The sequence below is a fragment of the Bos javanicus genome, chromosome 25 (assembly GCF_032452875.1).
Source record: "Bos javanicus breed banteng chromosome 25, ARS-OSU_banteng_1.0, whole genome shotgun sequence".
In the NCBI taxonomy this organism is placed as follows: domain Eukaryota; kingdom Metazoa; phylum Chordata; class Mammalia; order Artiodactyla; family Bovidae; genus Bos; species Bos javanicus.
The window spans coordinates 26425629-26562360 of record NC_083892.1 but is presented as its reverse complement, the minus strand read 5'-3'; the positions used below and the strand labels follow the sequence as shown (position 1 = coordinate 26562360).

The 136732-nt window shown below is 49.3% G+C and overlaps 12 protein-coding genes and 1 non-coding gene across 23 annotated transcripts in view; 8 read left to right on the top strand and 5 right to left on the bottom strand.

The window, feature by feature from the left end:
* Positions 1-1820: 1820 nt before the first annotated feature.
* Positions 1821-3552, top strand: SEPHS2 (selenophosphate synthetase 2). The gene has a single exon (XM_061401664.1). It carries the CDS (start codon positions 2029-2031, stop codon positions 3382-3384), a length of 1356 nt encoding a protein of 451 aa, XP_061257648.1. The 5' UTR covers positions 1821-2028; the 3' UTR covers positions 3385-3552.
* Positions 3553-15401: 11849 nt separating this feature from the next.
* On the top strand, positions 15402-19101 carry DCTPP1 (dCTP pyrophosphatase 1). Its single transcript, XM_061401677.1, has 3 exons — positions 15402-15579; positions 16263-16373; positions 18610-19101. The coding sequence occupies exons 1-3, from the start codon at positions 15482-15484 to the stop codon at positions 18908-18910; spliced, it is 510 nt and encodes a 169-aa protein (XP_061257661.1). The 5' UTR covers positions 15402-15481; the 3' UTR covers positions 18911-19101.
* Positions 19102-22467: 3366 nt separating this feature from the next.
* ZNF771 (zinc finger protein 771) lies at positions 22468-32180 on the bottom strand. Of its 2 annotated transcripts, none has more exons than XM_061401673.1 (3): positions 30784-32180; positions 29981-30130; positions 22468-23527 (listed from the first exon to the last, which is right to left on the bottom strand). In XM_061401673.1, the coding sequence occupies exons 2-3, from the start codon at positions 30119-30121 to the stop codon at positions 22724-22726; spliced, it is 945 nt and encodes a 314-aa protein (XP_061257657.1). In that variant the 5' UTR covers positions 30122-30130; positions 30784-32180; the 3' UTR covers positions 22468-22723. The 2 variants fall into 2 exon arrangements, with proteins under 2 accessions (XP_061257657.1, XP_061257656.1); XM_061401672.1 differs by lacking the exon at positions 30784-32180 and adding an exon at positions 30484-30589.
* Positions 32181-34123: 1943 nt separating this feature from the next.
* SEPTIN1 (septin 1) lies at positions 34124-52656 on the top strand. 2 transcript variants are annotated; one of them, XM_061401668.1, is made up of 11 exons: positions 34124-34399; positions 49250-49340; positions 49433-49519; positions 49775-49898; positions 50206-50340; positions 50437-50554; positions 51184-51285; positions 51409-51508; positions 51690-51855; positions 52098-52188; positions 52283-52656. In XM_061401668.1, exons 2-11 carry the CDS (start codon positions 49331-49333, stop codon positions 52367-52369), a joined length of 1020 nt encoding a protein of 339 aa, XP_061257652.1. In that variant the 5' UTR covers positions 34124-34399; positions 49250-49330; the 3' UTR covers positions 52370-52656. The 2 variants fall into 2 exon arrangements, with proteins under 2 accessions (XP_061257652.1, XP_061257653.1); XM_061401669.1 differs by lacking the exon at positions 34124-34399 and having other exon boundaries at positions 49084-49340.
* ZNF48 (zinc finger protein 48) lies at positions 35041-41106 on the bottom strand. 4 transcript variants are annotated; one of them, XM_061401662.1, is made up of 4 exons: positions 40002-41106; positions 39600-39716; positions 38924-39050; positions 35041-37637 (listed from the first exon to the last, which is right to left on the bottom strand). In XM_061401662.1, the coding sequence occupies exons 3-4, from the start codon at positions 39033-39035 to the stop codon at positions 35836-35838; spliced, it is 1914 nt and encodes a 637-aa protein (XP_061257646.1). In that variant the 5' UTR covers positions 39036-39050; positions 39600-39716; positions 40002-41106; the 3' UTR covers positions 35041-35835. The 4 variants fall into 4 exon arrangements, with proteins under 4 accessions (XP_061257646.1, XP_061257643.1, XP_061257644.1 ...); XM_061401659.1 differs by having other exon boundaries at positions 39600-41106; XM_061401660.1 differs by lacking the exons at positions 39600-39716; positions 40002-41106 and adding an exon at positions 39219-39585.
* A 184-nt stretch (positions 52657-52840) lies between the features above and the next one.
* MYL11 (myosin light chain 11) lies at positions 52841-55371 on the bottom strand. Its single transcript, XM_061401676.1, has 7 exons — positions 55264-55371; positions 54556-54651; positions 54229-54304; positions 53892-53996; positions 53698-53776; positions 53131-53179; positions 52841-53040 (listed from the first exon to the last, which is right to left on the bottom strand). The coding sequence occupies exons 1-7, from the start codon at positions 55264-55266 to the stop codon at positions 52936-52938; spliced, it is 513 nt and encodes a 170-aa protein (XP_061257660.1). The 5' UTR covers positions 55267-55371; the 3' UTR covers positions 52841-52935.
* Positions 55372-58939: 3568 nt separating this feature from the next.
* Positions 58940-69982, top strand: TBC1D10B (TBC1 domain family member 10B). The gene is made up of 9 exons (XM_061401658.1): positions 58940-60207; positions 63328-63427; positions 63698-63805; positions 63907-64013; positions 67234-67348; positions 67463-67528; positions 67748-67937; positions 68272-68426; positions 68515-69982. Exons 1-9 carry the CDS (start codon positions 59276-59278, stop codon positions 69148-69150), a joined length of 2409 nt encoding a protein of 802 aa, XP_061257642.1. The 5' UTR covers positions 58940-59275; the 3' UTR covers positions 69151-69982.
* Positions 69973-71645, bottom strand: LOC133238488 (sesquipedalian-1-like). Of its 2 annotated transcripts, none has more exons than XM_061401674.1 (2): positions 71402-71645; positions 69973-70771 (listed from the first exon to the last, which is right to left on the bottom strand). In XM_061401674.1, the coding sequence occupies exon 2, from the start codon at positions 70745-70747 to the stop codon at positions 70127-70129; it is 621 nt and encodes a 206-aa protein (XP_061257658.1). In that variant the 5' UTR covers positions 70748-70771; positions 71402-71645; the 3' UTR covers positions 69973-70126. The 2 variants fall into 2 exon arrangements, with proteins under 2 accessions (XP_061257658.1, XP_061257659.1); XM_061401675.1 differs by lacking the exon at positions 71402-71645 and adding an exon at positions 71045-71318.
* Positions 71646-71673: 28 nt separating this feature from the next.
* CD2BP2 (CD2 cytoplasmic tail binding protein 2) lies at positions 71674-74111 on the top strand. Of its 3 annotated transcripts, none has more exons than XM_061401667.1 (7): positions 71674-71776; positions 72316-72415; positions 72647-72785; positions 72911-73068; positions 73151-73586; positions 73672-73775; positions 73863-74111. In XM_061401667.1, the coding sequence occupies exons 2-7, from the start codon at positions 72341-72343 to the stop codon at positions 73971-73973; spliced, it is 1023 nt and encodes a 340-aa protein (XP_061257651.1). In that variant the 5' UTR covers positions 71674-71776; positions 72316-72340; the 3' UTR covers positions 73974-74111. The 3 variants fall into 3 exon arrangements, with proteins under 3 accessions (XP_061257651.1, XP_061257649.1, XP_061257650.1); XM_061401665.1 differs by having other exon boundaries at positions 73669-73775; XM_061401666.1 differs by having other exon boundaries at positions 71775-71923; positions 73669-73775.
* A 17994-nt stretch (positions 74112-92105) lies between these two features.
* LOC133238958 (U6 spliceosomal RNA) lies at positions 92106-92212 on the top strand. Its single transcript, XR_009733697.1, has one exon. It is a non-coding gene; the product is annotated as a U6 spliceosomal RNA (small nuclear RNA).
* An 8959-nt stretch (positions 92213-101171) lies between these two features.
* SPN (sialophorin) lies at positions 101172-105000 on the top strand. Its single transcript, XM_061401653.1, has 2 exons — positions 101172-101254; positions 101627-105000. Exon 2 carries the CDS (start codon positions 101661-101663, stop codon positions 103245-103247), a length of 1587 nt encoding a protein of 528 aa, XP_061257637.1. The 5' UTR covers positions 101172-101254; positions 101627-101660; the 3' UTR covers positions 103248-105000.
* A 3534-nt stretch (positions 105001-108534) lies between these two features.
* Positions 108535-123285, top strand: QPRT (quinolinate phosphoribosyltransferase). Its single transcript, XM_061401654.1, has 4 exons — positions 108535-108642; positions 121330-121865; positions 122594-122725; positions 122799-123285. Exons 1-4 carry the CDS (start codon positions 108630-108632, stop codon positions 123015-123017), a joined length of 900 nt encoding a protein of 299 aa, XP_061257638.1. The 5' UTR covers positions 108535-108629; the 3' UTR covers positions 123018-123285.
* A 10573-nt stretch (positions 123286-133858) lies between these two features.
* C25H16orf54 (chromosome 25 C16orf54 homolog) overlaps positions 133859-136732 on the bottom strand; it is a 7543-nt gene continuing 4669 nt past the window's right edge. For 2 of the 3 annotated variants that reach the window (XM_061401655.1, XM_061401656.1), the window contains exons 3-4: positions 136390-136612; positions 133859-135774 (exon numbers count right to left, since the gene is read on the bottom strand). In XM_061401655.1, the coding sequence (XP_061257639.1) occupies positions 135118-135774; positions 136390-136416 (684 nt within the window). In that variant the 5' untranslated portion in view covers positions 136417-136612 and the 3' untranslated portion in view covers positions 133859-135117. The remainder of the gene's footprint in view (positions 135775-136389; positions 136613-136732) is intronic. The other variant, XM_061401657.1, reaches the window with a different exon arrangement.

Genomic DNA, 136732 nt, shown 5'->3' with positions numbered 1-136732 from the left:
TGGGATTCCTTGGCGATACAGTGGTTAGGACACTGTGCTTCCATTGTAGCCGGCACGGATTCGATCCCTGGTCAGGGAACTAAGATACCACATGCCTCTCAGCTCAGCCAAACAAGAAACCAAAAACACCACACACATACAACATAAAATTTACTGTCTTAACTACTTCTTAAAATCTGAAGTATTTTTAAGTTGAGTAGTGTTAAGTACATTCACACTGTTTTACAATCCTCTCCAGACCTCTTACAGCCATTCTTGTATATATCATCTGGGGCACAAGAGCAGGATTTTTCTCTAGGGCACGTCCTTGAGTGGAATCACATGGGTTTGCATATGTCCGACTTTATCAGTTAAGGTCAGGCTCTTTTTCAAAGTTTGCATCAGTTTATACTCCCATAGGCATTTAATTTTGTTTTAAGTATTACATTCAAATGTTAAATTTTATTTTTAAGTTCCAACACAAAAAGATCAAAAAGACAACACAATGAAAAAAATCTGTCCCCTAATCATCTTATTGTCTCCCCACAGATAATCAAAATTACGTTTCTGGTGATCACCCTTCCAGAAATATGTTTTTGCATATATTTCCCCCTTTTACAACAACAATTTGTAGCATTCTATACATACATCTGAAGCTTGTTTGTTTCTCTTAACAAACATTATAGGCAATATAATTTGGTCTCTGGAGCAGGTTGCCTGGATTCATATCCAGCTTCATGCTAAACTCATGGTGATTTCGATTAGGTCATTTAATCTCTCTGTGTCTTATATTACTTATCTGTAAAATGTGGGACGAATCCTAACTTATAAGGTCTTTATGAGAATTAAATTACTTAATATGTGTAGAGCATTTAGAATCCTGCCTATTAGAACTGTAACTATTGTCAGCATAATCATATCAATGCTTTCTCATTCTTTTTTATGGCTGTCTTATAGTCCATTATATAAATGTATGAATTTATTTTAATCATAATTGATAAACATTTAAGTTGTTCAGGTATGTTTATAGCACAGCAATAAATAACTATCATTTCCCACTCACACAGGTGAATATATCTAAAAGATAAAGTTCTAGAATGGAACTGCTGGGTCAAAGGTATTTAGTGCAGCTATCATTTTAACGGATATTGAGAAGCTTTCCTTCATGAATACATCACACACTCTCATATATATTAACTTAAAGGGATATAAAAAATTTAGACTAGAAGAACCCTAGGTAAAGCTACTTTACTGTTCAGATGAGTCAGCTGATGCCAAGAGAGAGGAAGTGACTGGCATAGGTTTAGTGGTGGAAATAGCACCAAAACCCTCGCAGCTGTCTGGATTTAAGAGTTCTTAAAACGCTTTAAAGTCCTTGTTGTTCAGTCGCTGTTCTTAGTCGCTCAGTCATGTCTGACTAAGTCCTCGTTAACATTTTATTATGTTGATGCTGCAGTTTGCTTACATAATGGTAGTAACTTAATATCTAATTTCTCAATATTCGTTCCGATTTTTCTCCTGGGCTATTTTTCTACCCTGGATAGATCATGTGCGCTACCAAGTGACCCTTGGACAAATCTGACCGGCTTGAGGTTGACCAAGTGACCGATCTGCCCTCGTCTTTGAATATGCTGGACTTGGTAAACTGTCTCTAGGGAATCAGAGTTCCGCCAAGCACTCCTAAGAGATCATTTAAATTACATCAAGGGAAATGAACCAGAGCATTTGCTCAGTAATTTGCCGAGACCAATTTTGCAAGCTGTGGTTGATTTGTAGTATATCTTTTAGACTAAAGGAAGCCCGCCCCTTGGTAGCGAAGCCGTCATTGGCTGGTACGGCTGTCAATCACCAGCAAGATAAATACGGAGAGACCGGTGGCTCTTTCCTCAGGACGTCCTGGAGCGCGTGGTGTGGCGGCAGTTAGGCTGCGCGAGTCGTGCCAGAGAGAGTCTCTGCGGTAATGTCGTTACGCCTTACTAACTAGAGTGGAAAGTAAAAGGGACCTCTCCTCCTCCATCCTCTTTTCTCCCTCCCTGCCGGGCAGGCGTAATGGCGGAAGTCGCGGCGACTGGTGCCGGCGGAGAGGCTATGGCGGCAGTGGCGGCGGGGGAAGGCTCCTCGGGCCCCGTGGGCTTGCCTCTAGGCCGGGGCTTCTCGAGCTACCGGCCCTTCGAGCCCCAGGCGTTGGGTCTCAGCCCGAGCTGGCGGCTCACCGGCTTCTCGGGCATGAAGGGCTGAGGCTGCAAGGTCCCCCAGGAGACGCTGCTCAAACTCCTGGCGGGACTGACGCGACCGGAGGTGCTGCCCGCGCCGGGCCGGGGCCTGGTCGGAGGCCTTGAAGAGACGGCCCAGGAAGCCGGTCTGCCGGTGAGGGCGGAACCCAGCCCTCCCTTCCCCACCCTGGGCATTGGGATGGACTCCTGCGTCATACCCCTGAGACACGGGGGCCTGTCCTTGGTGCAGACCACCGACTTCTTTTACCCGCTGGTGGAAGATCCCTACATGATGGGGCGCATCGCATGTGCCAACGTGCTGAGTGACCTTTACGCGATGGGCATTACTGAGTGTGACAACATGTTGATGCTACTCAGCGTCAGCCAGAGTATGCCTGAGGAGGAGCGAGAAAAGATAACACCACTCATGATCAAAGGCTTTCGAGATGCTGCCGAGGAAGGAGGGACTGCAGTGACTGGTGGGCAAACGGTGGTAAACCCTTGGATTATCATCGGTGGAGTTGCCACTGTAGTATGTCAACCAAATGAATTCATCCTGCCTGACAGTGCCGTTGTTGGGGATGTGCTCGTGTTAACTAAACCCTTAGGAACTCAGGTTGCCGTCAATGCCCACCAATGGCTGGATAATCCTGAACGATGGAATAAGATAAAGATGGTGGTCTCCAGAGAAGAGGTAGAGCTGGGTTATCAGGAAGCCATGTTCAACATGGCTACCCTCAATAGAATTGCTGCCGGGCTGATGCACACGTTTAATGCCCATGCAGCCACAGATATCACTGGCTTTGGCATTCTGGGTCACTCTCAGAACCTTGCAAAACAACAAAGAAATGAGGTCTCCTTTGTCATTCATAATCTGCCCATCATTGCCAAGATGGCTGCCATCAGCAAGGCCAGCGGGCGCTTCGGTCTCCTGCAAGGAACCTCAGCAGAAACTTCTGGGGGGCTACTAATTTGTCTGCCAAGAGAACAGGCAGCTCGCTTTTGTTCAGAAATCAAATCTTCAAAGTATGGAGAGGGTCATCAAGCCTGGATCGTCGGTATTGTGGAAAAGGGAAACCGGACAGCCCGGATCATTGACAAGCCTCGCGTTATTGAGGTCCTACCTCGTGGGGCCACTGCTACTCCTCTTGTTCCTGAGAACTCCAGTGCCTCCTCTGAGCCTAGCTTGTGAGATGGAACAGCAGAAGTTGTTCAGACTGTACAGCCTTTGTACACAAGCATGGACCATCCGCTAGAGTTGATTTTAGGAAGAAATTTCCAAAGAAGGCTGCCTGCATCGTAGTTCCAGCTGCTCTTCCTAGGTGATTTGAATCAGCCCATCAAAAGCTGCACATTCCAAGGCCAGAAGTAACATTTTGGACTTCTGGGGGGTCGGGGGGTGTATATTTGGTCATCTCTTGAGTGGAAAAAGCAGAAACCCTCCCTGTTTCCTCTTTCCAAGAGCAAGAGATTACTCAGGTTTGAAATATTTTTCTTGGCACGGGATTAATTGATTTCTGCACAGGGAGTGAAATTATTTATTAAAATTACACCAAAAATGCATTATTTATTAAAATTACACCAAAAATGCAAAATGAAAAACACTTAGATCAGAAATAAATAAGTTTGGACCAATACTGTTGATAAATTGAAATTGTTATGAGAGATTTAAATACAATGTCAAATTCTTATTAGATTACTCTGAAACACTGGCTCTTTCCTACTCTGGACAAGAATTGAGCAGCTTGTCCAATGACTGGGAAAGGAGGACCTCCAACCACCTTACTTGGTCTCTGTTAATGACGTCTCTCTCTAAACCCCTTTAAGGACTGGGAGAGGCAGACCAAACCCCAGAGACCAGGCTTTGGTGGACGTTAAGATGTTAAATCTTGTGTTGAAAATTCCTGGTGATTTCATCAATAAAGCAATTTCTAGTGAAATAATTTTGTTTAAAATTCTTCTGGCGAATGTATCTTTGGAATTATTCATCTTTTACAGTTTTACAAAATGAACCAACATAACATTTGGTGTTAACAGCAAAGGATCATGAATAGTCATAAATTCCAAGGCCTAGAGGGTGGGAGAGGAAATGGCAAAGGAAAGGTGTCAGCCTTTCTTGGAAGATGGAAGGTGGGTGTAAGAGGGGTAATTGACTTAGAACAGAGGAGGCCAAAGTATAAATGCCTTCAGAAGGACTTTCCTGGTGGTCCAATGGTTAGACTCCAAACTTCCACTGCAAGGGGCATGGGTTCCATCCCTGGTTGGGGAACTTAGACCCCACATGCTGTGAGGTGTTCAGTTCAATCGCTCAGTCATGTCTGACTCTTTGCAACTCCATGGACCGCAGCATGCCAGGCTTCCCTGTCCATCACCAATTCCCAGAGCTTGCTCAAACTCCTATCCATCGAATCAGTGATGCCTTCTAACCATCTCATCCTCTGTCGTCCCCTTCTCCCGCCTTCAGTCTTTCCCAGCATCAGGGTCTTTTCTAATGAGTCAGTTCATATCAGGTGGCCAAAGTATTGGAGCTTCAGTTTCAGCATTAGTCCTTCCAATGAATATTCAGCACTGATTTCCTTTAGGATTGATTGGTTTGAGCTCCTTGCAGTCCAAGAGACTCAACAGTCTTCTCCAACACCACAGTTAAAAAGTTGCAAGGTGTGGCCCCCCCCTAAAAAAATGCCTTCAGAGTTGGGGAACACTTAACAAGAAGCAAAGAGATAGGCTCCAAATATACCAAGGAAGATGGGGTCAAAGATACTGGTTAAAAGTTTATGCGTAGGGTAATTAGATCTTCACAGTTGTCAAACATCTCCCCACACTGTGTCATACAGCCACATGACTGCCTCTCACCTCTGTAGGTAAAGGGCAGTTTGGTCTCTGGAAAATGTGAACTTTAAAAATACTATAAAGTCGGGGGCAATCAGCAGAGCAGAGGACAGGGAGCCTCATCAAGAGCAAGAATAAAGACAAAAATGAGATTGTCCAGTCTGCTTTCTCTGCTTTGGTATTAGAAACACTGGGAAGCTTATATTGCCCCTGCCTGGCACAGGTGGAAGGTACTTCTCTGGAGAAAATAAATCTGCCTAGGGGAGAAAAACCTATAAATTCAAACATTTAGGGAGCCCCCAGTGAAAAATCCCTGTACCAGGAAGCCTCCCAGTTGGAAAGCTTCACTTAAAAAGATTCTTTTTAATGCCTCATTGTCAAATAGAAGCAGTAAAGGATCACCAGACATTTGAGGCAAGTTCCAACTGGAAAGAAGTCAAAGCAAACAAAGACTTTAAAAAAGAGACTATACAGGGAGCAAAAGAAAAAGGAATAAAAGAAGAAAAAGCAGCCATTGAAAGATAAGAGAGCAAAGCACTTAGAATATAAAAATACAGCTAAAAATCTTTAAATTCAGTAGTTTTTGTTATTTATTTGGCTGCACTATAAGACATAAGGGATCTTAGTTCCCCAATCAGGGACTGGAAGCTTGGAGTCTTAACCACTGGACCACCAGGGAAGTCCTCAGTAGAAGATTTAGAAGGTAAAGCTGACATTTATCAGAAAGGAGAACAAAACAAAAAGATGCACAATGAAGGGGGAAAACAGGAAAATCAGAGATGGGCCCGGAGGTTTAACAAATAAGAGTTCCAGAAAGAGGTAATAAAGCATATGAAAGGAAGAAAACAAAGAATTATACAAAAAGGTTTATGAAATTTAAAAGTTGTGTCTGTTAACATGCCTTTTGAGTTCCCAGCACTGGGAGTGGAAAAAGGCCTACATTCATTTTATTATTAACTATTGTTAAAATACTACAGATTAAAAGACCATAATAAAAACAATAGCAAATGCTTATATAATACTCTTTGCCAGGCACTGTTCTAAGAGGTTTTATATGTATTAACTTCTGTAAACTTCCAACAACCCCATTTGCAAACTGAGGTGCAAGAAGATTGAGAAATTTGGTCAAGGTTGCACTGGCAGTCTACTAACTAAACGGCCTGGTTTCCAAGTCCATACTTCCAGTCATGGTGAGCTCCTAAAGCTTCTGGGAGGAGAGGAGATCACAAAGGTTTGGTATCAGACTTCTCAGCAGTGAACTGGAAGCTAAAAGACAATGAGAAAGTGCTTCCAAAATTCTGAGGGTAAGTGATTTTCTCTGTGTAATTCCATAGCCATGCTTTTTTTTTCCAAAAATTTTTAGACGTGCAAGGTATTGAAGTGTTTTCATCGCATTCACTCTTTCTTAAGAAACTGCTGGAAGATGTGCTCCAGCAAAACAAGGGAGCAAACGGAGAAAGAGGAAGAACACAGGGTCCAGGAAATGCAACCCAGCCCAGGTGAAAGGTGAAGGGAGCTCTCAAGGTAAGAGCTTTCCGCCAGGCACAGAGAAGAACCAGCTCATGCTGGAGCAGAAGCTTGGAAGGCTTCTAGGAAAAGGAAAATGGAACTGATAGAGTATTGATATGTTTAATTGTGTGAAAAATTGTATTGGAAGGTAATCGGAAGATGTAAAAAGAATTAGTGATAATTACACAGGAAATTGGGGCTTCTCCAGTGGCTCAGCAGTAAAGAATCCATCTGCATTGCAGGCAACTCAGGTTCAATCCCTGGCTTAGGAAGATCGCCTGATGAAGGATATGGCAACTCACTCTAGTACTGTTACCTGGAGATCCCATGGACAGAGGCACCCATCAGGCTGCAGTCCGTGGGGTCGCAAAAGAGTCAGGCTCAACTGAGCAACTAAACGACAGCAACAACATAGAAAATTAGCAAATTAAAAAAAAAAAAAACTGAGGCAGTTATCAACTCTAGCCAAAAATAAACAAAATGTAATGTATCAACAATAAATAGATAAATTCAATCAGGTTTTCTCAGAGCTCAAAGCTCTCAAATTACTTTCCACAAAACCCCTGCTTCATCTCAAGGCACTTCATCTCACTGCACACTCACTGCCTTTCTCACTGAACTCTAGCCCAGTAGCCTTTCTATGACTTCCCTGGTGGCTCAGACAGTAAAGTGTCTGCCTACAATGCAGGAAACCCAGGTTCAATCCCTGGTTTGGGAAGATCTCCTGGAGAAGGGAATGGCAACCCACTCCAGTATTCTTGCCCCCCCCCAAAAAAAAAGGGGCTCAAAGAAGTATTTGGGCTTCCCTGGTGGCTCAGATGGTAAAGCGTCTGCCTGCAATGTGGGAGACCTGGGTTCGATCCCTGGGCCAGGAAGATCCCCTGGAGAAGGAAATGGCAACCCACTCCAGTACTCTTGCCTGGAAAATCCCATGGATAGATGAGCCTGGTAGGCTATAGTCCGTGGGATCGCAAAGAGTCAGACACGACTGAATTACTTCTCTCAAACAAATCGAGATCCTTTGTTCTCCATCTCTCTATCCAACTGGCTAACTCTCAGTCCTAGCTTAGTTAGAATAAAATCTCTTCATAAAAGCCCTCTCTGACCTCAGCCAACACCCGGCAACTCTCCAACTCATCATCCTATGTATTACCTTTCACGTGTCTGCATGCTCAGTTGCTTCAGTCATGTCCAGCTCTTTGCGACCCAATGGACTGTAGCCCACCAGACTCCTCAGTCCACGGGATTCTCCCAGGAAGAATACTGGAGTGGGTTGCCATACCTTCTTTCAGGGGATCTTCCTGACCCAGGGATCAAAATCGTGTCTCCTGCATTGCAGGCAGATTCTTTACTGCTGAGTCACCAGGGAAGCCCTTTCTTGGCTTCTTAGATATTTCGGTTTTTTTATTTGGCCATGCCGGGTCTCAGTTTGAGGTATGTGGGATCTAGTTACCCAACTAGGGATCAAACTCAGAGCCCCTGCATTTGGAGTTCGGAGTCTCATCCACTTGATTATCAGGAAAGTTCCTTCTTAGTTTACTTTTTAATTGTCCCTTTCTGCAAGTGTGTAAGCTCCAAGATGGCAGAGGACGTTCTATATCCCCAGCACCTGTACAGTGTCTGGCCCACAGTTAATGCTCAGGATATACTGAATCAATGAGTGAGTGAGTGAGACACACTCGGGACTCCAGCACCCTCTGTTTTCACACTTTCCTTGCTCTTAGTGTCTCCTAGTGGTGGAAGTTGGTACCACCAATCTCAAGACAAGGCTTTGGATAAGAAATCGGGGCCTTGGTTCTGCTTACTAAAGAATACGACTCTCTAACTGGTTTATTTTCTTGCTTGGGCTTGACAGTAGAAAAGGGAAGGAAAATGATTGGATGCTTCCCTGGCCTGGGTCCTCTTAGTTAACCTAGGAAGGGTTAGGGGGTTGGAAGCGAGGTAGGCATCCAACTATTCCTTGAAGAGGGCCTGGGCAGCAAAGTGGAAGTAGCAGGTAATGGGAGGTAACAGGCCTGGGGTGGAAATCAGAACAGAATCACAGGTATAAACAGAGGTGTAACAAAGGTGAAGGAGGATGTCCCTGGTGGTCCAGTGGTTAAGAATCCTCCTGCCAATGCAGGGGACATGGGTTCAATCCCTGTTCTGGGAAGATTTCACGTGCCACAGGGCAACTAAGCCCATGGGACACAACTACTGAGCCTGCATACCTGCTCCACAACTAGAGAAGCCACAGCAATGAGAAGCCTGCATGCTGCAACTGGAGAATAGCCCCTGATCACTGCAACTGGAGAAAGCCTGAGGGTAGCAATGAAGACCCAGCATAATCAAAAATAAATAATAATAAAGAAAAAGCAAAAAAAGTTTTTCTTAAAAGGTGATGGAGAGAAAGAAAGAGGAAGAAAAAGGGAGCCAAAGAAAGAAAAGAAAAAGGAGAGGACATTGAAAGTAGAGAGAGAGGAAGATGAAGAGGAGGGACAGAAAGGACAGAAGGAAAGGCAGTGCCAGGCAACCTCAGCAGATACTCAGGCGTGTGTGAGCTGCCTCCTCTACTCCGTGCTGAAGAGCACTGGGGGCTCTGGGGAGCTTCAGCCTTCGACCTTCCGGATGATCTCGAGTCTCCAGACCTCTCTGGGTCTGTTTCCTCATTTGTAAAATCAGATCAGATCAGATCAGTCACTCAGTCGTGTCCAACTCTTTGCGACCCCATGAATCACAGCACGCCAGGCCTCCCTGTCCATCACCATCTCCCGGAGTTCACTGAGACTCACGTCCATCAAGTCAGTGATGCCATCCAGCCATCTCATCCTCTGTCGTCCCCTTCTCCTCCTGCCCCCAATCCCTCCCAGCATCAGAGTCTTTTCCAATGAGTCAACTCTTTGCATGAGGTGGCCAAAGTACTGGAGTTTCAGCTTTAGCATCATTCCTTCCAAAGAAATCCCAGGGCTGATCTCCTTCAGAATGGACTGGTTGGATCTCCTTGCGGTCCAAGGGACTCTCAGGAGTCTTCTCCAACACCACAGTTCAAAAGCATCAATTCTTCGGCGCTCAGCCTTCTTCATACAGCCATACTCACCTATGGCAGGCAAGTCATGGAGAAGATCCCGTGAGATACCCTCCTCTAAATGTATGTATAGATCAACTCAAGTACCAGGTCCTGGGAAACAAAAGCCTGACACTGCTTTTGTTCTCCAGGAGACCGGACTGAGGGTAGATCTAGAACAGGGTCACCAGTCTCCCCCAAATTAAAGTAAGAAGTGGTAAGTGCCATGGCATAAGAGTGAAGGAAGTACTATATAAAACCAAATTCTGTCCTTTTGGAGGAAGTTTCGGAAGGCTTCCTAGAGGAGGCTTTGAAGCGGGGCTCTACAGGATGGGTGGAATTTGGATTTGGATATGCAGAGAATGGGGATGGGCATTCCAGAAGAAGGGGAATGGGTGAGCAAAGGCAGGGAGAGTGGATTTCAGCCTGTGTGTAGGGGGATATGGCCAGATAAATAGGTTGGTGAAGGACTTCTAAGGGTGTTGGGGACTGTCTGGCCTGACAGGGCTAGGCTGGAGTTTCTGAAAAAGGCTCTGTTATGACTGCCCCTGAAAAATTTATATGCGTGCATGCTCAATCACTCAGTTGTGTCTGACTCTTTGTGACCCCATGGACTATAGCCTGCCAGAATCCTCTGCCCACGAGATCATCCAGGCAAGAATACTGGAGCAGGTTGCCATTTCCTCCTTCATAGGATCTTCTTGACCCAGGGATCGAACCCACGTCCCTTGCACTGGCAGGCAGATTCTTTACCACTGCACCAACTGGGAAGCCCATCTTAATTATAGCAGCACCCTTTCTCCCATTCCCAAGTTCACAACCAATAAGGCCTACAGATCTACCTCCAATAAGAACAGCACTGGGAATCCCCTGGCAATCCAGTGGTTAGGACTCTCCGAGTTTTCATTGCCAAGGGCCCAGGTTCGAACCCTGGTCAGGGAACTAAGATACCACAAACTGCTTAGCAAGGCAAAAAAAGAAAAGCAAACAGAACTGAAGTAGATTATTGGGACCCAGCCATGGACAAAATACATATTGTCTTGGTCCTCCTAGCACACTATGAAGTGTCCTTGGAGGCCACCTAGGCCAGATCCCCATTATACAGATAGGGAAATCAAGGCTCAGAGAAGAGAAACAGTCTTCCCAAGGGCACTGGCAGGTAGGCTCCCAATCAGTCACCTGAGTCCTAGTTTTCCATCGCTCTCTGTTGTCTCTGGGACCTCTGACTGGCCCAGGTTCCCCTACCCGGACACCACCTTCGCAATTTACAGGCCTTTGCTGCTTTGTTCTCCAGCTGCTGTGGCCACTTCCACTCCAGGTTTTCCCAAAGAGCCTTACTGAGACCAGTTGCACCTGTTTGGCTCTAGCAGGGAAGGTGGCCAAACTCTTGAGTGGTACAAGGGTGTATGTGTGCATTTACATGTTTTAAATGTGTTACATGCTGTCCTGTTCCAGCAAAAACAAAGTTCCGTCCACTGTGTCATTAAAGATTTATTAGCTGGCGATGGAGAAACACCTTTGTTTGTTTGTTTTAGCTGCGCTGCCCAGCACGCAGTGTCTTAATTTCCTGACCAGGGGTGAACCCAGGCCCCCTGCAGTGGAAGCAGAGTCTTAACCGCTGGACAGCTAGAGAAGTCCCGGTTGGTCTCTAGAGGATGATGTCGTGGAAGCAAAGAACTTGGATGTCCCTGCAGGATGCTTTGGAAGAGCTTTACAGCTCTGCCAGGGAACCTCCTGGGGGGTGGCGGGGGGAATGGCCAGAGACAATCTCAGTGAGAGTGCCTCCTCCTTCAGATCAGTCTCCAAGGACCATTTGACCTGTGAACTCTAGAAGTCCTGAAAACCTGACTCAAAAAATCTGCGATGCAGAGGACTCCCGAGAAAGTTGCTCTCCAAGTGGTGTTTTATATTCCAGTAAGTTTGTCTTTAGGCTAGAGAAGCTGGGCTTCCCAGGTGGCACTAGTGGTAAAGAGTCCGCCTGTTAGTGGAGGAGACACAAGAGATAAGGGTTCAACCTTTGGGTCAGGGAAGATCCCCTGGTGTAGGAAATTGCAGTCCACTCCAGTATTCTTGCCTGGAGAATTCCATGGGCAGAGGAGCCTGGCGGGCTATGGTCCATGGGGCGGCAAAGTCAGACGTGGCTGAGCACACACACAACTGGAGAAGCTTAGTAAACACCAGGGAAGGTGCTAGGGGTGGTGCTTGGCTCCTGAAACTTTCAGTACCCAGATCCATAAGGCAGCTCAATGCTCCAAACTTCAGACCTGCTGGACATTGCCTGGATGTTTTGCCTAGATCTCAGACTCAACCTGTCCCAAACTGAATTCAGTATCTTCCGACCTACCACAACTTCAGGTCTTCTGTGTCCTCATTTCAGCAAATGACAAAACTATTCATCTATTTACTCAAGCCAGAAACCTAGGAGTTACCCAGGACGCCCTCATATCTCCTACCTCCCATATCTAAATTCCATGTTGCCTAATCCAGTAGCAAATTCTGTGCTCTCATTTTACCCAGCTGCTCAGCCGCATCAGATGTCCACTCACTCTGGAATACACTCTCTTAGTGTCCATAACTTCACACTCTGTCGATTTTCCTCCTACCTCACCTTCTCTTCCCTTGTTGTTGAGTCACTCAGTCATGTCTGACTCTGCGACCCCATGGACTGTAGTCTGCCAGGCTCCTCTGTCCATGGGATTTCCCAGGCAAGAATACTGGAGTGGGTTGCCTTTTCCTGTTCCAGGAGATCTTCCCGACCCAGGGATCAGTCCTCCTCTCTCTCGCATTGGCAAGCGGATTCTTTACCAATGAGCCACCAGGGAAGCCCTTTTCCTCTCTTCTGCTCAACTGCTAAATGTCAGAGTACCCCAAATCTTAGTCTTGCCTACCTAGATTCTTGTACTAGTTATTCTTCTCGAATTCCCAAACTTTAAGTAGTGTTTAAATGACAGAGACTACCAAATCTGAATTTCCAGCCCTCATCTTGCCTCTAACCCTTAGGCTCATAAATCCACCTGCCAACTTGATGTGGGTCTTCACTTGCTTTGTCCCAACCACACTTCCGATGCCTTTTGTGTTCCATCCTGCATCTCATTTTCCTCATCCCAATATTAGTCACCATCCATCTGCCAAGCTGCCCAACACTCAAAACCTGCAAGCCATGCTTGATTCTACCCTTTCTCCCATCTCACTAGTTCAAAGCCAACAAAACCTATAGGTCTATCTCCAGGATATGCATCTACTTCTTTTCATCTTCACCCGCCATCAACCCAGGCCAACTCATCAACGTCTCTTGCTGGAAAACTGCAGTAACGCATCTCCCTGCTTCTTACTCTTGCCCTCCTCTGGTTCATTCTTTTTAAAACTACTTATTTATTTTTGGCTGCACTGAATCTTTGTGAGGGCTTTCTCTAGTTGTGGTGAGTGGGGGCTACTCCCTAGTTGCCATATGAGAGCTTCTCACTGCAGTGGCTTCTCTTGTTGTGGGGCATGGGCTCTAGGGCATGTGGGCTTCAACAGTTGCAGCACAGGCTCAGTAGACATGGTGCACTGGCTTAGTTGTTAGCTGACATGTGGAATCTTCCTGGATCAGGGATTGACCTGGTGTCTCCTGCACTGGCAGATGGATGCCACCTTATCTTCTTAACCACAGCACCACCAGGCAGGTCCTTCCTCCAGTTCATTCTTAACACAGCAGTAAGAGGGTTCAGAAATATGAAATATGATCATATGGCTCCCCTGCCTAAAATCCTTCAAAAGGTCCCCATATACTTAAAATCCAAAATAAAATAAAATATGAAATAAAATCAATGGTTGATTGATCTGATCTGATCTCTTTTTACTTCTCCAACACCACATCCCACGACTATCCCCCTTGTTTGTTCACAGCATTCCTGCCACACTGGAACTCTTTTTGCATTTAGAACATGCCAAGAAGGCAATGGCACCCCACTCCAGTACTTTTGCCTGGAAAATCCCATGGACGGAGAAGCCTGGTAGGCTGCAGTCCATGGGGTCGCTAAGAGTCGGGCATGACTGAGCGACTTCACTTTCACTTTTCACTTTCATGCATTAGAGAAGGAAATGGCACCCCACTCCAGTGTTCTTGCCTGGAGAATCCCAGGGACAAAGGAGCCTAGTGGGCTGCTGTCTATGGGGTCGCACAGAGTCAGACACGACTGAAGCGACTTCGCAGCAGCAGCAGCAGCAACAAGCCTTCCCTGCTTTAACCACTGGTGTTCTCTATACCTACTACTCTATTCCCCTTGATTTTTCTTTAATGTTTTTAAAAAAATATTTATTTGACTGCGCCAGGTCTTAGTTGCAACATGCAGGATCTTTGATCGTCATTGCAGCATTTGGAATATTTAATTGCAGCATGTGGAATCTAGTTTCCTGACCAGGGACTGAACCTGGGCCCCCTGCATTGGGTGTGCAGAGTCTTAGCCACTGGACCACCAGGGAAGTCCCCTATTCCCCTTGATTTATTAATAATTACTCAGGTTAAATGTCAATTTCTCAAAGACAAGTAACAAAAACACTAAAAGTGGTTTGACCAATAAAGGGATTTATTATCTTATATAACCAGAGTCTTAAATCAGGGCATCTTTGTAACCTATTTTAAAATAAGTGGCTCAGCAATGTTATCAAGGATCCAGGTCCTTTCTGTCTTGCTATCTACCATAGTACTTATCACCATTTGAGACAATATACCCACTCCAGTGTTCTTGCCTGGAGAATCCCAGGGACGGGGAAGCCTGGTGGGCTGCTGTCTATGGGGTTGCACAGACTCAGACACGACTGAAGCGACTTCGCAGCAGCAGCAGTGTAGGAGTTATCCCAGATTCTGAAGCCAAACTGCTTAAATTTGTAACCTGGCTACCACTTTACTAGCTGTAGAGTTAAATTACTCAATCCCTCAGTTTCTGTATCTGTAAAATGGAGATGATGATTATAATATTAACTACCTCAGAGGGCTGATTTGAGGACTGAATGAATAGCTGTGAGGATTAAATATGTAAAATTGAAACAGCTTCCCTAGTTCCCCTAGAGGATGAGATGGTTGCATGGCATCATCAACTCAATGGACATGTGTGTGTGTGTGTGTTTTAGTCGCTCAACCGTGTCCGACTCTTGGCGACCCCACAGACTGCAGCCAACCCGGCTTCTCTGTCCATGGGATTCTCAGGCAAGAATACTGGAGTGGATTGCCATTCCTTTCTCCAGAGGATCTTCCAGACCCAGGGATCGAACCCTGGTCTCTGGCATTGCAGGCAGATTTTTTACCTTTTAGGTTACAGAGAAGTCCTCAATGGACACGAATTTGAGCAAACTCCGAGAGAGTGAAGAATAGGGAAGCCTGGCATGCTGCAGTCTATGGGGTCGCAGAGTCGGTCACGACTGAGCGACTGAACAACAACCCTAGTTCTAGTTCATTCCTCAGGCTCAGTTTTATCCTGGAGACATTCCTGTATCGTTTTAATAAGCTCCCCTCTCTCCTTTAAATCATTCGTTTCTGGGATTCGCCACGAGGCTCCCCGCTCTGTCATTTCGCTTTGGTGCCATCTGGCGCCCCAAAGGGAAGTGACGCGCTTGCGCTCTCCAACCTCTGCCCTTTGTCTCTTCCCCTGGTCGAATCTGGTACCTATATCTTTAAGGTTCTCGGTCAAGACTCAAGAATTCAGGGGCGGGAGCCAAGGAACGCCCGTTTGAAGTCCTCTCAGGTTGGTCCAGTCCGGGTAAGGGGAGGGATTTAGCGAGCTCCACATAAGTAATTGGTCTTTCCTTCAGCCCCGCCCCCGTGAAGCAATCACAAACGCCTGTGATTGGTCAGGGGCTCTGGAGGCGGGGGCTCCGAGCTTGGCTCCCGGTTCTCCCAGACGGTCCCGGCGGCAGCTCGGTGGGCGGCATGTCCGCGAGTGAAGAGATGCTTGGAGGTGCCAGAGGAGAGAGCAGTACTGCTACCGGCCCCTTCAGCTTCAGCTCGGAACCAACGCTGGAGGACATGTAAGCCGTCCTTGCCCAGCCTGAGCTGGGGAGATCGCCCCTCCTCCCTCCTTTCGGGTAGGGTCCCTCCACGTGTTCGGAAAAAAAGGCTAGTGGCTGTGCTCAGGTCCTAGTTCTGGGGGCTGACCGCAGGCGAAACTTCTAACCTTCTCCTCTGCAAAATGGGCTTAACTATACACATCTGAGGCAGGGGACCTACCGGAGTACGGTGATGCTTCTGCCCTGCCTCTGTCCTCCAGGAGCGGGAGGTAGGATGGGAGCAAATGTAGTGTTGAGACATCGAAAACATTTCTTTCTGGAGGAAATCCAGGAGGGCTTCTTGGGGGAAGTGTCCTGGGGCTGCATTCTGTAAAATCAATAGGATTTAGATATGCAGAGACAGGGTTATTCCGGGTGGAGGAAAACTGCAGAAGCAGCAACAGGAAATGGAATAAAGAAAATGAGGGTATTATTAGATTTCGATAGTTTAGGGTCTGTGTAAGGATGCACCCATTTTACAGATGAGAAAACCAAATCCTCTAAAAAAGAGATGACCTGTTTAGGCCATCCAAAGAATTAGTTGCAGAATCCTCTCTGACTCGCATGCCCCCATTGCATCTCACTGAGTACCTGCCAGGGCCCTGCATCTCCTCCCCCATCCCCTAACCTTGGACCTGGACTTCCACCCCTTTCTCCCATTCTAGTCGCCGCCTCCATGCTGAGTTCGCTGCTGAACGAGACTGGGAGCAGTTCCATCAGCCTCGAAACCTCCTCCTGGCCTTGGTGGGGGAAGTTGGGGAGCTGGCAGAGCTCTTGTGAGTAGATGACAGGTTTTCTGGAAGAGTCTGTGTTGAGGAGGGGAGGGGAGGATTCATTTGACCATCAAATATCCATGGATCCAGTTTCCGCTCCTCACTACCAAGCTCTTCTGTACCTGGTTGCTGGGCATCCAGAGAGATGACTTATGGGTCTGCTGCCCTTTAGGGGCTCCCAGTCTCCTGGGAGAGAAAGGTGTAAAAACAGCAAGGCAGATCCAGGTCTGAGAAGGGGTGGTGGGAACCTTCCTATACCTCTGCCTCTGGGGTAGAAAGGCTGGTCTTCTATAGAAGGCATTCCAGAGAGGGGGAACCACATTTGCAAAGGTAGTGAGATGGAAAAGGGCGAGTTAAATTCAGTGAGAATGTAGGAATTCAGCGATAATGTAGGATTCCTTTAGTGTAAGCTTCTTGACAAAGGGTGAGGTTTTTGTATCTGTCTTGTTCTCTGGTGTGTCTCAAGTACCCGACACACAATAAGTACTCAATACATAAATCTCTTGTGGCTGCGGAGGAGAGGGGTAGGATAGGAACACAGAATGGTAGGATTTGGCTGGGAAGTAATGGAGTTCTGGACAGAACACCTGACCCGATTTGAGTGGTAGAAAGATCACTGTACCTGCAGAGTGGATTTGATCCCCTAGGAGAATTGTGTCAGGGGAGATCAGTGAGGAGGCTGGTGTAGACGAGGCAAAATGTGGTGAGGACTAAACCAGGGTAGTCTCAGGGGCATGGAGAAATGACAGCACAGATATGTGGGAAGGCAATCCATTCATTCATTCATTACGGTCCATGAGCACCGTCTGGGTGTTAGGTCATCTAGAATCAAGATATGGTCTTGAACAAGATGGATACGCTCACAGTGCAAAGAGACTGACAATAAATAAGTGAACTAACTTTAAAAGATATGGAATTGTGACAAGTTCTAGGAGGCAAATAACACGAGGTGTTGAGAAAGAAAGTAACAGAGGGAGAAGGCTGTTCTAAGGAGGTAACATTTGAGCTGAGACCTGATGGGAAGCATGGGTCGGGTAGAGCATTCAAGGTTGTGGGAGCAGAGTAAGTGCAAAGGCCCTGTGACAGTTTGGCCTATTTGCAAGACAGATGAGGCCAGAATGAGTGGCTTTAAGGGGGTGGGGGGGCCAGGTGAGAGGGAGCGTGGTGGATAATGACATTGGCAGAGACAGGAGTCATTTCATACAGAACCTGGAGGGCGAGGTAGGAGTTTGGATTTTATTCCAAAAACAGTTGGAGGAGTTGTCATTTTTGTTTTTGGCTGTGCTGGGTCTTTGTTGCTGCATGTGAGCTTTCTCTAGTTGCAGTGAGTAGGGTCTACTCTCTAGGTGTAGTGGCTTCTCTTGTTGCAGAGCATGGACTCTGGGGCACTCGAGCTTCAGTAGTTGCAGTGCATGGGCTCACAGTTGTGGCACATGGGCTTAGCTGCCCCTATGGCATGTGGAATCTTCCCGGACTAGGGATCGAACCCATGTCCCCTGCATTGGCAGGCAGATTCTTAACCACTGGACCACCAGAGAAGTCCAGCTGGGGGAGTTTTAAGCAGGGGAGGGATGAAATGTAATTTGTTCTTTTAAAAGATGGTATGGTAAGAAGCAGAGAAGGCGATGGCACCCCACTCCAGTACTCTCGCCTGGAAAATCCCATGGATGGAGGAGCCTGGTGGGCTGCAGTCCATGGGGTAGCTAAGAGTCAGACACGACTAAGCGACTTCACTTTCACTTTTCACTTTCATGCATTGGAGAAGGAAATGGCAACCCACTCCAGTGTTCTTGCCTGGAGAACCCCAGGGACGGGGGAGCCTGGTGGACTACCATCTATGGGGTCACACAGAGTTGGACACGACTGAAGCGACTTAGCAGCAGCAGCAGCAGCAGGGTAAGAAGAGAAGATGAGTTAGCAGACTTTTGCAGTGGTCCAGGTCTAAGGTTTAGTCTGGGGTAGAAGTGACGGGGTTGGCAGGTAGGACTGAGTCCCAATAAGTGAAATGTCCTCTCCTTGGCTTAGGTAGGGACACAGAGGTCTGGGTGAATCATCTGATGAGGTCTCTTCCCCACCATAAGGAGTCCAGGGCCCAGATGGGTTGACTTGTCCTGGAAGAAACTTCCTAGGAGGTGGGAGTTCACTGCTTCAAGGTGTGGGCTGCTCCTGAGAGAGGTGGAACCCACTGTCCTAGCTAGCATCTGTGTGTGTGTGCCTGTCTTGTGTCTTCTGTCCCCAGTCAGTGGAAGCCTGATGAGGAGCCTGGGCCCCAAGCCTGGTCCCCCAGGGAACGAGCAGCCCTTCAAGAGGAGCTCAGTGATGTCCTCATCTACCTGGTAGCATTGGCAGCCCGCTGCCGTGTAGACCTGCCCCAAGCAGTGCTCTGCAAGATGGACACCAACCGGCGACGCTACCCAGCACATCTATCCCGTGGTTCTGCCTGCAAGTATACAGACTTGCCCCACGGGGCCACCTCTGAAAACCAGGCCATGGGGCCTGCAGACCCTGCCTCTGAGTCCACAGGTCAGGTCTCAACCTAGAAACGTGGGCACAGAACCTGCAGCTCAGCATGGCCTCTGAGCAGCAGAGGGTGCCTGGCCAAGGTACCTCATTCTAGTTCTTTCCTAAGAGGTCATGGACCTGGCGCTACACTTCTTGAGGTCTAAGGCCCCAGAACCTCCAGAAGATAGCCTCCTGTTTTTTTCTCCCTCAATAAAACTTTTGGTTACCACCTTCTAGACTCTTCCTAGGGCAGCCGGGGAGGCTCTGTCCCAGTCCACACTGGAGAGGGGCACCCGGAATGCCTGTGAGCCCAACTCCCATGTTTTTCTATTGTATCTCCCACCTGCAGAGCAGAGAGATCCTATTTCTAGAAAGTTCCCTGTCTGATCTCACGTAAGTCCCTTCCCCTTCTCTAAATAAGATCAGAGGCTTTATGTAGTGTTGGATAGGAGCCCAGATTTTGGAGCCAGGCTATCTGGGCTCAGATGCCATCTTTGGTACTAGATGATGTTCATTATGGAGCTTCTCAGGTGGTGTTAGTGATAAAGAACCTACCTCCCAATGCAGGAGACATAAGACACACAGGTTTGATCCCTGGGTGGGGAAGATCCCCTGGAGGAGGTCATGGCAACCCACTCCAGTATTCTTGTCTGGAGAATCCCATGGACAGAGGAGCCTGGCAGGCTACAGTCCATAGGGTTGCAAAGAGTTGGACACGACTGAAGCAACTTAGCATGCAACACGATGTTCATTATATTTTTATCTTTCTGTACCTCCATTTCCTCATCTAAAATGGAAATAACGGTATCTACTTAGTAGGGCTGTAAGGTTTAAATAAGCTATTATATTATAAATAGAGTGCTGGACTTCCCAGGTGGTGCAGTGGTTAAGACCCTACACTTCCAATGCAAGGGGCCTGGGTCTGATCCCTGGTCACGGAACTAAGATCCCATATGCCACATGGTCAAAAAAAAAAAAAAAAGTAGAGTGTTTAGGACAGTGTCTGGTGCATAGTAGGTAGTTGTTAAGTTTGCAGTTGTCGTTATCAGTTTGCTCTTTCAACTCAAAACTTTCAGGGGCCCAAGGCAGGAAATATCATGTTAAGGCCAGCCTGGGCCTAGGGCTGAGTCTCAGGCCCCAGTCTTGTCCATCAGACCCCAGAGCTGTGAGCCCTCGGCCCCTCTCCCTTGGCCCGCAGCACAGATCAGGGTCAGGTCTGTCTGGTGTGGAGCAGAACAAGGCTTCTTTTCTTTTAGACCTTGGAATGCCTAACATTCCCCATCCCCTCCGCGGCCTTCCTTCCCAAGGCCAGTTTGTTTGTTCCACTTCTATACCTAGCGTTGGGAATGTATGATTCACACGTTGTGTGACCTCAGGCACGTCACTTCCTTTTCAGAGATACCTGTGGCCTGCCTCCTTCACCCTATTTCCACATCAGTGAAATGAAGCCTTCCACTTTACTGGCCTCAGTCCTCTAATTAATTACCTCACTCCCTCTTAACCAGTGACCTCTCTTACTTCCCTGGTAAGAGAATTCATCAGACTGGAACTGCTTTAAGTTTCCAAACCTTCCTTTCCTCTTCCCAACAGTGATAGCAAGAGCTTTATCTTATTGATCTCTTATTTCATCCTGTCTCCTTGATCAATTATCTCCCCTCTCCTCTATATAATCAAGGTCTTTTCCTTTCCATTAGCCCTTCCCACCAGCCCATAAAGCATAATCGAGCCTCTTCCCTACTGGTAAGGAAAAACCGACAAAACTCCAGCTACTTCTATCGTGCTTTTCATAGCCAAGCCACCCACTCTGCTTCCTCATTTCTGCCCTAACCCACTCAAGGTTGGCTTTCACCCCCACCCCTTCCCTGGAGGGGCTTCCCTGTTGGCTCAGGGGTAAAGAATCCATCTGTGATACAGGAGGCGTGCGTTCAAACCCTGGGTCAGGAAGATCCTGTGGAGGAGGAAATGGCAATCCACTCCAGTATTCTTGCCTGGAGAATTCCATGAAGAGAGGATCCTGGCGGGCTACAGTCCATGGGCTCATAGAGTTGGACACAGCACGACTGAGCATGCACACACCTCAACTGAAACTGTTCTCTTCGCTTTCCCTAAATTCACACACACACAGTGTTCACCAGAGCAGCATCTGACAGCTAAGTTTCCTCTGTGAAACACTTTGCTCTAGATTTCCCAGACACTTTCGGTTTTCTTTCTACCTCTGGCTGTTCCTTTACAGATTCACATTCTCGAGTACCCTTTTCTGGATGTGGTGCCATACCTTCCGGACCTGACATCCCTGAGCTGTTACTTCTATCACCTCCCTGATGCCTCCGCTTACTTCACACTCAGTATGTCCAGACTGGGCTGCAACAATGGCCGCCACCTCAACTCCCATCCTGCTCATCATGTGTCCCCATTTCAGTGACACTGCCTGCAGTCCCCCAAGCTAAGAAGTGAAATCAGCCCCAACTCTCCCGTGTCCCAGGTCCACTTTAACTCCTATGAATTCTAGTTCTATAATATGTCAGATCCCTCCCTCCCCTCTAATCCCTCAAGGCTTCTCTGTGGCCTCTCAACCGTTCGCCTGGTTTTCAATGTCCTTAGTGGTCTGTCTCCTGCCAACTTCCTTGCTTTTTGTCCCTACATTCCACCCCCGGGATGTCTGCAAGCTCTAACAAGTCTGCCACGCAGGTTCAGGGGCTCTCGCCATACTTCCCCAACGCCAACTCTCTTGACCTTAAGACCGGCTTAAATGTCACCTCTGAGGGAACTTCCCTGGCAGTCCAGTGGTTAAGACTCCACGCTTCCAATGCAGGGAGGTGCAGGTTCCATCCCTGGTCAGGGAACTAAGATCCCTGCAGGGCACAGCTAAAAAAAAAATGTCACCTCTGGGAAGAGGTTCTCTAAACTCCAAGATTGCACTGAGGACCTCTCCTATCCAACAGCTCCACCATCATCGTCCCAGTGACAAGAGACTGCTGTCAGTCCCCCAAGGGACTACTGACGCTGTCAGTACCTGATAATCTGCAGAAATAGACGTAAAATGAGTTACCTAACTTTGTAATGCTTTGATGATGAAAATGAGCTAGTAATAATGTAGCACTGGTGCAATGGTAAAGAATCCGCCTGCCAATGCAGGAAAGCCAAGAGACATGAGTTCAATTTCTGGGTTGGGAAAATTCTGAAGGAAATAGCAACCTGCTCCAGTACTCTTCCTGGGAAATTACACGGCCAGAGGGGCCTGGTGGGTTACCACTGACAAAGACACATGAGTGAGCGTACACCTGCACACCAAGTTGCCACTGTTGCTTCTCTTTGCTAGACTGAGTTGCATAAGGTTCATGCCCGCTCACCAAAGTTCTGCGAAATGCAGTGCCCATTGATTACGAATGTGACAAATTTATGAACCTTCTAGATCTGAGTTCATGAAGACATAACCAAGGAGCAAGTGTAGAATGACTCCACACCCATAAACGCAGTTCCTGGAACCCTTTTGGGTTTATAGCCCCTCTTGAATCCATGCCGATTCACCTAAGCCTAGGGAGACCCCCAACTTTCTGCCTCTCCCCACCCACCTCATTCACAGGCACAGGTGGGGTGAGGATATAATACTTTATTCACTCTAACATGGGCGGAGGGGATGTAATGAGGGGGAAGTGGGCACGTTTCCAGGGATCCCGGTAGGGGAATCCTGTCTCCCAGTTCCAGGGCAGCCAGGCCTGCCAGTCCCATCCTATTCAAGACGCTGGTGGTGGGGCGGGGAGTTGTCCAGATTAACGCAGCCCCAGGTTAAGATCCCAGAGTGCCTCTCCCCACATGGAGGCTCGCACCCCGCGGAGAAAAGAAACGGCGGCTCAGCTGCCCTCACAATCTGGGCAGCGCTCGGTGGCAGTGGCTCCAGCTGGTAGCTTGAAGTCCCGGCCGCAGCCGGCGCAGATATAGAGACGGCGCCGCATATGCGCGCGACGGTGGCGGATGAAGTGCGAGCTGAGGCGGAAGCGCCGGCCGCACTCGGAGCAAGGATAGGGCCGCTCGCCAGTGTGCGTGCGCGCATGCTCCGCCAGGTTGGAGCGGTGGCCGAAGCCGCGGCCGCACACAGGGCAGCGGTGCGGCTTCTCGCCTGTGTGCACGCGCCGGTGCTTGGCCAGCGCCGAACTCTGGGCAAAGCGCGTGCCACAGTCGGCGCAGGCGTACGGCCGCTCGCCCGTGTGCGTGCGTCGGTGGCGCGCCAGGCATGAACTGCCGCCGAAGGCGCGTCCGCAGTCCGGGCACGCGTACGGCTTCTCGCCCGTGTGCACGCGCAGATGCTGTGCGTAGTTGGAGCTCTGCGCGAAGCGGCGGCCGCATTGTGCGCATGCGTACGGCTTCTCGCCAGTGTGGCGCCGCCGGTGCTGCCGCAGGTTCGAGGCGGCCGAGAAGCGCTTGTCGCACTCCGGGCACTCGTAAGGCCGTTCGCCCGTGTGGGTGCGGCTGTGTTTGGTCAGCGCCGACTTCTGCGAGAAGCGCCGGCCGCACTCGGTGCACGCAAAGGGCCGCTCGCCCGTGTGTATGCGGACGTGCTTGGCCAGAGTGGAGCGGCGTGCAAAGGCGCGGCCGCAGTCCCGGCACGCGTGTGGGCGCGCCGGGTCCGCAGACGGCGCTGGCGCCTCGCTCGGGACCTGCGGGGAGAGGGGAACAGGTCAGCCCTGACGGAGAGACCCAGGAGCCGGAGACCTGGGGCTCCGCCAGCTGCAGCCTCTCCGTCCCCCGTTTTTACAGTAGTTAAAAGCCAAGGGGTGCACCTCTCAGGACGGTTGTGCGCGTCTAAGGAGAAAATTAACGCACATATCACAATGCCTGGTGTCGTTCCAGCTATTCTTTATTAATTCAACCAAAATTTATTGAGCGCGTAATGTGCCAGACTCTGTTCTAGGAACTGGGGATTCAGCATTAAAATTTTTCTGAATTCATAATTTCAGGAAGAATGGATGAAAGGGGTGCTGGTACTGGGGGGATGGTGCACATTTAATTAGGGTTAAGAAACCTCACTGATGTCATAAGCCTTTACCTAAAGGAGGTGAAAGAGCAGGTTCCAGAAGGGAAAGCAAGGCCCCGAGGCAGGAGTTTTTCTGTTCCAGGAATGGCAAGAAAAAATGCCTAGGGCAGAACACAGGAGGGGAGGAGCAATCCATGGAATGGTCCTTAAGGCGTTATATTAGCCTTGAATGAGAATCTGATGAGGAACCAGTAGAGGAGATGTGGGAAGGTTCTGAGCAATGAGGTACAGATAAGACTCATATTTTAAAAGGTTCCACAGAATAAAGGAGGAGAAGGGGCAGAAACCCACCGAGGAGGCCCCTGTACTGCAGGCCAGAGAAGACAATGGGTTGGACCCAGGTGACAGAGGTGGAAAGTGAAAGTGGTGAGAAGTGGTCTGCTTCTGGATATATTCCGCAATCGGAGACAGCCAACCTAATGATAGATTAGACATGAGATATAAAGAAAGAGAGGCGTCAAGATGACTCCAAGGATTTTGAGCTTAGCAATCGCAAAGGCAGAGTCATCATCTACAGAATGGCGGGGGGGTGGGGGGGGGGTGGGGGGGCAGTTGTGGGGGAACAACGACTTGGTACCTGTGATCTGTTTCTGATCCTATCCACAGCTGTCCTGGACACATCTGGAGCTCAGGAGAGAGGCCCAGGCTGGAGATGTAAATTGGGAAGACATCAGCCTGCGGGGGATTTTTAAAGCCTTGAGACTGGATGAGTTCACTCAGGGACTAAAGAGAACTGGGAGGCAAGATGCAAAGCAGCCAGCAAAGGAGATTGAGCAGCCAGTGAGGTTAGAGACCCAGGAGAGCATGGTGATTAGAGCCAGGCTACAATCAAGTTCAGGCTCTTTAATAAACTTTTAAGAGCAAGCACCTATCATTTTTTTAAGCTGCACAAAAGGCAGCAAAGGTGAAACCCAAATACTCTGAGGCCTGAAATGAAAAAAATTTGAGAATAAATCAGTTTCATGAGGTCTGGGTCTCTAGAGATAAAATCAGAAAAAAGAAATGCTTTATAAGAGGCAGATGAAGGGGAAACAATTTGTACTAACAGTAAAGAGTACTGAGGATACACTGCTTCCTTCGTAGAAAAGAGATGGCTCATCCTAGCAAAAGTGATGTTGAATCTCTACTATGGACTAAGCAGGGCTTCCCTGGTGGCTCAGATGGTAAAGTGCCTGTCTGCAATGCGGGAGACCTGGGTTCGATCCCTGGGCTGGGAAGATCCCCTGGAGAAGGAAATGGCAACCCACTTCAGTACTCTTGTCTGGAAAATCCCATGGACAAAGGAGCCTGGTAGGCTACAGTCCATGGGGTCGCAAAGAGTCGGGCACAACTGAGAGACTTCACGTTCACGTTCATGGACTAAGCAAATAGAATATTAATTCATGACCAAGTGCAAAACCAGACATGTATTAAGGATAAGACAGCATTAGCTTCTGTCTCCCCATATTCCTTCTCTACCAAGTAATTATCATTATTCTTTTCTAGATAAAGAAACGAGAGGTGACCACTAGGGAGTAGTAAGGCCTTTTTCTGAAGTTGTAAGGAGAGCAGCTTCAGGGCCTTCAAGATCCTTTGTTAAAGACAGTAGCTTTTGGGACTCCCCTGGTGGTCCAGTGGCTAAGCCTCCATGCTCCCAATGCAGGGGGCCCTGGTTCAATCCCTAGTCAGGGAACTAGATCCTACATCCCACAACTAAGACCTGGCACAGCCAAAATAATCAATTAATTAATTTTAAAAAGACAGCAGCTTTTTGGTAACCACCTCAGAAATGTGGGGCTTCCCTTGTGGCTCAGCTGGTCAAGAAACTGCCTGCCATGTGGGAGACCTGGGTTCAATCCCTGGGTTGGGAAGATCCCCTGGACAAGGGAAAGGCTACCCACTCCAGTATTCTGGCCTGGAGAATTCCATGGACTGTATACAGTCCAAGGGGTCGCAAAGAGTCAGACATGACTGAGCGACTTTCACTTTCACTTTTTCAGAAATGTGGAAACAAAGCAGTTTGAAAAATTAGTCACCAACCAAAGCAACCCTGGCTACAATAGTTTATATAATGATATTACTGATAACAACATTAGACTGTAAGATTTGACAGTGTTGTTATGTACATTACATTATTGTATTAAATCTTCCTGTTACCCCTCTCCCCCAGTCCTACCCCCAGGATCAGGCCTTATCTTTTGGTAACTGAGAAAACTTAGCTGAGAGAGATTAAATTGATATAGCCCATGGGAGTCAGGACTGACTTTTTAGAGTTCTCATCCTTCAACAGTAGGCTACACTGCTTCCCTGCACTCAGAGTGCCAAGATGTGCCAGCGGCTAGATTCCAAGTGCCTGGCACTCTCCAAGAGGGATTCAAGGTTAAAATACAACTTGATACTTTAAATTGAGAAACTCCCCACAGCAATTTGGCACAGTCTGAACTCAAGGTCACACTTTCCAGTCTTGCCCTGGTTTTAACAACTATGGGGTTTATATCGTGGAAAGAATTTTTCTCATTATATCTATATTTTTCTGGCCCATTTTTTTCTTTGGCACCCTTCCTTTAGGTAACTGACCAGTCTGAGGACTTTCTTAACCCTGGATCCACTAATTTGGGAAAAAGAAATTCTTCACCCAAGTACCCTTGGAATCTCTAACTCCAGGAAGAAAGGCCCTGGGTGCCCCAGGAAGAATCTTGGTAAGAGGGGTTGAGTCTAGCTCATTAAGACCCCAGGCAAGTCCCTCCCTCCCCCTGCCTCACTGAACCAAGGAGGGCAAGGTAGGCTAGGTAACATCAAGTATCTCCCGACTTGAAGTATGCACATCACAGAATGCAAGAGGCTTCTAAGTATTATGTAGGCTTACTTTTATCTTAGTATGATCATCATGTATTTATCTTCATGGTTATTAGAAAAACAACAGATCCCATGAAACCCACAGTTTTATCAGCATTATTGTTCAGATGAAGGTAAATTTATTTATCAAAACAATGTGAATCTATTTGAAGAAGGCAACTAAATGAGCACAACAGGTGAGCAATAGACACGTGAATGAAGTTTGGCAAATACTAGACTTACATGTCTTTTCAATTCTACAACTGTCAGATTTTAAAATTAGAATAATGGGTATCTCCACTCTTAACATGAGGGCACTAGGGGGATACAATGTAGTATAATAATATGATAATCCAAGTATTTAAAGTTAGTGATTTTTGTCTTTCTGCTTAAGTTAAAAAAAAGAGCAAGCGTTCCAGTTTCTTCTTCAACCATTACTTTTCTAATTAATAAATAACTACCATTTACTAAGCACTCAATATGTGCCAGGAACTGCAATAAATACTTTTCACCCATGTTCTTGTTTTAAATTCTCCTAACCCTTTGGGTTAGGTTGTATTAGCTCCATTTTAAAATAAGGATAGAAGACTCAGAAGTAAGTGACTATCAAGGCCCTACACCTGATCCATCAGCAAGGCCAGGGTTTACACTGGAAGGCTGTCATTGTCCAAAATGCCTTTTCTCTCAGCCATGATGCAATCCTATCTCACTGACAAGTTTGAGGTCACCTCCACAGCTTGTCTCCCTCCCCTGGATTCTTTTAGCTATCTGAATCTCCCTTCTTTGGAGTACAGAGTATAAAATACAATCCTGACCTCCCTCACTCATTGCTACAAGAAGGGTGGTCCACAGACCAGCAGCGTCACTGGCAACTTGTTAGAAATGCAGAATCTCAAATCCCACTCCAAACCTACTGAGTCTGAATCTTCACTTTAGCAAGATCCCCAAGTGGAATGTATGCATGTTAAAAATAAAAGCTGATCTAGAAGAGAGGCGCACTACTTCCAGAGAAAGCAGATGGGAAAAGTAAAGAGCATTTTACAGGCCAAAAGACCACACGGGCAAAGTCTTCGAGGTCAGGTGTACTTGAAACTGGGGCATGGGAAGGATGCTGACTGACTAGAGATGAAGCCACGAGGTCGAAGGATGAAGAGCTTGGAATGCCAGGCGTGGGAGCTTAGGGAAACAAAACCACTCAAGGTTCGATTTTAAGCAAGGAAAGACAGAACTGAATGTACATAGAGCACTCTGGGGAAAAAAATCTTTCTATTCTTTAAGATAGTTTGCATTTTGATAGGGGGTGAGAGACTACTCTAATCCCTGCGTGTAGCATAATTAGGGCCTGTCCTGGACAATGACTGGCCACCGGACTGGGTGAGAGCTGAGACTCATAGAATGTGGACACTGAGCTTTGGAGACCACTATTTCATAAGAACCCAGACTCAAGGAGACCACACAGCAAGTTGATGAGCTATTTTGTGGGCACAGTGCTAAATCTTTGTGGGATGTGTGTGTGTAACTCATTTCTACTCTCCTCCAAATCCAGTCACCCACGTGATATTTAGACTAGATTTCAAGGATTTTACTTTCATTATCTCATTTTATAGATGAGAGAGCTCTTGAGGCAAAGCTGGTAAATGTGGTCTTTAGGATTTGAACCGATGCTTTTAACCACTAAGTGACACCATTCAGAGTGTAGCCCTACCGCCCTTTCATGACTAGCCATGCCTACCTCCACCCTTCCCATCCTTAGTTCCAGCCACTCCAATCAGTGTTCCCAAATATCTCCCTCTTTCCATGTTCCCTCCACTGCTGCCACTACCTTAGAGCAGGCTATCAGCCTTACCTGACCTGGTCTCCCCATAACAGCCAACGATTCTTCTAAAAAGGAAATGTGATCATGCCTCTTCTCTGATTTGAAGCTTCTCACAGCACTGCATAACCTAACACAGTAGGTACAAATCTATAGGCTCACTATAGGCAAACACTCTGGTCCATCTGTTTCTCTGGCCTTATCTTTCTGAGCACTTGCTGTTTCCTCATCCTGGAATGCCCTTCCTCCTCCTCTATTTGCCATATTCCCACTAAGTTTACAAGGCCCATGTTATTTCCTTGAAACCTTTCCTACTGCCTTATTTGCCTTCAATCCTCTGTCTAGGCCTCCATGTTGGTTTCCCTGTTCACATCCAGCCCCAGGATTCAGCCTTATTGAGGCCTTGATAAAAATTAACTGAAACATCTCCAGAAGGATGACCTCGCCCAAAGTCCTGAACTTTAGGAGGAAGAATGAATAATAATAGCAACAAATATGTACAGAATGTTTATTGTGTGCCAGACACAGTTCTAACTCTTTACAAGTATCAACTCATTTAATCCTTCCAATCCCAAGAAGTAGGTGCTATTATGATTTCACTTTTACCAATAAGGAAACTGAGGCACAAAGAGGTTAAACTTGCCAAAGGTCACACAGCTGGTAAGTAAGTGATGGAGTTGAAAGTCCACCCTAAACTCTGGAGTCTTGAGTTCTTAACTTACAGGCCAAAGGAGACCAGGGGATTCACAGGGCCGGAAGAGGCAGGCTGGGCCAGGAGGATGGGCCAAGGAGGCCTGAGAAAAACAGAACTAAACGGGCCAAGGCAGTGAAAGCTCGGAGTCCTAACCACTGAACCGCCAGGGAATTCCCTAAATAGTTATTTTGACTGGAAGAGGAGGCCACAGAAGCCAGCCCCCTCCCCCTAGGGCCCACCACACCCACTAGGGGGCAGCAGAACTTTCTTTTCCTGGGAACTGGCCCCTGTGCAGGAAGAAATCAGGGAACCCGGGCCCAGAAACCCTGCATATGGACACAAGGGCTGCTCTGGCTGGGGGTGGGAGTGTTGTAAAGTTCTGGGAAATAGAAATATACCTAGTGGAAGCTAGGGTCCTGAAAGGGGAAATCTAACTCATACTTTGATCTCCTTAAAACTCCCCTCTTTAAACCTTCCACACCTTTGTCAGTCTAACCCTGCTACACATCAAGCTCCACGAGAAAACGAGGAGGGCATTTACTCTCCAGCACCCAGCACAGAGCCTGGCACAGTAGGCGTGACATCTGTATTGTGGCAGGATGGACAATGGGACAGAAGGATGGGTGGCCAACTCTGAGATTCTAAGCCTGAGAGTCCAGGCAAAGTAGGGGCAGGATCCTCGGCTTCTGACTGAGGGAGGATGGACCTGCACCAGATTTAGGGCCGATGGGACCCCCGTGGTGTGGGACACGTACCTCCTTGTTGTCCATAGGGATCTTGAGTTTCACCACTTCATACTTCTCTTCACCCTCTTCCTCCTCACCCTTCACCAGCAGCACCATCTCCTCTTGCATCTCTTCCTCCTCCTCCTCCTCCGTCTGCTGTTCACCGGGCATCTTGGTGTCCTGGGGCAGGGAGCTGAGTCAGCTCAGGACCCGCCCCCCCGACCATGGCTCTGGCCCACACAAGGCGATGCAGCCGTGGCTTCTCCTCCCATGCCCAGATCTGTGTCTGACCCTCTTCCCTGTATCCCAGCCCGGCCCTAGGCCCCAGCCTTGTCCCGGGACCAGCTCGAAAGACTCGTTCACGCTACTCATCCTGGCATTCAAGGCCCTGAACACTTCGAATCTCCAGCCCCAGTGAGACGCCACCCTCCCCGCGCTGAGTCACTCCCAGGAGCCTGGGTCAGCGGCCCGGAGCTCTAGGGCACGGGCTGGAGGCGGGATCGGGGCGGAGACCCTGGGGGCTGCGCACTCACCAGCCGCAGGTTCGGGCGCTCGCGCTGCCCCAGGCCAGGGCGCCGGGCGGTTGGGCACTCTGCGACGCCGCGACTCCGGGGGCGGGGCGTGGGCGGGGCCTCAGAGGCGACAGGCCATTGGTTCAGAACACATAACTCCGCCCCCGAGGGGGAGGGGTCAGAGGACCCAGGCGTCCGGCCCAAACTGCCCTGGGAGGGTGGCAAGCCCACACCCAGCGCCTTCCGCTATTCCCTAACTCCCAAAGACCCCAGGCCGGCCTACTCGGTGTTCAACGTCCTCACAGTCCAGTTGTGACCTACCTTCAAGGCTCGTTTCCTGTGGCCGGCTCGGAGGTCTCCGTGGCGGCCAAGCGCGTCTGCTCCGCCCGAAATAGGCCACGTGCACTCCCGCCCCTGCCTGGGCCTCTCGCTGGCGCCCCGCCTGGAGGGCGGACCCTGTTGCCTCCTTACCTCTTTCCTTCCCTCTTTTTGCTTCTTCTTCCATCTTTTCTGCTTTCCCGGCACTGCCTTGGGGCAATGGTCTCTGCGATAGCTTGCCCCTTTAGTACATACTTAATTAACAACAGGCACCCAAGTTATCGCTGCCATTTATTGTGTGGTGCGCCTCTTGGGCGCCATCGTTATGCTAAACCTTTTACACCCCTGATCTCACAAAGGTGGGTCCATTTCACAGATGAGCTAACTGAAGTTCAAGGAGGTAAACTGATTTACCTAAGTTCCACAGTAAGTGTCGTCATAGCATCTCTGACAGCCCAGTAGCCGAAGTGGAAATTGATAGCACACAGACCAGATCCAGTCCACAGAAGTATTTTGGCCCTCAAGTTTAAAAGTAAACTTCAAAAAAAGCCTGAGAGGTCTTTTACAAATTTTAATTCCCAACATTTAAAAATTGAGATAGTTCATATATAAAGATCTGTATTTTCCCACTTCTCTTGAAAAAGATACTTAATTCTCCCATTTTATGAATGGGGCAATGTGGATTCAGAAATGACGAAAGAAAGAGAAATAACATTCAGTAAGTGCTTACAATCCCTAGTGTCCTTACAACAACCCTGTGGGGATCAATAATATTATCTTCCTTTGACAAATGAGGGAACTAAAAGCTTAGAGAGCTTAAGTAATTTCTCAAAGTCACATAGCTGGTAAGTAACAAATTCCAAAGCTCATATTGTTTCTGTTGCACCAAACTCTCTCTCAGAACTGAGGTTACATGAGGAAATTGTAGCAGAGCCAGGAGTGAAGCCTGATCCTCAGTCTGCAGAACCCAGAGCATAATTTGGATGTTGGGATTACATCTGGTCAAAGTTTTGCTCTTCCTCAGAGCTGTGAAAAGAGGGTAAATGAGTATGATACAATCAGGATCCCCAAAATCACTTTGTGTTCGTTCTCTCATCAAATATTTATTGAGCCCTACTGTGTGCCTGACACCATTTTAGATATTGGAGATGCAGGCATGAACAAAAGAGATGAAAACCTTGACTACTATGGCACTTCTCAGGGTGTACAAAATGTCAACAAGTAAATAAGGTAATTTCAGCTAAGGATAAGTATCAGAAGGAAATAGGACCAGATGGTGCAACAGGGGGTGGCTATGGTTGGGGGCTTCTTTAATGTGAGCATGGAAGGCATCTCTTAGGAAATAATACATGAAATGAAACTTGAATAATGAGAAAGGGTTAATCATTTGAAAATCTAGATGAAGAATGTTCTAGACAGAACTACAGAAACTTTACGGTGAGATTAAAGTTGGCATGTCTGAGGGAAAGAGAGAAGACGTGTGGCTGGAGCCAAGTGAGGAGAAATGTCATGTGGGAATTGGAAAAGAGGCAGGCAGGGGCCAGATTATGGCTGGAAATCTAGCAAAAGGCCAGACATGCTTCCCCCGGGTTCGGAGAATCAGTGAGGAGACTCAGCCGAGAGTAGTGAAAGTCCCTACTGGAAGGTCCTCCTACTGTGGGAGGATTTGGGAATAGACACTTGTAGAAGGAAGATCATGAACAAGTACCTATCTGGAATCCGAGCTTGTTCCTGAGAATCTCTTTGTTTAGTAAAGAAGATCATGATTTTAAAACACACATGTAGGGCTTCCCTAGGGGCTAAGTGGTAAAGAATCCCCCTGCCAGTGCAGGAGACACAGGTTCGATCCCTAATCGGAGAAGATTCCACATGCCATTGAGCAACTAAGCCTGCGTGCCACAACTATTGAGCCTGTGCTCTAGAGCCCGGGAGCCGCAACTACTGGAGCCTGTGCGACTACAGCCTGTGCTCCATAGCAAGAAGCCACTGAAATGAGAAACCTGCACATTGCAACTAGAGAGTGGCCCGTGCAGCAACAAAGACCCAGCACAGCCAAAAATAAAAAGTTTTAAAACCCAGTAATATATTCTCCAGGGGATCTTCCCAACCCAGGGATCGAACCCGGGTCTCCTGCATTGTGGGCAGATTCTTTACTGTCTGAGCCACCAGGGAAGCCTAGATAATATTTTATATATAATATACATATGAAAAAGAAATAATAGATGTTCTGGCAGAGTAGTGGGGTGAGTGAATAACTCCCTGGAAGGGAGTGGATATTGGGTGCAGGACTCACTGAAGAGATAGTGAGTGAGTGAAGTCGCTCAGTCGTGTCCGACTCTTTCTGACCCCTGGACTGTAGGCTACCAGGCTCCTCAGTCCATGGAATTTTCCAGGCAAGAGTACTGGAGTGGGTTGCCATTTCCTTCTCCACTGAAGAGATAATGGACCTTCAAAGATGAGTGGGGGTTTGCCAGATGGACAAACAGGTAGCAGTTTGTGAGATTATGAACTCTTGTGAAGAGCACATCATGTTCAAGGACATCATTCACCAAAGTATTGAGGGAGGGCTATTATGTGCCAGGCCCCGTTTAGGACTAGGCAGTGGAAAGTTGAATTTGGAAAAGTCTTTATCTTACTTTTCACTATTCTGCATTTCACTATTTGCCTTCAGCCTCAGTGGTTTACTTGGGCTCCTGAATCCCTAAGGACTTGGTACAGGGAACACACCATCCGCCATCCATCATTCTTTACGTCTTAACATAATTGCCACTTCTTTGAAGAGGCATTGGATCATGTAGGATTCTCTCCTACCTGCAAGCTTCCTGCATAGTCTTTACCACACTTGAAAATATTTGTTCAATGTTTATCTTCTGCATAGAAACTGAGGGCAGACATTTTGTCTCGTTCATCTATTCTATGCCCAATACCCAGCACGCAGTAGGTAATGCTGTTGTTGAGTGTCTCTTTATCCTAAAGAAGCTCTTGATGTGTTAAGGGCTCAGAGGAAGGGGGTTCTAACCCAGGTTGGAAGTTTAGGGAAGGCTTCTGGGAGGAAGTAACGCTTAAGATATTTGGATTGGGGGTGGGGAGCATTCCAAGTTACGAAAACAAAACATTTAAGAGGCACAGAGTTGAAACCACACAAGTGGAAGGTCTTGAATGCCAACTAAGGAGTTAAGTTTTACAGACAGGGCATGCTGCTATACGGCAGGGTTTTTAATAGGGGAGCGATGTGGTCAAATTTTTACAAAGTTCACTGCAGATTAGCTTGGAAGCCGACCTGGTAGTGTGGGGAGACACGGAAACCAGCAGAAACGACCTGCCCAAAGGCCTCCATTAAAGTCTTTGAGGGGTGTGTGTATCTAAGGACAGAAGCCGCAAAGAACCCCGGGGCTGAAGTCAAAATACTGGGATTTCGAGTCTGTGTAACAACTTGGTAGGGATGGGAAGGCTGGGAGGAACCGCGCTGCAGCAAGCTTTCATTGGTTTCTAGGGAAGCCCGGCTAATGGGTAAGATGTCGCGAGAGCTTCTACCCAGGGACCGTTACCGCACGCAGATTAGCTGAAATGCCAAGCCAGCGAAGTTGCAGAGCAGTCTTGTACTTCGTTTCTTAGATGGGTGAGCCGCCCTAGTCTTTGTGGTCCCTGGCCAATCAGGTCAGTTCCTTTTTCCCCTTTCCTCCCTACTGGCGCCCTCCTTGGAAAAAGCTGGGAATTAAGAGTCCAGCATCTAACGACGCACGGATGGCTGGGAAATATGGTTGCCTCTTCCGGGGGATAGAGACATCGCCTTCGGGCTATGCAGCCTAATGACCCGTTTCTCGACAAATAAAAAGGGATCGTAGGGAGGCGGGGTTTCCCTGAAGGCAGAGCATCAGCGTCTGGGTCTTCTGCGCCCCTACCAGACCCGCTGGCCACTTTTCTCCGGGTACTTGTCGCCATAGCAACAGCGCTTGCCTAATACCGACCCCTCACGCTCCCACCCGTGGCGTCGCGTTTTTCCTTTTAAGGGTCGCGCTAGATCCTGTGGCGTAGGTGGCGCCTGTGGGCAGCCAGCACTCAGGTCTAGGGCATCAACTGACAGACCTGGGGGCCGTTTTTTAACCCGTTGCCTGAGCTAAAAAGCAGCTTTGACCACCCAATTTCTTTGACGGGCTCAAAGAGGCCAAGTTTACACATGGCTTGTGGGTTTTGCCTGTGGTGACCCTTCAGCTTTTTCACCCCTCACGATGCACACACACGCACACACCAGTCCAAGCCTCAGATAAGAAGCAGTTTATTGGCGAGAAGACATATGGAGATGTGGCTGTCAGGCCTTGGTACTTCCCTGGCCTTTCCTCACTCCTATACTGCCCTTCTTCCAGCCAATGTGTCTCTGCTGCCATCCACCAGGACCTGGGCTTGGCATCCAGAGCAAATGAGTGCTCATTCCGCTGTCTCCCTCCTATTCTGTTGTGTCCAGGTGGTCAGGGCAGTTGGGTCTGGACTCACTCCAAGTGTCCTCTTCCTGGCTCCGACCATGTCCAGTGGCCCGAGGCTGGGTACTGCCTGCCTACCAACAGTACTCTCCCCATCAGCAGATGGTCAAGATGGCCCTGCCTCACTCTTACCCTTAACCTCAGAAGTCTCACTGCTCCTAGGTCTAACAAACCTGGTTCAGGATGCCTGTCTGGGTGGTCGGGGTGGGGGGGAAGGCAAGGTCGGGAGGGGTCAATTTACAGGTTAAGAGGCAGTAGGAATTAGAATTCTTTAAGGGCCCTCAGGCTAACGCTAGTTTATCAACAAGTATTTATTGCCTACTGTATTCCAGGCAGTGTTCTAGAAGCTGGGGGTATAAACCAAACTGGCAAGGTCCTGACCCAGCCCAGCCAGGACTGTTTCCTGAGCTTCAAGATCGTTTGTCTCCAAATCTGTATTTCTATCTATTCACTCCTTTCTTCCCTTTGTTTCTTCCCTTCCTTCTCCCTCCCACCACCTCCCAGGCCCTTTCTTCTCTGCTTAAGCAGCAGATACCCTCCCTTTGGTCTCTTGGGCCTCCACCCTCCCTGGACCCCATCATTCCAGTCCCATTGGTGGCTCCTCTTTGAGGGGCCTTGCCCGACCATCTCCTGTTCCAAAGGGCCTCAGGATCAGGTGCCCACGCTGGTGCTTGATACGGGCAGAACTGTCACCAAAGCCCTTGCCACACTCTGCACACTTGTATGGCTTCTCCCCAGTGTGTGTGCGCCTGTGTTTGACCAGGTCTGAGCTCCGGGGAAACTCCTTCCCGCAGAAGCCGCACACATGGGGCTGGCTGGGTCCAGAGGGCTGAGCCCGGACTCGTGATCGAGGGGCAGTGGGTGCTGGGCCAGGGGGGTTATGTGGCCTCAGGAGAGTGGATGGTGGTGGTGGCCTAGCCCGTTCCCCACGATGGGTGCGGAGGTGCTTGACTCGGGCTGAGCTGTCGGCAAAACCTTTGCCGCATTCTGGGCAGAGGTAGGGTTTTTCCCCCGTGTGTACACGATGGTGTTTCACCAGGTCCGAGCTCCGGCGGAAGCCCTTGCCACACTCAGGGCACTTGTGGGGCTTGTCACCCTCCAGTGGTGGTGGCGGCTCTCCAGCCTGTGGGCCCCCGGGCTCCGGCTCCAAGCCAGGCAGGCCAAAAGGGCCATCTCCTGAGTGTGAAGGGCTTCGAGGCGTCAGCGGGGGGCTGGTGCCTAGAGGAGGTGGGGGCGGGCTGGAGCTGGGGGGTGGGCTGGGGATCAGGGGGGCCAGAGGGTAGCCTGGGAAGCTGAAGTCCTGGGGCTCCATGTGAGTGAGGCGGTGGCGGAGGAGGGTGGAGCTGAGGCTGAAGGTACGGTCACACTCGGGACAGGCGTGAGGCCTTTCGCCACTGTGGGTGCGGAGGTGCTTGACCCGCGCAGAGCTGTCAGCGAAGCCCTTGCCACACTCGGGGCAGAGGTAGGGCTTCTCTCCCGTGTGCACTCGCAGATGCTTCACCAGATCTGAGCCCCGGGCAAACTCCTTTCCACACACATCGCAGCCGAAGGGCTTGGGCCCCAGGTGACTGCGTTGGTGGCTCAGGAGGCTGCAGCTGAGCACAAATCTTTTGCCACAATCGGTGCAGATGTATGGCTTGTCCTGGGCCTTAGGTCCCTGGGCGGCTGCCGTGGCAGCTCGAGATGGCTGCCGCCGGGGCACCACGGGCCGGGGGGGCTGCTCCCCTCGGTGTGTCCGCTGGTGCTTTATGCGGGCAGAACTGTCGCCAAAGCCCTTGCCACAGATGCCGCACTTGTACGGCTTCTCGCCCGTGTGTGTCCGCTGGTGTTTCACCAGGTCCGAACTCTGCCGGAAGCTCTTGCCACATTCACCGCAGATAGTGGGGCGCTCGCCAGCTGGGATCCTGGACCGAGGAATCTTTGGGGGCCCCTGGGCTGGCGCCCGGGCTCTGTAGGGCTTTTCACCACTATGAGTTCGTTGGTGTTTGATCCGGGCAGAGCTGTCCCCAAAGCCCTTGCCACAGACCCCGCACTTGTAGGGCTTCTCCCCGGTGTGGGTTCGCTGGTGTTTCACCAGATCTGACATCTGCCGAAAGCTCTTGCCACACTCGCCACATACAGCAGCCCGATCACTAGCCTGGCCCCAGCGTGGTTCTCCTAGGAGCCGAGGGCCTCTGTCCCGAGCCTGAGGTTTTCCAGGCCCCTCCCTCTGGACCCACAGGTCATCCCAAGTCTGAATGCCTTCAGGTTTGAGAGAGGCATTTCCTACTTCATGACCTGGGGCCAAATCTTCCTCTTCCTTGAACTCCAAGTCATCCTCCTGTGGGGCATGTTCAAACTCATCTGGCTGAGAAATCTCCGCATGCTCACTCCCTAGACCTGGGGAAAGAAAAAGGAGCGGTAGATCCTGCCTTTTGGCTCAGCCTTCCCACTGAGGCTCAGATGGTAAACAATCAGCCTGTGACGTGGGAGAAACAAGTTCGATCCCTGGGTTGGGAAGACCACCTGGAAAAGGGAATGGCCACCCACTCCAGTATTCTGGCCTGGAGAATTCCACAGACAGAGAAGCCTGGTGGGTCCATGGGATCGCAGAGTCGGACATGACTGAGCGATTAACACACTATCTTCAATAGCAGTCTCCCCCGAAAGGCATCCCTGACAATCTGTGGTCGCAAAGATCTCTCTCCTCTGAATTTCCAAAGCCCTTATATTGTCTGTGCCTCTCAGTAACAGTAACCTCCTTTTACCATGCCTTTCATATGTGCCAATCACTTAAGTAAGCATTACTGAATCCTTGCAAACAATCCTATGAGGTAATACTATTAACTGTCCCCATTTTACAGACATGCAGTCTCTGAGAATTCTAAGTCACTCGCTCAAGGTTATAAAGTAACAAAGCCATGTTTCTAACTCAGGTCTAATTCCCAAGCCTGCTGTTAAGCCCTACCTTATATTCTATGTGGAAAGCCTGGTATTTACTAATTAGATTTTATCTTTTATTAGCCCAATCTGTAGTTTATTTCTTCAATCATCTTGTATGTACCTGAAAGGAGCCAGACACAAAGATGTCCCTCAGGATACTTAACGTTGGTAGGAGAAATAAGATAAAACACAAATAATTATAATTGCAGGCTCAGAATGAACTGTGCTGTCACTAGAGAGAGGACATTAGAGAGATAGGGCTAGGCTTTCACAGTGCAGAAAAAAAGTAAGCCATGGAAAGGAATGTGTGATAAAGCTGGAAAAGGATGTTGGGACTAGATAAAGCATGGGAGATCTGAATTGAACGCTAGACTAACGCTTTTAATTAGTAGCAGAAGGGAGCTAGGGAAGACTTTTGTGGAGGGAGACAGGATTAGACCAGGACTCAGATCAATGTGGCTGCACAGTGGGTGCAACACTGGAGAGAAAAGGGCTGAGGGGAGGCCGTTGCCATTTGCCAGGATGAGACAGAACGAGGCCTGAAGTAGGACTGAAGCAGCGAGGATGATGGTGACTGCAGGGGATGGGGAGAGTCCTTGAAATGATGCCCCTCAAGGCGTGTCGCTTAGTAGGTGCTCAGAAACACTGGTTCCCTCCCCCTCCCTGGAAGCACAGTTCACGTCCTATTTTTCTGGGTCTGGGCTACGCAAAGCCCAGAACCGGGGGCCCCACCCGGCCATTACCTGCCCATGGAGGTGCACCGCTTCGGCCCTCACCTGTGCGGGCGCCTCTCAGCTGCTCTCTCTCCTCTGAGCCACGGAGATCCGAACCCCAGGGCCCCACCGCGCGCTCCATCGCCGGCACGCCGCCCTGAGCAAGGAGACAAACACAGTTTCACGGTCACACAGCCATGTGCGGACGGCGGGGCCCTGCCGCTGCCCTCTGCCGGCCAGCACGGGCACCGGACAGCATTCGGGTGTCCGAGGTACGGGGCGCGGCTCCGGTGACCCCCGCCCGCGCCACCGGCCGCCCCTGCACCTGCTGCTCCTTCCGGCGCGCAGCCGCCCCCTTCCCCTCCCGCCGCTGCCGCCGCTGCTTCAGCCTCCACTTTCGCCAGTCCGGGGCCCTCCAGAGCTCCTCCGCGGGGCTCCGGTGCCCGTGCCACTAGTGGCTCGGGGATCGGGCTCGGCGCCAAACGGGGAGGGGGCTCGGACCCGGGCGTCCCGGGGGCGGCCGCCGGGGGCGGGGACGGGAAGCGGAAGCGCCAGGCGGCACCGGGCCGCTCTAGGACCCTGGAGGAGCTGCACGCCTGTGGGAGCCGCCCGTGTCCTCTGGAGCTCGGTAGCCGGCGGGCAGCCGCGTGCCGCGGAGAGGGCTACTCTGAGCCAAGTCCAATTGCCCGAACTCTGTGGTATTAACCGTGTGTTTCCTGGGCTGGAGCTGGATGCGGAGGGCCGAAGACTCTTTCTAATTGTCGCTGTGTCCTGCCACACGCGCCGACCTTCAGAGGTGGCAAACAGCTCCAGCCACCCCAGCCTGGAGAAACAAAGAGACAGCCAAAGACAGACCCAGGGAAAGGGGTGGGGGAAAGACCGAGGCAGACAAAGGGCGGCAGAGGGCGGCGGAGACCCCAGACGGGGCGGGGGCGGGGCGCCGAGACGCAGGAAACAAAGCCGGTCTGGTCGGCGAGGCCGGGGGCCGAGGGTGGGGGCTGGGCTGGGCTGGGGGAGACCGAGGCGGGATCGGGAGCTAGTGGCAGACGCCAGATAAATGCTGGGGAGAGGCAGGCCGATGGACTTAGACTTGGATCCGGAGACTCACAGAGTCGTAACCCGAAGAGCCCCCAGTCAGAGAGGATGCAAAGGCAGAGAGACCGAGAGACTGCAGCGGACCAAACACACAGGAGCAAAAGACTGGCCTCCTGAAACAAAGACATGTAGAAACAGATAAGAGAGATATAAAGTCGTTGAAGCCGAGTCGGAGGAACTGGGCAGGGCACCTGGTGAGAAACAAGCCCGGAGGCAGAGGAACAAAGAGTGAAGCTGGCAGAGACAAAGAGAGACAGACGCATAGAAAAGAGGCCATGGGAAGACTAGGGACAGGTCTACGGCGCTACAAAAGAACCCAGGGAGAAGCGAAAACATTAAACCTTGTTTCCTAGCTTGGTGCGGCCCTGGTTGGGGCTGTTTCAGTGGACCCAGGGGTGTGATCCCCATTATCTCCTCTGGGCATGTTTGCCTTTGGGGAGCGAGTGGGGTGCCTCTGTTTGCAGCTCATCTAATGATGGAGAGGGTTAATTAAGATTTGTGTATTAATCAACAATTATTAGTGCCTCAGTACTATGCCAACAGTTTGATAAAGAGATAAAACACGTGTAAGGGTTGTCTTTGGGGTGCTACCAATTTAAAGGGGCAAGCACACAATTCATGATAAATAAGAACTGTAAGGGCGTGAGAGTTATGTGCACTAATTCAAGATATTATAGTATGGGAGACCAGGAAGAGGTCTTATTTGTGGGAATGAGCGTGCACAAATATTTGTTGTTTAGTTGCTAAGTCATGTCCAACTCTTTGTGACCCCAAGACAAGCTTCCCTGTCCTTCACTGTCTCCCGGAGTTTGCTCAAATTCATGTTCATTGAGTTGGTGATGCTATCTAACCATCTCATGCTCTGTTGCCCGCTTCTCCTCCTGCCCTCAATCTTTCCCGGCATCAGGGTCTTTTCCCATGAGTCAGCTCTTTGCATCAGGGGCCAAAGTATCGGAGCTTAAACTTCAGCATCAATCCTTCCAGTTAATATTCAGGGTTGATTTCCTTTAGGATTGACTGGTTTGGTCTCCTTGCTGTCCAAGAGACTCTCAAAAGTCTTCTCCAGTACTGCAGTTTGAAAGCATTAATTCTTTGGTGCTCAGCCTTCTTTATGGCCCAATTTCTCACATCTAGAACATGGAGACATACAGATGTGTGGACAGTCTACATTGACCTAATGAACAAAGATATGATAGGAATGTAGTACAGAGAGAAACCTGTAGAGTTTAGTGGCTGCGGACATTATCTTTAAGGTCATTCATGAAGAGTTTTATTCCTGATCTCATCATTTACTCCCTTTAACCTTGGGTGGGGAAGTTACTTCTGTTTCCTGAACTGTAAAATGGAAATACTACCTAATTTGAATGGTTGAGAATAATATGTGTAAAGTACTCAGTAAAAAATACCAGTTGTGACTCTTTGGGCTGAAGTAACCAAGGAAGAAGGTGGTGTTTTCAAGCTGATCCTTTCAATCAGCTAAGATTTCAGCAAAGTCCAGAGCCTGGCCGAAGGGGATCCTGAATGAAGAACTCCAGGCACAGTCGCTCACACACTAATGGAGAACCTACTATGCGCTAGAAGCTTGGGGATCCAAAGATGATTAAGGGGACTTTCCTGGTCATCTGGTGGCTAAGACTCCAAGCTCCCAATGCAGAGGACACGGATTCAATTCCTGGTTGGGAAGGTAGATCCCACATGCTGTAACTAAGAGATCCCTAATGTGCAATGAAGATTGAAGATCCTGCATGCTGCAGCTAAGACTTGGAGCAGGCAAATACATACATATATAGATATGAAAAAATGGAAGTGTTAGTCGCTCAGTTGTGTCCAACTCTGCAGTCCCATGGACTGTAGCCTGCCAGATTCCTCTGTCCATGGAATTCTCCAGGTAAGAATAGTGGGAAGGAGTGGGTAAGTCATTCCCTTCTCTAGGGGATCTTCCCAAACCAGGGATCAAACCCGGACCTCCTGCATTGCAGGCAAATTCTGCAGATATTTTACTGTCTGAGCCACCAGGGAAGCCCTATATAGACTGTAATTATCTTTATATATATATATATATATATATATATATATATATATCCTCCATGATCACGATCAATCCTCAAAAGAGGAAAATAAATAATAGCTCTGATTAATGTGTCATAAGTTTATATAATAGGAAAGTAATGGAAGCTGCAGATAAGATGGTAAGTTAATGATTAGTTCCACAAACATTTCCTGGGGGTCCAACATGTACCAGGCACATTGCTGGGAAACAGAGGTAAGAGGGTACCAAAATGGCAAAGAGCCAGCCCCTCTTGGAGGGAGCCCCCCAAAGGCTGGTCAGCCTTCATGCCATAGTTACTTGTAGAACAAGGTCTAACTTTGAGAAGATGAAACCTGGAGTTATTGGGTCTGAATCTGAACTCAGGTCTAAAGATACAGAAGCCCTTCCAGGGATGTCTGGTAGGGCCATAGGTGGTTATGAAGATATGCTGAGATGAAAAAGAAGTGATCCAGATGACCATGAAATGGAAAGACTGCTGTCTACCATTCACTGCCCCATAGAAACCTTCCAAACAGGCCCCAAATTTTATCATTATAAAGTCTTTATCCCAGGAATGACTGAGCATAATTTGTTGGAATTAATAAGCATGTAAATGGAATACTGTGTCACTGCTGCTGCTGCTGCTAAGTCGCTTCAGTCGTGTCTGACTCTGCGCGACCCCATAGACGGCAGCCCACCAGGCTCCTCTGTCCATGGGTTTCTCCAGGCAAGAACACTGGAGTGGGTTGCCATTTCCTCCTCCAATGCATGAAAGTGAAAAGTCACTACTAATTCGTGTCATTTCTGAACTTAACCAGGCCACGAACCTTTTTTGAGGGCATTTGTTAATATGCACAAATGCCTTAAATATGTGACTTCCTTTGACTCAGTAATTCCCCTTATAGAAATGAGGCCCCAGGAAATGGTTTGGACAAGTGCACAATGATAGCACCACATAGTCATCCCAGCTCAGCGTTGTTTATCATGGGGAAGAGTGGGAATCAACCTAAATGTGTGTGTGTGTGCACTAAGTCGCTTCAGTCACGTCCTGCTCTATGGACCGTAGCCTGCCAGGCTTCTCTGTCCGTGAGATTCTCCTGCCAAGAATACTGGAGTGGGATTCTCCTGGCAAGAATACAGCCCAAACACTTTCACTCCATTTCCTCCTCCAAGGTATCTTCCGGACCCAGGGATTGAATCTATATGTCTTAACGTCTTCTGCGTTGGCAGGCGGGTTCTTTACTAGTGCCACCTAAATACTAAGCAGCTATGAAAACGATAATGTAGGCTAAGACGCCACACTCCCAATGCACGGGGCCCAGCTTCTCTCCCCCATGCCGCAATTAAGACCTGGCACAGCCAAATAAATAAATACAAATGAAATATCAGTGTATATAAATGATAATGAAATAAAATTATTAAAAAATGATAATGTAGATGTGTGTTTATGATCATAGACTTACAGGACATATTAAATGACAAAAACAGGTTTCTAAAATTATAGTATAATCTTAGTTTTGTGAATATATATTTATTCATATGCATAGGCATATGAGAAAATCCAAAAGGATGAAAATCAAAATGAGGTTATATCAGTAATGATATTAGATGTATGTTTTTCTAACCATTTGCAGTTGCTCATTTTTCCATGAGAATATGTATTGCTTATACAATAAATGAATATACATGTTATTTTTCTTTTGTTTTCTTTTTTTGTTGAGGTATAGTTGATTTACAATATTATATAAGCTTCAGGTCTGTGACATAGTGATTCACAATTTTTAAAGATTATACTGCATTTATAGTTATTATAAAATGTTGGCCCTGTTTCTTGTGCTGTACAATATATCCTTGTAGTTTATTTATTTTACACATAGGAGCTTGTATCTCTTAATCTCTCAGCCCTATCTTGCCCTTCTCCCCCTCAACTCCCTGCTGGTAACCACCAGTTTACTCTCTAGATCTGTGAATCTCTTTCTGTTTTGTTATATTCATTAGCTTGTTTTATTTTTTAGATTCCATATGTAAGTGATAGTATATAGTGTTTGTCTTTGTCTGACTTATTTCACTAAGTATAATACTCTCCAAGTCCATCCATGTTGTTGCAAATGGCAAAATTTTATTCTTTTTTATGACTGAGTAGGTAGTATTCCATTGTGTGTGTGTGTGTGTGTGTGTAACACCACATCTTATTTATCCATTCGTCTGTTGATGGACACCGGTTGCTCCACATTTTGGCTGTTATTGCTTCCATACTTCGGACACTGGGGTGCATGTATCTTTCTGAGTTAGTGCTTTTATTTTCTTCAGATCCATTCCCATGAGTGGTATTGTTGGATCACATGGTGGGTCTATTTTTAGTTGTTTACAGAACCTCCATACTGTTTTCCACATTGCCTACACCAATTTACATCCCCACCGACAGTGTACAAGAGTTCTCTTTTCTCTACATCCTCGCCAGCATTTGTTATTTGTGGTCTTTTTGATGATAGCCATTCTGACAGGTGTGCCCATGTTATTTTCTTAAAGGTTGTTGAGTAATTGGGGCAAGAGCCTGATTTGAGTCTGAAACCAGGGCAGGGGCAAAACAGTAAGGGATGTAGGCAGGAAGGGCTGCTTTTTCTCATCAGTAGAAAGGACTTGAAAATCAACTGGATATATTTGCAGAGGGCAAGGGAGGGAGGCTTCAGAGTTTTAACTAAAATGGTAGGGCTGCTTGGCCTGATGAGAAGTGCAGAAGGAAGGGTTGTGGTGCAGGGGAAGGGTGTAATTATCCCGTCCCTCGGCTTCTCAGAGCACTCTGTTTATCTCCTTCTTACGCTACATTTTTAGCGCCAGTGCTGTGTGTCACCCTTACCTGTGGCTGTCTCCGTCTCCCCAGAGGGCGGCAACCCTGACTGATTCACTCCGTCTGGATTCTCAGCAACTGATCCAGAAGAGCAGTCGCTAGGTTGGATCATTGGCACTGTCACACCTCTCAGCTCATGTCATAGCAAGCTGGCATTCAAGCTCATCTTTTATGTCAGGCACCGCTAAGAGTTTTATGTGTGTCAGATACATAATCCTCATCATGGCCCTATGAGGTGAAATTATTAATGAATCATTTAACAGATGCAGAAACCAAGTCACAGGAAAGTAAGATGCCCAGGGTCACACAGCTCTTAATCCCTATATGTCTTTATAAGCATAGGAAACTTGAACAACTTCTGTGAATTCAGTGTGGCAGGAGTATGCAATCCCATATGATAGATGAGGAAAGTAAGGCCCAGAGGGGTGGTTTTCACAGGGTTACAGAAAGGGAGTACTAAAAATGAGGTTGAAGGACTTCCCTGGTGGTCCAGTGGTTTTGAATCTGCCTGCCAAAGACATGCATTTGATCCCTGGTCTGGGGAGATCCCACATGCTATGGGGCAACTAAGCCCGTGTGCCACAACTACAGAACTCATGCCCTACAACTGCTGAAGCCCACACTCTAGAGGCTGTGCTCAGCAACTAGAGAGTAGCCCCCACTCGCTGCAACTAGAGAAAGCCTGCGTGCAGCAACTAAGACCCAGCACAGCCAAAGATTAATAATTTGAAATAGACATGTATATAATAAAGATGAGGTTGAAACAAGGATAAGGTGGCAGCATGGATGGGTCTTAAAAGTTAATGCTAATTGAATAAATTAATAAGTAGAAATATATATTAACACAGATAACTATTTGTGGCTTAACTGGTAAAGAATCAGTCTGCAATGCAGGAGACCTGGGTTTGATCCCTGGGTTGGGAAGATCCCCTGGAGAAGGGAACAGCTACCCACTCCAGTATTCTGGCCTGGAGAATTGCATGAACTGTATAGTCCATGGGGTCACAAAGAGTCGGACACGACTGAGTGACTTTCACTACTACACTGCTATTTGTGTAAACGTTTGTGTACCGTGTACAAATATTACATACATAGTGGAAGTCGCTCAGTCGTGTCCAACTCTTTGTGGCCCCGTGGACTGTAGCCTGCCAGGCTCCTCTGTCTATGGAATTCTCCAGAACAGAATACTGGAGTGGGTAGCTGTTCCCTTCTCCAGGGAATCTTCCCAACCCAGGGACTGAACCCAGGTCTCCTGCATTGCAGGCAGATTCTTTACCTTCTGAACCACCAGTGAAGCCCATTACATACATAACATATATATAACACATATGTAAACACATACAACTATTTCTATAAACATTTGTGTACCGTGTACTACACATTTTTCAAAATATATACGAGCCAAAAAAAAATTACATATTGTGCACATTAGAGTGGTTACCTTAGGATAAGGGGAAAGGAGGGTGCTATGAAGCTGTATTAACTCAGGCTGGCATAACAGAGAACCACAGACTAGAAGTCTTAAACAACAGATATTTATTTTCTCATAATTCTGGAGACTGGAGGTCCAAGATCAAAATGCCAGCAGAGGCGGTTTCTGGTGAGGCCTCTTTTCTTGGGTTGCAGACAGCCACCTTCTCACTATGTCCTCACATGGCCTTTTCTCTGTGCGTGCGCAGAGATGGCTGGTGTCTTTTCTTATAAGGACACCAGATCTATCCAATCAGGGCCCCACCCTCCTGACCTCATTTAACCTTAATTACCTCCTTAAAGGTTTTACTTCCAAATGTAGTCACATGGGGGTTAGGGCTCCAACACAAGAAGGTGGGGGAGGGACACAACAGGGGCTAAATGGGAAATGATAAACAGAACCACAAGGAGTGAAGGACGAAAATGGGGTTGGAGCAATAGGCAGGATCTAGACCAAGCAATGGGCTTCCCTGGTGGCTCAGATGGTAAAGAATCTGCCTGCAATGCAGGAGACGTGGGTTCTATCCCTGGGTTGGGAAGATCTCATGGGAAAGGGAATGGCTACCCACTCCAGTATTCTTGTCAGGAAAATCTCATGGACAGAGGAGCCTGGCAGGCTATAGCCCATGGAGTTGCAGAGTCAGACATGAATGAGTGACTAACACACACACACACAAACCAAACAATGCTTTATAGGTCATATTAAGGTTCAGAGAGGCCTTTCAGTTCATAAATTCTAAAGTTGGGATGTATATGTGTGTGTGTGTGTGTGTGTGTGTGTGTGTGCACCAAGCAGGAGATGCAGGTTCAATCCCTGGGTCAGGATGATCCCCTGGAGAAGGAAATGGCAACCCACTCCAGTATTGTTACCTGGCAAATTTCATGGATAGAGGAGCCTGGCGGGCTACAGTCCATGGAGTTGCAAACAAGTCAGGCACAACTTAGCGACTAAACAACAACAACATGTGTACATATATATTAATATATATATATGTATATATGGTATGTTGTATACATAAATGATTAGCTCCAAAGCCTGTGTCATCCAAAACCACTCTAATTCCTGATAGAAAGTCTAAGTGTGTGCATTTCATCTTACTATGAAAAAAATGGAGTTCAGAGAGGGCAAATGACTCGCCCAAGATCACACAGCAAGTGATAGAACTGAAGTCTGGGAAGTTCTTTCTGACTCCAAAGACAAGCTCCTTTTACATATTCTGCAGCCTCCCTGCCTTTTCCCTAACTAACTTCAATCACTCACTCTTTTATGCATTCATTCATCTGATATATTATTTATTGGCACCTTCTTGGTGCCAGGCCCTGTGCAAGACACCAGGGATGTAAACGTTAGGAAGACATAGTTCCTGCCCTCAGAAAGTTCAGCCAGGAGTAGAAGAGACAGCCAGGTAAGCAAAGGTGGGCATTGGATGGGCTATGAAAGGTGCTGGGGAGTCCAGAGGATGGAAAATGACTCTACCTTTTGTGGGTGGGGAAGATTTCATACAGGAGGAAGAAGAACCCTTTGAATCAAACTCTTGAAAGACAGAGTTCACCTGTGCAGAAGAAGGAAAAGCCCAATATAGACAGAGCCAAGGGTGCTACCCTGGTGACTCAGTGGTAAAGAATCCACCTGTCAGTGCAGGAGACATGGGTTCCATCCCTGATCTGGGAAGACCCCACGTGCCAAGGAGTAACTAAGCCTGTGCACCACTACTGAGACTGCTCTAGAGCCCAGGGGCAGCAACTACTGAAGCCCTTGCGCCCAGAGCCTGTGCTTTGCAACAAGAGGAGCCATCGCAATGAGAAGCCTGTACGTCCCAACTGGAGAGAAGTCCTTGCTCACTGAAACTAGAGAAAAGCCTTTGCAGCAATGAAGACCCAGCACAGGCAAAAATAAAATAAACAAAATTGTAGACAGAGCCAAGGATGTGGGCACTTGCCAAGGGCGAATCAAAGAGGAGGTGATGAGGTCAGATGCAGGAGGCTTTGGCCAGGACTCTCAGACTTGATTCTAAGATCACTGGGAAGTCCGTGAAGGGTTTTGAGCAGAGGAGTGCCTTGGCTAGGGTTTTGAAAGCAGGCTCTCTGGCAGTAGTGTCCAAAGATCTGAAGTCCTTTTTTAAGAATCCAGTGCATGAGCTGGGGAGGAAAATTGATGGTCCCTCCTACCCTCAATCTTGTTGCTTTTGGTCCACTCAGACCCTTGGAAATTGTTTAAAATTTTATTATTTTTTAATTGGAAGATAATTGTTTTACAATGGTGTGTTGGTTTCTGCCATACCACAGCATGAATCAGTCATAAGTATGTATATATCCCCTCTCTTTTGAGCCTTCTCCCTACCTCACCCCCATCACACCCCTTGAGGTCATCACAGAGCACCAGGCTGAAACTGTTTTAAACTGTCTTTATCCAAGCCTTCACCTCACTTGCTAGAGAGATCAACCCACTTCCTTCCTCTCTGCTTACACCCTACCTTCCATCAGGGTGATGGGGCCACAGCAGGGCTTGGAATAAACGTGTACAGAGAACAGAGGGATTGAGGCTTCCTATCAGGGTGATGGGCAAAGGGACCCAGGAATCGAGAACCAGCTGATCTCAATCTTGGTTTTCCCCACTCTCTGGGCCAGTTGGAGCATCTCAGCTCCTATACTGCCCGCCCCCTTGTTTGCCGCCCTCAACTTCCTGCCCACCAGAGGAAGTGGGGAGAGCCATCAGGTGCAGCAACAGCTATCGGGGCCATGGTGAGTCCTTATGCCCAGGAATCCAGGCATCTCTCCGTCCCCAGCCAGCAGGGTAGCCAGGTCCTGGTCAACCCACAGTAGGCTGACTTCTCCTAGCTTCTGAGGTCAGGTCATACTGGGGGACCCTGCCTGCCACCCCCAGCAGCCTCATATCGTCCACCTTCACCAACAGGACAAGGAGTATGTGGGGTTTGCCGCCCTCCCCAACCAGCTGCATCGCAAGTCTGTCAAGAAGGGGTTTGACTTCACACTCATGGTGGCAGGTCTGAGGGTTTTGGAGAGGGGCCTGGTAGGGTGTCCTCAAGAGACCTTGGCTGTCCCCTCACCTGACCAGCTGGGCTTGACCTGTCCACAGGGGAGTCAGGCCTGGGAAAATCTACCCTCATCAACAGCCTATTTCTCACCAACCTCTATGAGGATCGGCAAATACCAGAAGCCAGTGGTAAGATGCCCCTCTCCCCACCACGCTGCCCATGCCCTCTGACCCCTCTCCTCCCATGTTCCCAGACTGCACACTCTTCCTTTCCTTCTGGGTCTCCCATGACATTCTGGGGAACTCAGGCAGCTCATTGCTTTTCTCTGAGACTCAGTCTCCTCCCCTGAAAAATGGGTGGGGGGGCAACTGTGAGTCTGAGAAAGGAAATTAGTCCTGCTTCAGACCCCTCGCCAGCTCCCTGACCTCTCCCCATCCTCATAGCTCGCTTGACGCAAACGCTGACCATCGAGCGCCGGGGCGTGGAGATCGAGGAGGGGGGTATTAAGGTGAAGCTGACTGTGGTGGACACACCTGGCTTTGGGGACTCAGTGGACTGTTCAGACTGGTGAGGAATCGGGGAGAGCCCAGGGCTCAGCTTCCCAATGTGGCTACTCTGTGGAGACCAAGGGGTCGGATTCAGGGCTGGTCTGCCCTGCCCTACTCACGCCCCTGCAACAGCAGGAGCTGTTTCTGGTGGTCTTGGGGCCCAAAACGCCTTGTGCTTCCCAACATCTCTCCTGCCAGTTTCCTCTGACATCTTTGGTTGGAGCCAAAGACCCTGCTTCTCACCCCTACAGTCCTGGCTAGCCTTGCCCCTTGCCCTCTACTGTGGTCCGGATCTCTGACTGCCGGCACTCTCCCCACACCCCCAGCTGGCTACCTGTGGTGCGCTTCATCGAGGAGCAGTTTGAGCAGTATCTTCGGGATGAGAGTGGCCTGAACCGGAAGAACATCCAGGATTCCCGTGTCCACTGCTGCCTCTATTTCATCTCACCCTTTGGCCGGGGGTCTGTGGGACACCCTAGGGGGTTGGGACATTTGGGGAGGGCGGGGGGTGGGTCTCTGTGCCCTGAAACTGAGCCCTGACCAATTTCTGGGTGCAGGCTCCGTCCCCTAGATGTGGCCTTCCTCCGGGCAGTGCACGAGAAGGTAAACATCATCCCAGTCATTGGCAAAGCAGATGCCCTGATGCCAAAGGAAACACAGGCCCTCAAACAGAAGGTATGTGTGGTGGCCTCTGACCTTTGGTCTGCACATGAAGCCAAAAGTCATGACGAAAGCTGAGCTCAGCTTTGACTTCTTTGATCTCGGGGTAGCCTTTTCGGAGTGTGATATGTCAGGCTAGACTGGAAGAAAGTTTTTGAGAAAGGTGGGTCATTAGCTGCCTCAGGAAGCCACATCTCTGGAGGCTCAGAACAGAATCCCTGGGCTGGATGCTTGGCTAAGATCTGTCTGAGGGCAGAAGTGTGGACATAACGACCCATGTTATCCGTCTGGCCCCAGGATGCTCACCATGCCCCCATTTCCCCACTTCTTCAGCGCCCTCTCCCACTGTTTCTACTTATGTCTCTCTCTCCTAGTCTTTTGGTGTCTGCTCATCTTCAAGACTTTGCAAACATCAGTCTTTTTCCTCTTAGGGGAAGGTCTCAGTTTTTCATCATCTATGTCTCTTTCTCTCATCGTCTGAGATTTTGTTTTCAGTCTTCCTGGATGCCCATCTCTCACCATCTTTGTTTTTCACGCCTTCCTCTCTGTCTCTTTCATCCCGTGTCTGTATCTAGATCTCACTGTCTCTGGTCAGGCAATGTCTTTGTGGCTCACAGTTTCTGTCTGCATCTGTCTCCTCCAAGATCCGGGAACAGTTGAAGGAGGAAGAGATCAATATCTACCAGTTCCCTGAATGTGACTCTGATGAGGATGAAGACTTCAAGAGGCAGGATGCGGAGATGAAGGTACAGAGGCAAAGCAGGACGAGACTGAGAAGCCAGGGGAGGCGGATGTGGAGGTGGGAGCTGAGAAAGGTTTCTGTCCACGGGGCGGGGAGAGGATGGAGATCGTTGACTCCTCCCCTTTAGGAAAGCATCCCTTTTGCCGTCGTCGGTTCCTGCGAAGTAGTGCGGGACGGCGGGCCCCGACCGGTGAGGGGACGCCACTACTCCTGGGGCACTGTAGAGGGTGAGTAAGGCCGGGTACGCGTTCTGAGGCCAGCAGGGAGCCGAGGCCGCCTCCCAGCCAACCGTACCCAACATGTGAAGTTGGGGAAAGTTCTGGTCCCAGGGGTCCTAGGAGCCCAAAGAGGGGTCCTTGGCAGCCGACCCGACCTAAGTTCCCTGACGCTCGCGGGTCCGCCCCCCAGTGGAGAACCCACATCACTGCGATTTCCTGAACCTGCGACGGATGCTCGTGCAGACACACCTGCAGGACCTGAAGGAGGTGACACACGACCTGCTCTACGAGGGCTACCGGGCCCGCTGCCTACAGAGCCTGGCCCGGCCCGGGGCGCGGGATCGAGCCAGCCGGAGGTGAGAGCCAGCGCGGACAGTTAGGTGCTTCCAAGGCCCCACCCTCACTCTCCATGACCTCGACCTTCACCTTCTAGACCTCTCTCTCCCAGGGCCTTTCTTTCCCCATCCCCTTTGCTTACCTCCCTAACCTAAGGATATGGCTCCGCCTCCTAGACTCTCAAACTCCAGATCCTGTCTCGCAGCGGTGACTCAACCAAGGCCCTCGCCTTTGATTCCTTTCCTTCTCTCCCATCCCCTAGTAAGCTTTCCCGCCAAAGCGCCACAGAGATCCCGCTGCCCATGCTGCCTCTGGCAGACACGGAAAAGTTGATTCGCGAGAAAGACGAAGAGGTGAGCTTTCCCCCAGATCAAGACCCCCAAGTCCTCTTCGGAGTCCCTTTCTGGCCTCGCCCGGACCCAATGCCTACAATCTTGCCCCGCACAGCTTCGCCGCATGCAAGAGATGTTGGAGAAGATGCAGGCCCAGATGCAGCTAAGCCAGGCTCAAGGCGAGCAGTCGGACGCTCTCTGAGGCCCCCATCGGGGTTTTCTTCACCTCGCGTCCGCCTTCGGTTCGTCTCTTGTCCAATCCCTGAGCCCCGGACTGCCAGGTGCCTAATCTCGGAGCCCCAGCCTGTAAGGCCCGCCCTTCTAATGGGCGGGTTCTCAGGTTCTCCCAATCCTGGAATTTGTAGCCCCGCCTTTGGCTCCACCCCAGCTCACTTCTGGAGCGCGACCTCCTCTTCCAACCCTGAACACCCCCATCCCCTCCCCACTTCTCCCTATCCGTGACTTCAATAAAAAACTGAGTTTCTCTGAGGCCACGCAAATCTTCTGTTTCCCAGCGGGAATAAGTGGCGAGCTTAGCGGGTGGAACCGCTCCACCCAGGCCTCCGGGCCACTATTTATTCATTCATTTGCTGGGCACTCCTTTCGTGCCAGTGTGTCTGCCCAGCCTCCCACCTGAGTCCCACTCGCACAAACGCACTGAAGGCGCCGCGGATAAGAAATGAGACCCTTTCAATTTATTAGGAGTCTGGGTGGGGAGGTCGGACTGGCAGGAAGGTGTTGATTAGCAGAGACCGAAAAGGGCCCGCTCTACTCCTGGTCCTTGGCGTCACCATGCGTGATGACGTAGCAGATGTTCTTGTAGTCTACGTTGCCGCCCACGTCGGGGGGGAAGGCAGCCCACATGTTCTTGATCTGCGGAAAATAGGCAGAGTATCACCAACTGGTTCCTTACGTTCCCCTTCCCCCATCCTTCCGCTTCTCCCAGACCCCTCCTCCACTCACCTCTTCCTGGGAGAAGCGGTCACACTGAGTGGTCAGCAGCTCCTCCAGGCTGGAGAGAGGTGATTGATATACAGGAGGTTTGAGATTGGACTTTGTGATTCCTTTCCATGCCCTCCCACCTCATCCCCCTTGCCATTCCCAGTCTCATCTTGAAAACCAGGGTCACTCTGGATTCCTCACTGGTCTCCCAAACACTCTGGCCTCCCCTTTTGCCCTTCTTCCTGTGTCCCATCGCCCATTTCCACAGTCCTGATTTTTCCGTTATCCCTGTGCTGTGCCGTGCTTAGTCGTGTCCGACTCTTTAAGACCCCATGGACTGTAGCCTGCCAGGTTCCTCTGAAGAGCTTCTCAAGGGATTCTTGAATTCTCGAATACAGGCAAGAATACTGGAATGGGTTACTATGCCCTCCTCCAGGGGTTCTTCCCAACCCAAGGATCAAACCCAGGTCTCCCGCATTGCAGGCAGATTCTTTACTGTCTGAGCCACCCTTATCCCTGGCAGTGCCTATTCTTGGTGGGAATTGAAAGAGGCTTTCTGTGTGGGAGCAGCTGGAGAGTGTCACTTACAATTTTTTCTTGATGGTGCCTTTTCCCTCAGGGTCTAAGACCTTGAAGGCTCCAGTGATCACATCCTCAGGGTCGGCACCTAGAGGGGGTCAGAGGGCACATGTAGCTGAAAGGTTGCTAAGGGGTCAGTCCCTGAAAGTTCTGAGAAGAGGCAGCTGAGGGGTTGGACCAAGGACACGTCATACTTCATTCACCTTTGAGCTTCTCCCCAAACATGTTCAGGAAGACAGTGAAGTTGATGGGCCCACTGGCTTCCTTCATCATGGCGTCTAGCTCCTCATTCTTCACATTGAGACGCCCTGGAACAGGGTTGGGAAAGCAGGGGCTGGAGTGGGGTCTTGCGGCGAGAGAATAATGCTTCCTATAAATTCAGATCATCCCATCCATTTTTTTTTTTTTTTTTTTTATCCCATCCAATTTTATCCTGGATAGACTGAGTCCCAAGGTGGCCTGGCAGGACTGGGACCCACAGCTGCTGAACTCCCAGGACTCTGCAGCCTTGAATCTTTCCAGGTAGAGGAGGCAGCTCACCCATGGCTGCAAAAGTGTCCCGCAGGTCTTCCTTGTCAATAATGCCATCCCGGTTCTGGTCAATTACTGTGAAGGCCTGTGGAGGGCAGAGGCAAGGAGAGATTAGGTCTCCCGTGGCTGAGTTTCAGCATCCTTATTCCAGGCAGATCAGATTCTGAGATTCTGGTTGCCAGCCAGAGGTCCTCTTACACTCCAAGCAGGGAGGGGAGTAAGGAATCTAAGCCCTTCTCCTTCCCCCAAACAGGTGCACATTCCAGGGAGGGGTGGGGGAGGGGCAGCAAGGGGTGCCTTTGGTCAGCCTTCAGTCTCCCTTCTGCCCACACTTACCTCCTTGAACTCCTGGATTTGGGTCTGATCAAACATGGAGAAGACACTGGAGCTTCCGCCCTCTGCCGCTGCCCTTCTCTTGGCCTTCTTGGGTGCCTGAAAGGTGAGGGTTGGGCAGAGGGGTTCGTGGACCCATCCTTACTCCTCTGAAGGCAGTGGATTCTTTGAGTTCATTCTTCTAAAGCAACTCTTCTGGCTCTAGGCTTCCCCTTCCTTACGACTCTTTGCTGAGGGGACTTGTTTCAGTTTGATTGTCAGATTTCTATCTGAAGCCCTCAAGTACCCATCCTTCCACCCTACCCAACAACTGAAATGTTTCTTGCCTTCTGAGTGCCCTGAGCCTGGCTCCTCTGAGTCCTAGACTTGCTGTGTGTCCCTGATCCACTTATTCACCTTGTCTGAAACTCTACCTTCTCATTTATAAAATGGGAGTGGGAATCCTGGCCTGGCTGGTTCCAGGGGATTTAGGAAGGTGGAGGAGTGTGCTTTCAGAGGGACTAGGCTCCTGAGAGTGGAGTGTCTGGGCAGATTATCCTTGGTTGGGTCCTTTAGGGCATCATTCTATATATTCCCCATTAACGATACCAAGAAAGGGAAGATTCATCTTTTTTCCTCTTGCCAGACTTGGAACCAGCTCCTTTCTTTCAAGGGGTGAGGCTTCCCTGAGGTCTGAGAGATCTGAGCTTGGGCTGGGGGATTCTCACTCACCATGTCTTAGGTCTCCTGTGGGCAAGGCAGTGGCTCTGGCTGGAAGGGAGCAGAGAGTCCGTCTGGAGCACTCCCTCTGGAGTTATATAGTCCTGCCCCAGGGAGCCCTTAACATACCACTGTAACCTTAGCCCTGTGGGTGCCCACCCCAGATACCAAAATAGCCCAGCTCAGGGCCTCTCCTTTCTTGGAGGGCCAGCAGCAGCTGGAGCCTAGGGAGGGACAAAGGAGGGAGGGTGTCTTGGGCTGCATGTCTCACTAGGACCTGAGCAGGAAGGGATGTTCTTACTCCCCAAAGGAGGCTGGAATGTGCCAGATTTCAGAGAGGGCCCAGGCTGAGACACAGGACTAGGAGAGAGAGGAACCAGGCTCCTGCATCCCTGCAAGGTTTAAACCCAGTAAATTTATTAAGCATCAATGGTGTACCAGGCACTGGACCATACTTCAGTCTCCCTTCTCCCCATATTCACCTCTTTGAACTCCTGGATCTGGGTCTGATCAAACATGGAGGCATTGGAGAAGGGAGGCTGAAGGCTGACCAAAGACACCCCTTGCTGTCCCTCCAAGTGCACCACGTGGGTGCACTTGGACAAACACAGTCCTCCTCCATTGTGGAGTTCACAGTCAAGAGTATGTATGTGTCTGGGTAGTGACAGAGGTTAAAAGTGGGAGAGAGCTATCTGGGGAAGCTGAAGGATCAGGAAGTCTTCTACATCCCCTTCAAGGAGAGAGGGGAGTCTGTGAGGGAAGATGTGGGGCATGGAATCACTAAGTATGAAGAGACTAGACAGCCTGGAGCAGAGAGTCTCCTCTGTGACATTGGGTTTTGTGTTCCAACTCTCTGGGCCCTGGTTTCCGGCTCTGTAAAATGGGAAGGTAATTCCCAGGCCAAAGAACTTGTGGATGTGAACATATTGGGAAACAATTAGTGATGTATGATCATTATAATTTCTTTTCTTTTTTTTGGTAGCACTGCACAATTTGTGGGATCTTAGTTCCCTGACTCGGGATTGAACTTGAGCCTTCGGCAGTGAAAGCCTGGAGTCCTAACCACTGGACATCCAGGGAATTCTTACAATCATTACGATTAATATTCAGGCCCTGCCTTGGTAGAACTTACAGTCTAGCTGTGGAGAGAGGGTTAATGCAGAAAATGACGCACCAGTTGGAATATAGAAGTAGAGGGCATAGCAGGCCTGTGTAGGAGTACTGAAGTGACCTTATGAAGGCCGCTGGAAGTGTCAGGTAGAAGTGGAGGAACAGGCATGCTAAGTGGAGGGCAAGGATGGACAAAGCCCTGGAAAAATCAAAGATCAGAAGTGTTCAGCTCGCCAGAGTTGGGATGGGGCTTGAGCAGAGGATACAAGGGCCTGGACACCAGAGATTGGAGGGTCTTCAATGCCAGACTGAGGGCTGAGACCTTGAGAGCCTTGAAAAGTTTTGAAACAGGAGAAGGACATGGTCTAATGTGAGTCTATAATCACTTTTTTGGATATGGATGTAAAAGTTGGAACTCAAGAGGAAGGGAGTCAAAGACACCAAGAGAGAAGCGAATTAATCACCTCCACCTTGGTGGCTGGATGGCCAATGGCTTCTCTCTCCAATCTGGGCAAGAACCAGCTTGGTTGACTGTGAGATTTTGAGGTCCCCTCTCCCAACCCTCTGGGCCTCAGTGCCTGTCCATTCCATACAGTGGAGGTCTGGGGAAATAGTGGCTGAGGAAGCCCCAGAAGGTTCAAGGTTGGCAAGGACACCTGTGTCTCCTCCTCCTCCTGCTCCCTTTAGGACCTGATGTCCTGAAGAAGTTGCCTCCGCCCTACTCCCTCCTCCAGACTCATGCCAATGCCTCTAAGACAGTTTCTTTTCTGGGCACTGAGGTCGAACCACCTGTTGTCTCTAAGAAGGGAGAAGGAGCCACCCTAAACTCAGCAGCTGCCCTTGGCCTCCTGCACTGGCCCCTCCCTGCCTCAGTTGACAGCTGCCTCACCTTATAAGGTTACCATGGGGGTCCAGGCACAGGGAAGAGCCCACTTCTTACTGGGTTGTGGGAGGGGAGGAGAACTCAATAGAGGGGAATGGAGGAAGTGCTTAGGAAGCTTGGGCCTAATGCAAAGTGGGGAGTTTGAAGAGAATGAGATCAAGAACGGCAGATCTCAGACACTGGAGTTCACAGGATCTGAGTCTGAGCTGGGGAAAGGAGCCTCAGAGAACTCAGAGACCAAGGAACTGGGAAACTGAGAGCTAGCTAGGCCTGACTGAAATTTCAGGATGGTGGATTTTGCACAGAAATTGGAGCCCTTCTGGGGATGAATCCTGAATCCTGGGCCCCAGGGAGATGGAGCCCAGAGAGAGGAGGGGCTGGTAAAATCTGGGCTTTGTGTTTGTGGTCTAGGGTAGCCTGGGGTGGGGTACGGGGGGAGTAGGGGGATTATGAGATTAGGGTCTGGTTTCCTAGCAGAGAAGGAGGAGCACAGAACTGTGTATCAATGAGGAGAGAGGAGTCCAGAGGGTTTGTTCTGCATCCTCCAAAGAATAAGAACAGAGATATGGGAGTTCATCGTAGTGGGAATCCATGATTTGGGGTCTGGGATCCCCACTAGAATGGAGGGGGCACTCGGAGGATGAGTTCTGAGGAACTGGAGCCTGGATTCTGGGAGGAGCTCAGATAGATGGATCTGAGGACAGGGACCTAGGGGTTGGGATACCCGCAGGAAATGGTGGATCCAGAAGGATGAGTCACTTACAGGATTTGGGGGCTCTTGTTATAGTCACCTGGGGTTTGTAGCGGACTGGGATAAGAATTAGAGACAGAGTGAAGGGCAAGAGTACTTGATCAGAGAGCACCTAATCAAGTGCCCCGTGGTGGGTTTGGGAGCTGAAAGGAGAACTGGCCCAAGAGAGGACTCAGGCAGGACAGCGTGGCGCTTATTGGCTAAGGGTTTCACCAATGCCCCCGAACCCCGCCCCTCTCCGCGCTGTCCCCAACTGTCACCCCCTCCCGCGCTTGTCTCCGGTTGTCACCGACATCCCTGGCTTGGCACCGCCTGCTGGTAGCACCCCTTTCCTTTGGATGTTGCCATTGGCTGAGACAGCTGTCTCTCTTCCTCCCTTATTGCTAAAGTGAGAGGATGCATTCATTGGCTGATGAGGCAAATTAATCGCAAATTTGGCCCGCCCCTCGCAGCTGTCATTCCTTCCAGACCTTCTTGGAAGACCCAAAGAATCCCTCAGCTGCTATTGACTGCGGATGCTGTCTGTCGTCGCCCAAATAGCTATCTCTGTCTGTCAACCTGACCTCCGCCCACTTCCCTTTTCATTGGCTCCCTTTTAACCATTCTTTTTTAGGTAGGCCCGCCTCTTCTCGCACAGCACCCGCCTCCTTCCACGGTCTGTCACTCTTCAGTCATCTTTATTGGCCAGGAGGTTCGGCTTTCCGCTTTTCTATTAGTTAATCCCTTCGTCCCGCCTCCTCTAGGTTTCACCCGCCCTCTCATTGGTTTTATAACCCTCCGCCTTCTCTGTTTCCTCTTCCCAAATTACCCACCCCCTTCCCACCTCCAGCCCCACCCACCCTCCCAACGATTGGCAGAAACCCAGTTCCCTCTCTCCTATTATTCGTCCAAGACCTCTGACGAGGCGGGAGAAAAAAGGAGCGCGATGGGACTGCCCGTGCGCAGGCGTAAAGCGCCGAGACGCAGGCCCCTTGGCCGGCACCGGGGCGTGTGCGCAGGCGCGAGGTCGGCCGCTCGCCCGAAGCGGGAGGGAGGGGGCGGCGGCGAGAGAGCGAGAGGGAGGTAGAGGGCGCGAGCGAGACCCCGGCGCCTGGCGACCCGGGACCCTTTCCCCGGCTCCGCGCGCTGGGCAGCCGCCCGCGCGCCGCCCTCGACCCCGGCGCGCGCCGGGCCGCGCCCTTCGCCTTCTCCCCTTCCTCGGCGGGCGGCGCGGAGCGGCCTGAGGGGCGGCGCCTTTTGCGGCCGCCGCTGCGGGGGGATGTGAGGGGCGGCCCGCGGACATGGAGACGGGCCCGGCGCCCCTGGTGGCCCCGCCGCGCCGTCATGGCGCCCCCGCGGCCCCTTCGCCGCCGCCCCGCGGCTCTCGGGCCGGGCCCGTCCTGGTGGTGGCTCCGGGGCCGCCAGTGACCACGGCCACTTCGGCCCCGGTCACCCTGGTGGCCCCCGGGGAGGCGCGGCCCGCATGGGTACCGGGTCTGACCCAGACCTCAGACTCGGTCCCCGGCCCGACGGTCACAGCCAGCACGGAGGTGGGACTGACTCTGGAGGCCTCACCCGATGCCCCCAGGGCGCAGGTCTCCGGCCCGGAGCCCTTGGTGCCCGAGGCTGTGGCTGGAGCCGAGATGTCCGTGCCTCAGGCCCCAGGGGCAGACCCTCCGAAGACGGAGGAGGCTATAACCTCACCCGATCCTGGACCCGGGACCCTCACCAGGACCCCTTCAAGAACGGCTCCTGGGGCCCTGACAGCCAAACCCCCTCTCGCCCCCAAGCCGGGAACCACAGTGGCCTCAGGTGTGACTGCACGGGTTGCAGCTGTGACAGCAGGACAGGTGACAAGTGGACATGGAGCTGCGGCAGCAACATCAGCATCAACCGGACAGGCTCCCGAGGACCCTTCAGGGCCTGGCACAGGCCCTCCAGGGACATGTGAGGCCCAGGTAGCTGTCGTGACGGTGACCCCAGCTCCGGAGCCCGCTGAAAACTCTCAGGACCTAGGCTCCATGTCCAGCCTGGGACCTGGCATCTCTGGGCCTCGAGGGCAGGCCCCAGACACCCTGAGCTACTTGGACTCCGTGAGCCTCATGTCTGGGACCCTGGAGTCCTTGGCGGATGATGTGAGCTCCATGGGCTCAGACTCTGAGATAAACGGTCTGGCTCTGCGCAAGACGGACAAGTACGGCTTCCTTGGGGGCAGCCAGTATTCAGGCAGCCTGTGAGTACCCAGTGGGCCTGTTTCAAGGAAGCAGAGGTGGGGCGGGATGGGGAGGAAAGGATACACCTTGCCTACACTGTCTCAGCGCATCCTCCTCTGAGGATCCAGGGAGTGACCAGTGGGAGTGGGATGCTTAAGGATCCTATCCTGCCTAGAGCATCCTGAGGTTTTCTGTGGCACCAGCCTGTTAAGGTTTCAGACCAGGTGTCAGGAGTTCTGGGTTTGAGTCTAAGCCTTGCCTTTGGTGGTGTGTTGCGTGCCCTCGAGTGAGTGCCTTCTCCATTGGAGTTAGGGCCTCACTTGCCTCCTCTATGAAGTGAAAGGTAGAATGAGATGATACTCCGGTTGTCACAGCTCCTTGATGGGAGTCTCCAGCTACAGGCCGGATAGTCTGGAGGTTTGACCAGACCGGGGTTCTGATAGAGATTGTTGGTCCCTTAGGGGCAAAGTCTGGAGGGATGCAAGCACCTGTCCCCGGTAGCCCTAGGTCTGATGGGGTGATGAGTTGGGGAAGTGTGATGGAAGAGACCTGAAGGCAGGGCATCTCTGTGAAACAGAAGAGCAGGCTTGTGTTTTCACTGAAGGAAAGGGGGTGGGGAGGCCTCTTCCCCATTTCCTCATCTCCCTAGCCGGGCTTACTCTTTCCTAGTTCCCTCCAGGCGCCTGAGTCACTCCTAAGGTGGGAGTGTAATTACTTCTGACTTCTTCCTTTCCTCTCTTTGGATGCTGCCCATTGGTCCTGTACCCCTTTAACCTGCTGGTCAGTTCAGTGTACAGCTTTGCCAGAGAACCCCGGTGCCAGGCCCTGTGCTGGGTACTAAGGATCAAATAGGCATTTCAAGGTGCTCATCATCTAGAGGGAGAGACAAATACTTAAACCGTTGGTTTCGACATCATATGTTAGGTTTAGCCTGGAGATCATCACGGGGTTTTGTGAGCACCTAGGGGAGGGAATCTTGTGCCCAGGCTGGGAATTCAGCCAGACTGATCTGAATTGTGGAGAACGAGGAGGATTTAGTCATGGCTGTATGTGTTGGGGTCAGTTGGGGGAAGCCCTGTGCGAGGGTATTCTAAAGACTGCAGGGTGTATAATCCAACAACAACAACAAAATTTCAGAAAATCTTCGAACATCAACATTCACGGTCCTGTGCGGGGAAGGCTGGTGCTTTCCCATGCATGACGGAGGCATTGTTGTACCTAATTCACAGATGAAGAAACAGGATTAGAGCAATCGAGTGAATTGCCCCATTCAAATCATTTGGATCCGCGTGACCTATGGTGCTCTCCTCCGAGCTATCCTGCCCTAAGGAACTTGGATTGAATTGGATTTTAGTGAGCCCCTCTTGTGTACCGGGCACTGTGCTGGGTGCTAACTCTCAGCTTTGTGATTTTGTCCTTCTAAAATCCATCTTCACGCTGGCAGAATCTACTTCTGAGGTCAGGCTGACTGTGGGGCACGTTATCTTACAAGCTTTTGGCGGCTCCCCACTGTCCACAGGATAAAGTTTAAGCTTTAGCCTGGACACAGGTTCCTCATTATCAGCCCTGACAGCCTCTCTGGTCCTCTTCCCCACCACTTTTCACCATGTGCTGTGGGCTGTGTCCTGTTGAAGTGATTGTGGTCTTTCTCCCTGCATACTCAGGCTGTATCATCAGCCAGGAATGCCCTTCTCCTGGTCTTTTCCTGCCATCTTTTACTCAGTCCTTCATGGCTTCCCTCTGATGTCCTTTCCTCCAGGAAACCTCTGATATCTGTTGCCCCTACTTCAGTTAGCTGCCTCTTCAGTGCATCTTTGTCATTGCGTTTCCCTCATCACATTGCAGTCATCCCTCTGCTAGCTTCTGACATTTCGAGGGCCGGAAAGGGATCTTACTCCTCCTGGCCTTTAGTAGAGTTTGGAATTGACTTTTAAGATAGAGATTAATGAGAAATCACCTTTCAGTTTAAGGAGCTTCTGGGACAAAAGAAACTAACATTAAACCTTCCATTTAACAGTCCTTTATATACAGTTTCTCAGTAGTCCTCTTCTAACTTGGTGATGTAGGCAGTGGCATCCCTTTTAACAGATAAGGAAGAGACTTGATTCTCACTTACTAAGACTCCCCAGTTTCCAAGGGACAAGTGGGATTTGAGCTCAGGTCTATCTGGGAACATGCATTTTCTTCCATTCCACTCACCTAGTGCTGGCTCCTCCAAGTAACTGTTTTAAGACTGATGCGGTATCTTGAGTGTGAGTGAAGCTTTGCTAGAACAGTGAGCAGGCAGTGCAAGGAGAGCTTCATTTGCTTGGTAATCTGGGGTGATTCCAAGGAGGAGGAGGTAGAGGAAATTGCAGATGGTTCAAGGGATCTCAAGAGTCTGGTAGAAGGAAACTCAGTGGCTTCTAAGGAGACAGATATTTGTTCTGTGTTTAATTTTGTGGATAATAATTGCTGTTTACTCACTGAGGCCGTGCTAGGTGATACTGTTTTTTCCTCCATCTTACAAATGAGGAAACTGGGGCTTAGAGAATGACTTGCCCAAGGCCACACAGTGAGTAAGTGGTGAAGATCTAATGCAAAATATGTGAAGTGAAAGTGAAAGTGTTAGCTGCTAAGTTGTGTCTGACTCTTTGCGACCCCATGGACTGTAGCCTGCCAGGCTCCTTTGTCCATGGAATTCTCCAGACAAGAATACTGGAGTGGGTAGCCATTCCCCTCTCCAGGGGGATCTTCCCAACCCAGGGATCGAACCTGTGTCTCCTGCGTTGCAGGCAGGTTCTTTACCACCTAAGCCACCCAGGAAGCCCCAGTACAAAGTATACTTTATACATATCCTGTACTCTCTCCCCAACTTTTATGTGTCAGAAGTGGGATTTGAACACAGCCTCTGTACAGAGGTCCAACATGAGAATGTGATCTCTGTTTGGAGATTCCGTCCAAAAGGAATTTCTTTCAGTGTGGTGAATTAGGGCCTTGAAGGGCCCAGTGACCAGACATCCTGATGTGTTGATAGCTCACAGAATGCGTTTGTGGTCTGGGCTCTCGTTGGAGATTGGGAGGTGGCTTGCCTCAGTTCCTCCAGCAATCAGGATTTATACTGCTGCTACTGACTTTTTTCCTACTCCCCATATCCTCAGAGAAAGCTCCATTCCTGTGGATGTGGCTCGGCAGCGGGAGCTCAAATGGCTGGAGATGTTCAGTCACTGGGATAAGTGGCTGTCACGGCGTTTCCAGAAGGTTTGAGAAGGCTGTGGTGGGCAGGGCCGTGGATGTGGTAGGGGTGGGGAGGACAGGGTGGGCCCACGGGCTCTGGGGAAGCCCAGGAACCTGATCTTACCTGCTCTCTGGACCATGTTGCGGGTAGGTGGTTCTTGGGCCTGGGGAAGGAGTAACTTTAAAAGATAGAAGGCCAGGTCAGGTGTCCCAGGGAGCCTGAGGGCTTCAGGGGAAGGCTTGGAGGCTGTGGCTATCCCTGAAGCTGTTCCCCTGCTGGCCACCCTGCCTTAGGTGAAGCTGCGTTGCCGGAAGGGGATCCCCTCCTCCCTCAGAGCCAAGGCCTGGCAATACCTGTCCAATAGCAAGGAACTCCTGGAGCAGAACCCGGGCAAGTTTGAGGTGCGCACAGCTCCAGGGTGTGGGGCTATGTGACACAGTCTGTGTGAGGGCCATCATCCATACCCCCAGAGTCTGAGGTAATCTCAGCTGTCCCACTGCAGGAGCTGGAACGAGCTCCTGGGGACCCTAAGTGGCTGGATGTGATCGAGAAGGACCTGCACCGCCAGTTCCCTTTCCACGAGATGTTTGCTGCTCGAGGCGGGCACGGGTAAGGCAACCTGATTGTGTGAGTCCGTGGTGGGTGGATGCAGGGCTGGGCTTAAAACAGTTCTTGCCTTCCAGGAATTCTGCAGGAGTGGTCTTTCATGAGTTGAGTATTAAGACATACTGAAGGATGGGTCCAGGGAGGGAGACACTGACTTGGGGTGATGGGGGAGAGGTGTGGGGGTACTGGTGACGGGGAGGTGGGACACATCAAAGCCTCAATGGGGAGGTTGCATGTGAGTGAGGTTTTGAAGGATAGATAGAAGCAGAGCAAGGGGCAGGGTTTTTCCTGGCTCGGGGGTTATGTAAGCTCTGTCTGGGCAGTGGCATTGGATAGAGCTGCTGAAGCTGGCAAAGTAGTTAAGGGCCCTTGAATGCTGTGCCAGGGCCGTTCGATTTTTGTTCTGTTTGCCAGACTTCCTCAAGAAGTCTATATATCGCTCCCTAGTAGTGTGCCAGATGTTTTTAGATGGTTCTCAGCTCCATGTGGGAGCACGTGGATAAACTTTAACAGTAAGTTCATTCTCTCAGCAAGTGCTTATCAAGCACCTGCTATCTTCTAGGTATTGTTTTAGTTACAGATGATAGCAGTGAATGAAAGATAAAAATTCCTGCCCTCTCCAGGCTTATTATATTTTAGTAGGGATAGACAACAAAGAATGAAAATATGTTGTATGTACAATGGTGATAAATAGAAGAGTTTAAAGCAAGAAAGGCCAATAGAGAACGTGAGTGGATATGGGGTTACAAGTGACCTGATCTGACTTGTGTTTTAAAAGAATCATTCTGGGACTTCCCAGGTGGTCCAGTGGCTAAGACTCATGCTTCCACTGCCGGGGGCATGGGTTTGATTCCTGGGATTCCTGGTTGGGAACTAAGATCCCACATACTGTGCAACTCTGCCAAAAAAAACCCCTAGGATTGTTCTGGCTGCTGTGGTGAGAATAGACGATTGGAGACAAGGGCAGAAACAGAGACCAAGTTGACTGTTGCCATAATCCCAGACAGAGACAATGGTAGATAGACCAGGGTGGTAGCAGTGGAACTGTGGGGAGGAGGGGTTGAACTCTGAATATATTTTCAAGGTAGAACCAAAAGGATTTGCCAGTGGATTAGATGTGGAGTGGTGTGTGAGAGAGAGAGTAGAAGAGAGAGTAGATAAGGAAGACTCTTAAGGTTCTTGGTCTTAGAAACTAGAATGAATGTAGTTACAATATATTGATATGGGTAGATGGGGAAAAGTAACCTTGAGGGGTATATCAGGAACTCATTTTGTGAATGTGAAGTTTGAAATACTCACTGGACATCCAGGTGAGATGCCAGGTAAGCTGGATATACAATATATACAACATCCAGGGAGAGGTTTTTTTTTGGTCATGCTATTTGGCATGTAGAATCTTAGTTCCCCAACCAGGAATCAAAGCTGTGCCCCCTGCACTAGGAGTGTGGAGTCTTAACCACTGGACCACCAGAGAAGTCTGGGAGAGATTTAAACTGGAGATAAATTGGAAGTTGAGAGATGTCTGCCTCTAGATGGGACCAGATCTCACCCGTGGGACTATATGAGGTCATCAAAGCAGGAAGTGTAGGTATGGAAGGAAGGTGTTCAGAGACTGAGCCTACAGTGCTAATGTTTCAAGAATAGGAAGATGGGAAAGGACCTGTAAAGGAGACTGGAAAAAGCTAGAAGGAAAACCAGGAGAGTGTTTCCTGGAAGGAAAGTGAAGAGAAGTTTCAGGATCAGCTCTTTGAAGTGCTGCTGATGGATCGACTCAAGTCAAATCTGTAAACTGACCTCCGGATTTAGCAATGTGGAGGTCATTGGTGACCTTGATAAAAGCGGTTTTGTGTGGAGCAAGGACTAAAGTCCAACTGGAGGATGGGAGGAAAGAAACTGAGGATAGCAAGTCTGTACTCTGGGTGGGTTTGCCTGAACAGGCAGGAAAGAAATGGTGTGATATTCAGAGGAGAAAGTTGGATAGATAGATTTTTTTATTTGTTATAAGCTGACATGTTGGTATGCTGCCAGCATCTGTAGTTAGAGAAAAATGGATGATACACAAGTGATCGGAAGGTTGCTGGAAGGATGGCCTATGTAGGCAAGAGGGGATGGGACCCAGTGGAAAGGCTGTGGTTGGTCAGATTCACAAATAGTTCACTCATAGCAGCGGGAGGAGGCAGAGGCACAGAATCAGGCAGATGGGTCAAAGTAGCGTGAGAGCTTGTGGAAGTTACATATTTAATACATATTAGGTGAAATAACTAGTATATCAAACCTGTCATTTCATGGATGTTATTACAAAGTAGAGAAAAAATAACAGTGGGGCAGGGTGCAGATAAAGCACAAATGAAGGTCACACTTCAGTGACTGAATTTTGAGAAACACTGTTGTAGGCTGTGGTCAGGAGTGTGTGACTGGAGGCAGGGAGAGGATCTGGGAGGTTATGAACATTTCCCTAGTTAAGAGATGAAGGGCTGCTGCTCAGTAACTGTGGAGGTGGAAAGAAGGCCTAGACACGAGTGAAATCCAGAATGTAGTGTTGATGGATGTGACGACCAGCCGTGGGGAGGGGTGGCGGGCCCTCTGCTGTCTAATGGGGAGCTGAGGGGTTGGAGTTCCCTCATACCATGGAGGGAGCCATGGAGCACCCTCAAGCAAAAGGGACAGATCTGGGGCAGAGTGTATTCTTCTGGATGCAGAGATAAGAGGAAAATCTGAGGCCCAGCTGGCTTCCCAGGACTCCATGAGAACCAAGGCCCTGGCCTGGGGGGAAACTGATGAAATCCAGTCAGACAGATACGGCGGGCCCTGCCCTGGGAGAGTGCCTGCCGGGAGGTTAAAGCACGCAGACAGTGCCAGAGGAGGGCCGATGCCGCGGTTGTCGAGAGCTTCCTGGAGAAGGTGACCTTGAGGGTTTACGGATGGTGGCAGATGGAGAGAGAGCAGAGCCTGTGTGGGGAATGGGTAGGGAGCACGTGGGTGTGCAGCAAGGGTAGAAGGCTGCAACCTGGGAGAAAGCCTCCGTGATGATCTGAGACTTTGGCTTAAGTTCAGGAGGCAGGATCAGGAAGGTAGCTAGATCAGGTGTGTGGTGGTACAGCTCCGGGGTTGATCCTGCACAAGCTCTGGGGGAGTCTGGGGTGGGGTTGGTGGGGGGTTTGTTTGGGGACAGGGAGCTCCCAACTGCTGTGATTGCCCCTATGGTCTTTCCCTATGCCCACAGGCAGCAGGACCTGTATCGAATCCTGAAGGCCTACACGATCTACCGGCCTGACGAGGGCTACTGCCAGGCCCAGGCCCCCGTGGCCGCGGTGTTGCTCATGCACATGCCTGCCGAGGTCAGCAGACGCCGGACCTGGTCGGGGAGGGGCCGGGTCTGCAGGGGTGACGGGGGAGCTCCCTGCCCCGTTCCTCTGGCCCCACCCCTCCCTCCTTGTTCTTGTCCTTCTCAGCAAGCCTTCTGGTGCCTGGTGCAGATCTGCGACAAGTACCTCCCTGGTTACTACAGCGCAGGGCTGGTGAGTGTGTGGAGGCTGGTGCGCCTGGGGCTACGGTTTGTCCCTAGGACTGCGGCGCGGGCTGGGCCTGCCTCACCCGGTGCCCTTCTGGCTGGCTGTTCTGGGCCCTCTGCAGAGCTGAGCATCCCGCCTCATGGATGGGATCCAACTGCCAGCACCAGTCCCACCCCAGGGGGCCCACACCCAGGGGCCTCTTCTCATGGCTCATCCCATCTCCAGGAGGCCATTCAGCTGGACGGAGAGATCTTCTTCGCCCTGTTGCGCCGGGCCTCCCCACTGGCGCATCGGCACCTACGACGGCAGCGCATCGATCCCGTGCTCTACATGACAGAGTGGTTCATGTGCATCTTCGCCCGCACCCTGCCCTGGGCTTCAGTGCTCCGGGTCTGGGATATGTTCTTCTGTGAAGGTACTTCTGTAGCCACGCAGGCCAGGAGGGGGACTGGGGTTTCCATGGTGGCTGCCAGAGTGGGGCCTGCTGACGGAAGGCTGCTTCACTGAGATCCATCTTGGGGCTGGAGAAACTGAGACTTGATCTTATTGGCTCTGCCACCAGCCACAGCTTGCTTTACCTCCCAGGAACCTAAAACCCATGGCAGCTCATTTTCTCCTTCTTGAGGCCTCCATTTCCTCATCTGTCGGGTCAGCAATACACAGGGATGGGGGCTGTGAGTACCACGTGCACGGGCCAGGCTGAGACCCCTAGGCTGATCACCCATGGCCTCTTCTCTTTGGGCCTGCAGGCGTCAAGATCATCTTCCGGGTGGCCCTGGTGCTGCTGCGGCACACGCTGGGCTCGGTGGAAAAGCTGCGCTCCTGCCAAGGCATGTATGAGACCATGGAGCAGCTGCGGAACTTGCCCCAGCAGTGCATGCAGGAGGACTTCCTGGTGCATGAGGTAGGTCCTGGCCTTAGCGTACCTCACACCCGCTTCAGTAGATCCCCACCCCCCACCTCACCCTGGTACCTATGTCTTCTCCATCTAGGTGACCAACCTCCAAGTGACAGAAGCACTGATTGAGCGAGAGAACGCAGCCCAGCTCAAGAAGTGGCTGGAGACCCGGGGCGAGCTGCAGTATCGGCCCTCACGGAGATTACACGGTTCCCGAGCCATCCACGAGGAGCGCCGGCGGCAGCTGCCCCCCCTGGGCCCCTCCTCCAGCCTCCTCAGCCTCCCTGGCCTCAAGAGCCGGGGCTCCCGGGCAGGTGGAGGGGTCCCCTCCCCACCCCCTCCCGTCCGCAGGGCCAGCGCGGGGCCTGCCCCAGGGCCCGTGGTCACCGCCGAGGGACTGCGTCCATCCCTTCCTTCGCCTACTGGCAACAGTGCCCCTCTGGCCCCCAGCAGCAAGGAGGCCCGGAGGCAGGAGAAGGAGCGGCAAAAACAGGAAAAGGAACGCGAGAAGGAGCGGCAGAAACAGGAAAAAGAACGGGAGAAGCAGGAGAAGGAGCGGCAGAAGCAGGAGAAGGAGCAGCAGAAACAGGAGAAGGAGCGGCAGAAGCAGGAGAAGAAGGCCCAGGGCAGGAAGCTCTCGCTGCGTCGAAAGGCAGATGGACCGCCCGCCCCCCAGGACGGCGGGGACAGGTCCTCAGCATCAGAGGCCCGGCAGGATGCGTACTTCTGACCTCTGCCCTGGGGCTGGACTGCGTGGCCCCCTCTTTTCCCTCAGTCAAGAGCAGACCTAGCCTGGGGTGTTGCTCCCAGCCCACCCTTGACAGGCTGTCCCTCTTTCTGAGGAAAGTGGCTTGTTCGCCGTCTCCGTGCCAGCCACTGATCCCCACGTGGCCAGGACAGTCAGAGAACGGGGGGAAGCAGTGGACACCTCACTTCCAGCTCGGCCCAACTGGGGTCCCTTCCCAGGTGCCACCCTCCTGATTGGCCTTTGGTCACCACAGGGGTGACTTGTGGCAGCGGGAGTCAGCAGTTTTCAGATTCTTACACTCCAGTCACTCCCCTTACCCGTGAAGTGAAGCTGGGTTCCTTTACCCCCTTCAGTCCTGCCTGTCTCCCCAGCTCCTGGCTGGGGGCCCAGGCCCTTCTTGCTCTCCTTCTGGACATCTCTGTGTTGTAATTATGTACAGAGGACCTGGTTGGCGCAGGGTGGGGGTGTTCACTCCTCCTTCTGTTCTCTGGTTCCCCCTCCCCAGTGTTCTTGCAATCTAGTTTATTTAAGGGGACACGCACTGGAACAGGAAATGTCTCCCACCTCCCACCACCACCCTCCTTGCTCTCCTTCCTCTTCACCCACCTTTCTCTGTATTCTCAGGCCTCCCCTGCTTTGTCTGACCAGGGCCCCTGCCTTTCACTTTGTCCCTTCCAGTCCTTACCCTTCCTGGGTAAGGGGTCTTCCCCCGAGCTCCAGGGGGTGGAACCCAATGTTTACATGTTCTTCTGTCTCTGCCCCAACCCTGTGCGGCGCTTTGAGGAACCAGAAAAGAACCTGCTGTTGTACCTGGGCCTGTCTTCTGCTTTGTTATTTGATGAGTGGGGTTAAGGACAAGGAGGGAGGGAGTGATGAGTTAGCAAGGATCTGGGTGTCTCTGGAAGCTGTTGACTGGTCTTGGCAGGTACCTTTGGGCCTTTAGTCTATTAGTCGCTCATCAACACAGTTGTTGAGTTCCTGCTTCACCTCCACCTGTTGGGGATCTGCTGCCTCCGTTGTCACTGGCCTCCTGAAACTGTCTGTGGACAGCCTGCAGCATCCGGATCTCCTTTCCAAAGTGCTCGTGCAACTCCTGGAAGCTGAAAAGGGTCCTGGGGATGGCTAGGGAGCCACAGTCCTCTGGGGGTGAGCCGGGCTCTTGGCCAGCTGCCTGGCACAGCTCCCGGTACTGGGCCTCCAGGGGGCGTAGCAGCTCAGCCAGCTGCGTCCAGGTGGCTCCGGCCAACGCCCACAGCCAGGCTCTCAGCTCCTCCGGGTTTTCTGCTGCCAGCCTGTAGGCCCGCCCACCTTCTCCCCCTGGAGTCCGAATGGTAAAGGCATAGGGTTCTGTGGCTCCAAGGCGTGGCTCCACCTGGCAGTTCTCTAATAGGATGAGACCCAGGGGTGTGTGGTCAGCCTGGTGTTCCAGGTAGAAGAGGAGATTTCCTCGCAGGATGAACCAGCGGCGCTGATAACTGGTATTTCGGGCCCCCTTCTTTAGCAGGATGCCCTCCCGGTCTGGAGCCTGTGTTCTGTACCCACGGAAGAAACGGAGCACGGACTTTCGGTGCAGTTTCATGGTAGCCCACTGTGGGAAGAAACCCTAGGAGCAGAGAAAGGAGGAGTGGTTCATTTGGTTATCTGGGGTACCCCCCGCACTGCCCTCCTCTGGCTCCAATAGGCTCTTTCTGGGCACTGTCTTGGTCTAGAGGGATTCAAACTCTTGAGTTCTCAAGAGGGACCTCCCACCCACCTCCCAACCTCAGCTCTACCCCTTGAGCCAAATTACAAAACCTGGGCAGGACTGTAGGGCTGGGGTCCTGTTTGGGGTGGGGTGGGGGGGCGGATATCCACTACAGTCCTTTCCCAGGCCTACCTGAGATGAGGGCACAAGGGACTTCAGGCCTCGGTACCGGGAACAGGTGCCACTGCCACCTCTCCTATTTTTGACTCTTCCCACCTCACAAACCAGGAACTTGCCCAGGGGCTAGGAGGCGGCTGATTTTAGACTTCCCCTGGGTCCTAAAAGGAGCTGGGTTCGGAAAGTGTCCCAGGATCCTCCAGGAGAACCTCTGGGACAAGAGCAAGGCAACACCTTGGACTAGCAAAGGACGGACAACTGGACGCCAAGAGCAGGAAGGCAGATTTCTAATGAGATGATGAAGGGCGCAGAGCCAGCCGTGGGGAAAAGGAGACTCAACCCGGGAAAGAGAAAACTAGGGCAGGAACCCACCGGCCCTGCTGGGACTTTGTTCCTCCATCATGAACCTGGGCGCCCCTTTCTCCTCAGAGCCTCTACTGTTGTAGGAGGAAACCGAGCCCACTTCCGGCCATCCTCGTCCGATCAGGGTCTAGGCGTTCAAATGTCCCCTCTTGTCACCACAGTCGCCCCACACGGCTCGCGTCACTTCTGGGAGGGGGCGTCTCTCCCCACGCGGCGCGTACTTCCGCCCGCTCCTTCAGTTGTTGTTCTAACCCGAGTGAAGCCACTTCCGGCTTTCCCCGACGCCTTCGGCAATTCTCTTCCGGGTGGTGGCGGGCGGGTGGCCCGGATGTAGCCCTGGTGAAAACCTCTCCTTTTCTTCCCCCACCTTTCCTGGATCCTTAGGTGAGCGCGTGCCGGCGGGACTGCTGGTGTCCCCGTGGCCCTGCCGCCTTTCTAATTTGTACACAGCCCAAGACAGTTGGGAGTCACCCCGCGGAGTTGGGAGTTCGGCGCAGGGAGGAGCGGGGCTGCCAGGGCGCTAGGTCCTGGGTCCGCCGGGGCCCCTCGGGTTCTGAGGAAGCTGGGGGTGGTGGAGCGGGTGGTTGCCCGCGAAGCACATCGCGCCCAGCACTGCTGGGGCCTGGAATAAGGGTGGTCACGTGGGGGAGCCCGTCTCCTCTCGTCTAGGGTGGGGGTTGCCCGTAGGAGCTCCTCCGCCCGTCCGCTCTTGGGTCTCCGCTCCAGCGGCTCCCGTAGATGCTAAGCCAAGTCCCACGGGGTTTGTGGACTGCCAGCTCCCCTTTCGGCTCCTGATTCTGTACTCTCTCCCTTCCCAAAGTGGATCTAGTACCCGCCAAGTGAAAGATCTGTTGTGCAGGGGGCCCCCTCGCGGGGAGTTGCCTGCTCACCCAGTTCCCTTAATCTGCACCCTTTCTGCTCAGTTTGGAAAAGCCCTTCTGTCCAGTCATGCCAAAGAGGAAAGTGACCTTCCAAGGCGTGGGAGATGATGACGAGGATGAAATCAGTGTCCCCAAGAAAAAGGTGAGGGGGGCCAGACTCCTCTGTTCTGTGGCGGAATGAGGGGAGAAAAAAAATAAATTAGAAGCCAGAAGAGAGATTGGAGGGACAAAGAAAGGATGGGAAGGGCCAGCTTTTCCGTGTATTTCTGAGATACGGTTTTGCAAGATTTTCAGTTTGAGTGTAGATCCTAAGAGTATTTGGGGTCATAGCCAGTAACATGCTTCTTTCTTAACTTCTGTCTCCTGTCCACAGTTGGTGGACCCTGTAGCTGGGGTAGGGGGTCCCGGGAGCCGCTTCAAAGGCAAACACTCTTTGGACAGCGATGAGGAAGAGGAGGAGGAGGAGGAAGGGTCCAGCAAATATGACATCTTGGCCTCAGAGGATGTGGAAGGTGAGCTGTACCAAGAATTGACTTTTTGCTGGGGGAACAAACAGGGACCTCTGGGGTCGTGGAGGACGGGAGGCTCCTGTCTCTTGCACGCCTAGCATGGGATTCTTGTGTCTGTCTGGGTGCAGGTCAGGAAGCAGCCACGCTCCCCAGTGAGGGAGGTGTGCGGATCACACCCTTCAACTTGCAGGAAGAGATGGAGGAAGGCCACTTTGATGCAGACGGCAACTATTTCCTGAACCGGGATGCTCAAATCCGAGACAGCTGGCTGGATAACATTGACTGGGTGAGGCCCGGAGATTAGCATCTGGGCCTGGGCTTTGCTGGCAGTTTGTCAGAAATAAAACCTTCGTGTTTTCCCATTGCAGGTAAAGATCAGGGAGCGGCCACCTGATCAGCGGCCACCGTCAGACTCAGAGGAGGAGGACAGCCTGGGCCAGACACCAATGAGCACCCAAGCCCTCCTGGAGGGCCTTCTGGAACTGATGTTGCCAAGAGAGACAGTGGCTGGGGCACTGAGGCGTCTGGGAGCCCGAGGGGGAGGGAAAGAAGGCAGCAAGGGGCCCGGGCGGCCCAGTTCCCCTCAGCGCCTTGACCGGCTCTCCGGGTTGGCCGACCAGATGGTGGCCCAGGGCAACCTGGGAGTGTATCAGGAGACAAGGGAACGGTTGGCCATGCGACTGAAGGGGTTGGCGTGCCAGACCCAGGGACCCCGTGACCCCACACCGCCCCCCTCCCTGGACATGTTTGCTGAGGAAGTGGCGGAAGGGGAGCTGCAGACCCCAACCCCTGCCCAGAGGGAAGGTAAGATTGAAGGGCAGAGGAGGGGGGTTGTGGACAGGGGGCAGGCCACTGGAGGCCCAAATGACTTGGCCTGTTATTTTAGAAGTAGAGTCACCCGGAGATGGTCTGGCGGATGTGATGTGGGAGTATAAGTGGGAGAACACAGGGGATGCTGAGCTGTACGGGCCCTTCACCAGCACCCAGATGCAGGTAAGCTCCTCTCTACTTTGCTGTGCCTCTTCTCTCCCTCCCCCCACCCCATCAGTCCTCTCCCACCTCTGCCCTCTCTTCCTGCAGACCTGGGTGAACGAAGGCTACTTCCCAGATGGCGTTTATTGCCGGAAGCTGGACCCCCCGGGTGGCCAGTTCTACAACTCCAAACGGATTGACTTTGACCTCTACACCTGAGCCTCCTGAGGGCCCAGTTTGGTGGTCCCTTCTTTGCTGGACTCTGTGGAGGAGGCCCCAGCTGCCTCAGGCAGTGAAGATGTTGGGGGCCACTTTTCAGTCAACTTCCTTTTCCCAATAAAAGCCTTTAGTTGTGTACTAGGGGCCTTGGCTGTGCTGATGGCCAGAAGCTGGAGCTGGGAACCTCTTCCGGGTCCCTTTGGATTTGTTCTTGCCCTTAGTGTTTCCTCTCATGAATTTCCTCCTTGCGAGTTTCTCTCTGGTCCCTCGAACCAACTCACCTTTGTTTCCCACTCCTTGGGGCAGAGCCGGGCCTGTCAGGTGTCCTGTGGCCTCCCAATCCCGACTTTGTTCTCAACTGAAAAATCTCTCCACTCACATGCTGTTCTCCAGAATCCCCTGGGGGTTCCTGTTTTGCTGTTCTTAGGTCTTTGGCTCCTAGGACCAAAGATGTTCTGCCTTGTAACCAATATAGGATAGAGCCCCAGAAGTGGAATCTTGAGGCTTGGATGGGCGGGGACATCTGTTGGGAGTGAGCACAAAGGCTGATGCTCACTGGCTTGCTCCCCACTGTCTCAGGTTTCTTAGAAGCAGATAGAAATGGTCTCTGAGGTAAAGTCTAAACTCATTGTTGGCACCTAAAGGACTTTCAAGGCCACCTGGGCCAGTCTGCACAGGCCCAGAGATGGGCCTTGTCTTGAGGAGGTTACACAGTGAATCAGAGGACTGTCCCCGACCCAGAGGACTCCCTTTGAAGGCCTTTCTTGGCACCAGGCCTTTTCTGAATGGCCTTGGAGTCTGTGCAGCTTACATTTCCTGGGCTCCTATAATATATTTGACTCAGTTTAGTTCCTTTAGGAAACTGCGAGAACTGGGCTGGTCCTCTCCATTCAGAGTGCGCCTGGGGAGGATTGGGAGGAAGACTGATAGGTGTCATTGTGTAGTCTGGACCTAACACTTTCCACCTACCCCCGGTGCTGCCTCATGCCTCTCCTCACTCACACCAGTTAGTCCTCCACCTGGCTCTCTGATGGAGTCTATGAGAAACTGTAATCTCACTACTCAGACATTATGAATGATTGGGTCTAGGGATAGCCTGGGTCTTTAAAAAACTCCCAGGTGTTTCCCATGTGCATCCAAGTGGAAAACCACAGGCCCAGCTCGAGGTTACACCTCGGGAGAGGGGCCGGTTCACGGACCAGTTCATGTGTTAGAGTTGAACATGGGTGTGGCCGAAGTTCTGGTGGCCTCGGTTAGCCAAGAGTCGAGCAGCAGAGCCATGGGGCAGTGGGCATCCTGGGGTGGAAGGAGGCAGGCCCAGAACCAGGAAAGGATGGAGGGGCTGGGTGGGGATACTTGATTCTCTGGTGAGGCAGCTACCTTCTATAATTAATGTCTATAGCAGTGGGGCCCACACTAGGGCTCCATCCAGACCTGGATTTCACTGATTTCAAGATACCTTCAGTTGTAAGATGTCTTCATGTGTTAGAAAGAAAACCCTGCCTGTTGCGGTTGTAAGATGTCATTGATTCAAAGCTGCATCCTGATTGCAGATATGTTCCAAAGTGAAAAAACAGATGTTTTAGAACCAATGAAATACAGTATTCACATTTATATCTCCGGTAACTGACTCATGGGAGGTGTGTAGTGTTTGGTGAATAGATGGAAGCCAAGGGGAAGTTCCCCAGATATCCTGCAGGCATCCCAGGCTCCATCCAAAGCTGAGGACACATCCCTTCTGTGTTTACATCCCTGAGGACAACAGGTGTGGGCAGATTAATGGCCCCCCAAAATGGCCACATCCTAAGCCTCAGAAGTTGTAAATGTATGGCTCTCTGGCAAAAGGGAGCTTGCAGACACGATCACGTTAATGATGTGTCCTGGATTAGTGAGGTGGGCCCAGTATGTTCACATGGATCCTATTAAGTGAACGGGACTGAGGAGGGTCCAAGTGAGCAGGAGGTGAAGATATTACACCTGCTGCTGGCTTTGCAGTTGGAAGATGGGGCCAGATACCAAGGAATGCAGGTACCTGTAGAGGCTGAAACAAAGAAACGCAGCTCCACCATGGGTTTTGGCCCAGTGAAACCATTTGGGACTTTTGACCACTGCTAGAACTAATAAAATTGTGCTGTGATAAGTTTGAGGTCTTGTGTTAACAGCCTCAATAGGAAACTAGCACTCCATCCGGCTGAATGCCTCTCCCCGTCTTAAACCTCACTCAGTTCTTCATTGGCCATGTCCCTATTTCAAGCCCCTATCAACACTTAACTCCCTTGCCTTAAACCAAACAAACTGTGTATATATATGTGTGTGTATATATATATAATTTTTACATGTGAGTATATAATATTTTTTGCCACACCCCACAGCATGTGGGACCTTAGTTCCCTGACCAGGGATCGAACTCACGTTCACGCATTGGAGGTACAGAGTCTTTTCCCTGTTTTGTTTATTTTTGGCTGCACTGGCTCTTCGTTGTTGTGTTTGGGCTTTCTCTGGTTTCAGTGGGTGGGGGCTACTCTTTGTTATGGTGCACAGGCTTCTCTTTTTGCAGAGCACAGGCTCCAGGGCACTCAGGCTTCAGGGGTTGTGTTTTGTGGGCTCCAGAGCACAGGCTCAACAGTTATGGCACAGGGGTCTCCATTGCCCTAAAGCATATGGAATCTTCCCAAACTAGGAATCAAACCTGCATTGTCTCCTGCATTAGCAGACAGATTCTTAACCACTGAAGTGCCAGGGAAATCACTATATAATTTTTATATAAATAAGCTTTTTGTATCTTACAGTTGTTTTGTAGATTTACAAAAATATCACAGAGCATACATCCAGTTTCCCCTATTGTTAACATCTTTCAGTGGAACATTTGTTAACCCATGAACCAATGTTATTACTATTTTTATTTTTTTACTTTTTGTTTTCGACATTACTATTTTTAAATAGCTTTACTGCAATAGAATCCACCCACTTAAAGCACCATTGTGTTTAGTACATTCACAGGGTTGCGAAAGCATTGTTACAACCTCATTTTAGAATTTTGTCTAAAAGAAACCCCACTCAGCAGTAGTTCCTCCCCCATTTCTCCCCATCCCCACTCACCCTGCCAGCCTCTAACCTACTTCCTGTCTTGAGATTTGCCTGTTTTGGGCATTTCACACAAATGGAATCATCCCGTATGTGGTCTAATGTGTTTTCTGTGTGTGCTTCTTGTACTTGGCATGTTTCTAAGATTCATCTATGTAACGTATAATAGTACCTTTATTGTTGGGTGACATTCCATTGTGTGGATGGATTAAACTTTTATTTATGTTTTACTAACTTTCCGTAACATCCCTCTTCTGTTTCAGAATCCTGTCTGGAACACCGCGGTACATTTAGCTGTCCTGTCTCCTTAGCTTTCTCTGTTCTGACTGCTCCTCCGACTTGTTTTCACTGACCTTGACCAATTTGAGGAGTGCTGGTGTGGTTTTTGGTCAAATTCCTAAAATTTGGACTTGTCTGAAATTTCCCCTATGATTCATCCCCATTGGGTTATGGGTTTGGAATAGGAAGTCAGAAGTGAAGAACCTTGCCTTTCACTGAAACTTTTAAGTATTTACATCTTTTTTATGTTATATAAATGGAATTGGTTTTTATCTATCTATGGCTATGCTGGGTCTTCATTGCTGTGCAGGCGTTTCTCTAGTTGTGAGCAGGGTGCTGCTCTCTAGTTGAGGTGCGAAGGCTTCTCATTGCTGTGGCTTCTGTTGGTGTGGAGCACAGGCTCTTGGACAGTCAGGCTTCAGTAGTTGGGGTGCACAGGCTTGAGGGCACAGGTTCAGTGGTTGTGGCACACGGGCTTAATTGCTCCGCAGCATGAAGGATCTTCCCGGCCCAAGGATTGAAGCCGCATCTCCAGCATTGGCAGGTGGATTCTTTACCACTGAGCCACCAGGGAAGCCCCTCACTGAAACTTTTTCAAGGCTCCCCATTGCCCTCAAGATCAAGTTTGAAAACTTGAAGCTGATGGGTTTCCTATGGCCTGGCCTGAACCAGCCCTTCCAGCTCCACATGTCTCTTCCCCGCTGCCTCCCTCAGCTCCAGGCTCCAGGCTCCATTACCAAAAGTTCAGCCTCTCTACCCCAGTGCTAAATCAAATCTCAGAGACAGAGTTTTGGGTGGAATAGAAAAGGAGAGCTTTATTACTTTGCCAGACGAAGGGGGACACACTGGGATTCTGCCTCTAAAAACTATGTGCCCCAACCTGGGAGAATTTAATGATGGATTTATAACATGTGGTTCACAGGTGAGGTCTCTGACAAGATTAGAGTACAAGCAGGGCTTTGTTCAGTTGCTCAGTCCTGTCTGGCTCTTAGTGACCCCGTGGACTACAGCTTGCCAGGTTCTTTATCACTGGGCCACCTGGGAAGGCCAAGCATCTTCCAAGGAGGCAGGGCTGAGGGGTCGTTAGTTTCATTCTAAATCCTGAGGTATCATTGAGCCAGGGGCAGATTTACAGGAGAGTTCAAGGTCAAAGTTGCAGGTGTCATTACTGCATCGGACACTTGCCCCTCTGAAATGCAGCCTCTTGCCTTTGGCAGGCTGTTTTCTGGAAGAGTAGCAGGATTCGGGGAGGGGAGTCTGGATACTCCAGGGTATCACACTTTGCCCTGGGCCTCTGGTGGGGTCCTGAGGGAGATGAGGTCTGGGAAGGAGCCCCAAAAGGGGTTAAGATTAATGAAGAGTCAGAATCCACAAAGCCTGAGGAGGTTTGGTGTATACATACCTTTGACACACGTGCCCTCCATTCTAGACCCGCCTGGCTGGCTTGACGCCTCATTGCACAGTCACTGAACCCCAGGCTCCTAGGCAGTGGGGAGGCCTGAACCTGGCAGCCTGCCTTCCACTCTGCTCCCAGCCAGAACCAAGCTAGAGCCCTGGAGATGCCCATCTCTTCCTGATGCTGAGACCCAAGAGGAATTCCTTTCAAGTGTGGGTTGGTTTGTTCTTGGCCATACCCAGAAGCTTTCGGGATCTTAGTTCCCTGACCAGGATTGAACTTGTGTCCTCAGCAATGAAAGTGCAAAGTCCTAACCCCTGAACTGCCAGGGAATTCCCTCAAGAGTGGATTTAGTAGCAGATGTTTTACACATGGAGGGCTTCCCAGGTGGCTCAGTGGTAAAGAATTTGCCTGTCAATGCAGGAGACACAGAGACACAGATTTGATCCCTGTTTTGGGAAGATCCCTGGGGGAGGAAATGGCAACCCACTCCAGTATTCTGGCCAGGAAAATCCCATGGACAGAGGGTCCTGGTGGGCTGCAGTTGATGGAGTCGGAGCATGTACGTTTTGCGCATGATTCGAGGGTGGATAAAGGACAAAGTCAGTAGCCATTTCTGAACTCCCCACAGAGACTGGGCTGCTCCTGGTCCTTTTTGACTATTCCCCAAGTTCAGTGATACACTTTCACTGTGGTAGGTTCACCACTTCCCAGACCACCACCAGCCTCCTTCAGGGGGAACATCCCAGCTCACATCTCCAGTTGGCTGGCTGGGGGCCGACACAACCCCGTTCTCCAGGAGGCTTGTCTGGCCCAGCCTGCCCTGTAGGTAAGGCCCACCTCCTTGTGTAAGCCACAGCTGCCCTGGGGGCTCAGATGGTGTAGTGCCTGCAGTGTAGGAGACCCGGGTTCCATCCCTGGGTTGGGAAGATCCACTGGAGGAGGAAATGGCAACCCACTCCAGTATCCTTACCAGGTTAATCCCATGTGCAGAGGAGCCTGGTGGGTTGCAGTCCATGGGGTTGCAAAGAATTGGACACCACTGAGCAACTAACACTTTCTCTGTGTAAACCCTGCATGTGACCAGTGTGTAAAATCTAGCTGCAGATGCTGATGCTGACTGAGATTTGCTTGGGCAGCATCTGGTCTTCCTGTTCTGATGCTATCATCCTTGCTCTCACTTTCCTGTTCTCCACCCACTACCCTGCATGTCTCTGCCCCACTCAACTCTGTGGCATCCGGCCCTGTGGCTCCCTGTTTTGGACACCTTTCTCTATTTCAAGCTCTCCATGGTCACTTGGACACGATGTGGGCTTTTGCCCTCTGACCTAAAGGCCTCTTATCTGACTCAGACTTCCTATCTAAACCCATCTCTATTTGATAAGAGAAGAGGAAGTCATTTGACATCTCTCTTTTCTTTTCCTTTTCTTTTCCCATGCTTGTGGGATCTTAGTTCCCAGATCAGGGATCGAACCCAGGCCCTCAGCAGTGCTAGCACAGGGTCCCAACTGCTGGACCACCGGGGAATTTCTGACATTTCTTAAGTATCTAAATAAGTTAGGAGTATTATATTTCATCTTCCCAACAACCTACTAGTTAGCTACATATTTTCCCCATCTTGCTGATGAGAAAAATGAGGCTCAGAGAGGTGAGGAAAACTGACCTGCCCCATATTGAAGAATCTGAAAATGAGAGAGTGATAGAACCCAGGCCTGTGTGATCCTGAAGTCTAGCCAGGATTTTTGATGAGTGAACTGACCCAATTTATGGCCTATTTTATTTTTTTCTAATTTTTAAAAATTATGTGTTTATTTTTGGCTGTGCTGAGTCTGCGTTGCTGTATGTGTGGGCTTTCTCTAGTTGCGGTGCTCGAACTTCTCATTGTGGTGGCTTCTCTTGTTTCAGAGCATGAACTCTAGGGCGCTCAAGTCTTGGTAGTTGTGGCTTCTGGGCTTCGTTGCTCCACGACAAGTGGAATCTTCCCAGACCAGGGATCACACCTTTGTCTCCCATGTTGGCAGGCAGATTCCTAACCACGGAACTGCCAGGGAAGTCCTTCAGAAATTTTTTACCATCCTAACAGACACTCTGTACCCTAACTAAACAAAAAACTCCCCATTCCTCTCTCCCTCCAATCCCTGGTAGTCTCCATTTTTGCTGTTTCTCTGAATTTGCCCTTTTGTGTCCGACTTATTCCACTTAGCATACTGTTTTGAAGGTTCGTCTGTGTCGTAGAAGGTATCAGAACTTCTTTCCTTTGAAAAAAATCCATGATTTCTCCCCCTTCTCAAGATCTATTTTTGATTCATTGGCATGATTTAAGTCTTTGTTTTGTTGTCACACTTTTCTTTGTTAGTTCTTTGAACATATTTATAATAGGTACTTCAAAGTCTTGGTCTATTACATTTTTTTTCCCACTGAGTTTCGACTGATGCCCCCTAAAGGTTGTTGTTGGTTTGTTTGTTTGTTTGTTTAATAATTAGCCTGGTAGGCAGTATCTGTGAAATCTGCCTCCTTCATGGTGTGTGGCCATGGTCTCTACCCTGTTTTTTTGTGTTTTGTTTTTTAACCAATTGATGTTTTTATTTTTAAGCTTGGGTTCCTAGGAAGACCTCTGTGTCAGTGTCACTTAATGGTCAGCCACTTATTGAATGGAGGCTGTACTCAGTTACCTCGCATCAGTGCGAATTCTGTTCTCTGCCAACAAATCTGTGTGTGGGTAGGAGAGTACAAAGTTCAAGCTGTTTTCAAGTTGGCCCCAGATTTACTTTCCTCTGAGCCCTTTTGAAGCTTCTCTGCGCATGTGGCCCCAGGGTTAGCCAAGCGTGGAAGGATGGAGTGGGCCCCCCTGCCCTCCGCTGCAAATGCACACAGCCTCAGCTAGGAGTATGCGTGCCTCAATCTCAACCACAGCATCAGGCTAGTAAAAGCATCAGCTCTTCTCACTTGCACACCCCCAATTTGGCTACTTCTACCAGCAACATTGCTTGGTATGGGCACTGTCTGCATCTCTAAATCCAATGAGCCCCCTTCATCAGTGAATCTGCTGGTCCTCAACACTGTCCCACCTTGGCAGCTGGGATGAGATGAGATGAAGCAGCCTCAAGCAAGAACACAGGAACAGCCTCCCCCAGTTCTAACTCAAAGTTGAGCAGTTTTCAAGTCAATTCCTTCTTAGATTGGGGCATGTGTTTGGTCAGTTTCAGAGCTCCAAAGTGACTGTTTTGTCTGTTTTACCCAGATTTATAATTACCTTTGGGGAGAGGATTTGCTGACCTCCTCACTCAAACATAGGTGGCAACCTCTTCCTTTAAATATTTTGAACTTTGTTCTCAAAAACAGTTATGTTGGGACTTCCCTAGTGGTCCCGGGAATCTGCCTGTCAATGTAGAGGACACAGGTTTGATTCCTGGTCAGAGAAGATTCCACAGGCCTGGGGGACAGCTGAGCCCATGCACCACAGCTTGAGAAAGCCCACACACAGCGACAAACACCAACTGCAACCAAAAATAATTAATTAAAAACCAGTTTTATTACTTGGCCAAGAAGTTTGGAAGTGGGGGGTTCATAGTGCCTTGAAAACAGTTTGATGCTTTCAAAACTTGTTTTTACAATTCCTTAGACAGGACTGGAGGGCTTCCCAGATGGTTCAGTGGATAAAGAATCCGCCTGCAATGCAGGAGACATAAGAGATGCGGGTCCGATCCCTGGTTGGGAAACTAAGATCCCACATGCAGAGAGACAACCAAGTCCACGCATTACAACTACTGAACCTGAACACGCTAGATCCCAAGTGCCTCAACTAGAGAAGCCTGGATGCTGCAATGAAAGATCCCATCCTTGTCCACTTTGATTCGATGCAGCCAAATAAATAAATATTTAAAAAAATTAAAATTTTTTTAAATTTAAAAGTAGGTATATCCAGCCCCTGTTACTGCATTCTGATCAGAGCCCAGGCAGGCTCTCTGGTTACACTGTGTGGCACCCCAGCCCAGCCCCACCTTGTGTCCCCAGATCAGTGGCTGTTGAGACAGTAGAGGGCAGCTTTTGGTCTTCTACAAATGTCCCCAGAGTTCTCCACAGAGGTCAGCAGAAAGCCCCCATTCTCTGTGTTCATGAGCACCCATGCCGTGTGGGCTAGAGGCAGGCATGGGGAAACAGGGTGGTGGAAGGAGCCAGTCCTTGAGTGTCACGGCTGTGGGCTTGTTACTGAACTCAGTTTTGGCTGCTCATTGCTCAAGAGTCCAGTACGAGACAAGTGCTACATAAGGAAAGACACCTTTATTGAGGAAGCTGGCAATCCTAGGGAGAAGGTGAACTCATATCCAAAAAAACCAACTTCCCATTTCCCAAGTTTTTGCTTGGAGATTGTATAGGGGAAAGAGGAAGCAGCTACATGTTGAAGAGAGGGTTGCGGGGCCCATGATCAGCATGTGGTTATTCTTCTGATTGGTTTGCAGTGAGGTAACGGAAGTCAGCATCATCAATCTTCTGGCTCTAACCTGTCTGGGTTCTATGTGCTTGTGGGCAATATATAGTGAACTTCTTCCACCTGGAGGGGATTTCTGCAAATAGAAAGTATCTGCAAAATAGATCCAAGTATTATCTGTAGCCCTTGATAAGAAAGGGAACTAAAGGTCCTTGACTTTGTTTAATGCCTGCTGCTGCTGCTGCTAAGTCGCTTCAGTCGTGTCCGACTCTGTGCGACCCCATAGATGGCAGCCCACCAGGCTCCCCCCGTCCCTGGGATTCTCCAGGCAAGAACACTGGAGTGGGTTGCCATTTCCTTCTCCAATGCATGAAAGTGAAAAGTGAAAATGAAGTCAGTCAGTCGTGTCCGACTCTTAGCGACCCCATGGACTGAAGCCTACTAGGCTCCTCTGTCCATGGGATTTGCCAGACAAGAGTACTGGAGTGGGTTTCCATTCCATTCTCCAGTTGTTGTATGGGTGTAAACCCATCAGTAGCAGGAATGTGGGACCTTCTGGAGTTTCCTGAAGGAGTAGCCAGAATGACTCCATGGCGGGTAATGGAAGGATGGCTTGGGCCGGTGGCTTTTTTTTTTTTAATTAATTAATTTATTTTATTTGGCTGTATCAGGTCTTAGTTGTGCCACACAGGATCTTCCTTGCTTCATGAGGGATCTTTTGTTGTGTAGTGAGGACTCTCTAGCTGTGGCTCTGAGGCTTAGTTGCTCAAAGGCATGTGGGATTTTAGTTCCCCCACTAGGGATCGAATCAGTGTCCTTTCCTTGCAAGGCAGATTCTTAACCACTGGACCACCAGGGAAGTCCCAAATTGTATTTAATTTTAATTATTGTAAGTTAAATTGCAGTGATTATTGTATGGGACAGCACAATTCCAGAGGCTTTAATATAGGGACTCCTGGTAGAGTTATAGGTATGATATTAAAGGAACCTACAAAGAATGTTGAAGCCCCCAGAGGCTAACAATAAAGGGAAAATGTTACTAATTCCAAGATTTAAGGGAAGAAATAGTGTTGCTGAACCCCGTGAAAGCTAGAAACACTTAGGAGGGGGTATAATTCTGATCATCAATTCCAGTGTGTGTGTGTGGTATGGGGGAGTTCTGTGCCAGAAATGAGACAAAGGTCAAATATATATTTCTTATTTTGAATCACAATATCACAGGAGGTCACCTCACAGATCGTATAGAATTGAGCAGAGAGATAAAGTCAGAAGTGTGACTAGAGCGGGGCAGAAATGTCCTCTCTTTTCTTTCCCTCTGATCTCCAGCCTGTCCTACCTTTAGCTGAACCCAAGTGGGAGCCAGAGAGCAAAGGAGCCTCCAGGGTAGAGAGCAGGGCAGAGAAGGGTCTGCGGGGTGGAAGGCAGATGACTAATCAGGCTAGGGTGACAAGCCCCAAAGCACCACTTCTGAACCCCAGGGTCTATGGAACTCTGAAGACCACTTCCTAGGTGGGATGTGTCCAACTGAACAAGTGCCTGGGGCAAAGGCAAGAGGGGACCCCTGGAAGTCTTATGGCTTGTGAGGGATCTCTGCTGAGATTCTTAATGGCCGAGGCAGGAGAAGAAATTCAACTCTGTGCCAGGGCTTGACCTAAGCTGGGTGATTTCATTGACATTTTCTTGTTTAACCTTATAGCATTCCTGGAGAGACAAGCATTATCTTTGTTTTATCATTTACCATCTTACCATTTGTCATTTATCATTTTACCATTCTCTTCAATTTAGAGCTGGGATGAGGGCAAGCAGTTGGTGACACCCGTTGGTGACATTTTCCAGACTGGAGGAAAGCCGCGCGGGTGTACTGAGTACTTCATTAATTATTCTGGGGCTGGAATGGATCCAAAAACATGCCTTAATGGCCAATACCTGGTCAGCCAGGTCCTCTAACTTCCAAAATCTAGTATTTCAATTCCTACGACCTCTGGCTTTGCGAAGCACACAGATCTTCACTGTCTTGGTGTGTGGGAATCCCATCAGACCTCCAGGCCCGAACTTGGACTCCTGATTCTCTGGCTTTTCTCAAAGCTCAGCTGGAAACATCAAGGGCTTTAGAGCCCACCAGTTAAACACCAGTTAAACCCTCTAAGGGTTTCCCAGGTGGTGCTTATGGTAAAGAACCTGCCTGCCAATACAGGTGGATTTAAGATACACAGGTTTGATCCCTGGATTGGGAAGATCCCTGGGAGGAAGACATGGCAACCCACTCTAGTATTCTTGCCTGGAGAATCCCCATGGACAGAGGAGCCTGGTGGGCTACAGTCCATAGGGTCGCAAAGAGTTGGACACGACTGAAGCGATTTAGCTTGCACGAATATATATACACACCTGAATCACTTTGCTGTATACCTGAAACTAACATAACATTGTAAATCAAATATACATACAATCCATAGGGTTGCACAGAGTCAGACACAACTGAAACAACTTAGCACGCACGCACACAAACCCTTTAAACACTTAATGATAGCCCCAGGTCAATTGGATAAAGAGAAGCCTGCAAGGACAACTCTAAAGCAGTACTAAAGACCTAAGACCCTTGTGAATGCAGTACCAGGACCTAGTTGTCAATGCAGATTCTACCCCATACCAGCTGTGTGACCTTAGATAAGTCACTTAACCTCTCTGAGCCACTGTGGCCCATTCTTCACTGGAGTAATACCCATCTCATATGTCCTCATCTCTTCATCCACACTCACTCTTGAGCTGAGCTCATCTGGACATGGCTTTAAATACCAACCATATTCTGTTGCTGCTGCTGCTGCTGCCAAGTCGCTTTAGTCTGACTTAGCGACCCCATAGACGGCAGCCCACCAGGCTCCCCCATCTCTGGGATTCTCCAGGTAAGAACGCTGGAGTGGGTTGTCATTTCCTTCTCCAATGCATGAAAGTGAAAAGTGAAAGTGAAGCTGCTCAGTCATGTCCAACTCTTAGCAACCCCATGGTCTGATGACCCCCAAATTCACACTTCAGAGTGGGTGTCTTCTGGGAGCTGGTAGGGGCTCATAGAGAATTGCTTACTTGGAACCTCCACTTGGGTGTCTAAGAGGCGTATCGAATTTAGCATGTTCCCAGATGAATTCTTTATCTTCTCCCCCAAACCTGCTCCATCCCCAGCCTTCCCGTATCTGAAAACCACAATTTGGTTCTTACAGTTAGTTGTGACAGAAATCTTGGTGTTGTCAGATCCTCTCTCTCACAACACCCCCCTACCCCCACCAAAGCTAATAGGCTAAGAAATTCCACTGGTTCTACCTCAGAAAATAAGCAACAGTTGAACTGCCCTCCACATTGCCCATCGTCCTGGTTTGGACTCCTTCATCTCTCACCTGACCCAGTGCAGGAACTCCTGCCCTCAGGATCTGGCCCTATTTTCTCTCCTACCTCCCCTCCCACCCTCTCCCTGGCATGCACTCTGCTTCAGACATGCTGGCTTCCTTGGGGTTCCCAGAACACGCCAGGCATGATCTGCTGATAGGATCTTTGATTTGACTTTGTTCTCCATAATAGCAAACACTGTAGATTTGTCTAGACTCTGTCTCCCCTTGGGAGACGGTCACCTCCAGGAGGACAGGTGACTGGCACTTTCTTTGGTTCATGATTACAAACTATGCCTAACTCATGGTTGCTTTCATGCTCAGTGGCTTCAGTTGTGTCAGACTCTGCGACCCCATGGACTGTAGCCCTCCAGACTTCTCTATCCATGGGATTCTCCAGGCAAGAATACTGGAGTGGGTTGCCATGCCCTCCTCCAAGGGATCTTCCCCACCCAGGGAAAAAACCCGCATCTTCTGCATCATCTGCATTGTAGGCAGATTCTTTGCCACTGAGTCACTGGGGAATTTACTGTAGCGTTCAACAAATATTTATGAAATAAATGAACAAATTAAATAACATTGTGAGGTAGATTCTTTATTCTCATTTCAAAGGTCTAGAAAACAGACTCAGAAATGTGCCCAAGGGAATCGCCTGGTGGCCCAGTGGTTAGGACCCAGTGCTTTAACTGCGGGGGAGCCAGGGTTCCATCTTTGGTTGGGGAACTAATCCTGCAAGCTGCGTGGCACAGCCATAAAAAGAAAAAAGAAAAGAAATGTGCCCAACTTCACACAGTTAAGGTCAGGGAATCAGGCTAGAATGTTTGCCTTCAAGGCCTAGACCTTACTCATGACTGACATGTTGTTGGTTGATGTCATCCCTGACATTAACCAGCATGAAGGATATTCTCATGTGAAAAGTAATTTTATAAGTGAGTGCCAGGAAAACACCAGACTCCTCTGAGGAACTATTGTATTTCTTCCTCCTTGAATAAGAGAACTCATCATATAAATTGTCCCTTTGGGGGTCGGCCCCAGGAAGTTCATAGTCAAATGTGGAGTTCGTCACTCTACTTACTCTTTCTTAGCCTTGGATTTTGTTTGTTTGGCTGCATTGGGTCTTAATTGGGGTGTGTGGGCTCAGTTGCTCATCAACATGTGGGATCTTAGTTCCCTGACCAAGGATCAAACCAGAGTCCTCTGAATTGGAAGGTGGATTCTTAACCACTGGACCAGCAGGGAAGTCCCTGCTTTTTCATTTTATTGATAGTTTTCTTTGCTGTGCAGAAACTTTCTAGTTTGATGTAGTCCCACTTGTTTACTTTTGTTTTTGGTATCAAGTTCAAAAAGTCATTGTCGTAACCAATGTCAAGGAGCTTATTGCCTATGTTATCTTCCAGGAGTTTTATGGTTTCAGGTCTTAAGTTCCAGCCTCAATCCATTCTGAGATATTTTTTGTGTATGATGTAAGATAAGGGTGCAGGTTAAGGCTTCCCTGGTGGCTCAGTGGTAAAGAATCCACCTGCCAATTCAGGAGATGCAGGTTCAATCCCTGGGTTGGGAAGATCCTCTGCAGAAGGAAATGGCAACCCACTCCAGTATCCTTCCCTGAAAAATCCCATGGAAAGAAGAGCCTGGTGAGCTACAGTCTATGGGGTCATAAAAGAGTCAGACACGACTTAGTCACTAAACAACAAAGACTAATTTTTTTACATGTGATTGTCCAGTTTTCCCAACACCATTAATTGAAGAACTTTCCTTTCTTCATTGTATATTCTTAGGTTTGTTGTTGTAAATTAATTGACCATATTTTGTGGATTTATTTTTGTGCTCTCTATTCTGTTTCATTGATTTGTGTGTCTGTTTTTATGCCAGTGCCATACTGCTTTGATTATTGTAGCTTTGTAATATAGGCTGAAGTCAGGAGGTGTAATGCCTCCAGCTTTGTTCTTTCTCAAGACCGCATTGGCTCTTGGGGTCTTTTGTGATCCCTTGCAGATTTTAGAATTGTTTGTTCTATTTCTGTGAAAAATGCTACTAGAATTTTGATATGGATTGTATTTAATCTAGATTATTTTTGGTGGTATGGACATTTTAACAATTCTTCTAATCTGTGAACATGAAATATAATGTCATTTTTCTGTCTTTTTCAGTTTCTTTCATGAATGCCTTATAGTTTTCAGTGTACAGATCTTTTGCCTCCTTGGTTAAATCTATTCCTAGGTATTTCATTCTTTTTGATGCAATTATAAATGGGATTGTTTTCTTAATTCCTCTTTCTGATAGTCTGTTACTAGTGTATGTAAACACAGTTGATTTTTAGGTACTGATTTTGTATTCTGCAACTTTACCAACTAATAGGAAGCCCATAGAAGGGGACCAAAGGGGACTCAGGATTCATTGATTGGGTTTTTATAATGCCTCCAGGATCCCATGCTGTTTGTCTCCATTCTCTGCACCCATAACGTTGTCAGCATCTTAGGGCTGGTTCTTCTCAGAGTTGTAGGATGTGTTTTAATCACATGGTAAGAAAGAAAAGTCATCTCTCCTGTTTTGTTTGTTTGTTTGTTTTTGTTTTAGGCAAAGAAGAACTTTCAAACCTTATAAGTTTGCAACTCAGTGGCTAGAATGGGGTCACATTCTCTTTTCTGATCCAATCGTGGGTAGAAGTGGTGGTGGTTTCTTTAGATCATCAGACTTTTTCCTGGAGGTGAAAGGGTGTGTCAGTGTCCCTGATATGCAGAAAGAGTGGCCATCTGAATGAACTGGGGTTCTCTGAGGAAGGAGGAAGGCAGGATGGATGACAGGGTTGGTTAATCTGGGCACTTTCTTTTCACATTTCAAGGGCTTTTTTGTTGACTGTCTGGTATTTATTTTAAGTATATTCATACTTTACAGTGAACTAATAAAGCTAATTGGGGATTTAGGTACTGGAGTAGGGCTTCCCAACTTGAAAGCATTCAATTTTTCCTTTTTTTTTTTTTTTTGAGAAAAAAACTCCTGGATTAGCATCAGACTTTTCATCTGCAAAGACTTTTCATCAGCAAAATCAAGTATTCAGATAGTAGAAGAAGATCAGACCACACCCTCTAGATTCTAAAGAAAATTATTTTTAGCCAAGAATTCTATATCAAGCAAGTATAAGAATAAAATAAAGACATATTAGGGTGTAAGATTACTTAGAAAGTTTAACTTCTTCTTAGAAAGGTCACTTTCTTAGGAAGTGACTTGAGGATGTGTTCCAACAAAAATGAGGGATAAATCATGAAAGAAGGATGTAGGGTTCAGGTAACAGGGGATTCCACTTTCAAGAGAAATAACCACCAGTCCCAGGATGAAGCTGTGTAGCCATGAGGAGAGGCAGGGGAACAGATAGGCCACTCAGAGCAAGCAACTAGGAAAAGCAATTTGATATTCTAGGAAAAAATAAAGAAGCATAATTAAGAGTGGGTAATCTTAGTAAATTATTAGACTGTGCACTGAATAATATTGGTATAATATTTAAAGGAAAGAAAATGAATAGTGTTCCATTTTTAGACTCAAACCCTGGACCAGACATTGCTGATCCAGACTCTAGATTAGACTGTGCTGATCTTGAATTTCTGAGATAATTGAAATATTCTACTTCTGTGCTAATCAGTACAGTGAAGCCATTGGCCATGTGTTGTTTTTGAGAACTTGAAATGCGGCTGGCTAGTTGCAACCAAGGAGATGAATTTTAAATCTTTAAAACAATTTTTTTTTACACTGGTTTTTCCCATTGGTTTTTACATTGGTCCAGTGGTTAAGAATCTGCCTGCCGATGCAGGAGACACATGTTCGATCCCTGGTCTGGGAGGATCCCACATGCCGCAGGGCAGCTAAGCCTGTGCACCACAACTGCTGAAGCCCGAACTCCCTAGAGCCTGTGCTCTGCGACAAGAGGAGCCACCACAATGAGAAGCCACACACCGCAACTAGAAAGTAGCCCCTGTTCGCCACAACCAGAGAAAGCCCATTCTAAGCAACAAAGACCCAGTGTAGCCAAAATAAATTAATTAGCTAAAAAATTTTAATTGAAGTATAGTTGATTTACAATGTTGTGTTGGTTTCTGCCATACAACAACATATGCATGCTAAATTGCTTCAGTCATGTCTGACTCTTTGCAGTCCTGTGGATTATAGCCCACCAGGCTCCTCTGTCCATGGGGTTCTCCAGGCAAGAATACTTGAGTGGGTTGCCATGCCCTCCTCCAGAGGATCTTCCCCACCCAGGGATTGAACCCACATCTCTTATGTCTTCTGCATTGGAAGACGGGTTCTTTACCGCTAGTGCCACCTGGGAAGCTATATATATATATATATATATTCTTTTATCCTATATGTATATTATATAATGTATAGAATAAAAATATGTATATTATATAATATATACTTTTTCAGATTCTTTTCCAGATTCTTTTCAGTATATAATAAGATATTGAATATAGTTTCCCTGTGCTATAAATAGGTCTTTGTTATTTATCTATTGTATATACAGTGATGTGTACCTGTTAATCCCAATTTATCCCTAAATAAATTCCTAATTTATCCCTCCCCCATCCCTTTCACCTTTGATAACCATAAGTTTGTTTTCTATGACTGTGAGTTTTATAAATAAGTTCATTTGTATCATTTTTTTAGATTCCACATATAAGTGATATCATATGATATTCGTCTTTTTCTGACTTATTTCACTTTGTGTGATAATCCCTAGGGGTCCATCCATGTTACTGCAAATGCATTATTTTATTCTTGTTTTGACTGAGTAGTATTCCATTGTGTGTAGGTGTGTGTGTGTGTGTGTGTGTGTGTGTATAAAAGCCACATCTTTCTTTCCATTGAATTTTAAATCTTAATGAATTTTAATTAATTTAAATTAAAATAGTCCCACTTGGCTAGTTGGTGTTGTATTGGACAGTACAGCTCTAGACAATGCAAAGAAGAGAATGCAAGTATTCACTACTTTAAGCATTATAAAACTAAATGTGCGCATATCAGAAACTAGGCAGAAGAGAGATCAGGAAAGGGAAACCATGAAGCAACAGTCAAGAAGTTGCTATATAAGAGGGGACTCCCGTGGTCCAGTGGTTAGGATACTGCACTTCTACTGCATGGGGTTCAATTCCTGGTTGGGGAACCAAGATTCCCGCATACTGCACGGTGCAGCCAAAAATAAATAAACAAAAGTTTCCAGCCACTGACATTAGAAAAAAGAAAAAAAAAAATTTTTTTTTAAATGGACTTCCCTGGTGGTTCAGCAGCTAATACTCCATGCCCCCAGTGCAGGGGGCCCAGATTCGATCCCTGGTCAGGGAACTAGATCCCACATGCTGCAGTAAGACCTGGCATGACCAAATAAATAAATATTTTTCTAAAAAAGGATTTATAATTGCCAACATTTACATAGAACTTATGATCTATTAAAAATGAGGCAACAGGCCTCAAATGGAGTCCATTTGTATTGAGCCAAGTCGCTCAAACCAAAACTTAATACCTAACCTGATTATAATTTCAGCTGTTCCCAGGCATGAAAGTTTAAATTAACCAGTCTGGTGCTCGCTTCTGCAGCACATATACTAAAATTGGAACAATACAGAGGAGATTAGCATGGCCCCTGTGCAAGGATGACACGCAAATTCGTGAAGCATTCCATATTTTTATGGAAGCAACCTAGATGCCCATCAGCAGATGAATGGATAAAGAAAGCTGTGGTACATATACACAATGGAGTATTACTCAGCCATTAAAAAGAATACATTTGAAAAAAAAAAAAAGAATACATTTGAATCAGTTCTAATGAGATGGATGAAACTGGAACCTATTATACAGAGTGAAGTAAGCCAGAAAGAAAAACACCAATGCAGTATACTAACGCATATATATAGAATTTAGAAAGATGGTAACAATAACCCTGTGTACGAGACAGCAAAAGAGACACTGATGTATAGATCAGTCTTATGGACTCTGTGGGAGAGGGAGAGGGTGGGGAGATTTGGGAGAATGGCATTGAAACATGTATAATATCATGTATGAAACGAGTTGCCAGTCCAGGTTCGATGCACGATACTGGATGCTTGGGGCTGGTGCACTGGGACGACCCAGAGGGAGGGTATGGGGAGGGAGGAGGGAGGAGGGTTCAGGATGGGGAACACAGGTATACCTGTGGCGGATTCATTTCGATATTTGGCAAAACTAATACAATATTGTAAAGTTTAAAAATAAAATAAAATTTAAAAAATAAATAAATTAATTAACCAGTCTGGAACTTCTTGATCAACACTAGTGAGGTAATTTCCTTGATAAGACTTCTATCTTTCCTGACCCCTGCCTGTAAGGAAATAATTGACTAAAATAATCCTTTTTTTTCTTTGGCTAATCACCTCCTCATCCTGCCCAACTTAGGCCTATAAAAGCCATCGATTTGTACAGCCCCTCAGAGCGCCTTTCTCCTGGCTAGGTGAGATGCTGCTGGATTCATGGGTTGTTTAATATAAAGCCAATTAGGTCCTCAGTTGAGTTGTACTCTTTAACAGGTCGATGGCACAGCTACCCCTGGCTTAGCTCACCGAATCCTTAGGACAAGGCTAACCCTTTGCACAGCTCAGTAGCCTGAGGCACAGGAAGGTGACATTTGTTGCCCAGGGTCACACACTCTGTCAGCGGCTGAGTCTCGGGGTCTGGCCCTAGGAAGTCTGGCCTCAGAGTCCTCTCCAACCATCATCTCACCACACATGACAGCTGACACCAAAAATGACCATGAGCTACTAAATTTACAGCAACAAAAACAACTGTAGTTACAGTTGCTGCTGCTGCTGCTAAGTCGCTTCAGTCGTGTCCGACTCTGTGCGACCCCATAGACGGCAGCCCACTAGGCTCCTCTGTCCCTGGGATTCTCCAGGCAAGAACACTGGAGTGGGTTGCCATTTCCTTCTCCAATGCATGAAAGAGAAAAGTGAAAGTGAAGTCGCTCAGTCGTGCCCGACTTTTAGCGACCCCATGGACTGCAGCCCACCAGGCTCCTCGGTCCATGGGATTTTCCAGGCAAGAGTACTGGAGTGGGGTGCCATTGCCTTCTCCAGAGGGCCTAAAAAAGAGAGATGGCACTGACCTGGGAAGTGGGACAGGGCCAGTGGGTCAAATACTTTTCTATTGGAGCTAGAAGCCAGTGGATTAATGGCAGGCAGGAAAGATACTTCTAGAAACAGAAGAATTAACATGTAGTTGAGGAATATGGAGCCACCAGAAGAATTGAGACTAGAATAAATTAAGGAGATTAAAGAATGGTTCCTTTCCAGGACTAGGACTTGGCAGGGAAAGGGGAGGAGTATTACCCTCCATGATAAACACTCTGTGCTTATAATATGCGTTACTTTGATAAAAATTGAGAAACCATTACATTCAATGATAAATTAGTAGTACATAAACACCCCTCTGACTAGATAAAAAGTCCCTGGGAGGGGGCAGGTGGCAGGGAGGGAAGGGCTGCCTGACTTGTCAGCCCTGTTCCTGGAGAGGGCTGTGGATGGGAGGAAAAGGCCCAGGCTTTGGAGGATTAGATGGGACATCACAACGCAGCTCATACACATCAGTTATTGTTTACTAGGCTCTTACTAAGGGACTGCCCCGCCCCCCTACACTATCTAATTTAATCTTCCTATGAACTTTGAAAAATATTATATGTATATATGTATATATTGGCTGTGCCACACAGCATGAGGGAATCTTAGCTCCCTGACCAGGGATCAGACTCGCAATGCCTTGCATTGCGAGGCAGGTTCTTAACCACTGGACCGCCAGGGAAGTCCCTGAAGCGTGGAGTCTTAACCACTGGACCGCCAGGGAAGTCCCCCAAAATAGTATTATTGTCCCTATTTATAGATGAAGAAACTGAGTCAGAGAGATGACGCAACTGACCCCAGGCCATGCGGACGGTAAGTGATGCAGTTCAGGTGCCAGTGATCCCTCATCTGAGGCTTCCTTGGCTTCAGGCTTAGGGGCAGGGAGGAGCAGGCTCCCATCTGCTTGGATGTCTGCCTGGAAACAGCCCCTCAGAGACCTGCAGGATATCAGAGCTGAAAGCCCAAACCCTGGGGAGGGCAGAAATATTATCTTCATAGAACACAAGTCGCTTGCCCCGCTCTAGCACCTTCAGACTCTGAAGACCTCACGGGACTTCCTGGAGGTCTGTGGGCTGGGTGCATACTTCACAATTACAGGCACACCCAGTGCTCACAGCTCCACCTTCGTCTGGTCCCTTTCAGCAGTCTTGCTTCAATGGCACAATTCTTCACCCTATGCCTTCTTCCTTCTCTCAGCCAGAGAACTCCTTGTCAGCCAGTAAACATCACTGAGCACCTACTGTTTACCGAGCAAGCCAACGAGGGTTCCCTGGTGACCCAGTGGTTAAGAATCCACCTTGCAATGCAAGGAACGCCAGTTTGATCCCTGGTTCAGGAAGATCCCACAGGCCGCGGGCAACTGAGCCCATGCACCACAACTCACAAGCCAGCACTCTGGAGCCCATGAGCTACAAGTACTGACCCCACAAGCCACAGTTAGTAAAACCAGCGTGCCCTAGAGTCTGTGCTTGGAAACAAGAGAAGCCACCACAATGAGAAGCTTGCGTACCACAACTGGAGAGTAGCCCCTGTTCGCCAAAACTAGAGAAAGCCCATGTGCATCAACAAAGACCCAGCGAAACCAAAACTAAAAAAAAAGTAAATAAAAAGTGCCATAGAAAGCAGGGGTAGGGGCTGGGACATGCAGGCTGGGGTGAGGGGAGAGCAGTTTTAGCCCCCTCCCCCCGCACAATACCGTAGAGTAGCCAGGCCTTTAAGACGTACTGAGAAGGCGACACTTGACCCATGTAGATAACGGGGAAGAGCCTTCTAGGCAGCTTCACAAATGGCACAAAGGCCTCCGGGCTCAGATTCTCCAGGGACAGCTTGGAGGCCTGGGTGGCAGGAGCAGAGGGAATGAGGGCAGGAAGGGAGGGAGGGTCAGATTGACGTGGCCTTGTTGTCCACTTTGAGGACTTGGGCTTTTGCTGTGGGTGGCTGTCTCAGAGTTTAGGGTAGGGGATGGGTGAGATCAGATGTTTGACCCGGGCCCCTCTGGCTGCTCCTTGGCTAAGAGCCCAAAGGAGGTGATGAAAGACAAGGCTGAGAGCAGGGAGACAACAGTGAAGGTGGGGGAAGAGTAATCAGATTCTAGGTCTTTCTATTATCTTTTGTGTGTGTGTGTGTCGGGGGAGGTATGCCACAGGGCTTGCAAGATCTTAGTTCTCTGACCAGAGATCAAAGCCGTGTCCTTGGCAGTGAAAGCCTAGAGTCTTAACCACTGGACTGCCAAGGAATTTCAAGTATGTTCTTTTATTTCGAAATTTTTCAGATAAAAGTCCCAAGAATAATATAGTGAACACCCGCAGATCTTTCACATGTCTTCACCACTTAAAAAAAAAAAAAAAATCCTTTCATTAGATGCCTGAGCACGTAATGGGCTTCCCTGGTGGCTCAGAGGTAAAGAATTTGCCTGCAATTCAGGAGACGCAGGTTTGATCCCCGTTTCGGGAGGATATCCTGGAGAAGAAAATGACAACCCACTCCAGTATTCGTACCTGCGAAATCCCATGGACAGAGGAACCTGGTGGGCTACAGTCCATGGGGTGGCAAAGATTGTCAGACACAACTCAGTAACTAAACGACAAAGAATAGGGTAGAATAGAAGAAAAGAAGAGAAGAATGATGAAATTCCATTTTCAGAAGGGTATATGGATACATGTTAAAAACTCAGAAGCTCTGAGTCCTCTTTGTTCCTGACTTAGGGGAAACATAATGACGCCATTCACCTTTTTGGTAATGACCGCTAACTAGAAACCTTTTTTTTTCTTCTTTTATGGGCACCTGCGAAGAGATTTGCAAGATACGCGTTTCTGCTTTCTCATTTTGAAGTCGAGTTCTTTCTGCTTTCTCATTTTGAAGTCGAGTTCTTCTCAAATATCAGGCCAGGTGCTAAATATATAGAGGGAAATGGTGGCTTAGGAAAATGTTAAGATATATTCGATAACCGGTTTGTTATCAAAATTTATAATGCAGGAACAGCGAGTTGGAAGAGAGGAAAAGGGCAAGGTCTGGGGGGAAGGGGATGGAGCTTCCAGGCTCCGCCCCCATCTCGCCCCATCTCTGCATGTTCATCAACCTGGAAGCCCCCTCACTTCATATTATTTTTCCATATGTGCTTTGTTTTTATCTTCCAAATTTTTAAATTTTCTATTGTTATTATTGTGTGTGTGAAACTGTTGAAGAGGAACTTGCTGGATTATGCACCATGATGCCTACATTCTTTAAACATGTTATTTCCTTCAAACTAGGAATATAGCCATAATATGCTTATAAAATTTAAGGAATTAATGTTACCTCAACAACATTATTATCTATTCTACAGTCTAGTCAAGTTTTGCCAGTTATCCCTTGGTGTCCTTTACAGCATCTTTTTTTTTCCGGTTGACGATCCCATATTGCATTTAGTCCTCAAGTCTCTACTCTTAAATTCTGAAAGAGTGTCTCAGGCTTTCTTTGTTCTTCCTGCCACTGACATTTTTGAAGAGTAAGGGACAGTTGGTTTTGTAAAGTGCCCTTCAACTTGGATCTGCCTGATATTTCTCAGTGATTAGATTCAGGTTTTGCATTTGTTTGCTAAGACAGAAGCGACCCTTCTCAGTGCATCATATCTGGAGCCTTTTGTTGGGTTTGTCCCATCACTGGTGATGTGAACTTTGATCGCTCTGGTAAGATAGTGTCTGTTAGTTTTTTCCACTGTAAAGTTGCTGCTGCTGCTGCTGCTAAGTCACTTCAGTCGTGTCCAACTCTGTGCGATCCAATGGACGGCAGCCCACCAGGCTCCTCCATCCCTGGGATTCTCCAGGCAAGAACACTGGAGTGGGTTGCCATTTTCTTCTCCAATGCATGGAGGTGAAAAGTGAAAGTGAAGTCGCTCAGTCATGTCCGACCCTCAGCGACCCCATGGACTGCCGCCTTCCAGGCTCCTCCGTCCATGGGATTTTCCAGGCAAGAGTACTGGAGTGGGGTGCCATTGCCTGTAAAGTTGCTACTTTCCCTTAATGAATACATAGCTTGTGGACTATAAATACATAGCTTTAACACTATAAAAACACCTTATGTGCATGCCACACCTCCCTGCTCCAGTTTCACCCAATGGTTTTAAATATTCATTCTTATCTGAATCCGTTATTATTATGTTGGTTGTAACTTGGTCTTTTTATCTTTATTATCATTATTTTAAATATCTATTTATTTGGCCACACCAGGTCCTAGTTGTGGCAAGCAGGAATTTTTTTTATTTACAATGTACAAATTCTTAGTTGTGCCCTGTGGTATCTTAGATCCCTCACCAGGGGCTGAACCCCTGCCCCCTGCAGTGGGAGCTGGGAGTCTTAACCACTGGACCGCCAAGGTCCCTCTTGTCTTTTTGATAGTAGTCATTCTGACAGGTGCGAGGTGATAATCTCATTGTGGTTTTGATTTGCATTTCCTTGATGATTAGTGATATTGAACATCTTTTCATATGTCTGTTGGCCATCTGTATGTCTTCTTTGAAAAAATGCCTATTTGAGTCCTCTGCCCATTTCTATTCTTTTTGAGTTTTCTTTTTCCTCTGCCCATTTTTTTTTTTTTTTTAAATTTGCCGCCGCCGCAGCCACCGCTGCCGCGCCGCTTCTTCCGTCAAACCGGCTCAAGAGACCCGACCAGCCTCCTCTGCCCATTTTTAAATCAGATTTTTTTGTTGTTGTTATTGAGTTGCATGAGTTCCTTATGTATTTTGGATATTAACTCCTTATCAGATGCATGATTTGCAAATATTTTCTCCTATTCTGTAGGTTGTCTTTTTGTTTTGTTGATGGTTTCCTTTGTGGATAAGCTTTCTAGTTTGATGTAGTCCTATTTACTTTTGCTTTTAATGTCAAATCTAAAAAGTCATTGTCAACACCAATGTCGAGATTATCATCTATATTTTCTTCTAGGAGTTTTATGATTTCAAGTCTTACATTCAAGTCTTTAAATTATTTTGAGTTTACTTTTGCATATGGTGTGAGAAAGTAGTCCAGTTTGTCTCTTTTGTAAGTAGTATAGTTTTCCCAACACCATTTAATGAGGAGGCTCTTTTCTCTATAGCATATTCTTGACTCATTTGTCATAGGTTAATTGACAGATTAATTAATTAATTAAGTGTGAGTTTGTTTCTGGGCTCTCTGTTCTGTTTCATTGGTCTATGTCTCTGTTTTTATGCCAGTGCCATGCTGTTTTGATTACTGTAGCATGAGATATAGCTTGAAATCAGGGAACAAGATAGTTCTTGGCGTTCATCGTATACTTTCCAGGCTCCAGCCCTGGGATCAGCCGTTTTCCAAGGAGTCTGGTGGAAGAGGCAATCCACCTCAGCCCAGAGCACACTTGCACACTCTTGCTGTGTGTGCATATGTCCATGCATGCTCAGTCTCTAAGTTGTGTCCACCTCTTTGTGACCCTATGGCCTGTAGTCCACCAGGCTCTTCTGCCCATGGAATTCTCCAGGCAAGAATACTGGAGGGGGTTGCCATTTCCTTCTCCAGGGGATCTTCCTGACCCAGGGATCGAACCCTCATCTGTATTGGCAGGTACATTCTTTTATCACTGAGCCGCCTGTTAAGCCCACACTCTTGCTGATATGCCAACAGTTCATGGTCCTGGCCGTTCTACATCCAGGCAGTTTCTCAAGGTTGTGTTGACAGAGAGTAACGCTGAGGAATGAAGTAACGTCTCCCTTCAGGACAAAGGGCAAGTTTGCTTACCACTTACTCAAAAAGAAGGAAATTCTCCAAGCTCAGAGTTCCTCAGCTGTGGGGCAAGCCTCTCCATGTTCACCCCTGTGCAAATCAGGGGTGAGCAGAACTGAAGCAGATGCAGCTCACCTGCTGTTTGCTGAGTGATGAGTGGTGGGTTTCTGCTTCTCTGACTCAGGAGTCTCATGTCTTTGTCAGACTGACTCGTTAGCTTGTGAGTTGGGTACAATCCCAGGCCCTGATATTGGCCTGTTTCAGTCACACGTCATGTACATGTATTATTACTTGTGCAACATAACAATCCCTGGAGGAGGAAATGGCAACCCACTCCAGTATTCTTGCCTGGGAAATCCCATGGATGGAGGAGCCTCTCGGGCTACAGTCCATGTGGTCATAAAGAGTTGGACACAACTGGGTGACTGAGCACAACATATATATCAGTTTTGATTTTTTAAAAAAGAAAGGCAAAAAAAGAAAAGAAAAAGTCGTATATATACCAAAAGTCAAAGCTTACAGATTAAAGGAAAGTGAGAAAACAGCAACCACCCAAAGAAGGAAATAGAGAACTCTGCTCATTCCTACCCAACAAAATTTGTTAATCCCTCTGTAGATATCTTTTCAGTGTCTTCCATGTAGATTCCCACATTTTTATTAGTCTTCTGCAAAAATAAGATCATAGCATAATGGGAGGGGGCTCAAGAGTGAGGGGATATATGTATACTTCTAGCTGATTCATGTTGCTGTACAGCAGAATGCAACGTGACATTGTAAAGCAATTATCCTCCAATTAAAATGAAAAAAGGAGGGGGGTTCCCTGGTGGCTCAGTGGTAAAGAATCCACTCGCCAATGCAGGAGGCACAGGTTCTATCCCTGATCTGGGAAGATCCCACATGCTGTGGAACAACTAAAGCCCATACACCACAACTATTGAGCCTGTGCTCTAGAGACCCGGAGGTGTAGCTACTGAGCCCACGTGCAGCAGCTACTAAAGCCCACGTGCCCTAGAGCCCGTGCTCCGCAACAAGAGAAGCCACCGTAGTGAGAAGCTCAAGTACCACCCACTGGAGAGTAGCCCCCACTCCCTGCAACTAGAGAAAAGCCTGTGCAGCAACGAAGACCCAGCGCAGCTACAAGTGATTAAATAAATACAAAGTTTTAAAAATTAAAAAAAAAAAAGATGATAGCGTATTCAGTGCTTAATAACCACTTTGATTTAGTTGGGTAGTCCATCCCTGGGGCTGTTGCAGTGACCACTTCCCACTTCTTGAGAAGTCCAGAGCCTACCAGGAATTTCACGCAGCCTGCAAAGCCTCTCACTGCCCTTAGCCAGAGTCAAGGGTTTCCTCTCGCCCTGGTATTTCCTGGGAGCTCCTGGGGCAGAAGTGCTAGCCTTGGGGGCGCACCTAACAGCTTGGGGACCACAAAGGCAAAGGAAACCGCCTTCCCCTCCCATCTCGTCCTCCACACCCCTTGGTTTTCAAGCACCCATCTCCACCATAGGGTGGTGCCATAGCGTCATCTGCTCTGACCCCTATACCTGTTCCAGAGTCACCAGCTTGCCATCCCATTTTCTAGTGAAGATCCAGGAATCCCCATTCCAGAACCCGCCCACCATCCCCACCTGCTACAGCTGAGACCCCAGAGCCCCTGTCATCACCTGGGACCCTGAAAAAGTGAGTGATGCCTCTCTCATCACACTGCAATGTAGGAGCGGGGAGGGTGGGGCAGGATGCTGGGTGAGGTGGGTGGAGCCAGGGGGCCACTTCCTTTCCCCTTGGGGCCCCTGACAGCCAGTCTTGCCCCAGCTTCAGGAGGAGTTGGAGCAGTCTGGTCGCAGCCCTGTGCCCTTTTCAAGTGAGCTGGTAAGTGGTGGGACGTGGTGGGGCAGGGGCCTCAGTGGACCTGGGAATGTGCCTCTGGTTTGAGAAGACCTTGCTGGATAATGGGAAAAAAGGATGAGGAGCCATTGGAGCTGCATGGGGTCAGGGCAGGGCAGGATGGGGTGGCAATGGCTAGAGCGCACCGAGAGGTCCTGAGGGATAGAGTTGATGGGGGTGCTGCCAGTATCTTGTTATTTCTGACACTAGTGAAAGCAAGGGTGGAAAAAGCCGTTGAACCGCAGAGTTCGGCCCGGCAGTTGGCAGGGAAGTGGGCAGGAGGGGAGGGCCTGGCTCGGTCCTCCCCCTGCCCCCAGATCCTTATGTGTTCTACTTCTCCAACTTCCCCACCCGCAGGTCCCAACTCCTGCTCACGCCCGTTGCTTTGGAAATGATCCTGCTTCTCCTCCTCTTCGGGAGCATGGGGGCAGAAAACGTGACTGAAGTGTCTTCAAGAAGCCCTCCTTTGTGGACATCTAAAACCACAATAGCCTCTCTTTCTTCGGTCTCTGAGACCCTAACTTTCAACTCAGTGACAACCAGTCTTAAAACAAACGAGGTCTCTAAGATGAGTGATAACCCTGAGCACCAGACCTTACCGCCTTCCTCGATTCCCTATATAGCCAATGTGGTGTCCTCTCCTGAAACTTCCCCCACTGCCAGCAGGGGCAGTCCTGTATCTGAGTCAACAATCTCTGAGGAAGATTCAAGCAAGAAATCAATAAAGCTCATGAAAACCCCTGATGCCACCAGCACACCTGGTGTCTCAGTAATGAAACCTACAGGATTCCCTACTATGACTAGCGAAACCATGGCAACTAGCCCTCTGGAGACCTCCAGTGCGACCAGCAAAGTCCTATTAACTATGGCAACTAGCTCTCTGGAGATCTCTGGTGGGACCAGTAGACCTCCTGTCTCCATGGCAACGAGCTCTTTGGACACCTCCAGTGGGACCAGCGAAGTCCTGTTAACTATGGCAACTAGCTCTCTGGATATCTCTGGTGGGACCAGTAGACCTCCTGTCTCCATGGCAATGAGCTCTTTGGACACCTCCAGTGGGACCAGCGAAGTCCTGTTAACTATGGCAACTAGCTCTCTGGATATCTCTGGTGGGACCAGTAGACCTCCTGTCTCCATGGCAACGAGCTCTCTGGACACCTCCAGTGGGACCAGCGAAGTCCTGTTAACTATGGCAACTAGCTCTCTGGATATCTCTGGTGGGACCAGTAGACCTCCTGTCACCATGGCAACAAGCTCTCTGGAGACCTCCAGTGGGACCAGGGAACCCCTTGTCACCACGGCAACTAGCTCTGTGAAGACCATCAGTATGACCAGTGGATCCCCTGTCATCATGAAAACTAGCTCTCCTAAGACCTCCAAGGGAAGTGGACTCCTGGTCACCACGCCAGCTACCTCTCTCAAGACTCCCATGGGGACCACTGGCTCCACTGGCCATGAAGTAACAACATTCAGCCCCAATACCTCCACAAACGTAAGCAGGAGGGACAAACTAATTCCACCTCAGGGGACAAAAGGCACCTTGCTGGTGGCTGTGCTTGTGGCCCTGCTGGTGGTCGTTGTCCTCGTGGCCTTAATCCTGTTGTGGCTCCGGCGACAGAAGCGGAAGACAGGAGTCCTGACACTGGGCGGCGGTGGGAAACGCAATGGGGTGGTAGATGCCTGGGCTGGGGTCGCCCGGGTGCCTGATGAGGAGGCCATGACAGCCACAGAGGGAGCATCTCAGGGGAACAACGACTCTGATGGCCCCCACAGGGAGGGGTCTGGCCAGCGACCCACACTCACCACTTTCTTTGGTAGACGGAAGTCTCGCCAGGGCTCCATGGCGCTGGAGGAGCTAAAGGCAGGGCCAGCCTCCAGCTTAACGGGGGAAGAGGAGCCGCTGGTGTGCAACGAGGATGAAGGTGCAGAGGCCCCTACTTCTAATGGGCCAGAAGCGAGAGAGGTGAAGACCCCTTAAGGCTCGAGAATCTCAAGACTGGAGTTCAGAACCATTCCCGCTTTTATCACCTTCCCTCCCATTATCACCACGAGGTTGATATCCAACATCCTCATCCGTCACCCAGCATTTGCACCCAGCGCTCTTTGGATTTTAACACAGCATCTTCAGCCTTAATCTTCATTCAGCTTCTTAACCCTGGCTCTTCTAGCCAGCATCCACCCCCAGCACCTAGACCAGGGCCTACACCCACTGAACACTTGCAGATGGAACGAATGAAACTTCCTCATCAACACCTACTTCTCCCCATCACATTTTCTCCACATTTTGGTCCTTGAAACTAGCCGCCGAGTCTCTGGAAACGCCAGACTTCCTGGATTGGTGATTTCTCAGCGGGTTCCCCACAGATATCAGAGTCTAGGAAGAAGGAATTGGCAACCCAGCAAGCTCCCACTTCAGGATTACTCTGGAAAGTATATTTGGCCCCATGGATTAGAACATTTGTACCGGATTAGCCCATGAACTGCCTGTAACTCTGGGTGCCAGTGGTCTGTGCCAGGCCAGCCTCGGGGTGCTTTCAGTGTATCTATGACAGCGCCAGGCCCCTAGACTGGCCCATGGTCCCAGCTGCCACACTCCCCCCACCTCTGGACAGAGGCGGCCAGAGGCTTCGGTTGTTTCTCCTCCCAAGAGCAGAGGTGAGAAGTTTCTGGGCAGGTGTAGTTCTTAGAAGTCTTGGTGTCTGCGTGGGTCCACTCATGCGTGCGGTTTGTGTGCAGGAGGCGAGGACTTGGTGATGTTTGTGACGGACAGTGGGAAGTAGTACAGACAGTGTGAGGGAGGGGGCAGGAAGGGCTGCAGAGGCTGGGGAGATGCCACCCTGAGGAGGTGCTGAGAACATAGGCACCCTTGTCTTTGCTCAGATGGGTGGAGGTGGAAGATTTAATTCTGTCTGTGGCCTGGCTTGCGAGAAAGACTGCATGTGTGACTGAGCGTCGTTCTTCAACTCAGCCTCAAAGTACCCCGTAACCCCTACCCCTATCCCCTCTTCCCTTCCCCCACCCCTCCAGTCACACCCTCCCCCACTTCCCACCCCCGACTCTTTCATCCATCATCCCCTGCCCTCCCCCCACCACCCCGCCAATGCGCACACTGAGTCCCAGGACTCGCTGATGCTGTTACCCGTTTAATTGTTTGTGAGAGAGGGAGCTGTGACAGGTCCCAGAATCAGGAGCATCCCTGTGGCTCTGGGATGGAGAAAAGGGGGCAAGACCCAGCTGCACTATCTCTGAGACCAGCCCACGCCAGTACCCTGGGCACCATGTGGACCCAGAGGCCGTTGGTATTTCCCCAGAACAAAGAGGATTTGCAAAGAGGAAGTTGTTGAATTAAGAGGAGCAGTGACCAAGAGCAGACGTACTGACCTACGAAAGGAGAGGCCAAGAGACACCATGGTGGTGTAACTGCCAGGTGGTTTGGATCAGAGGGGATGTGGGAGACAGGGAAAGGGCTGGGTCAGTCAGTTCATGGGAGGGTGGGGGAGAGATGGGGAGAGAAGTGGCAGAAAGTGGCCAGGGACCCACCCAGAATTGTGCCACCCACACGTGGGCAAGTGGGGGTGGAAATCTAGTCTTCCCCACACTTGTCTGGGTGCCTTTTTTTTTTTTTTTTGGCCATGCCGTGCAAGCAGGAGGGATCTTAGTTCCCCAACCAAGTATGGAACCCACACCTTTGTCAAATAAATAAATAAAAAATAAAATATTTAAAATACTAATTTTGTCCTGATGGTAAAATAATATTTTTCCTCTTTTGCAAAATTGCCAGCACTCTCTAGTATCTTAAAGAACAGAATTCTCTCACACACCCAACCATATATGGTGTCTTATTCTTTATCTTATATTTTAAAACGCATGTTCCTATTTTATTTTCAAAAGCGCACATTATAATCAGTTACAAATACAGCTTTGTCATCCAGTGCAAATTCCAGGTGGACGAGGATTTTGGTCTTGAAAAATCTATTCATGTAATTCACTTCTCCAGACAGGAAAAGGGTCTCAAAACATGGTTCGAAGGATATTTCATTACTAAAAGTGGATATTTACACTTCATTTTCCTCTGCATCCATAAGTCTGCTCCTGTTCTGTGAAGGTTTGGGGCCCAGCCATTAGCCATCAGAAAACTCAGGCTATTCTGGAGATCGTCTGTGTATCCCCAGCAACAAGCTGCCAGTGGGTGTCTTCAGGACAGCTAGCCAGGCCATGGCCAGACCTGGGGTGCTTATCAAACCTGCCTGCCCAGCTCATGTCTTCAGGACAGCTGGCCAGACCATGGCCCAGATCCCCAATGCTCCCAGCCATGGAGAGGGCCACATACTCACTCCTGCATTTGCGCATGCTCTGCCTGAAGCCCGCCCACACCCCGTCTTGCCCACCCCACACGCATCTTGACTTCCCTCCAACCTCCTCTTAACCATCAAGATGTTGCTCAAATGTCACCGCCTTTGCGAAGCCGCCCTAGCTGCCTCCATGCCCAGCAAAGGGTTGCTCCTCCACTCCAACAGTGCCTCAAGTGACAGTAGGAACAACTGGGCTGTCATCATGCGAAGGTGTCCCCTGTTCCTGTCGTCTTTATGACTCCAGATTCTGGAGCCTGGCATGCTTACCTAATATGTGTTTACTGAATGGAGGAGCAAATGAATGAAAGAATGAGCAAACAATGTTTTTCATGTAAGCCATGGCAGGATCAGATGTCTTTTGACTTTGTTTTTTGCAGGTACAAAGTTAATTATTAGAGACATAGCACAACAATAAGTGGGAGAGCACGTGGAGAGACAGTTTGTTTAGTTAACACAGAAGCAAGGCAGAGATGCACACCCAGAGAGAAAGGGTGGGGGCGTCCCCGCTGTGAGGAGGAGCCAGATCGGTTTTTTGACTGAAACTGGCATCCAGGAGCACGGCCTGAAGGCAGTGCGACCGGAGATGGGAGTATCAGCCTAGTTCAAGTTAGATAGGGTGGGAGTTTGGTCTAAGGCAAAAGAAGAGGTCAGGCTTGAAATATATTTATCCAGAGAATAAGATTTGTAGAACTAATTGACTATTGAGATGATAGTCAGGAGGAAGAATGAGGTTAAACTCCAAGGTTTCTGTCTTGGGAGACAAAGATGCTGACATAATTATGTGAAAATGCAGAGAGATGAGCAGTTTGGGGAGAAAACATGAGTATTTATGTACTTATGTATTTATGTACTTATGTATTTATTTATATTTTGGCTGCTCTGCACAGCTTGCAGGACATCAATTCCCCAACCAGGGGAATTGAACCCCAGGCCACCGCAGTGAAAATGCTGAATCCTAACCACTAGTGACCAGGGAACTCTCCATGAGTTTGTTTTTAGAACTGTCAGGAGGGATATTAGAAGTAGAGACCTGAAATTTTGGAGGGATCAGAGCTGGAGAATAAAGAGTCATCTGAGTTTGCATAGCAATTTAAATAATGGCACTGATGGATAAATGCATAAACTATCATTCATTGTGTAGAATGAGAAAAGGAGAGAGCTGTGGAGAGAATATTCTTGTGTTAGGGCAAGCTAATTGCTATTAATAAGCAACTGCCAAATCTCAGGGGTAGAACTCAAAAGAAGCTTTTTCTTGCTTATGCAACAATTTAGTGTTGGTATTTGGAGGGCAACCTTCCACGAGGTCACTCAGGGACCCAGTCTCCTTCTATCTTATGGCTCTGCCATTCCTAGGGAGGATAATGGGAAGACTGGAAGGGGCCTGTATCATTTTTGCTCACATTCCACCAGACAGAATTCAGTCACATGGTGGTCTCTTTTCCCGGGGGGCTGGGAAATGTAGTTTAGCTGTGTACTCAGGAGGGAAGGGGCTTCCCAGGTGGTGGGAGTGGTAAAGAATCTGCCTGCCAATGCAGGAAGAGACACGAGTTCAATCCCTGGGTCAGGAAGAGTCCCCTAGAAGAGGGCACGGCAACCCACTGCAGTATTCTTGCCTGGAGAATCCCATGGACAGAGGAGCCTGGCGGGCTACAGTCCATAGGGTCGCAAAGTTGGACACGACTGAAGCGACTTAGCATGTATGCTCGCCAGGAGGGAAAGAGGAACAGTCCTCACCACACTGAGGGGACACCACAGTTTGAGGAAGAAGGATCTGCAGGAGACAGAAGAGAGCCTCGAGGAGAGAAACCAAGAGAAAATGACGTCTAGGGGGAAAAAAGGGAGAACTGGTTCGAAGAAGGGCTGTCAGGAGCTAGCCTGGACTAGAGAGAGGCAAGCAAGGACGGAAGTGCAACAATGGAGCTCGAGCTTGAGCTCTTTCCGTTTTGTGCCGCAGGACCCTTGCTTGCCTCATGTGAGTCCAGGTCCTGCTGGGGTCAAGTGCTGCAGAGGCAGAAATCAGAGAAGTCTGGGGAGAGGCCAGGGTCTAGCAATCAGTCAATGGTCCCAGCGACCTTAGCAGGTGGTTCCAATGAAGAAATGGAATCTCCAGCACTTCTGGAACAGGAACCTGCCTGAAGTCCCAGTACCATAATTGGCAGTTTCCTGGTTTTATTGTTCAGAAGCCCGGCTCTAATCTGTTCGGGGGCCTGAAAGTACTTTGGGAAGAAGGAAGGGAAGGGAAGTGGCTATATGCTGAGTTTCTACTCTGTGTCACCCGTGAAGTTTTTCACTTGAGTCTCAGCTGAAACCATGAGGATGGTATTACCCCATTTTACAGCTAAGGAAATGGAGGAACAGAAAAAGGTCAAGAGGCATCTGAGATCAAAAAGGGTGGACGTAGGATCTCCCCAGTGCACCATCAGAAAGGCTCTCCAGGGGCTTCCCGGGTGGCTCAATGGTATTAATAAAGAACCCACCTGCCAATGCAGGAGACACGGGTTTGATCCTGGATCTGGGAAGATCCCACACGGGGAGGAGCAACTAAGCCCGTGTACCACAACAACTGAGCCCATGTGCCCTAGAGCCCGAGCTCCGCAACAAGAGAAGCCACTGCAATAAGCCCATGCAGTGAAACTAGAGACTAGACCCCGCTCACCGCAATGAAGACCCAGCACAGCCAAAAACAAATAAATAAAATTATTATTATTATTTATAAAAACGCTGTCCAGCCCTCAGAAGGACCACAGGCCCTGGGGCAGGGCTGGGGAGGCTGGTGACTGGCAAGAATAGGAACCCTCTGCTCAAAGAGGAGAGGACTTCTGAGCTATTGTGTCTGAGTGTCCTGGAGGCAGGAGGGAGCCCCAGACTGGGGCAGGGCTCTGGTCGGGTGACGGGGCTGGTCAGACTGGCCCCACCCACCTCCCTCTGGCAGCCCCACCCCCAGCTTCCGGCCTCTCCAAACACTGGATCCAGCAGTGGACACACCAGTCGGCCAGCTCCAAGCTCTCATGGACCCTGAAGGTAAAGAAGCCTCCCAGACCTCTCTCCTCTGTGTCCCTGCACCACCCTCTGCCCCTCTTCTGCCCATCCCTGCATCCCATCTCGCCTCCGTCCTCAGCCTTCCTCCTCCAAGATGAGTCTCCGCTGGTCCCCAGCTACTCTCTTACCTACCCCTGTCTCCCTCCAGCCTCTCTGACCCCGAGCACTCTTTTCTGCCCTCCAAAGGCCTCTTCTCACTCTAGTTTCTCTCTCCACCACGGGTCCCAAGTTGAGCTCTGGGGAAGAAAGGGGCTTGAGCTCTGGGAAATTCAGGGATGGCCTGGAAGTGGCCACATCTTTGGGGGTGCTGAAGGTGCAGGGTAGTGGGAGGCTGGAGCAGCTCCGGACTTTGCCTCTCACTAACAACTCTGGAGGAGTGAGGCAAAGTCCTATCCCATGCACCGTGAGGGCGGGGGAGGGGGCCTGAGTCCTGTGAGTCCTGGGATTCGAACGCATGTGAGGAGTGATGCCCAGAGGAGGCTGGATGCAGGATGCTACAGGCTAGGCTTTGGAGTCAAAAAGCCTCCTGTTCGAATCCAAGCTCCACTAGGAATAGGCTGTGTGACCTTGAGCCAGTCACTTGAGGTCTCAGGGCCCCATTTCCTTGTATCTGCAAAATGATAATACTATTAATAGTTTCCTGCTTCCTGAGGTTGGGGATGGGGGCAGGGAGTGACAGGAACATGGAGGGCTCCCTGCAGCTTCACAGTCCTCTCCCCAGCCTTCTCCTTCCCCAGCTCTGGCCTCCCTCCCCTGGGCCCTCTGGCTTGGCCGTGGAAGCAGCTCCTGGGGGGTCAAGACCAGTTCTCAGTTTAGAAATTATCTCAGAGGACTTCCCTGATGGTACAGTGGATAGGAATCCACCTGCCAATGCAGGGAACACGGCGTCGATCCCTGATCTGGGAAGACCCCACACGCTGCGGGCTCCTAAACTCTGTGTGCCCGTAGCTATGAGCCTGCGTGCTGCAGCTACTGAAGCCCGTGGGCCTAGAGCCTGTGCTCCCGACAAGAGAAGCCGCCTCAGTGAGAAGCCTGTGCGCTGCAACCAAGAGTAGACCCCGCTCACTGCAACTATAGAAAGCTGGTGTGCAGCAACAAAGACCCAGTGCAACCAAAATTAAGCAAATAAACAAATTATTATTTTTTTTTTAAAGAAATGATCTCAGAGTGAGAGCTGGGGTTCAGGTCCCATCCCTGCAACCAGCTAGTTGTGTGACCTTGAACAAGATGCTTAGCCTCGCTGTGCCTCGATTTCCTCATTGGGTCAAGAGTAAACAGTGCCTACCCTCAGGTTGTGGTGAGGATTACATGAGATAATACACGTCAGGCGCCTGGTACTGAGATCACTCAGTGCAGTTACACTGGTGATGATGTTGGTCCTCACAATCGTCTCTCCAGCTCCGAGACCACCCAGGTTCCAGTTCCATTCTGGGGATATGTGCTTGGATTGTCAACTCAAACTCCTCTGGTGCCACCAGTTCCATTTATGTTCATGTCTCACCAGCTTCCCACTCAGACCGGAAACCTCAGGGTCACCTTTGACAGCTCCCTCTCCCTTGAACCCCAATATCCAGACAGTTGCTGTGTCCTATGGATTTACCTCCATGTCTTTCCGGTCCTGCCTCCCTCTGGGGGAGCCTTCCTCTGAGTGGCGGCCTTCACACATGTGATGACACTGATGTTTAACCAAGCCAGAAGGGTTGGTGCTGGGATCACTGACCGGAAGTTAAGCCAGGGGGTAGTAGTCAGATCAGTGGGGTGAGGCAAAGGCTGGGGACGCAGAGGAGAGGAGGGGTGAGGACAGAGTTGGGCCAAAAGCAGATGGCAGGCTGGGACTTCCCTGGTGGTCCAGGGGCCAAGACTGTGCTCCCAATGCAGGGGACCTTGGTTCGGTCCCTGGTCAGGGAACAAGATCCTGCATACTGCAACTAAAGATCCCACACCCTGCAGTGACCAAGACCCGGCACAGCCAAATTTTAAAAGAAGAAGAAGCAGATGGCAGGCTGGTGGCCCAAGTGTGAGCAGGGGGAGATTCCCAGGTCTGGGGGTGTGGAGTGCAGGAGGCAGTCCCTGTAAACAGATGCTCTCCCTTTACCCTTTATCTTGGTTCACTGCTTCCTTGCCTAGGCTGTTGCAATAGTCTTGCAACTTATATCTTTCAGGGTTTCCCAGGTGGCTCAGACAGTAAAGAATCTGCCTGCAATGTGGGAGACCTGGGTTCAATCCCTGGGTTGGGAAGATCTCTGGAGGAGGGCGTGACAACCCTCTCCAGTATTCTTGCCTGGAGAATTCCATGGACAGAGGAATCTGGCGGGTTACAGTCCACGCGGTTGCAAAGAGTCAGACACAACTGAGAGACTAAGCACATTACATCTTTCAAGAACCCTAGGCGTGAGACTTCCCAGGTGGTCCAGTGGCTAAGACTCTAGGCTCCCAATGTAGGGGGCCTAGGTTTGATCCCTGGTCAGGGAACTAGATCCCACACGCCACAACTAAATATCCCACATGCCAAAACTAAAAAGATCTCACTTGTCACAGTGAAGATCAAAGATCCCAGCAGGGGTGGGGTGGGGTGGGGTGGGGTGGAGGCGGGGCTGCAACTAAGACCTGGCACAGCATTTATTTAAATAAATAAAATTTTTTTTTAAATCTTAAAGGAAAAAAAAAAAGAATCCTAGGTACAACTTGCACACGGAAACTTAAAAGTGCATTTTTCATCATGTGACTTCAGATCAAAAGTTTGATGGATCTGCCATTGCCTGTTAAGTGAGACCCTAACTGCTTCCTGTTATTCAGGGCCTGCTCAGTCTGGCCTCTTTCTCCCACTCAGCTCTCTCTCACCCTGTGCACCTTCGGCTCCATAAGCCTCAGGCCTTCCTCTGCCCATCTAGCCCCAGCCTATTCTCAGAGCCAGCCTTCTCCTTAACAACAGGTCTCCTCTCCTTGTCTGAAGGCCTGTAGATCGTTTTACCACTTGTGTGTTAGGCAATCCCCTCTGGCTCTGGTCATTTCGCCTCTCTAGGGAGAGAAGGGGAAAAGAAAACTTCTGGAAGCCGAGGTGCTAACCAGCCTCTGTCTCCATCTGGTGTTTGCCAAATGGATCAACAAATAAATAGATGGGAGAACAAAGCTGCCAGAGTCAGACACCTGGGTTCAACGACACCAGCTGGGTGGGCATTGGCTCAGGCCCTTAACGTGAGCCGCCCATTCCCTCCTCATTGTAACCCTGTACTTTTTTCATGAAACTGACTCTCAGAGAGGTTAGGAAATTGCCTAAGGTCACCCAGCCTGTAGGTGATGGAGCCGGGATTCAAATCAGGCATTTCCGACCAAGCCCGCCCCTGCCCCCCACGCAGGCTATTCTTACCGCCCCAGGGACAGAACGCTGGATCCCTGGATTGGCTTATAGAATTCTGTGGATAGTGATATGATAAATATATAATAATTTAAAAATAATTTAGCGAATTATGTGATAAGGTGGGATAAGTGAGGGGACTCTGGGTCAGCCTGCCTAGACTTATCCTGCCTTCACACACTTCGGAGCTGTGTGAACTTTGGGCAAATTACTTTCTTATTCAGTGCCTCAGTTTCCTTATCTGTAAAAGGGGGATAATAATAGTACCTACCTTATGAGTGTTGTTGGGAGGATTAAATGTATTAATATTTAGAAAATGCTTGGGACAGGGCTAGGGAAGGACCATACGTGTTAGCTGTTATTCTTATTATACACGATGTCACTTCAGATTCTATTATAGACAAGTGGTAGCAGGCATCAGAGTTTTAAGAAAAACCTATAAATGCAAAACCTTTAAAACTGACATCTATTTAAAATTTTTTTCCAGTCAGTTGGGGAAAACCATCATCACTTGCTTTTAGCTGGAACATTTTTTCAGCCTCATATAAGTCACTGTTGTTCCAAGTACAAGCCACATGGTTACACATGGTTACACCCGGTCACATATCAAATTAAGAACAAAAACTTGTGGTATTTGTCTTACGTGCATTTGTAGAATCTGCCTTTGTGCCGGTTCATCAAAAGCATGATCAAGTACTTATTACATGAGAGGAAGAAAGATGCAGGGATGGGAGCTCTGATTCTAGCCCATTCCCTCTTGGTACCAAGCCACTGGCCAGTTAGGGCAACATAGAAAAATGAGTTAATAGGGATTCTCTGGTGGTCCAGAGGTTAAGAATCCACCTTGGAATGCATGGAATGCTGGTTTGATCCCTGGTCGGGGAAACTAAGATTCCACATCCGTTGGAGCAGCTAAGCCCGTTCGCCACAACTACTGAGCCAAGCATTCCAGAGCCTGTGCACCCATAGAGAGGTTTGTGTCCTAGAACAGAAGGTGGCAAGTGCTGCCATAATTAAGACCCAGCGCAATTAAGACCTGATGCAGCCAAATAAAAGAGTGAGGAAAGTTTAAAAAAAAAAAATCAGTCAACAATCCAGAATCCAGATGAGAACAGCAAAAGTGCCAGTGGTGGGAGGAGGGAGGAGGAATCTTCAAATATTCTGCCAGAGTCTTCAGTTTATCTGCATCTTTTTACATTATTTGTAAAGAGAGAAATGCAGGAAATTTCCCCAGATGCTTTGTGTGTGTGCATGCTCAGTTCAGTCCTGCCCGACTCTTAGCGACCCCATGGACTGGAGCCTACCATGCTCCTCCATCCCTGAGATTTCCCAGGCAAGAATACTCAAGTGGGTTGCCATTTCCTCCTCCAGGAGATCTTTCTGACTTAGGGATCGAACCCTCATCTCTTGCGTCCAGCAAGAGGCAGGTGGATTCTTTACATCTAGTGCCACCTGGGAAGCCCTACCCCCTACCCCCCATCTCCGCCCAGATGCTTCAGATTCCCTCAAAAACAGAGATGCCAGTTTTTTTGAATCCTCTCCCCCTGCAGTGGAAGCACAGAGTCTTAACACTGTACTATCAGGGGAGTCCCAGAGATGCCAATATTAAAAAAAAAATTCTTGAATAACCAATGAAGAAAGTATTGCCTTGAGAGATCAAGGTGATACCTCACATGGTCACACTATAATCTCTGAAGTCCAGGTGTCTTGAGAGACTATTTACATAGAACAACAGCGAGGATAAAAAGGGGACAGACAGGGCTTACAGCTGTTTCCTCAGTGCTGCAACTTCTGCTCAGGCAGCTGCAAAAACAGCCTACTTCTCTTGTGCAGTTCCTTTCAGCTTCAGCAGCTAATTAGGAGAGCCTTATTTTCAAAGCTCCCCACAGGAATTTCTGTTGTTCGAAATGCACAAGAGAGTTGGGGCTTAACGAAATCCAGATGTATTTATTTGTTTTTCAGGAACATTCTGCATTTACAATGGCTGATCTTGCCTAAGAGAGCCAGACAGGAAGCCCTGCTGGAGGAGGCAGTGTGGTTCTAAAGCTAAAACTACCTTCTTTGGACAGGGAAGACCAGGGTCCACGCTGGTCATTTTCTTTTCTTTTCTTCTAAATTTTTTGTTTTGTTTTGCTGGAAGGCATGGCCTACGGGATCTTAGTTCCCCAACCAGGGACTGAAACCAGGCCCTTTGCAGTGAAAGCACAGAGTCCTAACCAGTGGGCCACCAGGGAAGTCCCATTTTCTAGCTCTGTTCTTTAGGTAATTTCCCTTTGCATTTCTGAACCTAGATTCTCTGTCTTAGTGACCTCTATCATGAAGAAGGGCAGTAAGTAGAATTTGACTTTGTGTATATATGTATATATGTAGGCTTCCCAGGTAGCTCAGCTGGTTAAAGAATCTGCCTGCAATGCAGGAGACCTCAGTTTGATTCCTGGGTCAGGAAGTTCCCCTGGAGAAACGATAGGCTACCCACTCCAGTATTCTTGGGCTTCCCTGGAAGCTCAGTCTATAAAGAATCCACCTGCAATGCGGGAGACCTGGGTTCGATCCCTGGGTTGGGAAGATCCCCCGGAGAAGGGCATAGCAACCCACTCCAGTATTCTTGCCTGGAGAATCCCCACGGACAGAAGAACCTGGCAGGCTACAGTTCATGTGGTTGCAAAGATAGTGACTAAGCACAGCACACCACACACATATATTGCAAGTGCCAGGCATGTGGTACTCACCAAGGTATAATAGTCACACAGGTTCTCGTCCTATGGTTCAGAAGCTCTCAATTCTGAGTTAGAATTAAGCTACCACATTCCAGACCAGTTACATTAGAATCTCTGGGGGTGGGGCCAAAACATTATATACATTTGGCACAGCTCTCTGGATAATTCCATTGTGTAGCCAAGGTTGAGAATCACTGCTCTATTCATCCTCCCAAAAAATTTCCTTGACCTTATCCTAAGCGAAGGTCCTCTCTCTCCTTTCCATTGTTATCTATTTGTTTTACTTTTTCATTATAGAGAAATTTCAAATGTACACAAGGTAGATAGAAAAGTATGATGAATTCTCACATACCCATCATCCAGCTTCAACAACCACCAACTTTTGGCCAATCTAGTCCCATCCATACTCCCCCACCCTTTTGGTGATGCCGCTCCACATGTAGGCTCTTAGTTCCTTGACCAGGGATTGAACCTGTTCCCCTTGCAGGGAAAGGATGGAGTCTTAACCACTGGACTGCCAGGGAAGTCCCCATACCCTTTAATTTCTAACTTCCAAGACTATCTTAAAGGAAACCCAGCTCTCAAATATTTCCATACATAAATATCTCAGTACTTTGTTATTTTTAAATTGTTTTTTAAATATACATTTTTGGATCACAACCATAACCCGATTCAAAAAAATATTTCCTTAATGTTACCAAATACCCAGTCAGTGTTCAGATTTTCAACTGTTTTGTAAATGTTCTAATTTGATTTCAATTTGTTTGTTTGAAGTAGGATCCAAATAAGATCCATTGTGACTGGTTAGTATGTGGTTTGGAGAAGGCAATGGCACCTCACTCCAGTACTCTTGCCTGGAAAATCCCATGGATGGAGGAGCATGGTAGGCTCCAGTCCATTGGGTTGCTAAGAGTCGGGCACGACTGAGCGACTTCACTTTCACTTTTCACTTTCATGCATTGGAGAAGGAAATGGCAACCCACTCCAGTATTCTTGCCTGGAGAATCCCAGGGACAGAGGAGCCTAGTGGGCTGCCCTCTATGGGGTCGCACAGAGTTGGACACGACTGAGGCAACTTAGCAGCAGCAGTAGCAGTGTGTGGTTTAGATTCTTTTAATCTTTGGTTTTCCTTGCAATGTATGGGTGGTGCTAGTGGTAAAGAACACTCTGGCCAATGCAGGAGACTGTTAAGAGACTCAGGTTGGATCCTGGGGTTGGGAAAATCCTCTGGGGGAGGGTATGGTAACCCACTCCAGTATTCTTGCCTAGAGAATCCCATGGACACAGGAGCCTGGTGAGCTATAGTCCCATAGGGCTCCAAAGAGACAGACACAACTGAATTGGGCTATCTTTCCTATGGTCTGAATTTGGCTGGCTGTATCCCAGTGGTATGGTTTAAAACATTGTTCTGTCTTCTGGTTTTCTTGTGAATTGGTGGTTGCATTAGAAGTGTGATCTGACTCTGGTTCAGCTATTTTGGCAAGAATATTCCACAGGTTGAGGGGTGTTCTTTCTGGAGTGCCCAGTATCTGGTTGACTTTCCTCTTGATGTTGGCTTTTGATCCAATCCCTGGATCCACTGGGTTACTAGGGTTGCAAAATGATTCCTGCCTTTTGGCAGAGTATTGGTTCTTGTTTTTATTTAAGTAGACAACAATTCAAAGCTTTTTGGTAAGTTTACCAAGTGACGCCACCATCACCAGACCATTTCCATCACCCCAGTAAGATCCCATGTTGTTTAATTTTCGGCCCCAGACAATCACTCATCTGATGTCTTGTCTCTCTCCATTCACCTTTGCTGGGTGTTTTATATAAACCAAGGTATACAACAGGTGGGTTTGTGTGAGCACAGGTTCTTAACCTTTCTGTGCATCTGAATCCCACAGGGAGCATTTCCAAAACTTGGGTTCATGGGAACCGCCCTGGAAAGATTTTGATTCGATTGATCTGGGATGGACCTGAGCAGCAGAGTCCAGAAAGCTCCCAGGGGATTCCGACGTGCAGCCCAGGGGGAGGGCCCTCCTTTCCCAACTTCCGTACCCCACCCCTCACTTCCCATGACCACGTGGCTTCTGCCTCAGAAACAATCTTCCATTTGCCCCAACCCCGCCCCGGCTCTTCCATTGGTTTCTGCCCAGTTCAGGGCTTCCCCACTTTCTGTCTGGCCAGTTGCCCCAGCCTCCTTTTGCCTCCCAACCCGTCTCCAGTTAATGGCTGAAGTGACCTTTCTAGAACTCAGTCATAATCATACCATTCCCTCCTTTAAAATTCTATGATGGCTCCCAGGATTTGTCCAAAGTTCTCCGCTAATTGGTTTAGCCCCTTTTTCACTCTGGCCTCAAGCTCAAGACATTTCTCCCATGAATCCTCCACAGCCCTCCCTCACCTCCTTTATCTTCTTGCTTCTGAACCTTGAGCACTTGCTCTTTTAGTGCGAAGTGTCTTGCCCTCCCTCCTCCCCACCTCCTCACTGCTGCCTGGCAAACATGACTCATCCTTTAAGTGATGAGCTTAAATGACCTTCATGTCATGTCATGAGCTTCATGACCACTGAAGCTCCCCGCTTCCTCAGGGACATTTAGTCATTTCTTCCTTTTCGCTCTTGATAAATGCTTCATTCATCCCATCAGCTAACACACCTACTGTGTGCCAGTGTCCCTGCTGTTGTTCAGTCACTCAGTCATGTCTGACTCTGCAACCCCATGGACTACAGCATGCCAGGCTTCCTTGTCCTTCAGCATCTCCCGGAGCTTGCTCAATTTCATGTCCACTGAGTCTGTGATGCCATCCAACAGTCTCATCCTCTGTCGCCCTCTTCTCCCACCTTCAATCTTTCCCAGCATCAGAGTCTTTTCCAGTGAATCAGCTCTTCACATCCTGTGGCCAAAGTATTGAAGCTTCAGCATCAGTGCTTCCAGTGAATATGCAGGGTGGAATTTCCTTTGTGTTCTTGAGGGTGTTAGAAATACAAACTACCTGAATTTTCATAACAAGTCTATGGGGTTATCAGTGTTATTCCCATTACAGTTGGGACACAGAAGGTCCCCTGAAAGGTAGAGCCACCTGCCCAGGATTACTTAGTTAAATGTAATAGAAGCAGTATTGGAACCCATACTGACTGGTCCTGGAGTCTGGGCTCTGATTCCTTCCACTGTGCCACCTCTCTGCTCAGATAAGTATCATTAAACACTTAGTTTCAAACTAAACAATATAAGGGGACTTCCCTGGCGGTCCAGTGGTTAAGACTAGGCGCTGCCAATGGGGTGTAAGTTTGATTCCCAGTGGGGGAATTAAGGTCCCACATGCCTTTCGCATGACCAAAAGATAAAAATAATGTGAAACTGGACTTACCTGGCGGTCCAGTGGTTAAGAATCTGCCTGCCAATGCAGGAGACATGACGAGTTTGATCTCTGGTCTGGGAAGATTCCACATTCCTTGGGGGCAATTAAGTCCTCGGGCCAACAACTATTGAAGCCCACTGCCCTGGAGCTCATACTCCACACCAGGGAAGCCACTGCAATGAGAAGCCTCTGAGGCACAACTAGAGAAAAGCCTTTGCAGCAACAAAAACCCAGTGCAGCCAAAAATAAATAAATAATTTTTAAAAATAATATGAAATTGTCAATATACAAGCCGCACACTTGTTTGGGTCAGCGTGCCAGGCACTTGGGCTATAGCAGAAAATTCAGTGGACCTTTTGGCCCCAGGGAGAAAACACCTGCAGAAGATGACATTGATGGATGAACAAGGAGCTGGGTGAGCACGTGACCCGGCTTAGGCAGTCTATGAGAGCCCCCGGCCAAGGAAGTGATGTCTAAGGGAAGATCTGAAGAGGACTGAGAAGTGAAGGGGGTGTCTGGGGCGAGGGTGAAGAAAGGGACTTCAGGAGGCAGTAACAACCTCAGAATAGCATAGGCGAAGGCCTGAAAGCTAAGAGAAAGAGCTGCCCATTCTGCTACCCAGCAGTTAGTACCTGGCACGGAGCAAGTACTCAGCAAGGATTTGTCCAAAGAATAAATGAAAAATGGAAAGAAGTCAAGAGAGCTTGCACGAATACAATGAAAGTGAGGCTTTAAGCAGGAGAGCGATCCACTTAAATTTCCATTTTTACGGTTTGATTTTTAAAGTCAGGTTTAACAAGGTATAACCAGAGTAAAATTCACCCTTTCCTGTGTCAACTTCTGTAAGTCATGACAAATGCATCAGTACTGTAGCCACCATCACAGACAAAATCTAGGCTAGTTCAATCACATCCCCAAACTGGGTGCTGCTCCCTTTGTGAGCAGCCCCTCCCCCACCGTCAGGCAACCCCTGTTCTGTTCTCTGTTGCGTCATTTTGCTTTTTCAAGAACATGGTTACATAGATGGACTCAAATAACATGTCACTTTTTTTTTTTTTTTTTGGCTGTGCTGGGTTTTTGTCACAGCATTCAGGGTCCCCTGCATTGGAAGGCAAATTCTTAACCACTGGGCCACCAGGGAAGTCCCAGCGTGTCGTTTTTTGAATCTGGCTTCTTTACTTAGAATACTGCATTTGAGACGTGTGTGGTGGGTGTATCAGTAGTTCATCTCTTTTTTCATTGCCAAGTCGAATTCCATTGTATATATGCATCACAGTTTGTTTATCTGATACTCACCAGTCCAAAAATTAAAATTCACTTTATAAAGTAAACATCACGGCACCTGGGTCTGAATGGAGTGTGGGCCTTTGCATCCACCTCTGCTCTTTGTTCACTGGCCTTTTGCCTGGCTGGATCGTGAATGGTGGAGGCAGGACTATGTCTTTTTCATTGACTTTGTTCCCAGCACCTGGCCAGGCCACAGCTGGTTCTGAGGAGGGAATGGGAAGCCACTTGGTTCGTTGCAGAGAAGAACGTGGGGAAGGAGGGTCAGGCGCAAGCACGATCTGTGGCTGGGGTGGGGAGGGGCAGGTGCTTAGTTTTGGGAAAGAAATGCTGAAAAAGAAGGGCCTTGGGCTTCCCAGATGGCTGGATGGTAAAGAATCCACCTGCCAAGGCAGGAGATGGCAACCCACTCCAGTATTCTTGCCTGGAAAATTCCATGGACAGAGGAATCTGGCAGGCTACAGTCCTTGGGGTCACAAAGAGTCAGACACAACTGAGCGACTGAGCAGGCATGCACCTTCTGAGAGTAGAGCAAGCCAGACCGTCTGGCCTTAAACTTCAACTTGGAGCAGGACTTCCTGGTGGTCCAGTGGTTAAGATTCCATGCTCCCAGTGCAGGCGTATGGGTTCAATTCCTGTGGGGGTGGGGGTGGGGGCAGACTAAGATCCCTACAATGTGGCGTGGCCAAAAAACAAAATCTTCAACTTGGAGTGAAAGTAGGGGAAACAAAACTAAACTACCCCCTTTAGAGGCTATCGAATTGTCACCTCTGCCCGCTTCAAGCGAAGTCCATCTACGACGCCCTCCACGAGGCTGTAGTTCTTCTCTTGACCAACAGATGGCAGTGTTGCACCGTTCTGTGGTCACCCCACTCATTTCAACAGACACGGGGCCCAGCTTTAAGGACCTCAGAGAGCACTTTGTCCTTAACGCTTAAAGGGCTCGCCCACACTCCTGAAGCTCTGTCTCGAAAAGCAAAGGCTCAAACACAATCTCCCCATGTTCTTTCCTCCTTACACAATTCCATCTCTAGAGACAAGGCACATTTTGGAAGGCAAAGGTGAAGCGCAGATGCCCGTGACCCTGAGGCCCGGCTGGCCTCACCCTGCTGTCAGTTTGCTTTGTGACCTCAGTTGGCTTGCCTTTCCTTTCTGTCCTCAGTCCCCACGTCTCTAAAAAGCTGAACTTCCAGCTTTAAAATCCTTGGTGCTATGGAGAAGACAGGGGTCGGAAAGACATACAGCTCATGTTCTCCTGGGAGCTTCAGCTAATAAATAACCCATCCTTCTATGCAAGGCAGATGGAAAAGCCGCAGAATGACATTTTAGGTGGCTGCATGTCTCTTATAGTTGACAATAGCTGTTGATCCAGCACTGGGTTTACCAGATACAATACAGGGCACTCAGTTGAATCTCAGATAACTGACAGATAATTTTTAAGAGTAAGCATGTTCTAAATATTGCCTAGAATATATTTATACTAAAAAAAACTTTGATGTTTGTCAGAAATTTAAATTTAACTAGGGGACTTCCTGGTGGTTCAGTGGTTAAGAATCCGCCTGCCAATGCAGGGGACACAGGTTCGATCCCTGGTCCTGGAAGATCTCACATGAGCCCTAGCACCCTGGAGTCCATGATCTGCAACAAAAGAAACCACCACAGTGGTGCCTGCACACTGTAACTCGAGAGTAGCTCCTTGTTGCATAGAGAAAGATTGCACACGGCAATGAAGACCCCGTGCAGCCAAAAATAAATACATATATAAATTTAACTAGGTGTCATTCAGTCAATCTGGCAACCTTGTTCAGCTTACAAGGCCTACCCAATGCCTCAGCCCCTCTCCCAGGACCCCCAGATCTTCACCCTGACTGGCTAGTGCCCAATCCAGCCAGCTGTTAAATATTTTGACCATCACCCGACTATCAGAAAGGCAGCCAACATGTAATGCCGTTCTCTCTCTTTCCCTCCCAGGCCTGGCGCATCTGCTGCCTCCTGCCACTCTGGCCGCCCTGGCAGACAGCTGGCTCCGAGAGGACTGCCCAGGCCTCAACTACGTGGCCTTGGTCTCGGGGACAGCCCCCTCGCAGGCGGTGCTGTGGGCCAAGTCCCCAGGGGTGCTGGCAGGGAGGCCCTTCTTTGATGCCATCTTTGCCCAAGTCAACTGCCAGGTCTCCTGGTTTCTCCCTGAGGGATCAAAGCTGGTGCCTGTGGCCAAGGTGGCCGAGGTCCGGGGCCCTGCCCACTGCCTGCTGCTGGGGGAGCGGGTGGCCCTTAACACGCTGGCCCGCTGTAGCGGAGTTGCCAGCATGGCTGCCGCTGCGGTAGAGACCACCAGGGGGACCGGCTGGGCCGGACATGTGGCAGGCACGAGGAAGACTACACCAGGCTTCCGGCTGGTGGAGAAATACGGGCTCCTAGTGGGCGGGGCTGCCGCCCACCGCTACGACCTTGGCGGGCTGCTGATGGTGAAGGACAACCATGTCATGGCAGCCGGTGGTGTGAAAAAGGTGTCTATCTGTCCAGCTGAGCCCCTACCCTGGCCCTGCTCCAACCCCAGCCCCTCTCCCAGTCCTTCCCCGCTACCAGGGACCCCCAGCCACTCCTTGGTGAAACAGTGATGGCCTGGGGGGCGGGGATGTGAGACTCCTTGACCCCTCAGAGGTTCCATCTGTGAAGGGAGGGGTTGGACTTGCTTCTTCTCCAGCCTTCTTCAGCTGGTTGGTATGATCCTCAAGGGCAAAGGACGGACTATTGGGAAGCCAGTGTTGATGACTCTACGACCTTGGGCAGTTCACTCGAATTCCCTGGACCCATTTCCTTTATGTGAAACTGTGCTTGAAGACCTCATTGAGTCTTAATATTCTGAGTCGATTGAACTCAGGTCCAAATGCCAAAGTGTGCTGAATCTGGCCTTTTTTGCCTCACAAAAATGGTAATTTCATGTGGTTTCACCTAATGTGCGTGTGCTAATGTGCAAGAAGCCATTTCCATGCCCCGTTTCCTCATGAACCCCAAGTGTTAGCCACTCAGTCATGTTCGACTCTTTGCCACCCCATGGACTGTAGCCCACCAGGCTTCCCTGTCCGTGGGATTCTCAAGGCAAGAATACGGGAGTGGGTTGCCATGAACCCCAAGCTCATTATCTATCTGGAGCCTTTCGCGTGGCAGTCCCAGCTCACTTGCCCTGGGGAGCCAGGTGCCACCCAGTCTCACTGTCACCCCTCCGGCCTGCCAGGCGGTGCGGGCGGCGCGGCGGGCGGCCGACTTCGCCCTGAAGGTGGAGGTGGAGTGCAGCAGCCTGCAGGAGGCTGTGGAGGCGGCCGAGGCAGGAGCGGACCTCGTCTTGCTGGACAACTTCAGGCCTGAGGTGAGGCCGGGGCGGCTTTCTGGGGAGGGGCCGGGTTGGGGGCTCTCACCTCTCCCCCGTTCGTGTCCCGCAGGAGCTGCACCCCACGGCCGCCGCGCTGAAGGCCCAGTTCCCCAGTGTGAGTGTGGAGGCCAGCGGGGGCGTCAGGCTGGACAACCTCCCGCAGTTCTGTGGGCCCCACATCGATGTCATCTCTTTGGGGATGCTGACGCAGGCGGCCCCGGCCCTCGATTTCTCCCTCAAGCTGTTTGCTGAAGGGGCCATTCCAGTGCCCCACGCCCGCCGGTCCTAAAGCCGAGGAGGCTACCCAGGCAGTGGGATAAGGTGGTTTCATGGGACCCTTGAGGTTTCTTTAAGTCCAGCGGCCAACAGGACACTTTGGCGTTAGACTGTGCTGAGGCTGGCTCTGCCACGCACTGCCTGGGGGACCGCGAAGGACTGACTTCTCTGCTCACTTCAGTTTCCTAATCTGTAAAATGGGTCTAATCAACCTCACAGACTTCTTGGGGGTGATAATTAGCACAGGGTAAATGCCCAGTAAATGTTAGAAATTGCCATCATTCATCTGTTCTAAGATGCACTTTTTTTTCCTCCACACACGGGAGTTGCCTTTAACTAACAGCGTCTAATGGGCCCTGTCAGACAGACATGGGTTGTCACACAGCCCTTGTGGTCTATGCATGTGGCTTGTAGGTACAACATGATTACGATCTATGTGGAAATTAGTCCAAAACAACTCTTCCAACAAGCATAAAATGGAAATTGTAAGCACTAAGAAAGGACTGGTTTGACAGTTTTCTTTTTGACTAAGTGTGTGTGTTTTGGGGCTTCCCAGGTGGTGGAGTCATAAAAAAATCTGCCTGCTGATGCAGGAGATGCAAGAGACATGGGTTTGATCGCTGGGTTGGGAAGATCCCCTGGAGGAGGAAATGGCAACCCACTCCAGTATTCTTACCTGGAAAATCTCATGGACAGAGGAGCTTGGTGAGCTACAGTTCATGGGGTCACAGAGCCGGACATGACAGAGCACGCGACGCAACGTGATGTGTGTTTTACAATCAGTGGTGTCTTATATTTGAGGATATGTGGACCCAGTCTGATGTCCAGTGGTTGATGCCCACGTTGTACTGCTGACTAAGTATTTCACGTTGCACCTCTGGCTACTATTAGCATCTCTTTGGTTGGAGGTGAGAACCTGTTCATTCCTCACTTTTGGGGTCCCCAACAGACTCCACCACCCATCCTTCTCCAGATGAAACCCCCATGGGTGCTGAAGGCCTTTTAGGATATCATTAGTTGGGAGAGGTACGCAGCTGCTGAGCCTCTGAGAGGACCAGAGCCAAGGTCAGTTAGGGAGTAAGGAAGGGATGGGTGGGGGCCCGGGTTCAGACATCAAACTTCATTCCGTACTAGGTCAGGACTCAGAGGTCTAAGCAGAGGGTCTAAATACAGCCCCCCAAGCACACACGCGCGCAACGCACCCCTGAGGCCTTGCCCATTTGTGTGGCCACTCCTACCCTCACCTCGAACCTCTCTCTGACCCTTCTGGGTGGCTCTGGGAGGAACAAGAGCATGAAGGGCCCCAAGGGTGAAGGTGGGCCCCAGGGTGCTTCCTTCTGGAAGGGCTTCAGTCTGCAGTCGCCTCTCCCCTCGCAGAATCTACTCTCTTCTCCACCCTTTGCCAGGAGGAGAGGAAAAACAGGTCTCACCCACAGAGGCTCCTTCTTCAGGGGGAGGCTGGGGGTCCCAGTCTGTCTTGAGGGATCTATTCTACCCCACTGCCCCCTTTTCAACCCTGGAGACCAGCGATAGGAAAGAAGCAGATCAAGAAAACATCAAGCTCACCCCAGATGGGAAAGCTCCAGACAGGCCAATACCTTCATCTTTCAAGCATCAGATGTGTGCTGAGCGCCTGCCATGGCCAGGCTCTGAGCACACGGTGGAGATTCACTAGCAAAGATACCGGGCAGAAGTGGCCACTGCCTTGGCTGATGTCCTGAACTGAAGGGACTATTCTCACAGGACACGGACCAGAGATGCCACCTGGGCTACACCTATGCTGCGATACACACTTCCACCCTAGGGCCCTCCTGTCCTGCCTCCAGGGAAACAAGGACACTCTCCGCTAGGCAGCCTTCCCTGCTCCAGGGATCTTAGATCTTCGAGGACCAGCTCTTCCGACCTGCAGGGAGATAACAACCCTCATGGAACTGGGTGTCAGGACAGAAATGGGGACCCAAGATGAGCAGGGAACTGAAAGGCAAAAGCCTCGGACTCAAGAGGGAGTCAGAGTCTAGTAGAGGCAGAAGGGAGACGTGTACTAGGAGCCTCAAACTCAGATGCCTCTAGGATCCAAGCACATGAGGCAAATGGCGGAGGCTGGAAGAAGACGCAGGGGAGCGAACTGTGGCCAACTGGAGAATGTGGGCGGCACCCACAGCATCCCAATTAAAATAGAAAAAAGCAAGCTGCCAGGCTGAATCTCAAGCTGACCCTTGAATGAAAAAATGAACCAGTTCTCCCAGCCTGATCCTAAATGCAGGCACTGGGAGGGGATTCCCCCACCTGCCTAGAAGAAAAGGGAGCCTGGGAAGGCAAAAGCAATTCATGCTCTCCTTGCAAGGGTGGATTTCCAGGCAGAGGAGATTGTGTAGGCAAAGGGTCAGAAGTGGGAAATGGCTTGGATTGTTTGGTTAAGATTTGAAGCTGGGATCAGGAGAGGCGAGATGACTAGGAGCTGGGCAGCATCCAGACCACAAAATGGTAGGTCAGAGGACTTGGACTCTGTCCCGAGAACAATCAGATTGAAGCTGGAAAATGAGGTAAGCATATTTGCAGGAAGATCTATTTGAGGGGGCCAGAGTGGCTGTAGCCAGGCCAAGGGAAGGCTGATACCGCTACTCAGAGGGCTTGAATGTGGGTCATGGCAGGTGGTTAGCAAGAAGGGAGGGCAGGTAGGAGAAACAGCATCTGCAAAGGCTCAGAGGGCAGATGGAGCCTGATGGGTTCAGGGCCAGAGGAAGAACTGGGTGTGGCCGTGAGGGTGAGGAGACAGGGGTGAATGGCCAAAGTCTCACATTTCACCTGGTATCTATCTGGTATCTTCCTTCTTCCCTGACCAGCCTGAAACTAGGCTCAGATGACTTCCACAGGCTGCCCCCCATCCAGCATAAAGCCCAAGCCCATTAAAGCAAACATGCCCATCAAATCAGGTGCAAATCAAGGCAGCATATACTGCATCATCACTGCCAGCTGCAGGGGGAGAGGAGAACGCACATTTATTTAACTGGGGGCCCTTGCTCAGCACGTGTAGGTCTCGTTCTCAGTTCATGCTTATGGTAATGGGGATGTTAGTATATCCAATTTGCTCAGGAAACTGAGGCTTTATGAAGTTAAGAATACTGCTCAGGGTCAATAAAGTAGAGGAGCAGATTCAAAAACAAGTATTTGTTGAAAGCCTACTATGTGCCAGGCACTGTCCTAGACGCTGGATATACAACAATGAGCAAACGGTGAAAAAGCCCTGGTCTCATGGAGTTTATACTCTAGTAGGGGGCTCTGTGTGTGGGCGGGGCGGGGTAGGGAAGAGAAACAATGGAGTGGCGAGGGGAGAATAGACAATGAAAAAAATACCTAAGAATACCGCCAAATCCCCTTATGGCCACCAGAGGGCACTGCAGTCACAGCACCGTCACAGCACCGTCCATTCTGCTCTGATTCCATCTTCCTTTCAGATTTCAAAGATACTAGGCTAAGAGACTGTGAATAATGTGCAGCATCTGCCCAAGAAGGAAGGGTGTGGAGGGGTGTGCACCAGGCGTGTCTTCCACCCACTTTTCCAGCTTAATCCCCTCATCAGTTCCCCCTCCAACTGCTTAAGGTATCAGTGACTTCAAGACCCTGCGTACTCCAGAGACCACCAAGACTCATTCAACTCACCAAACTTTCCATACTCTACACCTCCCCCACCCCATTCTGCTAACATTTACTCACCTGCCCAGGCCCCTTCCATCCACCCACCCCCCTTCCATGCATCCATTTCCCTTCCCACCCCTCCACCCAACCCAACTACTGGAACACTAAGTGTACAGGGTCAGGGAAAACAAGAGATCAAACTAGGTTGGCAGAGCCAGTGAACTCACTGGACATGAGCTTTTTAGTGAGTCAAGGCCAGAGAAAGCTGAAAGCATTTAAAAACGGCAAGACATTATTAGCAAACCAAACTGTATCTGAAAACAATTCAACTTCGGATCTTTAAAAAATCCCACTGTGCTATTATGTGGTGTGGACACGTATATTAATTTATTGCTAGCCCTTCAAGACAATGCAGTAGGTAAAACTCCATAAATGTTTCAACATCTCCGTACATCGTTCCAATCACTTCCTGAGGAATAGAACATTTTGGCAGTTATTCAGTAACTGCTTTTAAAAGCTGCTTTCTGAGGCCCTAAGTAACTCAGCTTGTAAAACCAAACTACAAAGATCTGAAGAGAATCTGACCGTGAGGCTCTGAATAATATCTCCATTGATCTCTGTGCACAGTAGATTTACTCCAGGTAACATGGGCTTTATTTCAGGTAGGTAGTGCTTTTTGGATCCCTGGATCTAGTACAGCGCACTCAGGGAATGATCAGAGGCAGAGATCCTTTTATGTACCTCTAGTTTGGTGGGTCACTGGGTAACCTATTTCTTCTTCCAGCTCTTGAGCTAAAATTTTCAAAAGACTTTAGCACTAACAAAGATCTATCTCATAAGTCACTTGCTTCTTAATATTTGGCTGATTATTAACCAAAGAGAAGATTCTTTTGGAATACTACATCAGTATACAAAGAACAATGCTGAAACTTCCCTGGTGGTCCAGTGGTTAAGAATCCGCCTGCCAATGCAGGGGACACGGGTTTGATCCCTTGTCCGGGAAGATTCCACGTGCTGTGGGACAATTAAGCCCGTACTCCACAACCACTGAGCCTGTGCTCTAGAACCCATGCTCTGCAACAAGAGAAACCACTGGAATGAGAAACCTGCACACGGCAATTAGAGAAAGCCCTTGCAGTAACTAAGACCCATCATAGCCAAAAATAAATAAGGAAAGAACAATGTTGATTCCTTAAAGGCTGGATATACAACAATGAGCAAACGGTGAAAAAGCCCTGGTCTCATGGAGTTTATACTCTAGTGGGGGGCTCTGTTTATTCTCTGAACTAACTGAACTGTAATCTCACCAAGAACCACAAATATCTATTTTATTTTTTGCATGATTTGCTTTGTTTTCTCGGAATATTAGGAGCCAGAAGGAGAATTCATTGAGCTTTGGCAGCTTTTTAGGTAAAGGATTGTACTAAAGTTATTTTTGTATTATTGGTATAGTAATTATCCAAATGGATGGAAGATTTCAAGGGCGAGACCAAGTCTTGCATTTTTAAATTCCAATCTAATTCCAAAGGATGACAGGCCCATTGGGGGAAAGGTAGAAGATGCAAAAGAACTGTGTTTGTGGCCTATCTGAGGCAACAGTTCTGTGATGCTCTGGATACAATAATTAAAATAGAACCAAAAAAAATCCATAATCTTTTCTGACAGTTCATTTATCTTCTCCTGTCTTTTTCACTTATTACTGCTTTCGAGATGTGGTGAATTTCACCTTGCTGAGTGCCAGATAGTTTTGTAATCTGTAATTATACAGATGAATCTGTATAATTCTTCTGTTGTTTATTCAGTCACTAAGTCATGTCCGACTCTTTGCGATTCCATGAACTGCAATAAACCAGGCTTCCCTGGCCTTTACTACCTCCTTGAATTTGCTCAAACTCATGTCCATTGAGTGATGCCATCTAACCATTTCATCCTCTGTCACCCGCTTCTCCTCTTGCCCTCAGTCTTTCCTAGCATAAAGGTCTTTTCTAATGAGTTGGCTCTTCGCATCAGGTGGCCAAAGTATTGGAGCTTCAGCCTCAGCATCAGTCTTTCCAATGAGTATTTAGAGTTGATTTCCTTTACGATTTGACTGGTTTGATCTCCTTGCAGATCAAGGGACTCTCAAGAGTCTTCTCCAGCACCACAGTTCGAAAGCATCAGTTCTTTGGCACTCAGCCTTCTTTATGGTCTATGGTCTCACATTCCTACATGACTATTGGAAAAACCATAGCTTTGAACTATACAGACCTTTGTCAGAAAAGTGATGTCTCTGCTTTTAAAATGCTGTCTAGGTTTGTCACAGCTTTACTTTCAAGGAGAAATCGTCTTTTAATTTCGTGGCTGCGGTCACTGTCCGTAGTGATTTTGGAGCCCAAGAAAATATTGTCATTGTTTCCATTGTTTCCCCATCTATTTGCCATGAAGTGATGGGACTGGATGCCATGATCTTCATTTTTTGAATGTTGAATTTTAAGCCAGTATTTTCACTCTCCTCTTTCACCTTCATCAAGAGGCTCTTTAGTTCCTCTTTGCTTTCTGCCATTAAAGTGGTGTCATCTGCATATCTGAGGTCATTGATATTTCTCCAGATAATCTTGATTCCAGTTTGTGAATCATCCAGCCCGGCATTTCGCATGATGTACTTTGCATATAAGTTAAATAAACAGGGTGACCATGTACAGGCTTGACATACTCCTTTCCCAATTTTGAACCAGTTCATTGTTCCATATCTGGCTTTGTTTCTTCTTGTCCTGCATACAAGTTTCTCGGGAGGCAGGTAAGGTGGTCTGGTATTCCCATCTGTTTAAGAATTTTCCACAGTTTGTTGTGACACAGTCAAAGGCTTTAACATAGTCAATGAAGCAAAAGTAGATGATTTTTAGAATTCCTTTGCTTTTTCTAAGATCCAGCCAGATCTTAGTTGTGGCACACAGAACCTCCCATTTTTGTTGTACTGTGTGGGATCTAGCTCCCCAACCAGGGATCGAACTCAGGCCCTCTGCATTGGGAGCACAGAGTCTTAGCCACTGGACCACCAGGGAAGGCCCTAGGTAAATATTAAATGAATTGATCCTTCATCTCTTAACATTTCTTACATGTTTTCCATTTATTTTCCTCTACATCCTGAGAGATGTTTAAAAACCTTTTCCACCCATACATTCTTTTGATTAATTTTTTCATTTGGGCAATCAAATTTGCAATTTCCAAATTATAATTTATAATTTTCAATTACAAGAGACATTGTGACGCACTGTCTTCCTAGAAGCGTCTGCTGGTTTCATGGTGTATTATCTTATTTGTTTCTGAAACCATTTACATCAGATTGGGACTTGAACCCAGCAAAAACCCAGTTTGGGACTTAAATCCACAATTTTTTAATTAGAATCACACACCCGATGTCTGGGACTTACTTTTGTGTCTCAGTGCAGAAGGAATTCAGCAAGAGGCAAAGTGATAGCAAGAAGCAGATTTATTAATATAAAGCGGTTTTAAGAGATGCAAGTAGGCAAGTGAGGAAGCTCTGCCCCTAGGATTGAGTGGGAGACAATTTACAATGAAAAAAAGGGGAGGGGAGAAGACCGCCTTCTTCAGGTAGACGGAGATACCGATGTAAGGCATACGTCATTAGGTCCTGGTTTTTATTAGGAAGGAAAGTGTCTGACCCTATGAGGTCAAACTAGGATCATCTTGTTAGTAGAAAGAATGGTGACATTTCTTCCAATTAGTGGCCTGGGGCATAAAATTCGGGTTTGTTTATGGTTTTATAATTAAGCAAGCTTGCGTCATTGAATAATGTTCCAATAGCTTTCTTGCTGCTGCTAAGTCTCTTCAGTCGTGTTTGACTCTGTGCAACCCCGTAGACGGCAGCCCACTGGGCTCCTCTGTCTGAGATTCTCCAGGCAAGAATACTGGAGTGGGTTGCCATTTCCTTCCCCCAGTAGCTTTCTTGAGCTATCATTAACTTACAATGCCCTCCCAAACTTTCCTAGGTTCCTCCTCTATCTATAGTCCCTACTGGGACTTCTACAACTACTTGTTTAACTATCCAATTCTATCCCTATCATTTCCTCCAGGGTTGGTTGTTTTATCTCTTCATCTTAATCCTTTCTCGGTGCCCCTGAAAATCAGTCAGAGGAGGCACGCATGGTTCTACCTGGCGGCTGAGCGGGTCTAGTTCCCCAGTGGGCCTTTCCCTGACAGTCTGCAAGCTCTGTGTGCAGGTCCGTTAACTGATTAAAATGTGTCACTTAGACCTGAGAGGTTGGTTCCCCTCCCCACCCCACCCCAGGTGACATTTGGCAATGCCTGCAGACATCTCCTCACAACTAGAGATGCTGCAAAATATTCCACAGTATACAGGAACATGAAACGTTATCTGACCCAGGGACTTCCCTGGTGGTCCAATGGCTAAGACTCCTCGCTCCCAGTGCAGTGGACTCGCCTTCAATCCCTGGTCCGGCAACTAGATCCCCCATGACATGTGGTGTGGCCAAAAAAACAGTTAGGGAATCAAAATATCTAAGATGCTCACAGGAGACTGATTACATATGCAGGTCTTGGTTTTGGGGAAAGCAGTTTCTGGAGAATGCTGGAAGTGTATAGAAGCCTGCAGCAGGTTGCAGAGTGATGGGGAGAGGAGCAAATGTAGCCTGCTAGGACAGACGGGTCCTTCCATAAGTTTAGCTGCGAAGGTTTGACCTTGATTATAGAGGAAATCGTCTGTTTTTGGTGATATTGTGAATGGTATTAATCTGACAAGCACATGCCTGCTGTGAAACATCTAGAAATGCTGCATAAAATCAAGCAAACATCCTTTACAAAGCACAGCTGAGTTTCAAGAAACTAAGGGGAACCCCCGGAGCCACACACAAAGAGGAAATCGAAAACCAGAGCTGGGGGAACTCATGGACAGTTGCAGATATTGGCAAAAAGAAGGAGTTTGGGGTTTACCTCCACCTATATTTTGGAGAAGATTTACCTGGGGCACTGAAAACTGAGACCCTAATATTCAGCTCAGTCCCTTAAAGGGTGACACTCTCAGTGAAAATGCAGACTAGGAAAAAAAAAAGCAAAACACCCTTCTATCAGCCCAGGGAACACAAAAGAAACTGGTGGGTCACACCCTGAGAACTGGTGGCAATGGAAAGGCTCCCCGAGAGTTCATAAGCAAAGGTGTGCCTACATTTAAATCTGGGGTTCAAATTTATACGATTTGTATAGTCTCGGAAGCCCAAATAAAAATGAACAAATAATGTGGCCCAGGCTTGGTGACTCCCCTGAAGCATCCTTGGCTGGAGCAAACAGAGAAGCTCTCTAAAGAAGCACCCTGGAGCTGGTCACATGGGATTTCCACGGATAAGGCCCTGCTGAAGCTGAGTTCATAGCCCCAACTTAGAAAACATAAGAGGAAGCCAGCTGTCATGAATGAGAGTGAGCAGACACTCTAGAACTTGACTCAAGACTACAGAGTTGTTAGGTAAAGGACCACTCAGGAAGTACACTTTATTTTTATGGTTTTGTTTATTTGTTTTTAATTCTTGGCCACATAGCATGTGGGATCTTAGTTCCCTGACTAGGAATCAAACCTGCATCCCTTGCACTAGAAGCACAGAGTCTTAACCACTGGACCACCAGGGAAGTCCTGAAGAAGTACATTTTAAATGCTGAAAGGTGTAAAGGAAGGACTCAACATGAGAAAGTAACAAGACAGTGTTAAAAATGAAGAGAGGTTCAAAATAAAGAGGAGAAAGGAGGACTTCCCTGGTGGTCCAGTGGTTAAGACTTCAGGTTTCCAAGGCAGGGTACGTGAGTTTTATCCCTAGTCGGGGAACAAGGATCCCATGTGCCATGGAGCACAGCCAAGAAAAAAAGGAAAAAGAGAAAGAGTAAAATGAATGCATCTATTAATCCATCTATCTATACAGTCATTCCCATTTCCCTTTCTCTGGGCTTCTGCTATATTTTAGATCCTGCTCTGGGTCTGGGGACATAAAGGAGATTTTGGGGACAGCAAGTTGGACTCTGCCTCAAGGAGATGCCATTCATCCACACGTGAGTGTATGAGTCCATTTTTCATTATATTGTATCTTTAGACACACATCTTTAGTCACAGCTAGGAGAGCTCCAAAAGAGCATTGGTTTAACTTACAACTCTCTCTGTGTCACAAGAAAGAATGTGAGGCCCAGTAATACAAAAATTACTTTTCTCAAGTGAGCAGGTGATAGAGCAGATCGGAGCACTGGGGCTTGTCCCTCGGCTGAGCCCTTGGTGCACAGGCATCTAAGCTCTGAGCTTTCGGTTCCCTGGGGGACCATTCACACCTCGTGGGTGGAGTCTCCACAACACAGTCTGGTTAGCTGATGGTGACAAGAAGTGACACTGTTAGCCAATCGTGAGTGACAGAGATGGGACTGATCTTGTATCACTCGTGTCTTCCGGTCTTATCTCACCTCCCTCCACCCCCATGCCTGCTACTAAAGAGACTGAGGGCGGGGTCCAGTCTGATTCCTCCACCCCCTGGGCCAGGCTGGGAGGAACACAGACAGGATGAGTGTTAGGTGGGAGGGGAGGAGGCGGTGTTGATTCCCTGATTGCTCCTCCAACTTCTGGCATCCAAGCAGTGAGAAGGGAGGCTCCCCAGCCCTCCAGGCAGGAAGAGCAGAGTGTTGGTCTCTACCCCCCAGCATTTCCTGGGTGTGGATGAACTTGGGGGAGGGACTCCTGGCCGGCCTTAAGTCGCACAGGATGGCTGCTCCTGGGGCAGGGCTGTCGTCTGGAGGCAGGTCTCAGGATGGCCCTAGACTGTCTGCTACTTTTCTAACACTGCTGACGGCTTCCCTGGTGGCTCAGCAGTAAAGAACCCACCTGCCAAAGCAGGATTGATCCCTGGGTCGATCTGTGGGTTGGGAAGATACCCCTGGAGAAGAAAACGGCAAGAGTTTTCCAGTACTCTTACCTGGGAAATCCCACGGGCAGAGGAGCCTGGCGGGCTACAGTCCATGGAGTGGCAAAGAGTCGGACAGGATTTATCAACTCAACAACACTGTTGATCCTTTTAACAAAGAAAGGGCAAATCTCTAGGTCAATGCCTCCAGCAGGAAATCAAGTCTACTTAGAACTTGATATCTTTGTTTACATTGTATTTATTTCCATGTTTAACCTTCTATTTCTGGCCAGTGGTACTTGGTTTTCCATTTACAGAAATGATACACAACAGATTCCTTGTAAAATAAATTTATTAAGCAAACAGTAAGCCATGTGTAAAGAAAAATATAAAGTACAGGTGGTCGACTGATATGGCAGAAATCCTAACATTCAGGACTGAGGTTTGAGATGTCAGATCCCAGGGAATGGAAATTCCTTAGCCTGCCCCCACCCCACCCCCAACTCCTGGCCCCATGCCCAAAGGGGAGGTCAACTGATACAGATATGGGGGCTCCATTTTTGTGGGGTGGAGCATTATAAGTAAGCCCGTCTTGGGGCAGCTCTGGCTAGCAAGCTGGGAGGGAAGATGGCCAGGGACGCTGTTTTAGGAGCTGCCTTGTTCCAGGAAGCGTTCCTTCTGCATTGGACCAAACTCAGCTCTCCTTGGATTGGGAGGGATAAGATCCAGAGGGCTAAGATGAGACGCCTCAAGAGGACTTGCTGCCTGCTGGCCTTTTTCAGACTGCAGATCCCACTGCAGGCGAGAGGGCCTCCTGTCACCAGCTGGGGGCCAAAGCCACAGTTTGTATCTAATAAGATGCTCTGTTGGATGTTGATCTCTCTGTATGTGTTGCTCTGGTGGGATGATGGGGGCCTGGGAAGCTGAATTCCTGTCTCTCCTGCTAGTGGCTGGCACTTGTCATCACCACAGTCTGTTCTTCAGCATCTATGGGACCCTTCACTCCAGGGTCAGCAGAAGAAGGGTGGACGCCGCTGTGTTGACGCTATTTCCTTCCTGTCTGGTACCTTGAGTTCTTAATCCAAAGTGTGATCTTGGCAGCTTCTGATGCAGTGTTAGCCACTCAGTTGTATCAGACCCTTGGCAACCACATGGACTGTAGCCCGCCAGGCTCCTCTGTCCATGGGATTTCCCAGGCAAGAATGCTGGAGTGGGTTGTCATTTCTTTCTGCAGGTGTTCTTTCCGACCCAGGGATCGAACCTGGGTCTCCCATATCACAGGCAGATTCTTTACTGCCTGAGTCACCAGAGACAGCTCCAAATCCAGTTCTCTGCGCCACAGCCCCCAGCAGCTAAGCAAAGACACCACTGAGTTCCTGCGGAAGCACAGGCTCTGTCCACATCCAGGCCTTCCAGGCCCAGATCCAGGGGAACCGAAATCCACAAGTAAAAGGCCTGGGATGGGCATTCCTCTAAGGGGACCTCAGGTGTCAGCTCAAGGTCTTGGGAGCCTCAGGATCTTAAGATCCCTCTGAGGTTGGGCCTCTCCCCAGGGTCTCTGGAAGGCCAGTCCTCCAGGCAGGCCCTGGGGATTCATAAACCCACGCTGCTTCGGCCTTCACGCCTCCAGAATGCTGAGATCTGCTCCAGGGTGACCCGAGGCTGCAGGCCCCACTCAAGATCAGGGCTTCCTGGCCGCACCCTCCGAGCCTGGGGGCTCCCAGGATATGCATTGGCTTCTGGCCTCTGTTCAGGCTCAGCCCAGCTCACCAGGCCTGGGGCCTGGGGCCTCTCCTCCCAGACCTGGGGCCCCCAGAAGGTGCTCCGGGTTCGGGCATTGGGTGGGGTCTGGGGGACCAGGCTGCTGGGAGGGGAGTGTGGGGGTGAGGGGGCGGGTGGGGCTGTCGCTCGTGCCTCCAAGGTGCCCCCCTGGGCGGGCGGGTCTGGGGCAGGGTCCGTCAGCAGGGGGACCTCTGAGCCATACCAGTCCTCAGAGCGCTCTCGGGGCGTGCCTATGGGCTCGATCCATAGCTCTCCTCCGGGGCGCCACACGAGGGTGGGTGCGCGGATGCTGGGGTCTGGCTGGAGGGAGCGGCGAAACAGGCGTTCGGCCAACACAGCTGTGGCCAGGAGGAAGACAGCGGCCAGAGTGGCCAGGGCCAACATGATGGGGATGCAGGGTCCGCAGGGCAGCGGGGCCCATGAGGAGGCCTCCGTCTGCACTGAGGGCGGCTGTGGGGTTGGAGGCATCTGAGGAGAAAGCAGTCAGGAGAGGAAGTGCCTGAGACAAGGTTGATACCACCAGGAGAGACAGAGGGGGGCCGCAGGTGTGTGAACACGGGGAGGAGAGAGACAGAGGGGAGCCGGGCTCCCAGACATCTGGGCGAGAAACAGACCCACGCAGACAGAGGAGCCCGGAGACCCAGAAAGGGTGGGAAGGAGCCAGACGGCCAGAGGGTCAGGGCCCACCTGGGTCTACAGCTAGGCCCTCCCGCTCAGAAGCCCCAGGCCCTTCCTGGAAGCTGTATTTTCCTCCCAGACTTCAGGGTGCCTCAGATCAAACTCAAAGGGCCCTGAGGGCTCCTCTCCTCCCGTCTCTGCCCCGCTTGGGTCTTGCCTGGAAGAGGAAGTGCCGGGTGAGGAAGTGAGACCTATCCCAGCCCTGCCCCTGTGTGTGGGCCCAGCTCCGGCACCCTGGGTGCTCCTTGGCCTTCACAACCCTCCTTGGAGCTGGTCTTGCTCTTTGCAGGCTCCCCTGGGTTTGCTGTTGTGCCAGGTCTCAGGTGCCACCTCTACCCCCGTCCCCACCTCTCTGGCTTTGCCCAGTCTTGCCCGACCCGGTTTCCCTTGTTTGTCTCTGCTCACCTCCTGGCGGTCCCCCTGGTCCCCCATCTTCAGGGGCCTCCTATGCTCCTCACCTCAGGCGGTGGGTCCTGGGCTCCTGATTCTCCGTCGGAGCCGCTCTTCCCTGTGTGAGCAGAGGGTGCTGGACAGTTGCCTCACATGAGGGCGGAAGGGAGGGCACCACCTGTTGCTGGGCAACTGTGCCCTGGATCCCCCAGCCCCTGCGGAGCGTTTCCCAGGCAACCTGCTGGGGGGATGTGGTCACTGCGGCGGGGAGGCGTTTCCTGGCAAGGGGTGGGGCCGGAATGGGCAGTAGCTCTGCCGAACTCGGTGTCACCCCATAGCCAGCCCCCAGACCTCAGAA

Coding starts and splice junctions, on each gene's coding strand:
- DCTPP1 (XM_061401677.1), top strand. CDS start 15,482: ATGTCCGCGAGTGAAGAGATGCTTGGAGGTGCCAGAGGAGAGAGCAGT. Junction 15,580..16,262: donor GAACCAACGCTGGAGGACAT/GTAAGCCGTCCT, acceptor CTCCCATTCTAG/TCGCCGCCTCCATGCTGAGT. Junction 16,374..18,609: donor GGGGAGCTGGCAGAGCTCTT/GTGAGTAGATGA, acceptor TTCTGTCCCCAG/TCAGTGGAAGCCTGATGAGG.
- ZNF771 (XM_061401673.1), bottom strand. CDS start 30,121: ATGCCCGGTGAACAGCAGACGGAGGAGGAGGAGGAGGAAGAGATGCAA. Junction 23,528..29,980: donor TCCCTATGGACAACAAGGAG/GTACGTGTCCCA, acceptor CTCTCCCCGCAG/GTCCCGAGCGAGGCGCCAGC.
- ZNF48 (XM_061401659.1), bottom strand. CDS start 39,035: ATGGAGCGCGCGGTGGGGCCCTGGGGTTCGGATCTCCGTGGCTCAGAG. Junction 37,638..38,923: donor CGGTGCACCTCCATGGGCAG/GTAATGGCCGGG, acceptor TTCTTTCCCCAG/GTCTAGGGAGTGAGCATGCG.
- SEPTIN1 (XM_061401668.1), top strand. Junction 49,899..50,205: donor TCAGTGGACTGTTCAGACTG/GTGAGGAATCGG, acceptor CCACACCCCCAG/CTGGCTACCTGTGGTGCGCT. Junction 51,286..51,408: donor GGCAGGATGCGGAGATGAAG/GTACAGAGGCAA, acceptor CCTCCCCTTTAG/GAAAGCATCCCTTTTGCCGT.
- MYL11 (XM_061401676.1), bottom strand. Junction 53,777..53,891: donor GTTTGGGGAGAAGCTCAAAG/GTGAATGAAGTA, acceptor GACCCCCTCTAG/GTGCCGACCCTGAGGATGTG. Junction 53,180..53,697: donor GGCACCATCAAGAAAAAATT/GTAAGTGACACT, acceptor ACCTCTCTCCAG/CCTGGAGGAGCTGCTGACCA.
- TBC1D10B (XM_061401658.1), top strand. CDS start 59,276: ATGGAGACGGGCCCGGCGCCCCTGGTGGCCCCGCCGCGCCGTCATGGC. Junction 64,014..67,233: donor GCTGCTCGAGGCGGGCACGG/GTAAGGCAACCT, acceptor CTATGCCCACAG/GCAGCAGGACCTGTATCGAA. Junction 67,529..67,747: donor GTTACTACAGCGCAGGGCTG/GTGAGTGTGTGG, acceptor TCCCATCTCCAG/GAGGCCATTCAGCTGGACGG.
- LOC133238488 (XM_061401674.1), bottom strand. CDS start 70,747: ATGAAACTGCACCGAAAGTCCGTGCTCCGTTTCTTCCGTGGGTACAGA.
- CD2BP2 (XM_061401665.1), top strand. CDS start 72,341: ATGCCAAAGAGGAAAGTGACCTTCCAAGGCGTGGGAGATGATGACGAG. Junction 72,416..72,646: donor TCAGTGTCCCCAAGAAAAAG/GTGAGGGGGGCC, acceptor TCCTGTCCACAG/TTGGTGGACCCTGTAGCTGG. Junction 73,069..73,150: donor GGCTGGATAACATTGACTGG/GTGAGGCCCGGA, acceptor TTCCCATTGCAG/GTAAAGATCAGGGAGCGGCC.
- SPN (XM_061401653.1), top strand. CDS start 101,661: ATGATCCTGCTTCTCCTCCTCTTCGGGAGCATGGGGGCAGAAAACGTG.
- QPRT (XM_061401654.1), top strand. Junction 121,866..122,593: donor CAGCCGGTGGTGTGAAAAAG/GTGTCTATCTGT, acceptor CCGGCCTGCCAG/GCGGTGCGGGCGGCGCGGCG. Junction 122,726..122,798: donor TGGACAACTTCAGGCCTGAG/GTGAGGCCGGGG, acceptor CGTGTCCCGCAG/GAGCTGCACCCCACGGCCGC.